This window comes from Convolutriloba macropyga, chromosome 12, assembly GCF_964194025.1.
Source record: "Convolutriloba macropyga chromosome 12, txConMacr16.3, whole genome shotgun sequence".
Taxonomy (NCBI): Eukaryota; Metazoa; Xenacoelomorpha; order Acoela; family Convolutidae; genus Convolutriloba; species Convolutriloba macropyga.
The window spans coordinates 50,468,063-50,604,642 of record NC_134479.1 but is presented as its reverse complement, the minus strand read 5'-3'; the positions used below and the strand labels follow the sequence as shown (position 1 = coordinate 50,604,642).

Genomic DNA, 136,580 nt, shown 5'->3' with positions numbered 1-136,580 from the left:
TAAACAACCTCAAATTTTGACAAAAAAACAAAAATAATTAAAAAAATGTTATATTAAAGTCTTCGAACTTATTTTTTTTTCATGTTGATTTTTTCATGTTGAAATCAAGCGTACTTAGAAAAAAAAATTGTTCAATAGTTTTGAAGTGTTTTATTGCATCAGGTGGTCATAAATTGAAATGGTGAGCGGTTTATGGGAACTTATCCTGCAACTTACTTTGCTGGATACATCATACTCTGGAAAGATTAGATCTTGTTTAGAAAAGCACATAGTGCATATTTCTAAACAGTTGTCTTGACTACTTCAGATCAACACTTCAGCATAAACGGTATCATAAACAACATAAGCAAACAACCTCAAATATACAGACGAAAAACAAGAAGAAAACAAATTGACGTCCTCGACAGAATTTCAATTTTCAAAAGAATTTCAATTTTCAAAGTTGAAAGAGCAGTTATATTAGTTGGCAAGATAGTGATTAACAAAAACAAAAAGGGTTTTCTTTTTTTCCAATCGAGAGATAGAGCAAAAGATTAGAATGCTGGTAATACTTACTATTCTTCAAAGTTATTAACAAAGTGGTCAACAAGTCAACTAAAATTTTAGCTCGAACCATTAACAAAAATTGAAATGCTAAGGCATAAGGAGACATCACGCATAACGGTACAGATTAAATCTGTATCGGTTGGACTAAAGGACAAAAAAGGTCAACAAACTAGGGCAAATCTCAAACAATTCATTAATTTTTTTAAAGAAATGGTTAATTCCAAATCAATTAAACAAACGATTTCGAATGGTCAGATAAAAAAGATTTGCTTGCTTTCCAATAAAATAAGCTCAAACCAAAAACCAGAAGACATCGTGAAACTCAGCCAAACAAGAAATTAAGGGTAAAGAAATGATTTTAAGAATTGTTAATATTAATCGAGTTAATTAGAATATTTTTAAAAGTCGGATTAATTAGATTCACGTTGCCATTAAAAAACAATTTCGAAATGGCATTAATGAGACGAAATGCCAAAGGAAAAAACACAAACTGCAGACTAAAAACCAAAATTTGCTCAGTTTTTGGAAATGTGTTGAGAATGCAAATTTATGAACCGATGAGACTTTTCACTAAAGATTCTGATTAGCTTTACAAAAATCATGCAGCAAATATGAACATCAGTGGAACTCAAAATTCAAGTTGTGATAATTCTTCGACTTTTGAGTTTTGTTTCAGCGTTTCATTTGTTGAATAGAACTTTAAGCATAAACCATCTTAAATAACGTATTAAAAAAGTGTTTTAAAAAGCTGCATCTGAGGTCCGAATATCAATCTAAGTTGCGGTTTAAGGTCAAAGATGAAATCAATTTGATCTGTGTCCGAGGCTCAAGATAAAAGATTTTTTTCCGAATGATCAAATTTCAAGTTTATATCTGCTGTGCTTTACGTAATCAAGGGGCAAGATTACGTCTGTGATGATCTCAAATACTATGCTTCAAGATGAAATCTGTATTTCTCTGAGTTCAGGGACAAGATTAAATCTGTTATGCTCTGAGCAACCTCTGATCCAGAAAAAGTTTGTTATGCTCTGATTGGTCAGGGTTCAAGATAAAATATCAAGGCTATGAGTTATCAAGGTTCAAGATTGATTCTTTTTTGCTCTGAGAGATCCTAACTATGCTTAGGTTTCATCTTTTTTTTCTGAGACAAACCATTCCTTTCTTTGGATATTTCGTTAAATTTTTTTATGTTGTTTCAATTCAACTCCAGTGGAAATTGAATTTTGATAGAATGAAACTGTCCAAAGCCAGAGCCTCGATTTTGATCACACTAGTTACACGCAGACCTCAGGGCTGCAATGAAGATCTTTGTCTCATTTGTGACACGATTATTAGCAACTTTCTTTCCAAAGTTAACTGTTGCTTCAACTACATTCTTAAAGCAGACCTTTCAATCCTTCTGCCTCTATTGTTGCATCAGATACTGTCATTGACTTATTCCATTTAGACTTAATACAATTACACTTTAAAATCTCAGTTCCCTTTGAAGTAATAACCCCTTGAATATTCCTAGTGCCAATATAATGCCTGCCACCAACACAATAAGAATTAGATTTTAAATTTTTAAAGCTACTCATATTTATATATGAAAAATAAGGGAAGTTAATCCCTTTTTTGTTAAGACTAAGACTAAGCCGAAGCCTAAGCCTAAGCCATTACCTAAGGCTAAGAATAAGCCAAAGCCCAAGACTTAACTTGAAGCTAGAGTTCTAACTCTAGAGAAAAAAATAAACTAGATACTATTTATGCTAAAGGTTTTGTTAAGTCTAGTAGGAAATGGTTTGAATAAGATAATGACTAAGATAATATCTAAGATATAATATCAAAAAACTTATTACCATCACTGTTAATACTAATAATTTTTCTAGTTTACACTAATGCATGACATATAACATCCGCAAGTGCAGCACTAAATTTACAATTAAGTTGTATTGGTTTTGGAACTATATGATCATTTTGATATCTAGTATCAAATACAGATATTCTATGACTACTTTTGAATGTTCTATGATTTATATATGGTTTGATTTTATGAGGCAATCCATTATAATAATTCCTAAGATTAAAAAACTCTTTAAAAGCCTCATTATAATTGTTAGTACCAAAAATAATATTCATTCTATCCTCGGGATAAAACACTATGCCAATCTTACAAAAACATTCAGTAACATTCATTATATCAAATGTACTTGCATCATCAGTTTGTTAATTAACATTTTTATTTTCAAAGAAAATCATTTTCCATACCAAGATCAAATAAGAAGTTAGTAGCATTGGGTACATACTTGTAAAATGCTTTCTTTTCATAATAACTGAAGTCAATATTATTCTTTTTTCCTTTCTTATATTTAATCCTTTCTGTACAATAATTCTATTATCATTACTAGGATCAAGACTTGGTACAAACCATGATATATCTCTAATTTTTCTATATCACCATCTTTAGACACCCGTCCAAGATCAGCATCAACTCTAAATAGAGCTCTATCATTATTATTTTTTTAGTATTAGTTTAAAACCTATTTCATATATAATAAAGTCATTCACAAATCAAAATAGATTACTCATTCCAACCATCATATATATATATGATCTCTTTCTGCAGCAGCATGATCACCTTTGAGTTGACTATCTCTATTGCCTTGATTTCTAACAAAACCACTCTCATATTCATCAACTGTACTTGTTAATAAACTATACATTAATAGATTGGGATAACAATGATCTACATAATCAATTGTTCTTCCACCACTAGTTTCAAGCTTAATTGAACTAAACAATGCCATCATACCATAATTAACTAATCTGATATTAGCATTATTAGCAAATACGCCACCAGCATTATCTGATACATTAAACTCTATCTCTAAATATGAATCGTGATGATTCTCTTCCCTATTGAGAATGATAGTGATGTTAGTTTTAACTGTATTCATTGTTGCTAAATTATTTGGTTTTTACTTTATAATCATACTTTTTTGTATATCATTATTAAATCCATAAGTTGTATCCAAATTAAAGTCCATTTTTAAGTCAAAAAATAACCGACAGTTTAATCATATGGGAAATACAAAAAATACATGAAGCTTTATATATAACTAAAGAAGAACATACACTTCACTTTAGAATGATAAACTCAAGAGAAAAGTTTAACTTCAGTGAACCCATACTTTACATATCAAAATTAGGTTTAGCTAGATTATCAGTTTATAACTCAGTTTTTATTGTGAATAGAGGGAATAATCCATTCTTATATGATACCCTGAGACATACTATATACTTTTACTCTAACATAACCACTAGGCTATCTAATAAATATAATACCGACTAACTTTTTATATCAAAAAGTAACAAAGGATAGAAGAGAATATATTGAATTTCATATTAAAGATGAGCATGGAAGACCTATAGACTGTAATGGGGATGTTTTGAGTTTTACTTTGCATATAGTGTAACTAGCTGATCGAAGACCCATCTGATTGAGACTTATATTCAGACATAGACTTAGACTTAGACTTAGAATTATGTTAATACTTAATTATAAAACTCTCCAATCCCAATTGATTCTTAGTTTACCACAATCATATCTATTCTTAGATTTATCAATGACAATTTAATTATAACGCTTGGACTATACCTTTTCGCATATATTACTAAAATCATTATAACTAGGTTGAGATCCAGTATGTGATCATAATATATAGCAGTGATGGCTTTGCCTGTTTGTTCAGAGAAAATAAATAAGTTACAGTTCTCTCTTACATTCTGTCTATCTGCTGAGAATATATTTTGTTTAAGATATATCATATCACAATTTTCCTGTCTAGCTCTACAAAAGTATTTATTAATAATTGATTCCTCAGCTATAAGATCATCAAATATCATGAGTTTCTTTATATCTTTTGGTAACTCATCAGGGCGAGGTAATTATTTTGTATCCTTAATAAACACGATATCGTTATACTCTAAATCATTATAATGATTACAAGTTGGACCAATGATATATAATCTATCAAATTGTATGCCGGGTGTAAATAGATTCTTTAATAAGACTGTCTTGCCACACTCACTAGGACCTGCTTTTATACATCTGAGGTTTTTCTGGGAAGGGTGCATAGACTGTTATATTACTCTTCCATTAATATCTATCAATAAATTAGGTCCACCCTTGATGGGTGAAAGCGAGTTCCCTCTTGGCCTTCCCCCAACACTGCTCACTCCTCCACATCCACGTAGTAAACATAGCTTATCTCTTCGTTTGGATGGGGAACCATGGACTTGGCTCCTACCACTACAAAATATACTATTATATTTGTCATCATCATCATTATCAACTGCGAAGAAGGTTCCCTGATTATCATTGTCATCTGCGAAGCAGGTTCCCTGATTAACATTATTATTACCATTATCATTTTTTCCGACTTTACCTTTAGTTTTACAAACCAAACATTGAAACTTTTTATATCCATCAGGACCTTTAACTTGATTAGCTAAAATATCTAAAGCACACTTTATTCTATAACCATTATGAATAAGATAGATCATGTATAAACAATAAGCCCCACAATAAAATTCATATTCTTATATTCCTTCATTAGAGCCTAGATCAACAATTTCTTCTGAGAATAATGGTGGAGTCTCAACACCAAAACTATCAAAGTAATAAATTTCACAACCTCTCCTTCTTATAACTAAAACCCAGTGAGTGCTATCGGTTGGATGTAAATTAACAATAACGTTGAAGTTGATTTCGTTGATCATTTCTGGTTTCTCATCTCTCGTTATTGTTTCTATTGGCGTTAAACTTAAATCTTTACCTATATCTTTTAATCTGATATTACTCATTGGTTCATTATCAATACCAAAATCATTTTGGAATTTTATAAATCTCAGAATAAGCATTTTTATAAAATAAATCACAATGTTTAATTATGGCGAAGTTTGGTCGAAGACCCATATGTCTTATTATAAATCTAAGTCTTAGTCTAAGTCTAATTACAAGTTTAATTATAAGTCTAACCACAATTCTAATTATAACTATAAGTCTTAATTTAAGTATAAGTCTAATTAAAGTCTAATTATAAGACTATATTCAACATTTGAAAATGGAGAACGGCCCTTTAGTTCTTATACTCCCGTTAGAAGCATTGTTATGCTTTTTTTATGTTATATGATTCAATACCTAGTAAATAAACAAAACCAGAAGAAAATTTTGGCGCGTTTATGAGTAAAAGATTAGTTAGATTTCAATTTGAAAAATCACCATTACATACTGTTGTTTATGGTGCTACTGGTACGGGTAGGACTTATTTTGTTAAACAATGTTTAAATTTATACTTAGATCACAATCAAAATTGAGAACATATGCAAAATCAACATCAGAATCAAACTCAGGATCAAAATCAAGATCAAGATCAAAAGTCTATGATGGGACAAGAGCAAGAGCAAAAGCAAATGATGGAGCGAAAGCAAAAGCAAACAATCATAGTATGTAAAGATGAAAAGAACTGGATTGATCCTGAGACTGACCAGCGCTGGATTTGATATGTGTGAAATACATACAATCACGATGAAGAATATACTCGAGTTCAAAAAAGTGTAATTGTTCTTGATGATGTGATGATAAGTTTAATAAGTATATAGTTTATTATTTTACAGAAGGAAGAAATAAAAATACTCAAATGATTGTATTGTGTCATAAACCAGCTCAGATAGAGATTATTGCTGGAATGAAATGTGATACTATTTATATAACAACTTATAATGGAGCTGATCTATTTGAGAATTTTAATATAACATATAAATGTTATCATAACTTCCATGGTTAATTCAAGAGTTTTCTAAAAGTTGTTATAAGTGTACAAATGGACCAGATGATGCACTTCGTTATGGTATGATTAAGTATATTAAGAAACAGGAAAACTTTTTTAATATTGATAGACGTAGAACTATGATATATGACTCGGGAGTTGGTTTCATGGACCTTAAAGCCCATAGTTTAAAGGGAGAATTAGAGAGTAAGGAGATAGATGAAATATAGATTATATTAGGCCACTAGTGAATAATGCTGCAGATAGAAATATTATTCATACAGATAACTATCAGTTCTGTTGCGATAAACTTCTTACTTCGAGAGGTATTGAAATTCAGAATGATGTTCTAACTAAAGAAACAGTTAAAGCTTATGGTATGACGACAATAGGTGGTATATCGAGGGATTGGGTGCCCTATTTCGAATGTATAATTCTATTATTCCCAATATGGCAGTAAGAACTGCAGCACAAGTGGCAACATATGCAAGTCATATGTTAAATAGAACAGGTTCATTATTTAACTATGCTTAGGGCGCGGACGAGCCACCACCTTCATATCAAGAGCACGAACAAGACCGGCCTTCTTCTTTGTACAGCATTACCCATCATGAAGAAGAGTATATTTATGAAGATACTGAAATTCTAAACAGAAAGGGCAGAGATAATTTAAATGATCTATATGAAATGATCAAAAATTTACAGATAAAATTATAATTTTTGTTGGACACGAAACTGAATTGGGTAAAGAAAAGCTTTTAGATAAAAGATATAAACGGAACACTCTTGATAACTTGGGCCTGTAAACTCTAGCTACGTTTGCTTTCCCTAAAAACCATGCTAGAAGTTTAATTGGAACTAAAGGTAGTTATAAATAATTATAACCATTAAAAAAATATAAGTCTAAATATAAATTTAAATATAAAGAAATAAATACATAAAAAAATAATAAATTTTGGATCCTCATAAATAATGCACATGAAATGTTTAGATTGTAAATAAAAATGTGGAACCCCACAAACTTTGCTTTTTAGTTATAAAAGAGAACATAACAATAAGTGGTAACTGTGTGGAAGAAATTTCTTCTAAAATAAGAGGTACAGCTTCAAAGTGTTCTAGCTCTAGCTCTAGATCTATCTTCTTCTTCTGACTCTAACTCTATCTTCTTATTCTAATTCTGACTCTAACTTTACTTCTAACTCTAAATTTTATTCTAACTCTAATCTTACTTCAAACTCTAACCTTACTTCTAACTCTAATCTTAATTCTAACTCTAATCTTACTTCTACTTCTAACTCTAATCTTACTTCTAGATTTATTAATACTAATATCGAATTTGAAATAAAAAATAAAGTTTGTAATAATTGTAAGGTTATAAAACAGATAACATGTTTTGATAATAAAAAGTCAATATGTAAAGAATGTAATTCAACTAAAGTTAAGTGTAAATATTGCACTTCTACTATCACCTTTAGTGGGTTAAGGAGCCATATAGCGTAGGTTATTATCATTATCTCTAGCCTTGTCTCAAGCCTTATCTCTGGCCGTACTTTTTTAAAAAAATTATCTGTGAAGCAGGTTCCCTGATAAGCCGGAAATATAATAATGATAAATTTTTGGAAAAAATTAAGATATGAGCGCATGCCCGCATACTTGCGCATTATTTTGGGTAGGACACTATGCGCAGCCGTGCGCTTGCGCGTGGTATGCGTAGGCATGGGCGTTAAAATTTATTTTTTGAATATATTTTTTATTGTGCTCATAGCTACAGATCCATTTAATGATAAAGGAATTAGAGATAGTTATGGTGAATTTGGGTTCTATGGGTCTTCGACCATGTTTCACCATGAATGAATTAGGCTTTTATAAAAATTGAGAGTAAAATGACAAGAAATATTAAGATAAAGAAAATATCATTAAATATAAGCTTAATTTAATAAATGTAAAAAAAGTGAACTTCAAGCATTATGACTCATTTTATTATTTCTGAGATGATTTAAATGATCTACATGAAAATGATCAAAAATTTAGAGATAAAATTATAATTTTTGTTGGACACGAAACTGAATTGGGTAAAGAAAAGCTTTTAGATAAAAAATATGAACGGAACACTCTTGATAAATTGGGCCTAGAAACTCTAGCTAAGTTTGCTTTCCCTAAAAATCATGCTAGAGGTTTAATTGGAACTATGGGTAGTTATAAATAATTATAACCATAAAAAAATATAAGTCTAAATATAAATTTAAATATAAAGAAATAAAAACATAAATAAATAATAATTTTCAGATCCTCATAAATAATGCACATGAAATGTTTAGATTGTAAATAAAAATGTGGAAACCCACAAACTTTGCTTCTTAGTTATGAAATAGAACATAAAGATAAAGTTAGTAAGTGTGCTTGTGAATATCACACAATAAGTGATAACTGTGTGGAAGAAATTTCTTCTAAGTTAAGAGGTACAGCTTCAATGTGTTCTAGCTCTAGCTCTAGATCTATCTTCTTCTTCTGACTCTAACTCTATCTTCTTATTCTAATTCTGACTCTAACTTTACTTCTAACTCTAAATTTAATTCTAACTCTAATCTTACTTCAAACTCTAACCTTACTTCTAACTCTAATCTTAATTCTAACTCTAATCCTACTTCTACTTCTAACTCTAATCTTACTTCTAGATTTACTAACACTAATATCGAATTCGATATAAAAAAAGGTTGTAATAATTGTAATGTTATAAAACAGATAACATGTTTTGATAATAAAAAGTCAATATGTAAAGAATGTAAATCAACTAAAGTTAAGTGTAAAAATTGCACTTCTACTATCACCTTTAGTGGGTTAAGGAGCCATATAGCGTAGGTTATTATCATTATCTCTAGCCTTGTCTCAAGCCTTATCTCTGGCCGTACTTTTTTAAAAAAATTATCTGTGAAGCAGGTTCCCTGATAAGCCGGAAATATAATAATGATAAATTTTTGGAAAAAATTAAGATATGAGCGCATGCCCGCATACTTGCGCATTTTTTTGGGTAGGACACTATGCGCAGCCGTGCGCGTGCGCATGGTATGCGTAGGCATGAGCGTTAAAAATTATTTTTTGAATATTTTTTTTATTGTGCTCATAGCTATAGATTCATTTAATGATAAAGGAATAAGAGATAGTTATGGTGAATTTGGGTTCTATGGGTCTTCGACCATGTTTCACCATGAATGAATTAGGCTTTTCATAAAAATTGAGAGTGAAATGACAAGAAATATTAAGATGAAGAAAATATTATTAAATATAAGCTTAATTTAATAAATGTAAAAAAAAAATGTTAACTTCAAGCATTATGACTCATTTTATTATTTCTGTTTTTAGAGTATAATAACAAGATATATTAAATTAAGAAAAATCTAGTAAAAATAAGCTAAATTTGATAAATTTAAAAATTGGTAAATTTAAGCATGGCTTGAGCCGGCTCCACTGTGCGGAAGCAACAATATACACATTACTCATGAAGTCATTAATTGTCACCACGCAAGACCGGTATCCCCGGTTTACTCTGAAGTTTCTTTGTCATGAGACGTTGTGTAAATCAAAATTTTTAAAGAAAAATATGATATTACCCAAATCTAAAATGAAAAAAAAGGATAAAAGATAAGAAAAGATTTTAAAAAATAATTAAGTTTGTCACCAAAAGCTTTAGTTTTTTTAAAAAAAAACAAAGTTTTATAAAATCTCTCCGAAACTGTAAGAGATTGATATTTACGGTTTTGACTTCGTTAGAAAATTTTGCAAATAAAGTATTGGTCAGAATTACAAAAAAAAAATCATTTTACAAAAAATTCAATAAATAGCGAAAGAAGTAATACTGAAAATTGAAAAAATTTCGCGTAAATGAGGTGTTTTAATGAAAAATCTCTGCAGATATATTTTATTTAGTAGATACGATAATCAGAAGTGCCAGTGCATTAAAGTAGAAAATCAATTATCTCAACTCGACGGATTTCAACTGCGTAATTAGGATAATTATCCCTGGGAAGATATGTTCAGAGCTCTTTTGTCCTCGCTCTTTTTTAGGTATATGTTTGGTTATCGTATGAAAAGCGGCTATAACCAATGTTAATACAACGGTACATCCTTCTAGCCACCTCCGCCTTTGCAACGCCTCGATAATTATGGGCTTGGTTAAAAACACTAGCATTTCGCTTTTTGAAAGATTAAAAGACCTTTTACTGAAAAAAGATAATGAAACAGAAAATTTGTAAAAAATTCGAAAACTGAGAAATATAAAATAAAAAAACATCATTTTTTGTAAAAATCCTTATGTAAGAAACGATGTTTTCGAAAAACAAAAATTTCGTAGTAAACCATTTTTTTTTCAAAAAAAAGTTCATCTGAAAAGCTTATATAAAATTTCAAAGTCTGACGAATGGAAAAAAATAATGAGCATCAAAATTTAAATTTGTTGTTATTACCTTATGTAAAATGGGACAAGTCTGAAAAAAATTATTTTGAACAATTTTTTTAAAAAATTAAAGAATCAAAGTTTTGCATAAAAGAATTACAAAAGGCGACAAAACAAAAGCACGAAAAAAACTTCAAGTTAGCTTTTTGCTTAAAACCCTATGTAAAAAGCGACGTTTTTGAAAGAAAAATCTTTGTAAAACAGCAGGTTTTTCAAAAATATAATTATTTTAAAAAAAATAAAAAAAAGTCAAAAACCGACAAATGGCAAAAAAGAAAAATATTAAAGATCAAAAGTTACTTTTTATTTCAAAACTTATGTAAAAAACAACATTTTAAAAAATATATTTCACTGAAACCGTTATTTTTCAAAAAAATAACTGAATAATGACTTTAAAAGAAATTCAAAGACTGACGAATGAAACATAGAAAAACGACGAACATCAAAATATACATATTATCCTTGCTCTATTTTTAGATACATCTGTGGAAATTGTATGACAAGAGGCCCTAACTAATGTTATTACATAGGTAAATGTCCTTTTAACTCCCCCACTTTCGCCTTTACCAAGCCTCTACTACTATAGGCTTGGTCAAAACAACTAATTTTTTGCTTGTTGAAATAGATAAAGAACTTTCTATCCAAAAAGTTTAATTAAACAAAAAATGTGCAAAAAAAATCGAAAACTGAGAAAAAGAAAAACAAAAAACATCGAAATCTACTTTTTCGTCAAAAACCTTATGTAAAAGACGACGTATTCGAAAACAAAATGTCAGTAAAAAATGTTTTTGTTCCATAAAATTTTCAATTGATAAGTTCAAATAAAACTGACAATTAGAATAATAAAAAACATTAAAAATCTACTTTTTTGTTAAAAACCTTATCTAAAAAAATGCACATTTGAAAAAAAATTGGTTGAACAACATTTTTTTTCAAAAAATTATTGACAATCAATGTTTTACATAAAAAAAAACTAAAAAACTTCAAAAACCGAAACAAACAGAAAAAAGAAGAAGAGTGAAACAAAACATCATTTTACAATTTTTCTTAAAAACCTTATGTAAAAGACAACAAAAGAACTTAGAAGAAATTGAAAAATTGACAAATGGGAAAATGCCAAAACAAACAAGAGCATCCAATTATACTTTTTTTCAAAAAAATCTTATTAGCGCATTAGCAGACTAACCCTGGAAGAAAAGTTGACAGCTCTATTGTCCTCGCTCTTTTCTATAGAAAAAACGACATTTTTGGAAAAAAAATTAATCTTAGTAAAAAGTCAACAATGTCAACTCGACGGATTTCACCTGGGTTATTTAAGATAATTCCCCTTGTGGTAAATATGAAAATTTGACAGATATATTGTTCTCCTTCTCTTTTTTAAGTACATCTTTTGAAATGGGATGAAAAGAGGCTAAACCTAAAGTTAATACAAACATACAACTTTTTACGCCCCCCCCTTCACTCTCATATAACTACATGTGAGAAGATTTTTGTAAAAATGCAGTTTTTAATTAAAATTACATAATGAAAACTTGCGTTTCGGAAAAATGGGCATTACTAAAACAAGCAACTTTTGACGTAAAGTAAAGTTCAAACTGACTTTTTACTTAAAAATGTTTTCAAAAATGCATTTTGAAAACTCAATTTTGCACCAAAAGCTTATTTAAGAGTTTTATGGTAAATATTACTATCAAAGTATCTATTCAAAAGCATACAAGGGGTTCAGTTTTTTTCTGAGTGTAAAAACAAAATGTTTGAAATTAAACGGTCATTCAGTTATCTCAGAACATGCCAGTTTTAGATCTGAAATTCTAAAGGAAATATAAACAAATAGTCAAAGGATTAACTTCTCAGCTTGCTAGTTTTAGTTACTATATAACTCAGCAGCTTGCACCTTTTTTGCACGATGGAGATATATTTGTGCGTCGCTTTTTTCACTTTCTGGCTCTTTAATTCCCACACTCTTAGGATAATTGCCAGCAGATGCTCTTATCTTGACCGTCTTTTGTGTACTGTAGGCCAGTGGCTCAGACTTGACGTAAATTTTTGCAGATATTGTTTCATTTGGATCATTAGAAACCATGCTGTGTTGGTAATCTTCGTCTCCAGTAACTACTGTACTAAGTTTGGAATGCATTAAAAAATTTTCAACAGCCGATGCTCCCTGTACCTATTTCATTGTATCTTGTCCAGTTTTAGCAGATAAAACACAAAAAGGGCACTGCCTCCTCAGTTTTTTGTAGCCAAAATTGGGGCCAAGCAGGTTCTCTTGTTATATACTTGGAAAATAACTCTCTGTCAGTTACCCATTTTCCCACTCGTCACAATCCCGATCAGAATTCTGCTTCTGCAATTTGTCATACTCCTCAGACACACACCAGAGGAATTTAGTTGCCTTTCCTCCTCAAAAAATCCCAGTTGATTTCTTACATTGGCCTATAGGACAACTGATAATCACAAGATTGCGCAAAGATCGATCTTCTAAAATCCAAGTTGTCTGACACTTGTAAAATTGTGTTTTTATTGTGGTTAATGTTGATGTCTACAGTTGTCTGTTTGTATGTTACAGAAACTTCAGGCAAATTCTTGATAGAAAAAAATACAACCAGAAGCTGCCTCGGAATTGCAAATGGAGGATCAGCTACCCAGCCGAAGCAAGGTTTCCTCTACTTTATATTTGCTACGTCATCATTAAAGTCGCGGAAGAAGAAGTGCGCTATTTGCGATCGAGTGCGATGATTCTAAAAGCCATTTATTCGTTTTTTTTCTGGTCTCTTTTCATATTTGTAGCAAAAAGAGATTGAAATTGCCAAGGAAAGATTAAGATATAGCTATATTTGATTTTTCGAGTAGAAGGAAAAGAACAATGGATTGGACTCTTAAGCACTATGATGAAAAGTGACATAATTCTGACGCAATTGTGACCTAATTATTACGATATTATGAATGAGGCTTCAATAAGGTGAGCTGTGAACGCCTTGACAAGTAAGAATAATCATATTGTAGGTAGTATGCTTTTTGCGTTGTTCACTTGAGTTAAATGATCCCATCAAATACCTAGGTATTTGTAATTGTTGCAATCATATGTCGTAGCAGGGCTAAACTTTGCTCCAAAGAGGTCAGTGACTCACCTACAAGGATGACATTACCTAACTGTTGGTAATTAAGAAAAGATTAGGAAGTAATTGTTAATGTACTAGGGTTTAACAGATACTTGACTAATTTCGGATGATTGTGAATAGTTCGTGACGAATTTGTGCTCATAAAACCTGTATCGATTTCCCGAGAAATTTTGTCTTCACAAAAGAAGATGACAAAAAATGATATTTGTAAGTTTGCTTAATAATTGGACTTTCAGCAAGAGATTAGTTAAACATTTATTGAAATTTTGTTATATTGCTTACAATTGAGATAGTTGTTGACAATCTTGAATAAATTGGGTAGGTTTTGGGTCTTTTTTGGCAAGATTAAAAAAGTGGTGTTTTTTGGAAAGAATTGGGTGTTTTCGGGCAGCAAAAATTGGACTGTTTTTGCCAGAATTGGGTCCCTTTTGGCAGAAATTAGGTATTTTTGGTGAAACTGTGGTGTTTTTTTTGGAAAAATTTGGGTATTTCATCTAAAATTATGTAATTTTTGGCAAGGTTTGGTTGAACTTTTGTCAGAATTGGATATTTTTTGCTATGAATTGCTTTTCTGGTCCGGAGTCGAATATTTGTGGGCAACAATTTGTTTTTTTGGCAAGTATCGGATGTTTTTTGGGCCAGAATTGTTAGTGTTTTTTTGTCAAGAATTGGCCAATTTTGGCTACATTTGGGTATTTTTGTTCAAAATTTGGTATTTTTTTTGTAAGAAGTGTGTATTTCTGGCTTATAATTGGGTATTTTTGAGTTATAATTGATCTGTTTTTTGTCGGAATTGCCTATTTTTGGTAACATTGTGTATTTCTGGGCTCGAATTGAATATTATTGAGTTGAAGTTGGGTACTTTTTAGCATGAATTGTTAATTTATGGGCTTGAATTGAGTTTTTTGGAATTTATTGGTATTTTTGAGCTGAAGTTGTGCTATTTCTGGTCAGAATTGGTTATTTCTGCTCTTGAATTGAGTAATTTTTGAGATTCAAGAGGTGTTTTTGGCAATAGTTGTATTTTTTTGGCAACAATTGGCCGTTTTTTTTAGTTTTTTTTGTATTTTTGGTAGTTTGGTAAGAGTTCTGTAAATTGGGCGTGAAAAACTGAAAAATTTTTTTTTGAAAAACTGAAAAAAAAATCTTGGCATTCTTCATCAACTTTAGTTGTGTCATTTTTGTATTTTACAATCAATTATGTGTTAATTATTTTCCAGTCAAGTATAAGTCAATGCTTGGTGCATTTTTCAAAATTTTTACAATGTATATTCAACGTGCTTTTGTCTGCTGCCTTACAGTTTTTTTATGACTTTAGGTGACGCCATCGTGTCATACCCAACAACTGAAATTGTTGTTGATAGAGCAACTACTTTTTTCGTTAAGTGAACGGAATTTTAATATTTTTTGAAAAAAATGCTTGTTTTATTTTTTGTTTGACTTCTCATGGCCAAGTTTTTTGATTAATCTTACGAAATAGTAGTTGTAACACTTTCCGTACATCTGGCTTTCATTTAGCTCTATGAAAATAAAACATAACCGTTCGTTTAGTTCTAATTTCTCTTTAAAAATTATCCAGGCAAGCCCTGTTTTGGGCTCATAGATTTCATAAGCACTTCATTTTCTGCTATACTGCCAGAAGCACCAATTGTTGAAGCTGTTCCACTCTACATCATCCAAATCATCCTAGTGTTCTGTTGAGTTGATTTTTGTTGGAATAGCCCAAAGTGAGACAGTGAACATTAATTTGAATTTTGAAAAATTTAAGACCAGTGCAAAAAATTTCTGACGAAGGTGTTTGCTGTCTATATTGTTTAAAATCTTATTATTTATAAATGCTATAACGGCGTAAAAAGGCAACAAAAACCAAAAGGTTTTGAGAATTCCTAACCACATCTAACCTTCCGCTAAACGAAGTAATGTAATAATTTTCAGGGATCAATCCATTTATACTAAAGAGCGTTTCATTAGTGTGTATGCAACCCCTTTTTTGTTTGTTCGGCAAAAGATCGGCTGAAATCGCTGTACCAAAAAATACTGGGTGGTAGAAAAGTCCTGAGCCAAAACAAATTCTAGAGTCTTGATAAAAATAAAATTTCCTTGCGTATTACGGAATCCGATGGTTTTTTTGCTAACAGAGGCATGGCAGTTCAACATTCAGTATTTTCACATCGGGCCAGTTGTCAGCCCACAATGATCTGCCCTTAAAGTGACAAAAACCGCAGATAGAGGCAAAAACACAGGGCATGAAACATTTTTGATAAAGTATTTTTGAAAAATCAGTAGCTGTGCATTTTTGAATCTAAGAATTGCAATTAAGCAACATTATAACAGGTTCTTTGAACTATTATAGCCATTATAAATCAAAGTATTTTTTAAAAACAACAGAAATTAAAATAGAAAATATGGAAAAAAATGTCGGTTGTGAAAACTTGTTCGAGCAGCAATTTGTCGCTATGCTTTCGCTTAAAGGTTCACACTCCCTAATATATTTTGTTTCTCGAGCAGTAATTCCAGTCGAATCAAACCTCTTCAAAATTTTTTAGCCCATTACTTTTCCTGCTTTGAATGTTGTGGTTCAAACTTTAAAGCAGTGTCAAATTCTTCACCATACTACACAAATACTTCACCATACTACGATACTACACAATTTATTGGTTTTTTCTACCCAGTACACCAATTTCAAATGTCCCTGACGCAATATAAATGAAAAAAAAACGTACTAGAAGAGAGATCTTTAAAACTAAACCAAAATATTCAGGCGGAAGTTTGACCAAGTTGAAGGCAAATTATTTTTCAATTAAAATACTGAATTCATTCATCTTATCTTTACAAAATAGAGGTATAAAATAAGATGACAGGTTTCTGAAACTCTCTGTTTGCTGTGAGACAATAGGTGAGCCAAAAAATTGCAAAAGTTTTCAAAATTTTTCAAAAGCAGAATTGTTGTTTGAAAAGTAAAAGAAAATAACCTCCACTGGCCAGCTTGAGACGTATCGAGATTAAAATAGAAAAGGAAAAAAGAAGAGTTAAAAAAAGCGAGAAAATTCAAAAACGATTCTGTAGTATCCAAACGATTCTGAAAAGGTACTTAAACCAACTTAAAAATGAAGGTTAACAGTTTTAACAGTATTGCCGGAGAGGAACTGATTCATTGAATGTTAGTCACCTGTCACACTATTTCCTAATGACATAGCTTTATCGGTTTCATCATTTGAAACATTGCGTAATTCAGTGAGTGGAAGAACTTAAACTCGATTTGATTGAAACAAAAGAGTAAGGTTATTCAGGAGTCAGACTTGAAAGTTGTGACATATGAAAAATGAAAAACGTGGTAATGCGAACTAAAAATACCTAGCAGGACAAGTGCTGAGGTATAAATCAAAGAATTCTTACCAGCTATACCATTAACAAGAGCTAGAACGAACCATGAGTAAATTGAGAAAAACGTTTCTAAAAAATCAGATACAAAACGTAAAAAAGAAAGCAGAAAATCAATGGCAAAATGCGGCATATGGACAAGAAACTGCTATCGAGAAAAGAAAAGTTAGTTTCAAACAAAAACTAGGCCTAGAATGGACTATGACTGGAATGGGAAAACCATTTATGAAAAAAAAAAACCGATCCTAAAAATCAAAAATAGTAAAAATCAACGTGAAATTGACGCATGTGAACAAAATACCACTTCCGAGGAAGCGAACTTTTGTACATACATCGTTTTCTCACACTACTTTAAATTAAGATCGAAAAAATTTAACGCTGCAAAACCACTCGTTTCTTGGTTCCGTTTCCTGTTTTGGCGTGACCCAAATCACAACTCCAATTTGACTTCCAGAATCATGAAAAAGTGTGATCAGATCTTTAAAAAAAACAGCGCTCCAATACATTTCAAATTTTTTGAATTGTAAATATAGGCGATAGAATACCTGACCCGAATCAAATAAGCTTCACCAATTTCAGAAGTATCAGATAAGAAAAACAAAGTATGACATAGTTAGAAACAATCGAATTCGGGTTATGATTAAGTTATGGGTAGTTGTGTGTGCGTGGGAGGGAGTTATGGGTGTCTATGGGTAATGGGGGAGAACCAGTGGGCAGATAGATCTCAAGTGGTGGTAGATATTTACGAGGTGTGTACGTCAAGGGCTACAGAGGTGTATGGAATTGTTAGGGGTTAGGTATTTGACAGTAGGAATGGTGGTTGGGGGTTGGGTTATGTGGGTTGATGTAGTGGGGTAGGTACGGGGTACCGGTACGATCAGGTTTCTTCAAAGTAGGGTTGATGAGGTGGGTGGGTAGGTAGTTAGTGGGGCAGGGTTAGTATGCAGGGTCGTCAGCGGGTTTGGAGTGTTAGGCAAGGGTGGATAGATCTATTAAGGGTGTGGTTAAGTTGTTTTTGGGATAGGTGTAGGCATGGGGGTTTGATTTGATAGATGGAATTTATATAACATCAAAAAATCTCAACTGAATTTTTCTCATTGAATATTACCAGCAGCTCCTAATTGTAAGCACCACCGTTACAATCTAGGCTACTGTTAAAGTCCAATGATGTTGTCGGGGAGAGGAGAAGGGGAATGGTATGTATAAAGGCAGGTTGAGGTGTCGAGTTTGGCAGAAGGAATTGATAGAAGTGGTTGATCCGCAGTCTGTTGTTTAAAAAGGTAGGAGATATTTATGCCCTTTAACTTTAATTATTAGAAGCCAATTCCTAATTGATGAAAAATAAAAATTTATACTACTGTTAAAGTTAAGGATTTGGAAAACAAAGTCAACTTCGAAAAACGGATGTAATATTTCAAAAAAGAAAAATCAAAAATCAAGCCATGAAAAAAACTGCATATAAAAAGCTAATACGCTAAAACCAACACTCCTCCGCAAGCAGTACAAACTCTTCGAGACACCATAGGTTTTCTTCGGGTCGTAATAAACCTTAGTAATACCAATGGTTCTCTTCGAGTCGAATTTAAGGGAGTGCCTAAATAGTAGCCGTCCAAAATGTTGCAAATGTGATATAATTATCAAAAATTTTAAAAAATTTTCAGATCATTAGGCCAATTGAAAACTTTGAAGCACAAAAAAACTTAAATGGATATAAAACTGTTACAGGTAGCTGCATATGAAAATTGAAGTCTGTTAACTATGATAAGTCTTTTCATAGTTTGGCAGAAGGAATTGATAGAAGTGGTTGATCCGCAGTCTGTTGTTTAAAAAGGTAGGAGATATTTATGCCCTTTGACTTTAATTATTGCAGCCAATTCCTAATTGATGAAAAATAAAAATTTATCCTACTGTTAAAGTTAAGGATTTGGAAAACAAAGTCAACTTCGAAAAACGGATGTAATGTTTCAAAAAAGAAAAATCAAAAATCAAGCCATGAAAAAAAGTGCATATAAAAAACTAATACGCTAATACCAACACTCCCCCGCAAGCAGTACAAACTCTTCGAGACACCATAGGTTTTCTTCGGGTCGTAATAAACCTTAGTAATACCAATGCTCCTCTTCGAGTCGAATTTAAGGGAGTGCCTAAATAGTAGCCGTCCAAAATGTTGAAAATGTGATATAATTATCAAAGAATTTAAAAAATTTTCAGATCATTAGGCCAATTGAAAACTTTGAAGCACAAAAAAACTTAAATGGATATAAAACTGTTACAGGTAGCTGCATATGAAAATTGAAGTCTGCTAACTATGATAAGTCTTTTTTGATTTTGTGTTTTCACAAAAAAATGTTATTAACTGTTTGTGCATCAATCTCCAAATTAATTCAAATTGTTTTCTGCGTTTCCTTTCTTGCTTCAAATTATCACGCGGCACTTCTAAAGAGGCCGCTCAAAAGGGCACTTCTAAAACGGCGCCATCAATTTAAAAGTTTTCTCGGAGTCGCATGCCTAGAGACTAGTGAGCTGTAGCTGGCTAGTTTTTAGTGAACATAATTACCTCCTCGTTTTAATTACAATCCTAACATAATTACAATCCTAAGAGAACATAATTACCTCCTCGTTTTGCCAATTTACCTTTTGAGGAAGAAAAGTCAAATTGCCACCCTATTTGAGAAATTTTTGTCGCTATCGTTGTTTTGTTCCAGCCGAAAAGGACAAATCTTCCTAAGATTTTTTGTCGGTATCTTTAATTTTGTTCGGTTTCTAATTTTTTAAACTCCGGGTCCGAAAAGCAGAACGAACACTAAAAACAATCCGAATTGGGAATTTTCAAACGCAACCAACCGTCAAAAACGTTGTATGCAAACGAAAGTGTGTCAAAACTCCTTGAAGGCAAATTAATCAACAGAAATCTCGTCAAAGAACAATAATTAGGATGAGGCCTGCAGGACTATATTAAGATGAGGACTATATCATAATTGGTAAAAATTTGTTTGAGAGCAATTGATTATAAAATTGATTCTTACGGCAGTTGACACATCATTGCTATAACCCATTGGTTGAAAATGATCAATCTATAATTTTACAAGATATCTAAATAGCCAAACTAAAACATAAACCGACAAATGTCGGAAGAATTGCTCTTGAACGCCAGGCGAGGCATTTTAACTCATCAGGGGCTGTAGCCTAGATCAATTTTTTTTCATGGATGCAAAAAACTTTGACCCCAACGGGATTCGAACCACCGACATCTCGATTAATGCCCACACGCACTAACAACTGCGCTACGCGTAAGTTACTATTGCAATGCTGCAACCGTTTTTATATTAGCAACTTCCGAGCACTAGCGCTCACTCAAAAATGATGAACGAAAGCGTGAAAAAGTCACTTGAGAAGTCAAAGAATGTTCTAGAAAAAAAGCGCAAAATTGTCAAGCGAAAGATTTGCATTAAAAAAAGACACACACGTTTACAATAATTGCTATGAACTGCGTTCAAGAGCAATTAATAAGCAAACTTAAAGACATTTAATTGAATAAGAGAACAAGTTTCACATGAATGCACTTTCATCAGTTTATAAATCGTCGACGGTTGTTTTGACTGAATAAAATGGTCCACATCTCCCGCACGCTCAGTGTCAATAGTAGGCGCATCTAAACAGAAGCGTTGACACATGTTATCCAGTATCAAGCTTATGAAAAGGAGAAGGCAAACGGTTACATGAGAACCTAAGCCGCCTTTTAGTGAACAGTTCAACAGTCTTTTTATTAGTGAGGATTTGACATTCCTGTGATAAAGTATTTCAATCGTCCTTAAAAACAAATAAATCGTTACTTTAAATCGTTACTTTAATCTGTAGTTTAATACTTACGCCTTGCCGCTATCAAGTGGAATTAACAATTTGAAAAACTATCAATTATGTTGTAAGTTTCCTTCTGTTTCCAGAATTGTTTTTGAAGGTATATTAAAACTCTGATTGGATTTAGAGGAGGGTTTAGGGCTTCCCTAAACCCTCCTCTAAACAAACAAAATCTAATTTATATCGTTACTTTAATCGTTATTTTGCTCTCTGTGTTTCACCGCTTTGAAGTTGAATTAACAATTTGCAAAAATCATCATTTATATTTTTGAAAACCAAATTGGCTTAAGGCATATAAATTCAACTGTTTTATATCAAACGTTGCGATCTATTGAATGCTCAGTATAGAAAAAAACTTTACGTTATTGAGCCTCTGGTGAAATATAAACCAAACATCATGCTTCAATCTGTTTTATTCTCTGTGGAAGACAACTGTTTTTGAAAATGTGCTTACTTTTGGTTATAAAATTTGCTACAAATCTTTGAATGGTCAATAAACACTGTGACAGGGTCAAGTGGAAAAGAATTCAATGCTAGTGGTTTAAATTTCGTTCGTTGACATATGTTGCTATTTCAGCCCTGTCAGGAATATAATTGTGTGCTCGGAATTTATGCAAGGAGAGAGGCTCTTCAAGTGTCTTGAGCAGAGGGGGTAGCAACTGTAAGAACGAGGTCAGCACCTCCAAGCGCGGCAGATGTTTGACCTTGGTACAAAACTAATCGCCTACTGCCAGGAGATTTTGGACCAGCTGAACTCCTGCGGAGTTTGTGTGCACACCCGGGAAGATACTGCTGCAAAATTTCATTATATTTGAGCTATCACACACTAGTAACCTAGTGAAATTGAGTTTTTAAAAAAATCTTGTTGGAGAACTTGAACACGGAAGTACTCATCTTCGACCTTTTTTGAAATGTTTTGCATCAATCAAAAGCAACAACTCATCCCAACTCCTTATATTAGTGTGTCATTATTCTGTAGAACATATAAAAAAAGTATTTGTCTTTCGCAGTGATTTGTGCTAGAAATACTTTGTTTGTATATTAACACTATGATTTGACATAGATGGAACGACTCAATGCTTCCTTAAAAACAAAAGAAATTATCCTTTATTTTTAGTTTGCTATTTACCGTTCACCGATTTCAAGTGTTGTTAACAATTAGCAAAACTACCGAGTGGTTTTTTTTTTTAAAAAAAAGGTGTGACACATACATTTTTAATTGTTTTATATTAAACGTTGGAATTGCGTGAACACCTAAAGGACTAAAGGAAGAAGGTGTTCTGCTTCCTTCTGTTAAGGACCTATTGAATGCTCAGTTCGGAAGAAAGTTTAAGTTACTGAATTTTTGGTGAAATATAGACCGAGCAACAAGCTTCGATCTGTTCTATACTTTAGAAGATGACCGTTTTTTTTTGAAATGTGCTTGCTTTTTGCTAGAAAATTTGCTTATAAGACTATAATTGGGTTTAGTGGAAAATGGTTAAATGCTATTGGTTTACATTTTCTTTCATTTACGTATGTAGTTATTTGAGCCCTGTCAGGAAGATAATCTTGTGCTCGGAATTGAAGCAAGGAGAGAGGCACTCAACTGTCTTGAGCAGAGGGGGTAGCAACTGTAAGTAGGAGGTCACCACATCCAGGTGCAGCAGATGGTTGACCTTGGTACAAAACTTACCGCCTTTTGCCAGGAGGTGTTGGACTAGCTGGACTCCTGGGGATTTTAGGAGCTTACCCGGGAAAAGGCTGCTGTAAAATTTCCTTACATTTGAATTATCGCACACTAGTACTTTAGAGAAAAAGAAACTTTCTGAAATCTTTTTGGCAGCAAATGAACACCACAGTGCTCAGTTTTGTGCTTTTTGGCATTTATTGCATCAATCAAAAGCATCGCCCAGACCCCCTTTCCACTTTAACTTGATGTTATTCTAGATATCCCTGTTATTAAATTTGCTATTATTTGCTTTCAGCTATGTGTTGTGCTAGAAAGTTTTTTGCAGGTGCATTAAAAATAAAGCAAAGGTATCAAGGCTAGAGGTCAATACGAAGAAAATTAACAAAACGCAAGGGAGAGACGAAATTGAGTGGCATGAGCAGAGGGCATGGCAGCTGTACGAAGGAGGACTTCAACTTCCAAGTGCAGCAAATGCTTAACCTTGGTAAAAATCTAATCGCCTGCTGCCAGGAGGTGTTGGATCAGCTGGACTCCTGCGGATTCTGGGTGCACACCCGGGAAGAGAAAGCTGTAAACATTTATCATAATCAAACTATCGCACAGTAGTACTCTAGGGAAAATGAGGTTTTGGGAGAACTTGATGGTAGAAATTGAACACCACAGTACACAGTTTTGTGCCTTTTTGACTCCTGTTGCATCAATCCAATGCACCAACCCGTCTCACATCCCAACCCTAGTGTGTTATTAACCTGCAGAACCTTGTATTTACAAAGTGTTTGCTTGACGCAATGATTTGTGCAAGATATTTATTTGTAGATGTATTAACACTATAATTGGAATTAGATCGGGGGATTCAAGGCCTCCTTAAAACAATTAATTCTTTAATTTATTTTTCAGTTTGCTTTTTACCGTTCAAAGGTATCAAGTGGTATTAAAAATCAGCGAAACCTAATAATTAGTTTTTCAGAAAAAGTGTATTACAAATAGTTTCAATTTTTTATATTAATTGTTGGAAGTGCGTGGACACCTAAGGAAAGAAGTTGCTGTAGGTTTTAGAATCTATTAAATACTCAGTTCAAGTGAAGCTTTACGTTCTTGAGAAACTGCTGAAATTTAAACCAATCAGCATGCTTCAATCTGTTCTATTCTGTGGAAGAAAGCTGTATTTTCGATGTGCTTGCTTCTCGCTATAAATTTTGCTACAAGGTTTTTATGTCAATGAAGACTGTGATTGCGTTTTGGAAAGGGAACCATTGTTAGTGGTTTAAACTTTATTTGCTTGCATTGCTTGTTGCTTCAGCTCTGTCAAGAAGATAATCTTGCGCTCGGAATTGAAGGAGAAGCGCACTTGAGTGTCTTAAGAAGAGGGGGTAGCAGCTGTAAGTAGGTGGTCAGCAACTCCAAGCGCAGCAAATGGCTGACCATGGTACAAAAATAAATGCCTGCTGCCGGGATGTGTTGGACCAGCTGAACTCCTGTGGAATTTGGGTTCTCAAACGGGAAGAGGCTGCTGTAAAACTTCTTTATTTGATTTATCGTACACTACTCTTTTAGGGAAATTGATGTTTTCGGAAGTATTATTATTAGAAAAAGATCTCCGCAGTACTCAGTCTCAAGACCTTTTGACATTTACTGCATCAATCAAAACCACCAACCCATCCCAACTCTTGACTTTAGTGTATTTCATTCGGTAAAATTAAACAGTGTTGGCTTTTCACCATTATTTTGGCTGGAAATTTATTTGTTGGTATATCAGCACTATGATTGGACTACATGGAGGATTTTAAAAGCTTCCTTTAATACAAATAAATTGTTACTTCAAATCGTTACTTTAATCTTTAGTTTGCAATTTACTGTTCAACGATATCAAATGTAATAACGGCTTGCAAAACCTTTCATTTATGCTTTTGAAAACAAAATTGGTGTAAGGCATACATTTTCGATTGTTTTACAAAAACCGTTGGAAGTGCGTCAAATCCTACGTGAAGAAGGCGTTGTAAGTTTCCGTCTGTTTTTGATCTAATAAAAGCACAGTTTAGAAAAGAATTTACGTTCTTAATAATCTGGTGAAAATTAAACCAATCAACTTTCTTCAATATGTTATATTCTGTGGAAGATAGCTGTGTTTTTGAATGTGCTTGCTTTTCGCTTTAACTGTTGCTACCAACTTTTTATATGTCAACTAAAACTGTGATTCCTTTTTTTCGAAGGGAGATCACTGCTAGTGTTTTAGACTTCCATTTGTGTGCTTGTGTTGTTGTTTAGCAGCTTTGTCAGGAAGAAAATCTCGTGCTCGGAATTGTAGGAATTAGAAAGGCACTTGAGTCTTTTGGGTAGAGTGGGTAGCAGCTGTATGTAGGAGGTCAGAAACTTCAAGTGCAGCAAATGGTTGACCTTGGTACAACACTAATCGCCTGCAGCTAGGTAGTGTCGGACCAGCTGGACTCCTGTGAAGTTTGCCACCTTACCCGGTAAGAGGCTGCTGCAAATTTTCCTTATAACTGAACTATGGCACACTGGTACTCTATTGAAAAAGAGACTTTCCGTAATCTTGGAGGTAGAAATTGAACAACACAGTACTCAGTGTCGTGCCTTTTTGACTTTTATTACATCAATCAAAAGCATCACCCCATTCCCACTCCCCACTTTAATGTGTTGTTTTTCTAGAGACCCTTAATATCGCTATGCTTTGTGCAAGAAAAATTTATTTGCATGTATATTAAAACTTTGATTGGACTTGGAGGGAGGGCTTCAAGGCTAAAGGTCAATACGGAGAAAAGAAGGAAAAGCAGGGGAGAAAAAGAAATGATTGTCTTGAGCAGAAGGCATGGCAGCTGTACGATAGAGGTCACCACCTCCGAATGCAGCAAATGTTTTACCTTGTTACAAAACTAATCGCCTATTGCCAGGAGATTTTGGACCAGCTGAACTCCTGCGGAATTTGTGTGCACACCCGGGAAGATACTGCTGCAAAATTTCATTATATTTGAACTATCACACACTAGTAACCTAGAGAAAATGAGTTTTTAGGAAATCTTGTTGGAGAACTTGAACACGGCAGTACTCATCTTTGACCTTTTTTGAAATGTTTTGCATCAATCAAAAGCAACAACTCATCCCAACTCCTTATATTAGTGTGTTATTATTCTGTAGAACATATAAAAAAAGTATTTGTCTTTCGCAGTGATTTGTGCTAGAAATACTTTGTTTGTATATTAACACTATGATATGACATAGATGGAACGACTCAATGCTTCCTTAAAAACAAAAGAAATTATCCTTTATTTTTAGTTTGCTATTTACCGTTCACCGATTTCAAGTGTTGTTAACAATTAGCAAAACTACCGAGTGGTTTTTTTTTAAAAAAAGGTGTGACACATACATTTTTAATTGTTTTATATTAAACGTTGGAATTGCGTGAACAACTAAAGGACTAAAGGAAGAAGGTGTTCTGTTTCCTTCTGTTAAGGATCTATTGAATGCTCAGTTCGGAAGAAACTTTAAGTTACTGAATTTTTGGTGAAATATAGACCGAGCAACAAGCTTCGATCTGTTCTATACTTTAGAAGATGACCGTTTTTTTTTGAAATGTGCTTGCTTTTTGCTAAAAAATTTGCTTATAAGACTATAATTGGGTTTAGTGGAAAATGGTTAAATGCTATTGGTTTACATTTTCTTTCATTTACGTATGTAGTTATTTGAGCCCTGCTGTTTGAGACCAGATGCTGTAAAACTTCCTTGTATTTGAACTACCGCACAATAGTGCTCTAGGGAAGGTGACGTTTTAGAAATTGAACACCACAGTACTCAGTTTCATGCCTTTTGACATTTATTGCATCAATTAAAAGCCCCATGCTTCCCAACTGCCCACTTTAATGTGTCAATATTCTTTAGGTAAATATAGCTAAAAAGTGTGTGCTTTTCGTTTCGCTATGTCTTCTGTTAGAAATTTAACTGTAGGCATATTAAAACTCAGAGGACATAGAGGGAGGGTTTGAAGGCTAGAGGTAAAAAACGGAGAAAATAAAAAAAACTCAAGGCAGAGAGGCAATTGAGTGTCTCGAGTGGAGAGATTTGCAGCTTTAGGAAGGAGGTCAGCATCTCCAAGTGCAGCACTTGATTGACATTGGAACAAGTTTAATCGCTTGCTGCCAGGAGGTGCTCGACCAGCTGGACTCCTGGGGAGTTTGGGAACTCCCCAGGGATGAGGCTATTGTAAGTTTCCTTTCTATGTCAGAACTATCGCACACTCAGTATTCTAGGAAAAGTTACGTTCTTGGAAATCTTGTAGAAGTTGAACACCACAGAACTCAGATTGTTGCCTTTTTTGGCAAATATTGCATCAATAAACAGCACCATCATCCCATAATGTGTTCTTATGCTGTAAAACATTACATTTGAAAGGTGGGATCTTTTTCTTTTGTGCCCCCCCCCCCCCCCATCCACCTCAGTACGTAAATCAACCCCCAGTGACAGAGGACCCGTCAAATAATAAAGTTTGTTTCAGGAAGGATTGGACAGGTGCTTGACCGCTCTGGAGGAGGGCACCTACGATACGCACGAGGGGGGTTGACCTTGGTACAAAACTTATCGCTAGCTGCCATGAGGTGTTAGACCAGCTGGACTCTTGGGGAGTTTGGGAGCTCCCCACGGAGGAAGCTGCTCTAAGTTTGTTTTTATATAGCCTGCAGATCCAAAAAATTGTTGACAAATATGTTTGAACTGTCTTGCTCATGTTGGATTTTTTGTTTTAACCATTGGGACGGCAATCGTATTTAAGGGGATTTGCTCAGAGCTACAGGCAGAGAAGAATCGTTCGACTTTCAGATTACTTTGATCTTCAACTTCAATGGCAATATCCGAAAATGTATTTAACTGATATCTTTTTGTTTAAGATGCCTCTCTGGTAATTTATATGACTGTGATTTAGCATTTTAACTGTATATTGTTTACTGCGTCTGATCACTTGTTCACAACTGCTCATAAGGTGAAAATTTGACAAATCTTGTTTCAGAATCCGCCTCAATCTCAACCTCCACGCCCACACCAGCAGCTTCAACGTTACCACCCCCATCATTTGTATGTATTATAAAGTTTGGTTGATTTCATTTTTGAAGCATCTCTTTTTGATTAAGTTTTTTGGCAAAGAGTTTTTTTTTTACAATTCAATTATTACTTTAGACGAAACAGGTGCCTTCTTAACCAACAAGACAACAAAATATAAGTGGGCGAGCAACCACCACCAACGATAAGATGACATAAAAATTTTATGCTTTCTCAGTCACTTAAATGTAATCAAAGCCAAAAGAAAAAAGTGTCATTTTTCTACAATTCATTGTTTGCTCATACATTTTAGGGGGTCTGTCCGAAACCTCCATTGACATACGGGCCGACAACACTCGGTGTCATCCCCGCATCAACACCTTCACCTGCTCCTACTGCTCCTACTCCTGATCCAGCCCCAGCCAAAGCGTTAGAGATTTTTGTTTTCTTTTTTGAATTAGCATTTTTTATTTACTGGTTTAGTAAATGAATGATATTTCGTTCAACTTTTAGATTAATTTGATTTTAAACTGTAATGGCAGCAACCGAAAAGGCACTTAACTGATATCTTTTCGGTTTAGATGCCTCTCTGGTTTTAATTATGACTGAAATAGAATTTTACTGTATATTGTTCACTGCGGTTGATCACGTGTTCACAACTGCTCATGAGGTGAAATTTTTGATAGTTCTTGTTTCAGAATCCACCTCAACTTCAACCTCCACGCCCACAACAGCAGCTCGAACATTACCACCTCCATCAAATGTATGTATTAAAAAATTTGGTTATTTTAATTCGGAGGCATCGCTTTTTGATTAAGTTTTTAGCAAATTTTTTTTGCACAATTCACTTATTACTTTAGACAAAGCATGTGCCTTCAAAACCAACAAGCCAACAAACAACAAGTGGACCAGCAACCACCAGCAACGGTAAGGTAACATCAGAAGTTTATGCTTTCTCGGTCACTTAAATGTAATCAAATCTAGAAGAAAAAAGTGTCAATTTTCAACAATTCATAGTTTGCTCAAACATATTAGAGGGTATGTCCGAAATCTCCGCTGGCATATGGACCGACAACACACGGTTTCATCACCGCATCAACAACTGCACATTCTCTTACTGCTCCTACTCCTGCTCCAGCTCCAGCCATTAGAGATTTTGGTTTTCTTTTTTGAATTATCATTTTTTATTTAATGATTTTTGAAATGAGCGATTCTTCGTTCGAGTTTTAGATTACTTTGGTTTTCAACTTGAATGGCTATGTCCAAAAATGAGCCTAACTGATGTCTTTTTGTTTAAGATGCCTCTATGGTTTTAAAAATGACTGTGATTTAGCATTTTAACTGTATAGTGTTGACTGCGTTTGATCACTTGATCACAACTGCTCACAAGGTGAAACTTTTGACAAATAATGTTTCAGAATCTGCCTAAACATCATTCTCCACGCCAACACCAGCAGCCCCAACGTTACCAACTCCAACATTTGTATATATTATAAAGTTTGGTTAATTTCATTTTGGACGCATCTTTTCGATTAAGTTTTTTGGCAAAGAGTTTTTTTTACAATTCAATTATTACTTTAGACGAAACAGGTGCCTTCTTAACCAACAAGACAACAAACAACAAGTGGGCCAGCAACCACCACCAACGGTAAGGTATCATCAAAAGTTTATGCTTTCTCGGTCTCTTAAAGGTAATCAAATCCAGAAGAAAAAAGTGTCAGTTTTCAACAATTCATAGTTTGCTCATACATTTTAGAGGTTATGTCCGAAACCTCCACTGGCATATGGACCGACAACACACGGTTTCATTTCCGCATCAACAACTTCACATTCTCCTACTGCTCCTACTCCTGCTCCAGCCAAAGCATTAGAAATTGATTTTCTTTTCTGAATTAGCATTTTTTATTTAGTGATTTATTATATGAATGATTCTTCGTTCGAGTTTTAGATTACTTTGATTTTCAACTTGTATGCCTACAACCAAAAATGAGCCTAACTGATATCATTTTGTTCAAGATGCCTCTCTGGTTTTAAATTTGACTGTGATAAAGCATTTTACTGTGTATTGTTTACTGCGGTTGATCACGTGTTCACAACTGCTCATGAGGTGAAATTTTTGATAGTTCTTGTTTCAGAATCCACCTCAACTTCAACCTCCACGCCCACAACAGCAGCTCGAACATTACCACCTCCATCAAATGTATGTATTAAAAAATTTGGTTATTTTAATTCGGAGGCATCGCTTTTTGATTAAGTTTTTAGCAAATTTTTTTTGCACAATTCACTTATTACTTTAGACAAAGCATGTGCCTTCAAAACCAACAAGCCAGAAAACAACAAGTGGACCAGCAACCACCAGCAACGGCAAGGTAACATCAGAAGTTTATGCTTTCTCGGTCACTTAAATGTAATCAAATCTAGAAGAAAAAAGTGTCAATTTTCAACAATTCATAGTTTGCTCAAACATATTAGAGGGTATGTCCAAAATCTCCGCTGGCATATGGACCGACAACACACGGTTTCATCACCGCATCAACAACTGCACATTCTCTTACTGCTCCTACTCCTGCTCCAGCTCCAGCCATTAGAGATTTTGGTTTTCTTTTTTGAATTATCATTTTTTATTTAATGATTTTTGAAATGAGCGATTCTTCGTTCGAGTTTTAGATTACTTTGGTTTTCAACTTGAATGGCTATGTCCAAAAATGAGCCTAACTGATGTCTTTTTGTTTAAGATGCCTCTATGGTTTTAAAAATGTCTGATTTAGCATTTTAACTGTATAGTGTTGACTGCGTTTGATCACTTGATCACAACTGCTCACAAGGTGGAACTTTTGACAAATATTGTTTCAGAATCTGCCTAAACATCATTCTCCACGCCAACACCAGCAGCCCCAACGTTACCAACTCCAACATTTGTATATATTATAAAGTTTGGTTAATTTCATTTTGGACGCATCTTTTCGATTAAGTTTTTTGGCAAAGAGTTTTTTTTACAATTCAATTATTACTTTAGACGAAACAGGTGCCTTCTTAACCAACAAGACAACAAAATATAAGTGGGCGAGCAACCACCACCAACGATAAGGTGACATAAAAATTTTATGCTTTCTCAGTCACTTAAATGTAATCAAAGCCAAAAGAAAAAAGTGTCATTTTTCTACAATTCATTGTTTGCTCATACATTTTAGGGGGTCTGTCCGAAACCTCCATTGACATACGGGCCGACAACACTCGGTGTCATCCCCGCATCAACACCTTTACCTGCTCCTACTGCTCCTACTCCTGCTCCAGCCCCAGCCAAAGCGTTAGAGATTTTTGTTTTCTCTTTTGAATTAGCATTTTTTATTTACTGGTTTAGTAAGTGAATGATATTTCGTTCAACTTTTAGATTAATTTGATTTTAAACTGTAATGGCAGCAACCGAAAAGGCACTTAACTGATATCTTTTCGGTTTAGATGCCTCTCTGGTTTTAATTATGACTGAAATAGAATTTTACTGTATATTGTTCACTGCGGTTGATCACGTGTTCACAACTGCTCAAAAGGTGAAATTTTTGACAGTTCTTGTTTCAGAATCCGCCTCAACCTCAACCTCCACGTCCAAACTAGCAGCACCAACATTACCGCCTCCATCAATTTTATGTTTTATAAAGTTTGGTTAATTTGATTTTGGAAGCATCTTTTTTTCATTAAGTTTTTAGCATTTTTTTTGCTCAATTCACTTATTACTTTAGACAAAACATGTGCCTTCTAAACTAACAAGCCAACAAACAACAAGTGGGTCAGCAACCACCATCAACGGTAAGCTGACATCAAAAGTTTATGCTTTCTCGGTCACCTAAATGTAATCAATTCCAAACGAAAGTGTCAATTTTCAAAAACTCATAGTTTGCTCATACATTTTAGAGGGTGTGTCCAAAACCTCCACTGGCATATGGACCAACAACACTCGGTTTCATCCCCGCATCAACAACTTCAAACTCGCCTACTCTGCTCCTACTCCTGCTCCAGCTCCAGCCAAAGCATCAGAGATTTTGGTTTTTTTTTAAATTAGCATTTTTTATTTAGTGGTTTAGTAAATGAATGATTTTTGCGTTCGACTTTTATATTAATTTTATTTTAAACTTTAATGGCAACAACCAAAATTGCACTTAACTGATATCTTTTTGTTTAAGATGCCTCTCTGGTTTTAAATATGACTGATTTAGCATTTTAACTGTATAGTGTTGACTGCGTTCGACCACTTGATCAAAACTGCTCATAAGGTGAATTTTTTGACAAATCTTGTTTCAGAATCTGCCTCAACCTCAACCTCCACGCCCACAACAGCAGCCCCCCATTACCACCTCCATCATTTGTATGTTTTATAAGGTTTGGTTAATTTCATCTTGGAAGCATCTCTTTTTCATTAAGTTTTTAGCAAAGAAATTTTTTTCACAATTCAATTACTTTAGAAACAGGTGCTTCTAAACCAACAAGGCAACAAACAACAAGTGGCCAGAAACCACCACCAACGGCATGGTAACATCAAAAGTTTATGTTTTCTCGGTCACTTAAATGTAATCAAATCCGAATGAGAAAGGTGTCAATTTTCAACAATTCATAGTTCGCTCATATATTTTAGAGGGTTTGTCCGAAACCTCCACTGGCAAATGGACCGACAACACATGGTTTCATCCCCGCATCAACAACTTCACATTCTCCCACTGCTCCTACTCCTGCTCCAGCTCCAGCCAAAGCATCAGAGATTTTGGTTTTTTTTTTTAAATTAGCATTTTTTATTTAGTGGTTTAGTAAATGAATGATTTTTGCGTTCGACTTTTATATTAATTTATTTTAAACTTTAATGGCAACAACCAAAATTGCACTTAACTGATATCTTTTCGTTTAAGATGCCTCTCTGGTTTTAAATATAACTGATTTAGCATTTTAACTGTATAGTGTTGACTGCGTTCGACCACTTGATCAAAACTGCTCATAAGGTGAATTTTTTGATAAATCTTGTTTCAGAATCTGCCTCAACCTCAACCTCCAAGCCCACAACAGCAGTCCCCCGTTACCACCTCCATCATTTGTATGTTTTATAAAGTTTGGTTAATTTCATCTTGGAAGCATCTCTTTTTCATTAAGTTTTTAGCAAAGAATTTTTTTTCACAATTCAATTATTACTTTAGACGAAACAGGTACCTTCTAAACCAACAAGCCAACAAACAACAAGTGGGCCAGCAACCACCACCAACGTTAAGGTAACATCAAAAGTTTATGCTTTCTCGGTCACTTAAATGTAATCAAATCCGAAAGAGAAAGGTGCAGTTTTCATTAATTCATAGTCTGCTCATACATTTTAGAGGGTTTGTCCGACACCTCCATTGGCATATGGACCGACAACACACCGTTTCATCCCCGCATCAACAATTTTACATTCTCCCACTGCTCTTACTCTTGCTCCAGCTCCAGCCAAAGCTTTAGAGATTTTGGTTTTCTTTTTTTAAAATAGCATTTTTTTTATTTAGTGATTTATTAAATGAATGATTCTTCGTTCGAACTTTAGATTACTTTGATTTTCAACTTTAATGGCAACATTCAAAAATGAGCCTAACTGATATCTTTTTGTTTAAGATGCCTCTCTGGTTTTAAATATGACTGTTATATAGCAACTTATTGTGTATTGCTCACTGCGGTTGATCACGTGTTCACAACTGCTCATGAGGTGAAATTGTTGACAGTTCTTGTTTCAAAGTCCGCCTCAACCTCAACCTTCATGCCCACACCAGCAGCCCCCACGTTACCACCTCCATTAAATGTATGTATTATAAGGTTTGGTTATTTTAATTGGGAAGCATCGCTTTTTGATTAAGATTTTAGCAAAATTTTTTTGCACAATTCACTTATTACTTTAGACAAAACATGTGCCTTCTAAACCAACAAGCCAACAAACAACAATTGGGCCAGCAGCAACCACCAACGGTAAGGTGACATCAAAAGTATATGCTTTCTCGGTCACTTAAATGTAATCAAAACCAAAAGGAAAAAGTGCCAATTTTCAACAATTCATAGTTTGCTCATACATTTTAGGTAGCATGTCCGAAACCTCCACTGGCATATGGACCAACATAACACGGTTTCATCCCCGCATAAACACCCTCACATGTTTCTACTGTTCCTACTCCTGCTCCAGCTCCAGCCAAAGCGTAAGAGATTTTCATTTTCTTTTTAGAAATTAGCAATTTTTATATAGTGATTTATTAAATGATTCTTCGTTCGACTTTTAGATTACTTTGATTTTCAACTTTAATGGCAACAGCCAAAAATGCACCTAACTGATATCTTTTTGTTTAAGATGCCTCTCTGGTTTTAAATATGACTCTGATATAGCATTTTATTGTATATTGTTTACTGCGCTTTATCACGTGTTCACAACAGCTCATAAGGTGAACTTTTTGACAGTTCTTGTTTGAGATTCCGCCTCAACCTCAACCTCCACGCCCACACCAGCGGCTCCAACTTTCCACCTCCATCAATTGTTTGTATTATAAAGTTTGTTTGATTTCATTTCAGAAGCAGCTCTTTTTGTTTAAGTTTTTAGCAAAGAATATTTTTTTCACAAATCAATTATTACTTTAGACAAAACAGGTGCCTTCTAAACCATCAATTCAACAAAATATAAGTGGGCCAGCAACCACCACCAACGATAAGGTGACATCAAAAATTTTATGCTTTCTCAGTCACTTAAATGTAATCAAAGCCAAAAGAAAAAAGTGTCATTTTTCTACAATTCATAGTTTGCTCATACATTTTAGGGGGCGTTCCGAAACCACCATTGACACACGGGCCGACAACCCCCGGTTTCAACCCCGCCTCAACACTTCTAGCTGCTCCTTCTGCTCCTACTCTTGCTCCAGCTCCAGCCATAGCGTTAGAGATTTTTTAATTTATTTTTTTGAATTAGCAATTCTTATTTAGTGGTTTAGTAAATAAATGATTTTTCGTTCGAATTTTAGATTAATTTGATTTTAAATTTAAATGGCAACAACCAAAATGCACTTAACTGATATCTTTTTGTTTAAGGTGCCTCTCTGGTTTTAAATATGAGTGTGATTGAGCATTTTAACTGTTTTGTGTTGACTGCGTTTGATCACTTTATCAAATGTAATCAAAAGCAAAAAATGCAATTTTCTACAATTCATAGTTTGCCCATACATTTTAGGGGGTCTGACCGAAACCCCCATTGATATACGGGCCGCCAACTTACGGTTTCAACCACGCCTCAACACTTTCACCTGCTCCTGCTGCTCCTACTCCTACTCCAGCTGCAGACAAAGCGTTAGATTTTTATTTTCTTTTTTGAATTAGCATTTCTTATTTAGTGATTTAGTAAATGAACGATTTTTCGTTCGACTTTTAGATTAAAATGAATTTAAACTTGAAGGGCAACAACCGAAAATGCACTTAACTGATATCTTTTGGTTTAAGATGCCTCTCTGGTTTTAAATATGACTGTGATTTAGCATTTTAACTGTATAGTGTTGACTGCGTTTGATCACTTGATCAAATGTAATCAAAACTAAAAGAAAAAAAAGTGTCAATTTTATACAATTCATAGTTTGCTCATACATTTAGGGGGTATGTCCGAAATCTCCACAGGCATATGGACCAACAACACACGGTTTTATCCCCGCATCAACACCTTCACATGCCCCTACTGCTCCTACTACTGCTCCAGCTCCATCCAAAGCGTAAGAGATTTTGCTTTTCTTTTTTGAAATAGCATTTTTTATTTATTGTTTTATTAAATGAATGATTCTTCGTTCGACTTTTAGATAACTTTGATTTTCAACTTTAATGGCAACATCCAAAATTGCGCCTAACTGATATCTTTTTGTTTAAGAAGCCGCTCTGGTTTTCAATATGACTGTGATATAGCATTTTACTGTATATTGTTTACTGCGGTTTATCACGCGTTCACAACTGCTCATAAGGTGATTTTTTTGACAGTTCTTGTTTCAGAATCCGCCTCCACCTCAACCTCCACGCCCACACCAACAGCTCCAAAATTACCATCTCCATCAATTGTATGTATTATAAAGTTTGGCTAATTTATTTCCAGGCAGCTCTTTTTGATTAATTTTTTAGCATTTTTTATTTGCACAATTCAATTATTACTTTAGAAGCAACAGGTGCCTTCTAAACCAACAAGCCAATAAAATATAAGTGAGCCAGCAACCGCCACCAACAATAAGGTGACATCAAATTTTTATGTTTTCTCAGTCACTTAAATGTAATCAAAGCCAAAAGAAAAAAGTGTCAGTTTTCTACAATTCATAGTTTGCTCATACATTTTAGGGGGTCTCTCCGAAACCGCCATTGACATACGGGACGACAACACCCCGATTCAGCCCCGCCTCAACACATTTCACCTGCTCCTGCTGCTCCTACCCCTGCTCCAGCTCCAGCCAAAGCGTTAGAGATTTTTTTTCTTTTTTGAATTAGCATTTTTTATTTAGTGCTCAGTAAATGAATGATTCTTCGTTCGACTTTTAGATTACTGTGATTTTCAACTTTAATGGCAACATCAAAAAATGCGCCTAACTGATATCTTTTTGTTTAAGATGCCGCTCTGGTTTTAAATATGACTGTGATATAGCATTTTACTGTATATTGTTTACTGCGGTTTATCACGTGTTCACAACTGCTCATAACGTGATTTTTTTGACAGTTCTTCTTTCAGAATCCGCCTCCACCTCAGCCTCAATGCCCACACCAACAGCTCCAAAATTACCATCTCCATCAATTGTATGTATTATAAAGTTTGGCTAATTTATTTCCAGGCAGCTCTTTTTGATTAATTTATTAGCAATTTTTTTGCACAAATCAATTATTACTTTAGACGCAACATGTGCCTTCTAAACCAACAAGCCAATAAAATATAAGTGAGCCAGCAACCCCCACCAACAATAAGGTGACATCAAAAGTTTATGCTTTCTCAGTCACTTAAATGTAATCAAAGCCAAAAGAAAAAAGTCAGTTTTCTACAATTCATAATTTGCTCATACATTTTAGGGGGTCTCTCCGAAATCGCCATTGACATACGGGCCGACAACACCTCGATTCAGCCCCGCCTCAACACTTCCACCTGCTCCTGCTGCTCCTACTCCTGCTCCAACTCCAGCCAAAGCGTTAGAGATTTTTATTTTCTTTTTTGAATTAGAATTTTTTATTTGGTGGTTCAGTAAATGAATGATTTTTCGTTCGAACTTTATGTTAATTTGATTTTAAACTTTAATGGCAACAACCGAAAATGCACTTGACTGATATCTTTTCCTTTTAGACGCCTCTCTGGTTTTAAAAATATGACTGATCTACTATTTTAACTGTATAGTGTTGACTGCGTTTGATCACTTGATCGAATGCAATCAAAACCAAAAGAAAAAAAGTGCCAATTTTCTACAATCCATAGTTTGCTCATACATTTTAGGGGGTCTGTCCGAAACCGCCATTGACATACGGGCCTACAACACCTGGTTTCAACCCCGCCTCAACACTTCCAACTGCTCCTGCTGCTCCTACTCCTGCTCCAGCTCCAGCCAAAGCGTTAGAGATTTTTTTTTCTTTTTTGAATTAGAATTTTTCATTTAGTGGTTCAGTAAATGAATGATTTTTCGTTCGACTTTTAGATTAATTTGATTTTAAACTTCAATGGCAACAACCGAAATTGCACTTGAATGATATCTTTGTTTGAGATGCCTCTCTGGTTTTAAAAATGACTGATATAACATTTCACTGTATATTGTTTACTGCGGTTTATCACGTGTTCACAACTGCTCATAAGGTGATTTTTTTGACAGTTCTTCTTTCAGAATCTTCCTCCACCTCAACCTCCACGCCCACACCAACAGCTCCAAAATTACCATCTCCATCAATCGTATGTTTTATAAACTTTGGCTAATTTAATTCCAGGCAGCTCTTTTTGATTAATTTTTTAGCAATATTTTTTTGCACAATTCAATTATTACTTTAGATGCAACAGGTGCCTTCTAAACCAACAGACCAATAAAATATAAGTGAGCCAGCAGCCCCCACCAACAATAGGGTGACATCAAACTTTTATGCTTTCTCACAATGCAATCAAAACAAAAAAGTGCCAATTTTCTACAATTCATAGTTTGCTCATACATTTTAGGGGGTCTGTCCGAAACCGCCATTGACATACGGGCGGACAACACCCGGTTTCAACCCCGCCTCAACACTTCCACCTGCTCCTGCTGCTACTGCTCCTGCTCCAGCTCCAGCCAAAGCGTTAGAGATTTTTATTTTCTTTTTTGAATTAGCATTTCTATTTAGTGGTTTACTAAATGAATGAGTTTTCGTTCGAACTTTATGTTAATTTGATTTTAAACTTCAATGGCAGCAACCGAAAATGCACTTAAGTGATATCTTTTTGTTTTAGATGCCTCTCTGGTTTTAAATATGACTGTGATTTAGCATTTTAACTGTATAGTTTTGACTGCGTTTGATCACTTGATCAAATGTAATCAAAACCAAAGGAAAAAAATGCCAATTTTCTACAATTCATAGTTTGCTCATACATTTTAGGGGTTATGTCTGAAACTTCCAGTTGCATATGGACCAACATCACACGGTTTTATCCAATTCAATTATTACTTTAGACGAAACAGGTGCCTTCTAAACCAACAAGCCAACAAAATATAAGTGAGCCAGCAACCACCACCAACGATAAGGTGACATCAAACATTTATGCTTTCTCAGTCACTTATATGTAATCAAAGCAAAAAGAAAAAATTGTCAGTTCTCTACAATTCATAGTTTGCTCATGCATTTTAGGGGGTCTCTCTCCGAAACCGCCATTGATATACGGGCCGACAACAACCCGATTCAGCCCCGCCTCAACACTTCCACCTGCTCCTGCTGCTCCTACTCCTGCTCCAGCTCCAGCCAAAGCGTTAGAAATTTTTATTTCTCTTTTTTGAATTAGCATTTTTATTTAGTGGTTCGGTAAATGAATGATTTTTCGTTCGACTTTTAGATTAATTTGATTTTAAAGTTTATTGCAAACAACCGAAAATGCACTTAACTGATATCTTTTCGTTTAAGATGCCTCACTGGTTTTAAATATGACTGTGATATAGCATTATACTGTATATTGTTTACTGCGGCTTATCACGTGTTCACAACTGCTCATAAGGTGAACTTTTTGACAGTTCTTGTTTCTGAATCCGCCTCAACTTCAACTTCCACGCCCACACCAGCAGCTCCAAAATTACCATCTCCATCAATTATATGTATTATAAAGTTTGGTTAATTTCATTTCAAAATCAGCTCTTTTTGATTAAGTTTTTAGCAATTTTTTTTGCAAAATTCAATTATTACTTTAGACGAAACAGGTGCCTTTCTAAACCAACAAGCCAACAAAATATAGGTGGCCAGCAATCACCACCAACGATACGGCGACATCAAAATTTTATGCTTTCTCAGTCACTTAATTGTAATCAAAGCCAAAAGAAAAAACAGTCAGTTTTCTACAACTCATTGCTTGCTCATACATTTTAGGGGTCTGTCCGAAACCGCCATAGACATACGGGCCGACAACACAGGGTTTCAACCCCGCCTCAACATTTCCACCTGCTCCTGCTGCTCCTACTGCTAATCCACGTCCAGCCAAAGCGTTAGAGATTTGTATTTTTTTTTTAAATTAGCATTTTTTATTTAGTGGTTTAGTAAATGAATGATTTTTCGTTCAACTTTTAGGTTAATTTGATTTTAAACTCCAATGACAACAACCGAAAATGCACTTAACTGATATCTTTTTGTTTAAGATGTCTCTCTTGTTTTAAATATGACTGTGACTTAGAATTTTAACTGTATAGTGTTGACTGCGTTTGATCATTTGATCAAATGTAATCAAAACCAAAAGAAAAAAAGGTCAATTTTCTACAATTCATAGTTTGCTCATACAATTTAGGGGGTATGTCCGAAACCTCCACTGTCATATGGACCAACAACACACGGTTTTATCCCAGCATCAACACCTTCACATGCCCTACTGCTCCTACTCCAGCTCCAGCTCCAGCCAAAGCGTTATAGATTTTTATTTCTTTTTGAATTAGCATATTTATTAAGTGATTTAATAATTGAATGATTCTTCGTTCGAATTTTAGATTAATTTGATTTTAAACTTTAATGGCAACAACCGAAAATGCACTTAACTGATATTTTTTTGTTTAAGATGCCTCTCTGGTTTTAAATAGGACTGTGATATAGCATTTTAGCTGTATAGTGTTGACTGCGTTTGATCACTTGATCAAATGTAATCGAAACCAAAAGAAAAAAGTGCCAATTTCCTACAGTTCATAGTTTGCTCATACAATTTAGGGGGTATGTCCGAAACCTCCACTGTCATATGGACCGACAACACACGGTTTCATCCCTGCATCAACACCTTCACATGCCCTACTGCTCCTACTCCTGCTCCAGCTCCAGCCAAAGCGTTAGAGATCTTGATTTTTTTTGAATTAGCGTTTTTTATTTAGTGATTTATCAAATGAATGATTCTTCGTTCGACTTTTAAATTACTTTGATTTTAAAGTTTAAAGGCAACATCCAAGAATGCGCCTAAATGATATCTTTTTGTTTAAGATGCCTCTCTGGTTTTAAAAATGACTGATGTAGCATTTTACTGTATATTGTTTACTGCGGTTCATCACGTGTTCACAACTGCTCATGAGGTAAACTTTTTCACAGCTCTTGTTTCAGAATCCGCCTCAACCTCAACCTCCACGCCCACAGCAGCAGCTCCAAAATTTCCACCTCCATCAATAAAGTTTGGTTAATTTCATTTCAGAAGCAGCTATTTTTGATTAAGTTTTCAGCAAAGCATTTTTTTTCACAACTCAATTATTACTTTAGACGAAACGGGTGCCTTCTAAACCAACAAGGCAAGAAAAATTTAAGAGGGCCAGCACCCACAAACAACGATAAAGTGACATCAAAATTTTATGCTTTCTCAGTCACTTAAATGTAATCAAAGCCAAAAGAAAAAAGTGTCATTTTTCTACAATTCACAGTTTGCTCACACATTTTAGGGGGTCTCTCCGAAACCGCCATTGACATACGGGCCGACAACAAACGGTTTCATCCCCGCCTCATTACTTGCACCTGATCCTGTTGCTCCTACTCCTGCTCCAGCTCCACTTTAAGCATTAGAGATTTTTATTTTCTTTTTTGAATAAGCATTTTTTATTTATTGGTTTAGTAAAGAAATGATTTTTCGTTCGACTTATAGATTAATTTGATTTTAAACTTTAATTGCTACAACCGAAAATGCACTTAACTGATATCTTTTTGTTTAAGATGCCTCTCTGGTTTTGAAATATGACTGTGATTTAGCATTTTAACTGTATATTGTCTACTGCGTTTGATCACTTGATCAAATGAAATCTAAACCAAAAGGAAAAAGTGCCAATTTTCTAAAATTCATAGTTTGCTTATACATTTTAGGGGTATGTCCGACACCTCCAGTGGCATATGGACCAACAAAACACGGTTTTGTCCCCGCATCAACACTTTCACATGCTCCTACTGCTCCTAATCCTGCTCCAGCTCCAGCCAAAGCGTTAAAGAATTCGATTTTTTTTTTGAATTAGCATTTTTTTATGTAGTGATTTATTAAATGATTCTTCGTTCGACTTTTAGATTACTTTGATTTTCAAGTTTAACGGCAACATCCAAAATTGAGCCTAACTGATATCTTTTTGTTTCAGATGCCTCTCTGGTTTCAAATAGGACTTTGATATAGCATTTTACTGTATATTGTTTACTGCAGTTGATCACGTGTTCACAAGTGCTCATGAGGTGAAATTTTGACAGCTCTTGTTTCAGAAAATGCCTTAACCTCAACCTTCACGCCCACACCAGCAGCTCCAACATTACCACCTCCATCACTTGTATGTATTTTAAAAGTTGGTTAATTTCATTTTGGAAGGATCTCTTTTTGATTAAATTTTTAGCAATTTTTTTTGCACAATTCAATTATCGCTTTAGACGAAACAGGTGCCTTCTGAACCAACAAGCCAACAAGAGATGAGTGGGCCAGCAACCACCACCAACGATAGGATGACATCAAGTTTTTATGTTTTTTCAGTCACTTAAATGTAATCAAAGCAAAAAAAAGTGTCAATTTTCTACAATTCATTGTTTGCTCATACATTTTAGGGAATCTGTACGAAATCGCCATTGAGATACGGGCCCATAACACCCGGTTTCAACCCCGCCTCAACACTTCCACCTGCTCCTGCTGCTCCTACTCCTGTTCCAGCTCCAGTCAAAGCGTTAGAGATTTTTATTTTCTTTTTTGAATTAACATTTATTATTTAGTGGTTTAGTAAATGAATGATTTTTCGTTCGACTTTTAGATTAATTTGATTTTAATCTTTAATGGCAATAACCGAAAATGGCCTTAACTGATATCTTTTCGTTTAAGATGCCTCTCTGGTTCTAAATATGACTTTGATTTAGCATTTTAACTGTATGGTGTTGACTGCGTTTGATCACTTGATCAAATGTAATAAAAACCAAACGAAAAAAGTGCCAATTTTCTACAATTCATAGTTTGCTCATACATTTTAGGGGGTATGTCCAAAACCTCCACTGGCATATGGAACAACAACAAACGGTTTCATCCCCGCATCAACTCCTTCACATGCTCCTACTGCTCCAACTCCTGCTCCAGCGTTAGAGATTTTGATTTTCTTTATTGAATTAGCATTTTTTATTTAGTGATTTATTAAATGAGTGTTTCTTCGTTCGACTTTTAGATTACTTTGATTTTCAACTTTAATGGCAACATCCAAAAATGCGCCTAACTGATATCTTTTTGTTTAAGATGCCTCTCTGTTTTTAAATATCACTGATATAGCATTTTACTGTATATCGTTTACTGCGGTTTATCACGTGATCACAACTGCTCATAAGGTGAAATTTTTGACAGTTCATGTTTCAGAATCCCGCTCAACCTGAACCTCCACGCCCACACAATTAGCTACAACATTACCACCTCCATCAATTGTATGTATTATAAAGTTTGGTTAATTTCATTTCAGAAGCAGCTCTTTTTGATTAAGTTTTTAGCAATTTTTTTTGCACAATTCAATTATTACTTTAGACGAAACAGGTGCCTTATAAACCAACAAGCCAACAAAATATAAGTGGGCCAGCAACCACCACCAACGATAAGGTGACATCAATTTTTTATGATTTCTCAGTCACTTAACTGTAATCAAAGCGAAAAGAAAAAAGTGTCATTTTTCTACAATTCCTTGTTTGCTCATACATTTTAGGAGATCTGTCCGAAACCGCCATTGAGATACGGGCCGACAACACCCGGTTTCAACCCCGCCTCAACACTTCCACCTGCTCCTGCTGCTCCTACTCCTGCTCCAGCTCCAGCCAAAGCGTTAGAGATTTTAATTTTCTTTTTTGAATTAGCATTTATTGTTTAGTGGTTTAGTAAATGAATGATTTTTCGTTCGACTTTTAGATTAGTTTGATTTTAAACTTTAATGGCAACAACCGAAAAAGCACTTAACTGATATCTCTTCGTTTAAGAAGCCTCTGGTTTTAAATTGAATGTGATTAAGGATTTTAACTGTATTTTGTTTACTGCGTTTGATCACTTGTTCATAACTGCTCATAAGGTGAAATTTTTGACAGTTCTTGTTTCAGAATCCGCCTCAACCTCAACCTCCACGCCCACACAAGCAGTTCCAACATTACCACCTCCGTCAATTGTATGTATTATAAAATTGGGTTAATTTCATTTCAGAAGCAGCTCTTTTTGATTAAGCTTTTAGCAAAGAATTTTTTCTCACAATTCAATTATTACTTTAGACGTAACAGGTGCCTTCTAAACCAACCATCCGACAAACAACAAGTGGGCCAGCAACCACCAGCAACGGTAAGGTGACATTGAATATTTTCAGCTTTTTCGGTCACTTAAATGTAATCAAAGCCATAAGAAAAAAGTGTAATTTTTCTACAATTCATTGTTTGCTCATACATTTTAGGGGGTCTGTCCGAAACCGCCACTGGCATACGGGCCGAAAAAACCCGTTTTACTCCCTCCTACACACCTCCAACTCCTCCTACGTTTCTTACTCCTGCTCCAGCTCCAGTCAAGCGTTAGCAATTTTATTTGTTTTTTGAATCAGCATTTTTTTTATTTAGTGATTTATTAAATGAATGATTTTTCGTTCAACTTTTAGGTTACTTTGATTTTAAACTTTAACGGCAACATCTGCAAATGCACTTAACTGATTTTTTTTGTTCAGGATGCCTCTCTGGTTTTTAACACTGTGATTAAGCATTTTAACTGTATTTTGTTTGCTGCGTTTGATCACTTGTTCACAACTGCTCATTAGGTGAATATTTTGACAGTTCTTGTTTCAGAATCCGCCTCAACCTCAACCTCCACGCCCACACAAGCAGTTCCAACATTACCACCTCCGTCAATTGTATGTATTATAAAATTGGGTTAATTTCATTTCAGAAGCAGCTCTTTTTGATTAAGCTTTTAGCAAAGAATTTTTTCTCACAATTCAATTATTACTTTAGACGTAACAGGTGCCTTCTAAACCAACCATCCGACAAACAACAAGTGGGCCAGCAACCACCAGCAACGGTAAGGTGACATTGAATATTTTCAGCTTTTTCGGTCACTTAAATGTAATCAAAGCCATAAGAAAAAAGTGTAATTTTTCTACAATTCATTGTTTGCTCATACATTTTAGGGGGTCTGTCCGAAACCGCCACTGGCATACGGGCCGAAAAAACCCGTTTTACTCCCTCCTACACACCTCCAACTCCTCCTACGTTTCTTACTCCTGCTCCAGCTCCAGTCAAGCGTTAGCAATTTTATTTGTTTTTTGAATCAGCATTTTTTTTATTTAGTGATTTATTAAATGAATGATTTTTCGTTCAACTTTTAGGTTACTTTGATTTTAAACTTTAACGGCAACATCTGCAAATGCACTTAACTGATTTTTTTTGTTCAGGGTGCCTCTCTGGTTTTTAACACTGTGATTAAGCATTTTAACTGTATTTTGTTTGCTGCGTTTGATCACTTGTTCACAACTGCTCATTAGGTGAATATTTTGACAGTTCTTGTTTCAGAATCGGCCTCAACCTCAACCCCAACGCCCCACCGGCAGCTCCAACATTACCACTTCCATCAATTGTATGTATTATAAAGTTTGGTTATTCAAATTTCAGACGCAGCTCTCTTTGATTAAGTTTTTAGTAAAGATTTTTTTTACATTTCAATTATTACTTTAGACGAAACAGGTGCCTTCTAAACCAACAAGCCAACAAACAACAAGTGGGCCAGCAACCACCACCAACGGTAACCAAAGGTAACATCAAAAGTTTATGCTTTCTCGGTCACTTAAGGTTAATCAAGTCCAGAAGAAAAAAGTGTCAATTTTCAACAATACATAGTTTGCTCATACATTTTAGGGGGTCTGTCTGAAACCGTCACTGGCATACGGGCCGACAACACCCGGTTCAACTCTGCCCATACAGCTCCAACTCCTCCTACTGCTCTTACTCCGGCTCCAGCTCCAGCCAAAGCGTTAGAGATTTTTTTTCGTTTTAAATTTTGTTTAGTGATTTAGTAAATGAATGATTTTTCGTTCAACATATAGGTTACTTTGATTTTAAAATTTAATGGCAGCATCCGAAAACGCATTGAACTGATATCTTTTTGTTTAGGATGCCTCTTTGGTTTAAAAAGTACTGATTAAGCATTTTAACTGTATTTTATTTACTGCGTTTGATCACTTGTTCACAACTGCTCATAAGGTGAAACTTTTGACAGTTTTGGTTGCAGAATCCCCTTCAACCTCATCCTCCACGCCCACACCAGCAGCTCCAACATTACCATCTTCATCAATTGTATTTATTATGAAGTCTGGTTAATTTCATTTCAGAAGCAGCTCTTTTTGATTAAGTTTTTAGCATAGAATTTTTTTTTCACAGTTCAATAACTACTTTGGAAGAAACAGGTGTCTCTAAACCAACAGGCCAACAAACTAGAAATGGGCCAGCAGCCACCACCAACGGTAAGGTGACATCAAAAATTTATGCTTTCTCAGTCTCTTGAATGTATTCAAAGCCATCAGAAAAGAAAAATATTTCTACAATTCATTGTTTGCTCCTACATTTTAGGGGGTCTATCCGAAACCGCCACTGGCATACGGGCCACCAACACCCAGTTTCATCCCCGCCTCAACACCTCCACCTGCTCCCACAGCTCTTACTCCTGCTAGAGCTCCAGCCAAAGCGTTAGATATCTTATTTTTTTAGAATTAGCATTTTTTTAGTGATTTAGTAAATGAACGATTTTTCGTTCGACTTTTCAGTTTTTTTTTGATTTCCAACTTTATTGGCAACATCCGAAAAAGTGCTTAACTGATGTCTAGTTGTTCAAGATGCCTCTCTGGTTTTAAATAGGACTGTGATTAAGCATTTTAACTGTATTTTGTTTACTGCGTTTGATCACTTGTTCACAACTGCTCATAAGGTGAAACTTTTGACAGTTCTGGTTTCAGAATCCGCCTCAACCTCAACCTCCACGCCCACATCGGCAGCTCCAACATTACCACCTTCATCAATCGTATGTATTACGAAGTTTGGTTAATTTCATTTCAGAAGCAGCTCTTCTTGATTAAGTTTTTAGCAAAGAATTTTTTTTTCAGAATACAATTTTTACTTTAGACGAAACAGGTGCCTCTAAACCAACAAACCAACTAAATAAAAGTGAGCCAGCAACCACCACCAACGATAGGTTTACATCTAAATTTTATGCTTTCTCAGTGTTTTGAATGTAATCAGATCCTCAAGAGAAAGTGTAAATTTTCAACAGTTCATTGTTTGCTCATACATTTTAGGGGGTCTGTCCGAAACCGCCACTTGCATACGGGCCGACAACACAAGGTTTTATCCCCGCATCAACACCTTCACTTGCTCTTAATGCTCCTACTCCTGCTCCAGCTCCAGCCAAAGCGTTATAGTTTTTTTTTTCTTTTTTGAATCACATTTTTTTTGGTGATTTAGTAAATGAATGATTTTTCGTTCTACTTTTAGATTACGTTCATTTTAAACTTTAATGGCAACATCCGAAATTTCACTTAACTGATATCTTCTGTTTAAGATGCCTCTATGGTTTTAAATATGACTGTGGCTCATAATATTAACTGAATATTGTTTACTGCGTTTGATCACTGGATCACAATTACTCATAAGGTGCAACTTTTGACAAAGCTTGTTTCAGAAACCGCCTCAACCTCAACTTCCAATTCCGCACCAGCCTCTTCAACGTTACCACCTCCATAATTTCTATGAATTATAAAGTTTGGTTAATTTCATTTCAGAAGCAGCTCTTTTATTTAAATTTTTAGCAAAAAACTTTTTTTTTCACAATTCAATTATTACTTTAGAAGAAACAGGTGCCTTCTAAACCAACTAGCCAACATCAACAGGTTGGCCAGCAATCACCACCAACAGTAAGGCGACATCAAATTTTTATGCTTTCTCGGTCACTTAAAGGTAGTCAAAGCCAAAAGAAAGAAGTCAATTTTCTACATTTCATTGTTTGCTCATACATTTTAGGGGGTATGTCCGAAAACTCCATTGGAATACGGGCCGACAACACAAGGTTTTATCCCCCCATCAACACCTTCACGTGCTCCTACTGCTCCTACTCCTGCTCCAGCTCCAACCAAAGCGTTAGAGACTTTTTTCATTTTTGAATTAGCGTTTTTTATTTAGTGATTTATTAATTGAATGATTCTTCGTTCGACTTTTAGATTACTTTGTTTTGAAACTTTGATGGCAGCATCCAAAAATGCACTCAACTGATATAATTTTCTTTGAGATGCCTCTCTGGTTTCAACGATGACTGTGATTTAGCAGTTTGTATTTTGTTTGCTGCGTTTGATCACTTGTTCACAACTGCTCATAAGGTTAAATTTTTGACAATTCTTGTTTCAGAATCCGCCTCAACCTCAACCTCCACGCCCGCACCAGCACGTCCAACGTTACCACCTCCATCATTTCTATGAATTATAAAGTTTGGTTAATTTCATTTCAGAAGCAGCTCTTTTTGTTTAAGTTTTCAGCAAAAATTTTTTTTTCACAATTCAATAATTACTTTAGACGAGACATGTGCCTTCTAAATCAACAAGCCAACATCAACAGGTGGGCCAGCAATCACCACCAACAGTAAGGCGACATCAAATTTTTATGCTTTCTCGGTCACTTAAAGGTAGTCAAAGCCAAAAGAAAGAAGTCAATTTTCTACATTTCATTGTTTGCTCATACATTTTAGGGGGTATGTCCGAAAACTCCACTGCAATACGGGCCGACAACACAAGGTTTTATCCCCCCATCAACACCTTCACGTGCTCCTACTGCTCCTACTCCTGCTCCAGCTCCAGCCAAAGCGTTATAGTTTTTATTTTCTTTTTTGAATCACATTTTTTTGGTGATTTAGTAAATGAATGATTTTTCGTTCTACTTTTAGATTACGTTCATTTTAAACTTTAATGGCAACATCCGAAATTTCACTTAACTGATATCTTCTGTTTAAGATGCCTCTATGGTTTTAAATATGAGTGTGATTGAGCATTTTAACTGTTTTGTGTTGACTGCGTTTGATCACTTGTTCACAACTGCTCATAAGATGAAACTTTTGACAGTTCTTGTTTCAGAATCTGCCTCAACCTCAACCTCTACGTCCACACCAGCAGCTCCAGCATTACCACCTCCATCAAATGTATGTTTTATAAAGTTTGGTTAATTTCATTTCAGAAGCAGCTCTTTTTAATTAAGTTTATAGGAAACAACTTTTGGTCCCAATTCAAATATTACTTTAGACGAAACAGGTGCCTTCTAAACCAACAAGCCAACATCAACAGGTGGGCCAGCAATCACCACCAACGGTCAAGTGACATCAAATTTTTATGCTTTCCTGGTCACTTAAATGTAGTCAAATCCAAAAGAAAAAAGTCAATTTTCTACAATTCAATGTTTGCTCATACGATTTAGGGGGTATGTCCGAAAACTCCACTGGAATACGGGCCGACAACACAAAGTTTTATCCCTCCATCAGCACCTTCACGTGCTCCTACTGCTCCTACTCCTGCTCCAGCTCCAGCCAAAGCGTTAGAGACTTTTTTCTTTTTTGAATTAGCGTTTTTTATTTAGTGATTTATTAATTGAATGATTCTTCGTTCGACTTTTAGATTACTTTGTTTTGAAACTTTGATGGCAGCATCCAAAAATGCACTCAACTGATATAATTTTCTTTGAGATGCCTCTCTGGTTTCAACGATGACTGTGATTTAGCAGTTTAATTGTATTTTGTTTGCTGCGTTTGATCACTTGTTCACAACTGCTCATAAGGTTAAATTTTTGACAATTCTTGTTTCAGAATCCGCCTCAACCTCAACCTCCACGCCCGCATCAGCACGTCCAACGTTACCACCTCCATCATTTCTATGAATTATAAAGTTTGGTTAATTTCATGTCAGAAGCAGCTCTTTTTGTTTTCAGCAAAATTTTTTTTTTCACAATTCAATAATTACTTTAGACGAAACATGTGCCTTCTAAATCAACAAGCCAACAAACAACAAGTGGGCCAGCAACTACCAACAACGGTGAGGTGACATCAAATTAATAAACTTTCTCGGTCACTTAAATGTAGTCAAAGCCAAAAGAAAGAAGTCAATTTTCTATATTTCATTGTTTGCTCATACATTTTAGGGGGTATGTCCGAAAACTCCTCTGGCATACGGGCCGACAACACAAGGTTTTATCCCCGCATCAACACGTTCACTTGCTCTTACTGCTCCTACACCTGCTCCAGCTCCAGCCAAAGCGTTATAGTTTTTATTTTCTTTTTTGAATCACATTTTTTTTGTTGATTTAGTAAATGAATGATTTTTCGTTCTACTTTTAGATTACGTTCATTTTAAACTTTAATGGCAACATCCGAAATTTCACTTAACTGATATCTTCTGTTTAAGATGCCTCTATGGTTTTAAATATGACTGTGGCTTAGAATATTAACTGAATATTGTTTACTGCGTTTGATCACTGGATCACAATTACTCATAAGGTGCAACTTTTGACAAAGCTTGTTTCAGAAACCGCCTCAACCTCAACTTCCAATTCCGCACCAGCCTCTTCAACGTTACCACCTCCATAATTTCTATGAATTATAAAGTTTGGTTAATTTCAATTCAGAAGCAGCTCTTTTATTTAAGTTTTTATCAAAAAAACATTTTTTTCACAATTCAATCATTACTATAGACGAAACAGGTGCCTTCTAAACCAACTAGCCAACATCAACAGGTGGGCCAGCAATCACCACCAACAGTAAGGCGACATCAAATTTTTATGCTTTCTCGGTCACTTAAAGGTAGTCAAAGCCAAAAGAAAGAAGTCAATTTTCTACATTTCATTGTTTGCTCATACATTTTAGGGGGTATGTCCGAAAACTCCACTGCAATACGGGCCGACAACACAAGGTTTTATCCCCCCATCAACACCTTCACGTGCTCCTACTGCTCCTACTCCTGCTCCAGCTCCAGCCAAAGCGTTAGAGAATTTTTTCTTTTTTGAATTAGCGTTTTTTAATTAGTGATTTATTAATTGAATGATTCTTCGTTCGACTTTTAGATTACTTTGTTTTGAAACTTTGATGGCAGCATCCAAAAATGCACTCAACTGATATAATTTTCTTTGAGATGCCTCTCTGGTTTCAACGATGACTGTGATTTAGCATTTTAATTGTATTTTGTTTGCTGCGTTTGATCACTTGTTCACAACTGCTCATAAGGTTAAATTTTTGACAATTCTTGTTTCAGAATCCGCCTCAACCTCAACCTCCACGCCCGCACCAGCACGTCCAACGTTACCACCTCCATCATTTCTATGAATTATAAAGTTTGGTTAATTTCATTTCAGAAGCAGCTCTTTTTGTTTAAGTTTTCAGCAAAAATTTTTTTTCACAATTCAATAATTACTTTAGACAAAACATGTGCCTTCTAAATCAACAAGCCAACAAACAACAAGTGGGCCAGCAGCTACCAACAACGGTGAGGTGACATCAAATTTATATACTTTCTCGGTCACTTAAATGTAGTCAAAGCCAAAAGAAAAAAGTCAATTTTCTATATTTCATTGTTTGCTCATACATTTTAGGGGGTATGTCCGAATACTCCACTGGCATACGGGCCGACAACACAATGGTTTTATCCCCGCATCAACAACTTTACGTGCTCCTACTGCTCCTACTCCTGCTCCAGCTCCAGCCAAAGCGTTAGAGACTTTTTTCTTTTTTTAATTAGCGTTTTTTAATTAGTGTTTTATTAATTGAATGATTCTTCGTTCGACTTTTAGGTTACTTTGTTTTTAAACTTTGATGGCAGCATCCAAAAATGCACTTAACTGATACAATTTTGTTTGAGATGCCTCTCTGGTTTCAACGATGACTGATTTAGCATTTTAACTGTTTTGTTTACTGCGTTTGATCACTTGTTCACAACTGCTCATAAGATGAAACTTTTGACAGTTCTTGTTTCAGAATCTGCCTCAACCTCAACCTCCACGTCCACACCAGCAGCTCCAGCATTACCACCTCCATCAAATGTATGTTTTATAAAGTTTGGTTAATTTCATTTCAGAAGCAGCTCTTTTTAATTAAGTTTATAGGAAACAACTTTTGGTCCCAATTCAAATATTACTTTAGACGAAACAGGTGCCTTCTAAACCAACAAGCCAACATCAACAGGTGGGCCAGCAATCACCACCAACGGTCAAGTGACATCAAATTTTTATGCTTTCCTGGTCACTTAAATGTAGTCAAATCCAAAAGAAAAAAGTCAATTTTCTACAATTCAATGTTTGCTCATACGATTTAGGGGATATGTCCGAAACCTCCACTGGCATATGGACCAACAACACACGGATTTATCCCAACTTCAACACTTTCACATGCCCTACTGCTCCTACTCCAGCTCCACCTCCAGCCAAAGCGCTATAGATTTTGATTTCTTTTTGAATTAGCCTTTTTTACTAAATGATTTAATAAATGAATGATTCTTCGTTCGAATTTTAGATTAATTTGATTTTAAACTTTAATGGCAACATCCCAAAATACATTTAACTGATATCTTTCTGTTTAAGATGCCTCTAAGGTTTTAAATATGACTGTGACTTAGAATTTTAATTGTATATTGTCTACTGCGTTTGATCACTGGATCACAACTGCTCATAATGTGCAACTTTTGACAAAGCTTGTTTCAGAAACCGCCTCAACCTCAATCTCCACGCCCGCACCAGCATCTCCAACGTTACCATCCCCATCATTTGTATGTATTATAAAGTTTGGTTAATTTCATTTCAGAAGCAGCTCTATTTGATTAACTTTTTAGCATATTTTTTTTGCACAAGTTAATTATTACTTTAGGCGAAACATCTGCCTTCTAACCAACAAGCCAACAAACAACAAATGGGCCAGCAACCACCAACAATGGTAAGGTGACATCAAATTTTTATGTTTTCTCGGTCACTTAAATGTAGTCAAAGCCAAAAAAAAGAAGTCAATTTTCTACAATTCATTGTTTGCTCATACATTTTAGGTGGTATGACCGAAACCTCCACTGGCATACGGGCCAACAACACAAGGCTTCATCACTGCATCAACACCTTCACGTGCTACTACTGCTTTTACTCCCGCTCAGGCTCCAGCCAAAGCGTTAGAGACTTTTTTCTTTTTTGAATTAGCATTTTTAGTTAGTGATTTATTAAGTGAATGATTCTTCGTTTGAGTTTTAGATTACTTTGATTTCAAACTTTAAGGGCAGAATCTTTAAATGACATTTTTTTGTTTGAGATGCCTCTGGTTTCAAAGATGACTGATATAGCACTTTAACTGTATTTTGTTTTCTGCGTTTGATCAATTGTTCACAACTGCTCATAAGGTAAAACTTTTGGCAGTTCTTGTTTCAGATTCCGCTTCAAACTCAACTTCAACGCCCACACCAGCAGCTCCAGCATTGCCATCTCCATCAATTGTATGTATTATAAAATTTGGTGGATTTCCTTTCAGAAGCAGCTCTTTTTGATTTACTTTTTAGCAAATAATTTTTTTCCACAAATCAATTTTTACTTTAGAAGAAACATGTGCCTTCTAAACCAACAAGCCAAAAAACAACAAGTGGGCCAGCAACAATCACCAACGGTAATATGACATCAAATTTTTATGTTTTCTAGGTCACTTAAATGTAGTCAAAGCCAAAAGAAAAAGTCAATGTTCTATAATTCATTGTTTGCCCATACATTTTAGGGGTATGTCCGAAACCTCCACTGGCATACGGGCCGAAAACACAAAGTCTTATCCCCGCATCAACAACTTCACGTGCTCCTACTGCTCCTACTCCTGCTCCAGCTCCAGCCAAAGCGTTAGAGACTTTTTTTTCTTTTTTGAATTAGCGTTTTTTAATTAGTGATTTATTAATTGAATGAATCTTCGTTCGACTTTTAGATTACTTTGTTTTTAAACTTTGATGGCAGCATCCAGAAATGCACTTAACTGATATCATTTTGTTTGAGATGCCTCTCTGGTTTCAACGATGACTGTGATTTAGCATTTTAATTGTATTTTGTTTGCTGCGTTTGATCACTTGTTCAGAACTGCTCATAAGATTAAACTTTTGACAATTCTTGTTTCAGAATCCGCCTCAACCTCAATCTCCACGCCCAAACTAGCAGCTCCAACGTTACCACCTCCACCAATTGTATGCATTATAAAGTTTGGATAATTTCCTTTCAGAAGCAGTTCTTTTTGATAATGTTTCTGGCAAAAATTTTTCTTTCACAATTCAATTATTACTTTAGACGAAACATGTGCCTTCTAAACCAACAAAACAACAAACAACAGGTGGGCCAGCAACCAACACCAACGGTAAGGTGACATCAAATTTTTAAGCTTTCTCGGTCACTTAAATGTAGTCAATGCCAAAAGAAAAAAAGTCAATTTCCTACAATTTATTGTTTGCTCATACATTTAAGGGGGTATGTCCGAAACTCCCAACGGCATACGGGCCGACAACACAAAGTTTCATCACCGCATCAACACCTTCACTTGCTCGTACTTCTCCTACTCCTGCTCCAGCTCCAGTCAAAGCGTTATAGTTTTTATTTTCTTTTTTGAATCACATTTTTTTTGGTGATTTAGTAAATGAATGATTTTTCGTTCTACTTTTAGATTACGTTCATTTTAAACTTTAATGGCAACATCCGAAACTTCACTTAACTGATATCTTCTGTTTAAGATGCCTCTATGGTTTTAAATATGACTGTGGCTTAGAATATTAACTGAATATTGTATACTGCGTTTGATCACTGGATCACAATTACTCATAAGGTGCAACTTTTGACAAAGCTTGTTTCAGAAACCGCCTCAACCTCAACTTCCAATTCAGCACCAGCCTCTTCAACGTTACCACCTCCATAATTTCTATGAATTATAAAGTTTGGTTAATTTCATTTCAGAAGCAGCTCTTTTATTTAAGTTTTTAGCAAAAAACATTTTTTTCACAATTCAATCATTACTTTAGACGAAACAGGTGCCTTCTAAACCAACTAGCCAACATCAACAGGTGGGCCAGCAACCACCACCAACAGTAAGGCGACATCAAATTTTTATGCTTTCTCGGTCACTTAAAGGTAGTCAAAGCCAAAAGAAAGAAGTCAATTTTCTACACTTCATTGTTTGCTCATACATTTTAGGGGATATGTCCGAAACCTCCACTGGAATACGGGCCGACAACACAAGGTTTTATCCCCCCATCAACACCTTCACGTGCTCCTACTGCTCCTACTCCTGCTCCAGCTCCAGCCAAAGCGTTAGAGACTTTTTTCTCTTTTGAATTAGCGTTTTTTATTTAGTGATTTATTAATTGAATGATTCTTCGTTCGACTTTTAGATTACTTTGTTTTGAAACTTTAATGGCAGCATCCAAAAATGCACTCAACTGATATAATTTTCTTTGAGATGCCTCTCTGGTTTCAACGATGACTGTGATTTAGCAGTTTAATTGTATTTTGTTTGCTGCGTTTGATCACTTGTTCACAACTGCTCATAAGGTTAAATTTTTGACAATTCTTGTTTCAGAATCCGCCTCAACCTCAACCTCCACGCCCGCACCAGCACGTCCAACGTTACCACCTCCATCATTTCTGTGAATTATAAAGTTTGGTTAATTTCATTTCAGAATCAGCTCTTTTTGTTTAAGTTTTCAGCAAATTTTTTTTTTTCACAATTCAATAATTACTTTAGACGAAACATGTGCCTTCTAAATCAACAAGCCAACAAACAACAAGTGGGCCAGCAACTACCAACAACGGTAAGTTGACATCAAACTTTAAAGCTTTCTCGTGACATAAATGTAATCAAAGCCACAAAAAATGTAATTTTTCCACAATTCATAGTTTGCTCATGCACTTTAGAGGGTCTGCCCGAAACTGCCACTGGCATACGGGCCGACAACACCGGATTTCACCACCGCCTCAACGCTTCCACCTGCACCTACTGCCCCTATTCCTGCTCCAGCTCCAGCCAAAGCGTTCGAGATTTTATTTTCTTTCTCTATTAGTATTTTTTTTTAGTGATTAAGTAAATGAGTGATTCTTCGTTCAATTTTTAGGTTACTTTGATTTTAAACTTAAATGGCAAAATCCAAAAATGCACTTAATTGTAATCTTTTTTGTGTAAGATGCGTCTCTGATTTTAAATATGACTGTGATTTAGCATTTTAACTGTATATTTTTTACTGCGTTTGAAAACTTGTTCACAACTGCTCATAAGGTTAAACTTTTGACAAATCTTGTTTCAGAATCCGTCTCAACCTCAACCTCCATGCCCACACCAGCAGCTCCAACGTTATCACTTTCATCAACTGTATGAACTATCAAGTTTGGTTAATTTCATTTCAGAATCAGCTCTTTTTGATTAAGTTTTTGAAAAAATAATTTTTTTTCACAGATCAATTATTACTTTAGACGAAACAGGTGCCTTCTAAACCCAGAAGCCAGCAAATAACAAGTGCGCCTGAAACACCTACCAACGGTAAGGCGACATCAAAATTTTAAGATTTCTCGGTCACTTAAATGTAAGCAGAGCCATAAGAAAAAAGTGTAAAAGTTCTACAATTCATTGTTTGCTCATACATTTTAGGGGGTCTGTTCTAAACCGCCACTGGCATACTGGCCGAAACCACCTGGTTTCAACCCCGCCCCAACACTTCCACTTGCTCCTGCTGCTCCTACTCCTGCTCCAGCTCCAGCCAAAGCATTAGAGATTTTTTTCCCTTTTTGAATTAGCAATTTTTTTATCTAGTGATTTAGTAAATGAATGATTTTTCGTTCGACTGTTATATTAATTTGATCTCAAATTTTAATTGCAATATCTGAAAAAACACTTCAGTGATAATTTCTTTTTGTTTAAGGCGGCTCTCTGCTTTTAAATATGACTGTGATTCAGCATTTTAACTTTATACTGTTTACTGCGTTTGATCACTTGTCCACAGCTGCTCATGAGGTGAAATTTTGACAAATCTTGTTTCAGAATCCGCCTCAAACTCAACCTGAACGCCCACACCATCAGCTCCAACGTTATCACTTCCATCAACTGTATTGATATTCAAGCTTGGTTAATTTCATTTCAGAAGCAGCTGTTTTTGAATATGTTTTTAGCAAATAATTTTTTTCACAATTCAATTATTACTTTAGACGAAACAGGTGCCTTCTAAACCAACAAGCAAGCAAACAACAAGTGCGCCAGCAACTTCCACCAACGGTAAGGTGACATCAAACTTTAAAGCTTTCTCGTGACATAAATGTAATCAAATCCACAAAAAATGTAATTTTTCCACAATTCATAGTTTGCTCATGCACTTTAGAGGGTCTGCCCGAAACTGCCACTGGCATACGGGCCGACAACACCGGATTTCACCACCGCCTCAACGCTTCCACCTGCACCTACTGCCCCTATTCCTGCTCCAGCTCCAGCCAAAGCGTTCGAGATTTTATTTTCTTTCTCTATTAGTATTTTTTTTAGTGATTAAGTAAATGAATGATTCTTCGTTCAATTTTTAGGTTACTTTGATTTTAAACTTAAATGGCAAAATCCAAAAATGCACTTAATTGTAATCTTTTTTGTGTAAGGTGCGTCTCTGATTTTAAATATGACTGTGATTTAGCATTTTAACTGTATATTTTTTACTGCGTTTGAAAACTTGTTCACAACTGCTCATAAGGTTAAACATTTGACAAATCTTGTTTCAGAATCAGCCTCAACCTCAACCTCCACGCCAACACAAGCTGCTCCACGTTGCTACCTCCATCAATTGTATGCATTATAAAACTTTGTCAATTTCGTTTCAGAAGCAGCTTTTTGATTAAGTTTTTAGCAATTTTTTTTGTACAATAAAATTTTTACTTTAGGCGAAACAGGTGTCTTCTAAACCAACAAGCCAACAACAACTGAGCCAGCAAAAACCAGCAGTGGTAAGGTGACATCAAAGTTTTTATGCTTTCTCGGTCACTTAAATGTAATCAAAGCCAAAAGAAAAAAGTCAGTTTTCTACGATTCCTTGTTGGCTCATACATTTCAGGGGTCTGTCCGAAAGCTCCCATGGCATACGGGCCGACAACTACCGGTTTCACCCCCGCCTCAACACCTCCATCTGCTCTTACTGCTCCTACTCCAGCTCCTGCTCCAGCCAAAGCGTTAGAGTTTTTTTTCTGTTTTGAATTAGCAATTTTTTTATCTAGTGATTTAGTAAATGAATGATTTATCGTTCGACTGTTATATTAATTTGATCTCAAATTTTAATTGCAATATCTGAAAAAACACTTCAGTGATAATTTCTTTTTGTTTAAGGCGGCTCTCTGCTTTTAAATATGACTGTGATTCAGCATTTTAACTTTATACTGTTTACTGCGTTTGATCACTTGTCCACAGCTGCTCATGAGGTGAAATTTTGACAAATCTTGTTTCAGAATCCGCCTCAAACTCAACCTGAACGCCCACACCATCAGCTCCAACGTTATCACTTCCATCAACTGTATTGATATTCAAGCTTGGTTAATTTCATTTCAGAAGCAGCTGTTTTTGAATATGTTTTTAGCAAATAATTTTTTTCACAATTCAATTATTACTTTAGACGAAACAGGTGCCTTCTAAACCAACAAGCAAGCAAACAACAAGTGCGCCAGCAACTTCCACCAACGGTAAGGTGACATCAAACTTTAAAGCTTTCTCGTGACATAAATGTAATCAAAGCCACAAAAAATGTAATTTTTCCACAATTCATAGTTTGCTCATGCACTTTAGAGGGTCTGCCCGAAACTGCCACTGGCATACGGGCCGACAACACCGGATTTCACCACCGCCTCAACGCTTCAACCTGCACCTACTGCCCCTATTCCTGCTCCAGCTCCAGCCAAAGCGTTCGAGATTTTATTTTCTTTCTCTATTAGTATTTTTTTTAGTGATTAAGTAAATGAGTGATTCTTCGTTCAATTTTTAGGTTACTTTGATTTTAAACTTAAATGGCAAAATCCAAAAATGCACTTAATTGTAATCTTTTTTGTGTAAGATGCGTCTCTGATTTTAAATATGACTGTGATTTAGCATTTTAACTGTATATTTTTTACTGCGTTTGAAAACTTGTTCACAACTGCTCATAAGGTTAAACTTTTGACAAATCTTGTTTCAGAATCCGTCTCAACCTCCACCTCCACGCCAACACAAGCTGCTCCACGTTGCTACCTCCATCAATTGTATGCATTATAAAACTTTGTCAATTTCGTTTCAGAAGCAGCTTTTTGATTAAGTTTTTAGCAATTTTTTTTGTACAATAAAATTTTTACTTTAGGCGAAACAGGTGTCTTCTAAACCAACAAGCCAACAACAACTGAGCCAGCAAAAACCAGCAGTGGTAAGGTGACATCAAAGTTTTTATGCTTTCTCGGTCACTTAAATGTAATCAAAGCCAAAAGAAAAAAGTCAGTTTTCTACGATTCCTTGTTGGCTCATACATTTCAGGGGTCTGTCCGAAAGCTCCCATGGCATACGGGCCGACAACTACCGGTTTCACCCCCGCCTCAACACCTCCATCTGCTCTTACTGCTCCTACTCCAGCTCCTGCTCCAGCCAAAGCGTTAGAGTTTTTTTTCTGTTTTGAATTAGCAATTTTTTTATCTAGTGATTTAGTAAATGAATGATTTATCGTTCGACTGTTATATTAATTTGATCTCAAATTTTAATTGCAATATCTGAAAAAACACTTCAGTGATAATTTCTTTTTGTTTAAGGCGGCTCTCTGCTTTTAAATATGACTGTGATTCAGCATTTTAACTTTATACTGTTTACTGCGTTTGATCACTTGTCCACAGCTGCTCATGAGGTGAAATTTTGACAAATCTTGTTTCAGAATCCGCCTCAAACTCAACCTGAACGCCCACACCATCAGCTCCAACGTTATCACTTCCATCAACTGTATTGATATTCAAGCTTGGTTAATTTCATTTCAGAAGCAGCTGTTTTTGAATATGTTTTTAGCAAATAATTTTTTTCACAATTCAATTATTACTTTAGACGAAACAGGTGCCTTCTAAACCAACAAGCAAGCAAACAACAAGTGCGCCAGCAACTTCCACCAACGGTAAGGTGACATCAAACTTTAAAGCTTTCTCGTGACATAAATGTAATCAAAGCCACAAAAAATGTAATTTTTCCACAATTCATAGTTTGCTCATGCACTTTAGAGGGTCTGCCCGAAACTGCCACTGGCATACGGGCCGACAACACCGGATTTCACCACCGCCTCAACGCTTCAACCTGCACCTACTGCCCCTATTCCTGCTCCAGCTCCAGCCAAAGCGTTCGAGATTTTATTTTCTTTCTCTATTAGTATTTTTTTTAGTGATTAAGTAAATGAGTGATTCTTCGTTCAATTTTTAGGTTACTTTGATTTTAAACTTAAATGGCAAAATCCAAAAATGCACTTAATTGTAATCTTTTTTGTGTAAGATGCGTCTCTGATTTTAAATATGACTGTGATTTAGCATTTTAACTGTATATTTTTTACTGCGTTTGAAAACTTGTTCACAACTGCTCATAAGGTTAAACTTTTGACAAATCTTGTTTCAGAATCCGTCTCAACCTCCACCTCCACGCCAACACAAGCTGCTCCACGTTGCTACCTCCATCAATTGTATGCATTATAAAACTTTGTCAATTTCGTTTCAGAAGCAGCTTTTTGATTAAGTTTTTAGCAATTTTTTTTGTACAATAAAATTTTTACTTTAGGCGAAACAGGTGTCTTCTAAACCAACAAGCCAACAACAACTGAGCCAGCAAAAACCAGCAGTGGTAAGGTGACATCAAAGTTTTTATGCTTTCTCGGTCACTTAAATGTAATCAAAGCCAAAAGAAAAAAGTCAGTTTTCTACGATTCCTTGTTGGCTCATACATTTCAGGGGTCTGTCCGAAAGCTCCCATGGCATCCGGGCCGACAACTACCGGTTTCACCCCCGCCTCAACACCTCCATCTGCTCTTACTGCTCCTACTCCAGCTCCTGCTCCAGCCAAAGCGTTAGAGTTTTTTTTCTGTTTTGAATTAGCATTTTTCATTAAGTTTTTCAGTAAATGAATATTTTTTCGTTCAACTTTCAGATTACTCTGATCTTAAACTTCAATGGCAACATCCGAAAATGCACTTAATTGTCATGATCTTTGTGAAAGATGCGTCTCTGATTTTAAATATGACTGTGATATAGCATTTTAACTGTATATTGTTTACTGCGTTTGAAAACTTGTTCAGAACTGCCAATAAGGTGAAAATTTGACAAATCTTGTTTCAGAATCCGCCTGAACCTCAACCTCCACGCCCAAACCAGCAGCTCCAACGTTACCATCTCCATCAACTGTAAGTATTATAAAGTTTGGGTAATTTTTTACAGAAGCAGCTCTTTTTGATTAAGTTTTTAGCAAAGATATTTTTTTCACAATTCAATTATTACTTCAGACGAAACAGTTGCCTTTTCAACCAACAAGCCAACAAACAACAAGTGGGCCAGCAACCACCACCAACGGTAAGGCGACATAAAATTTTTATGTTTTCTCGGTCACCTAAATGTAATCAAATCAAAAGAAAAAGTGTAAGTTTTCTACAATTCATTCTTTGCTCATACATTTTAGGGGGTCTGTCCAAAACCGCCACTGACATACGGGCCGACAACATCCGGTTTCAACCACGCCTACACACCTCCACTTCCTCCTACTGCTCCTACTCCTGCTCCAGCTCCAGCCAAAGCGTTAGTGTTTTTAATTTCTTTTTTGAATTAGCATTTTTAATTAGTGATTCAGTAAATGAATAATTTTTTGTTCGACTTTCAGATTATTTTGATTTTAATTTTCAATGGCAGCATCCGAAAATGCACTTAACTGATATCTTTTTGTTTATGTTGCCGCTCTGGTGTTAACTATGACTGATTTAGCATATTAACTGTATAATGTTTACAATGTTTGATTACTTGTCCACAACTGCTCATAAGGTGAAATTTGACAAATCTAGCCTAGGAATTCACCTCAACCTCAACATCCACGCCCACACCAGCAGCTCCAACATAACCACCTCCGTCAATTGTATGAATTATAAAGTTTGGTTAATTTCATTTCAGAAGCAGCTCTTTTTGATTAAGTTTTCAGCAAACTTTTTTTTACATTTCAATTATTAATTTAGACGAAACAGGTGCCTTCTAAACCAACAAGCCAACAGACAACCAGTGGGCCAGCAACCCCCACCAACGGAAAGGCGACATAAAATTTTTATGTTTTCTCGGTCACCTAAATGTAATCAAATCAAAAGAAAAAGTGTAAGTTTTCTTTAATTCATTGTTTACTCATAAATTTTAGGGGGTGTGTCCGAAACCGCCACTGGCATACGGGCCAACAACACCTGGTTTCAGCCCCGCCTCAACAACTCAGCCAACTCCTACTGTTCCTTTTCCTGATCCAGCTCAAGCCAAGGCGTAAGAGATTTTATTTTCTTTTTTGAAAGAGAATTATTTATTTAGTGATTTAGAAAATGAAGGAATTTTCGTTCGACTTTTAAATTACTTTGTTTTTAAAATTTAATGGTAACATCCGAAAAATCACTTAACTGATATGTTTTGTTTAAGATGCCTCTCTGGTTTTAAATATGAGCGATTTAGCATTTCAATTTTATATTATTTGCTGCGTTTGATCACTTGTTCACAACGGCTCATAATGTGAAACTTTTGACAAATCTTGTTCCAGACTTTTTTTTCAATTATTACTTTAGACGAACCAAGTGCCTTCTAAACCAACAAGCCAACAAATAACAAGTTGGCCAGCAGCCAACACCAACGGTAAGGTGACATCAAAATTTTAAGCTTTCGCGGTCACTTAAATGTAAGCAGAGCCATAAGCAAAAAGTGTAAATTCTCTACAATTCTTTGTTTGCGAGGGTCTGTCCGAAACTGCCACTGGGATACGGGCCGAAAACATTCGGTTTCAATCCGCCTCAACACTTCCACCTGCTCCTGCTGCTCCTACTCTTGCTCCAGCTCCAGCCAAAGCGTTAGAGATTTTTTTCCTTTTTTGAATTGGCATTTGTTTTATCTAGTTATTTAGTAAATGAATGAATTTTCGTTCGACTTTTGGACTACTTCGATCTCAAAATTTAATGGCAACAACCGAAAACGCACTTAACTGATAAATTTTTGTTCAAGATGCCTCTCTGGTTTAAAATATGACTGATTTAGCTTTTTAACTGTATATTGTTTACTGCATTCGATCACGTGTTCACAACTGCTCATAAAATGAAACTTTTGACTAATCTAGTTTCAGAATTCGCCTCAAACTCAACCTACTCGCGCACAACAGCAGCTCCAACATTGCCACCTCCATCAATTGTATGCATAATAAAGTTTGGTCAATTTCATTTCAAAAGCAGCTCTTTTTGATTAAATTTTTATCAATTTTTTTTGCACAATTCAATTATTACTCTTGACGAAACAGGTGCCTTCTAAAACAAAAATCCAACAAACAATAAGTGGGACAGCAACCAACACCAACGGTAAGATGACATCAAATTTTTAGGCTTTCACGGTCACTTAAATGTTATCAAAGCCAAAAAAAGTGTCAAATTTCTACAATTCGTTGTTTGCTCATACATTTTAGGGGTTCTGTCCGAAACTTCCATTGACACACGGGCCGACAAGACCCAGTTTCAACCCCGCCTCAACACTTTTAGCTGCTCCTGCTGCTCGTACTCCTAGTCCAGCTCCAGCCAAAGCGTTAGAGATTTTGTTTTTTTGTTTTGAATGGGCATTTTTTAGTGATTTATTAAATGAATGATTTTTCGTTTAATTTTTAGATTACTTTGATTCTCAACTTTAATGGCAACGTCAAAAAATGTACCTAACCGATATCTCCTTGTTTAAGATGCCTCTCTGGTTTTAAATAAGACTGTGATTAAGCATTTTACTGCGGTTGATCACGTGTTCACAACTGCCCATAAGGTGAAACTTTTTATAAATTTTGTCTCAGAATTCGCCTCAACCTCAACCTCCTGGCCCTCACCAGCAGCTCCAACTTTACCAACTTCATCAATTGTATATTTTATAAAGTTTGTTTAATTTCATTTCAGAAGCAGCTCTTCTTGATTAAGTTCTTAGCAAAAAAAATTTTTTTGCGCAATTCAATTATTACTTCAGACGAACCAGCTGCCTTCTAAGCCAACAAGCCAACAAACATCAAGTGGGCCAGCAACCACCACCAACGGTAAGGTGACATCAAATTTTTATGCTTTCTCATTCACTTAAATGTAATCAAAGCCAAAAGAAAAGTGTCATTTTTCTACAATTCATAGTTTGCCCATAAATTTTAGGGGGTCTGTCCGAAACCGCCATTGACACACGGGCCGACAACACCCGGTTTCAACCCCGCCTCAACACTTTTAGCTGCTCCTGCTGCTCCTACTCCTGCTCCAGTTCCAGCCAAAGCGTTAGAGATTGATTTTCTTTTTTGAAATAGCAAATTTTATTTAGTGATTTAGTAAAAGAATGATTTACCGTTTGAATTTTAGATTACTTTGTTTGTAGACTTTAATGGCAACATCCGAAAATTCACCTAACTGATATTTTTTTGTTTATGGTGCCCCTCTGGTGTTGAATATGACTGTGATTTAGCATTTAGACTGTGTATTGTTTACTGCGTTTGATCACTTGTTCACAACTGCTCATAAGGTGAAATTTTTGACAAATCTTTTTTCAGACTCCGCCCCAACATCCACCTCCACGCCCACACTTGCAGCTTCAACGTTGCCAAACCCATCAATTGTATGTAAATAATGTTTGGCTACTTTCATTTCAGAAGCAGCTCTTTTTGATTAAGTTTTTAACAAAAATAAATTTTTTTGCGCAATTCAATTATTACTTCAGACGAACCAGGTGCCTTCTAAGCCAAGAAGCCAACAAACAACAAGTTGGCCAGCAACCACCACCAACGGTGAGGTGACATCAAAGTTTTATGGTTTCTCAGTCACTTAGATGTAATCAAAGCCAAAAGAAAAGTGTCATTTTTCTAAAATTCATAGTTTGCTCATACATATTAGGGGGTCTGTCCGAAACCGCCATTGACACACGGGCCGACAAAACCCAGTTTCAACCCCGCCTCAACACTTTTAGCTGCTCCTGCTGCTCGTACTCCTAGTCCAGCTCCAGCCAAAGCGTTAGAGATTTTGTTTTTTTGTTTTGAATTGGTATTTTTGAGTGATTTATTAAATGAATGATTTTTCGTTTAAATTTTGGATTACTTCGATTCTCAACTTTAATGGCAACGTCAAAAATGCACCTAACTGATATCTCTTTGTTTAAGACGCCTCTCTGTTTTTAAATATGACTGTGATTAAGCATTTTAACTATATTGTTTACTGCGGTTGATCACGTGTTCACAACTGCCCATAAGGTGAAACTTTTTTATAAATTTTGTCTCAGAATTCGCCTCAACCTCAACCTCCTGGCCCTCACCAGCAGTTCCAACTTTACCACCTTCATCAATTGTATATTTTATAAAGTTTGTTTAATTTCATTTCAGAAGCAGCTCTTCTTGATTGAGTTCTTAGCAAAAAAAAAATTTTTTGCGCAATTCAATTATTACTTCAGACGAACCAGCTGCCTTCTAAGCCAACAAGCCAACAAACATCAAGTGGGCCAGCAACCACCACCAACGGTAAGGTGACATCAAATTTTTATGCTTTCTCAGTCACTTAAATGTAATCAAAGCCAAAAGAAAAGTGTCATTTTTCTACAATTCATAGTTTGCTCATACATTTTAGGGGGTCTGTCCGAAACCGCCATTGACACACGGGCCGACAAGACCCAGTTTCAACCCCGCCTCAACACTTTTAGCTGCTCCTGCTGCTCCTACTCCTGCTCCAGTTCCAGCCAAAGCGTTAGAGGTTTTGATTTTCTTTTTTGAAATAGCATATTTTGTTTAGTGATTTTGTAAATGAATGATTTACCGTTTGACTTTTATATTGCTTTGATTGTAGACTTTAGTGGCAACATCCGAAAATGCACCTAACTGATAGTTTTTTGTTTAAGGTGCCCCTCTGGTGTTGAATATGACTGATTTAGCATTTATACTGTGTATTGTTTACTGCGTTTGATCACTTGTTCACAACTGCTCATAAGGTGAAATTATTGACAAATCTTTCTTCAGACTCCGCCTCAACATCCACCTCCACGCCCACACTAGCAGCTTCAACGTTAACACATCCATCAATTGTTTGTATTATAATGTTTGTCTACTTTCATTTCAGAGGCAGCTCTTTTTGATTAAGTTTTTAGCAAAAATATACTTTTTTGCGCAATTCATTTATTACTTCAGACGAACCAGGTGCCAACAAGCCAACAAACAACAAAAGCCAATGAAAAAAATGTAAGTTTTCTGCAATTCATTGTTTGCTCGTACATTTTAGGGGCTTTGTCTGAAACCGCCGCTGGCACACGGGCTGACAAAAGCCGGTTTCACCCCAGTTTCAACACCACCTGCTCCCACTTCTGCTCCAGCTCTAGCCAAAGCGTTAGAAATTTTGATTTTTTTAAAAAAACATAAACCGACAAATGTCGTAAGATTTGGTCTTGAACGGCAGGCGAGGCAATTTAATTCATAGTCTTAGTCTAGACCATTTTTTTGTTTATGGGTGCAAAAAACTTTACCTCCACCGGGACTGCAACCACTGACCTCGCGATCCATGGCCAACCGCACTGAATTTTGCGCTACAAGTCAATTACTTTTCCTTTGCTGCACCCGATTTTATAATAGCAACTTCGGAGCACTAGATATAACTCAAAAATGATGAACAAAAGCGTGAAAAAGTCACCTGGGAAGCCGATGAATGCTCTAGAAGAAAAACGCAAAATCGTCCATCAAAAAATTTGCATAAAAAGGACACACACGTTTAAAATAATTTGTAAGAGCTGCGTTTTTTTATTTAGGGATTTAGTAAATGAATGATATATCGTCTGACGTTTAGATAACTTTGATTTTCAGCTTTAATGGCTACATCCGAAAATCCACTTAACTGATATCTTTCTGTTTAAAATGCCTCTCTGGTTTTAAATTTGACTGTGATTTAGCATTTTAACTGTATTTCGTTTACTGTGTTTTATCAATTGATCTCAACTGCTCATAAGGTGAACTTCTTGACAGTTTATCTTTCTTTCAGAATCCGCCTCAACCTCAACCTCCACGCCCATACCAGCAGCTCCAACATTACCACCTCCATCAATTGTATGTATTATAAAGTTTGGTTAATTTCATTTCAGAAGCAGCTCGTATTGATTAAGTGTTTTAGCAAAGAATTTTTTTCACAATTCAATTATTACTTTACACGAAACAAATGCCTTCTAAACCAACAAGCCAACAAACAACAAGTGGGCCAGCAACCACCACCAACGGTATGGTGACACCAAAAAATTATGCTTTCTCAGTCACTTAAAAGTTAATCAAAGCCATAAAGAAAAAAATGTAAGTTTTCTACAATTCATTGTTCGCTCATACATTATACGGGCTCTGTTCAAAACCGCCTCAGGCATACTGGCCGACAACAGCCGGTTTCAATCCAGCTTCATCATCTCCACCTGTTCCGACATCTACTCCAGCTCCAGCCAAAGCGTTAGAGATTTTGATTTTCTTTTTTAAAACATAAACCGACAAATGTCGCAAGAACTGCTCTTGAAGGACAGACGAGGCAATTTGATTCAAAGCCTTAGTCTAGACCATTTTTTCTCTTTATGGGTGCAAAAAACTTTACCTCCACCGGGATTTGAACCACTGACCTCCCGATTCATGGCCAACAGCACTAACCCCTGTGCTACAAGTCACTTCTTTTTCCTTTGCTGCAACCGATTTTCTTTTAGCATTTTCGGAGGGCTAGAGATCACTCAAAAATGATGAACGAAAACGTGATAAAGTCAAAGAATTTTTGAAAGAAAAATGCAAAATTGTTCATCAAAAACTTTGCATAAAAAAGACACACACGTTTAAAATAATTGCTATGAACTGTGATTAAATATTAAGTGATTTGGTAAATGAATGATTTAGCGTTTGACTTTCAGATTACTTTGATTTTAAACTTTAATGGCAACATCCGAAAAGAGCACTTTACTGATATCGTTTTGTTTAGGATGCCTCTCTGGTCTTAAAAATGACTGTGATTTAGCGTTTTACTGTATATTGTTTTCTGCGTTTGATCACTTGACCACAACTGCTCATAAGGTGAAACTTTTGACAAATCTTGTTTCAGAATCCACCTCAAGTTCAACCTCCAAGCTCACACCAGCAGCTCCAACGTTACCAGCTCCATCAATGGTATGTACTATAAAGTTCGGTTACTTTCAATTCAGAAGCAGCTCCTTTGATTAAGTTTTTAGCAAAGATTTTTTTTGACAATTCAATTTTCACTTTAGACGAAACAGGTGCCTTCTAAACCAACAAGCCAACAAAATAAAAAAGGCCAGTAACCACCACAAACGGTAAGGTGACATCAAAATTTTATGCTTTCTCAGTCACTTAAATGTAAACAAAGCCAAAAGAAAAAAGTGTAAATTTTTTACAATTCATTGTTTGCTCATACATTTTAGGAGGTCTTTCCGAAACCGCCACTGGCATACGGGCCGACAACAGCCGGTTTCACCCAGCCTTAACACCTCCACTTGCTCCTACTCCTACTCCAGCTCCATCCAATTTGTTAGAGATTTTGATGTTCTATTTTAAAACATTAACCGACAAATGTCGCAAGAATTGCTCTTGAACGACTGGCGAGGCAATTTATTTCATAGTCTTAGTCTAGACCATTTTTTTTGTTTATGGGTGCAAAAAACTTTACCTCCGCCGGGACTCGAACCACTGACCTTGCGATTCATGGCCAACAGCACTAACCCCTGTGCTACAAGTCACTTACATTTCCTTTGCTGCACCCGATATTATATTAGCAACTTCATAGCCTTAGTCTAGACATTTTTTTTCTTTTATGGATGCAAAAAACTTAATCCAGTCTTCAGTCGAATATGGCTCGCGGAGTGACTCAATGAAACTGACTGGTATTTCAATCAGTTGATAAATCTAATTTCTGTCTGTGCAGGCAAAGCAACTTAAATTCCTGAGTAGAGAGCCTAATTTTTTGCCATCGATTTTCCTACGCCTGCTCAATATCGAATCTCAAATGTGATTTTCTTTTTAACTATTCAATCCCTCAAGCAGCATCGCCGGGTAAACCTTAACGCAGTTCAAAAAGCGAGCTCATTTTTTTCGAAAGTAAAGACTCTTGAAACAAAAGCGATTTCTGATAAGCTGACAGTTTATTTATCAATTACAAGTGGACCATTATTCAGTTTTTGTTTCATATTTTCGCATAACTAAAAAAATATAGACTACTGACGAATCATCTGAGGTTGCTAATATATCTTGCAGGCTGTAACAATTCAGTGACCGGAAGTCAAGTTGAGGCAGGTACAAGTTCTGTAAAACACTACCATAAAGATTTTTCCCCTAAATCATCAATCTTAAACTAGTCTGCAGAAAATCGTTGTACTTGCCGATGCATCTATTGTTAGCAACAAAAGGCCACGATGAATGAACCGATGACATCCCGCCATCCATCAGGTTGTCAGCCATATCGAAATGCTCTCGTTCAGTCTGCAGGTCGAAACTCGTTCCACATACTTTCATGAAAGCATCACCTGCTAGATTGGCGGCTGAATAATATTGTACACAATCGAGACCGTAGTTACGGTAAAAAACTTTTAGGAACTGATCAAAATCTAGTGCTAGCAAGTGTGCGTCTGTTTTCAAATAGAGATTGTGGTAGTTGCCGATTGACTCAACCTTTTCAATACCTCATTTGCCTGGGAAATGTGTTTGTCAGTGATAGAGATTTTTCCACCGCAAAGAGTATCCACCCATTGATGAGGGGCATTTGGCTTCGTTGATTTTTTGAAAACTATCTGCATATGAAGAGCGGTAAAAACTTTCTCGATGAAGAAGCTTTATTTCTTCTGTAAGGTGGCTCGCTGAAAAAAGGTTGTCTAGAAAAGCGAGAGCCCTCACTTGTAGGAAGGACACCGGTTTATCTAGACTTATGCTCATGAACCAGTACGGATTGGTAATCCTCAATTCTTCGTAAATTGACACTTCTTTGACGTCTCCCCTCTTGTAGACTCCAACAAACACTAAGTGAATGCGATACGTATTCCTTGTCAGGGAATTATTTTAATCAAGCTGTTTTTGCTGCATGCACGTAATGTCGAACATATATGATGTTCAAAGTTACTTAGGTTTTGAGCTACAATTGGGTTGAATTTCACTAAACGCGTTGTATGTTGCAGTCACTATGTGCATATCCAATGAACCTACCGGAAGAGTGACAGTGTTCAATTACTTTCTCGTCCAATTCTTGAAGTATTCCTCGTATATCCAACATTTCTCTGCTTGTGCTTTGTCCTGTTTCCAAAACGCTGAAGTTAGATGTTGTTTCTGTTGTTACTTTTGTTTCTTTTTGATTATTTCGATTGTATTTACAAAATGAGAAATGCATTCTGGGGATCTGTCTAGCCTCATCATCAATTTTTTCTCTGTTTAGTGATCGAACGCTACTAAAAATTACCCGATCCTTTATGTTTTTCAATGTTTTCCATGCTACATTCATCGGGGTCATTCTGTGCAATGTCAATTGGCAAAAGCCAGGACTTTATGTCGAAAAATAAAAACACGTGCACAAATCCTGATCCTGAAATAAATACCACTACGCATGTTCATTCTAGCGGCATTATGTCCATAGCAGAGCTCATTTTTCCAAATATTGCTACAACCTCAGAATACTCTGAAACAAAATTGATTTCTTATAGCTGATTGTTTATTCATCAATTACGTGTGGACCGTTATTCAGTTTTTCTTTCATAAATTTGCATAACTAAAAAAGCATAGACTACTGACGAATCATCTGAGGTTGTTATTATATCTTGCAGGCTGTAACAATTCAGAGACTGGAGGTCACGTTAAGGCAGAGGGAGTTCTGCAAAACACCACCATAGAGAATATTCCCATCAATCACCAATCCAAAACCAGTCGGCAGACAATCGTTGTACTTGCCGACTTATCTTATGTTAGCAACCAAAAGCCGCGATGAATGAATCGATGGCATCCCGTCACACATCAGGTTTTCAGCCATATCTATAATCCCTCTTCTAGTCAGCAGGTCGAGACTCGTTCTATATAATTTAAACAAAACACCACCTGCTAGATTAGCGGCTGATTAAAATTGCACACAATTGAGACCGTATGTACGTTAATAAACTTTTCGGAACTGTTAAAAACTGCTTCTATCAAGTGTGTGTGTCTGTTTTCAAATTGAGATCATGGTAGTCGCCGAATGACTCACAGCTAAACCTTTTGAAAACCACATTTGCATTGGAAATGTCTGTCAGTGAGAGAGACTTTTCCACTGCGATGAGTATCCACCCATTGATCAAGGGCGGATAATTTGGTTTTGTTGATCTTTTCAAAACTATCAGCTTATGGATAGGGGTAAAAACATTTTCGATGAAGAAGCTTTAATTCTTCTGTAAGGTCGTTCGCTGAAAAATTAGTTGTCTAGAATAGTTGTCAATTCCATTGGTAGGAATGGAACCAGTTTATCTAGACTCGTGTTCATGATACAGTACGAATCGGTAATCCTCATTTCTTCGTAATTTGACAATTCCTTGCCATCTTCTCTCTTGTAGACTCCAACAAGCCTTTTAAGCGCTAGCGATACATATTTCTCGTCCGTCTGTGGAATTCCTTTGATCAAGTTGTTTTTGCTACATGCATGTAACGTCAAACATAAATGAGGTTCATAATTGCTTAAATTGTGAGGTACAATCGGGGTGAATTCAAACAATCGCGCTGAATGTTGCAGTCACTATGTGCATATCCAATAAACCTAGCGCAAGAGTGACAGTGGTCAACTGCTTTCTCGTCCAATTCATGAAAGTCTTCCTCGCATGTCCAACATTTCACTGCTTGTGTTTCTTCCTGTTTCCGAGCCGCTGAAGTTAGATGTTGGTTCTGCTGCTACTGTTGTTTCTTGTTATAATTGTCGTGCGCCATAAATTCGGTTGTTCTTAGAAAATCAGACATGCAGTCAGGGTACCTGTCTAGCCTCATCATCAATTCTTTCTCAGTACTAAACATTCACCGATCGTTCATGTTTTTCAATTGTGTCCAGGCTACATTCATCGGGGTCTTTCTGTGCACTGTTAATTGGCAAAAACAATGACTCTATGTCGAAATACAAGACCACGTGCACATATACTGATACTGAAACTCTTGAAACTCAAGAAAGCATTGTTACCAGTAGGCTTATTCATTCTAGCGGCATCATGTCCATATCAGAGCTCTCTGTTCCTTGCGAAAACTTCCTCGTCACTGTGAATTTACGGTTTTTCCTCTCATGTTCTGGACTAAGTTAACCAAATTCAAAATCAGCACGTAGTGGAATACATGTACGTCGCAGAGAAGAAGTAGGTCAACAATGAATGATTCATCGATTATTCGTGAAAGTTCGCAGGGCACGATTTCATCTTTGTTTGTCAACCTGATTTGTTATCATTTCACTTTTAAGAAACAACCGAAGGAGACTAAAACTTATTAAACGTTCGTTTTTGTTGCGTTTCTAAAGTTTTATTAGTACCATGTAATTTGTTTTTAGTAATTTGTTTTTAGATTGTTATTCATCGGAAAAAAATATTTTGGACATCATTCTCTTCCTTGAAAAAACTAATCTCGAAAATATATCGGCTTTTCGAAGTTCCCAGCAGGTTGACGAGCATTTCGGTTGTTTGCAACATACAAATCAGGACTCTATTTTACACGCCAAGGAGTTTCCGGGCCAGCTACTGGACTGCCACTGGATTTGAAGGTGTAAAAAAGTGCCGTGTAGCAAAATGTGAAACAATTAGCATCCTTGTAGTTCCAGATATTCTGCAACGATTGATCCGACTCATATTTCGGTGGTAGCGCAATTTATGATCCGGCTCTGAAGGATTCAAATGGAGTAATTTTTATCTCATTTTTTAGCTTTTTTTCAAGCCTTCATCCACTTATTCGGGAGGTGAATGTTGAAACGCTGTTCAAACTTTTTTCAACTGCCTTCCAAAACTGATAGGCCATCCCCCATACTATTCCGTTCAGGAGGTCAATTCCCAGGTTAGAGCAGTTTCAATTGGGAGTTTGCCCAAAATTTTTATCTTTTTCTCACCATCTCCAGCATCGTTACTACGAATATCCTTGATCATTTGAATGCCCGAACTTGGGCCTAGTTTCAGTGGGTTAGCTTTTGTTTGAACGTACGTCGACAAGTGATTGAATTTCTGCTTTCCTACTGTTTAGGTATTCCAACAAATCCATTTCATCTCCGTTAGCTAGTAGTTGAACATTTTTCAGGTTTCCAAGGATAGACAATTGAACTGGGTGGGCACATTGTGGCCCCTAGTTGTGAAATCAGGCATTCCATTTCGAACAATCATATGCTCACGAAATTTTTCTTTGCTAAAAAAAGTTCTGCGGCATTCTCTGAATATCACCTCATTCCGACCAACGATGGAGACTTTTATCCACATTCGTAGCATTTCAACGTAACGTTTTCCGATTTATTGTCGTGAATATCTTTTCGATGTCGTCTTAGACCTCGCTCACTGACAAAGTTTTTTCGACCAACAATGCGAAGAATAACCATTTTGTGAAATCAATTTGAAATCACCGTGCAATTCGATTTAAAGGTTTGCTAGTTGCATGAAAAGATAATAGTTGAACCAAAATTTGAAGACACTTATTTAGCAAAAAGGCAAACAAAATTGTTTTAGAACTATGTTGGTCTCAATTTTCTCTGAGTTGAAAGTGAAGGAGGTCCCAGTTGCTCTTTAGACGAGGTGTGTTGCACCTGTTTTTGTGGTCGTGATTGTTGTTACTCTATTAGCTTTTACTGTGAAGTTAATTAAACGGATTTCATAACAAATGTGAATACCAACTGGACAAACAAAAATTAATTCTCTCGTTTGTCAAAGTTTAAAGAAATGAGTGCCCTAAGTATGTTCAACTACGACCGGGTTACATTCAAGTGGTCTCGCTTGCGGATGTTGCAAATATTAACCCCAACGAAATTGATATAAAACTGATTTCATCAAGCGGGGCTATCCATTTCGTTGACAGAGGAGATCAAGAGTACTTTGATCTAATAGAGCTCTTAATTAGCACTCGAGCGGTGCTAGAAGAAAAAGATGAGGGAGACTTGACTGAGCTTGCTGTCTTGCCAGTTTACACCAAGTATTGGGAACAAGCCCTTAAACTTATTCAAAACATATTATTCAATTGCTTGACAGTTTTTCATTTGTTCATTTGTTTGAAACTTTTTTCTTTAGTTAATGTAGTCCTTTTGGATACCGCCTTGAACAACAAAGATACTCGATCAATTTAGCTGCCGGTAGAAATTTTCTTCAACTGAATTTTGAAAAGAATTCTAGTTTGTCATTAATAACTAGAAGATCAGTTTGAGTTCTTTTCAGCCTGAAGCTTTTTCAGGAAGTTTGTTTTTACTGGATACTTCTAGAAACTGAAATATACAAGTGGTCTAGATTTCGATTGCTCCTGAACTCTTCAAAAAGGGATGTAAGTTTCATTTTTAAGATAATAATGTCTTTTAAACAGCATTTTTCAGTAAAAGATTTTGATGGGTGGAAAAAATGTCAAAATCTTTTCAAACTATAATTATCAAGGGTCAGAAAAGTTAGCTACGCCTTTTTTTCGAGGTCGCTGGTTCCAAAAAATGGATTTTCAGCCTTCTAGGACGAAGTCTTCATCCAACTTTGATTTAAGCAGTTTCAAGTCCCAATTTTTATGAAAATGATTTTTTGTGAAATAAAGGTCGCAAGAGGTCGACTTTTTGGCTACATCACTGGAATCACAGCAAAAAGTGAACCACACAGTTTTGTTCAGGATTCAACGAATGTTTCTTTTGAATTTTTGGAAAAAAATGCTGTATGAAAGGTGAAAATATTTTTTTCAAAAATAGATTTTTTTTCAAAATTTCTTGAGAACTTAAGCGTTTTTAGAGCTGAGACCTAGAACTAACTGTAATTAAAAACACTGCTAGGTTCAATTAAAAAGAAATAGGCATAAGACATCTTTTTTTTTAAATGTCAGAAGTTTTTATCAAAAGTCATAATTTTTACTTTCAACTGTAAGCCGAATTTTTTTCGAAAATTTCGAATTTCTCATTCATTCTCATTGAAATTAAAGTGTTTACAGCAATTAATAAATGCAAAGTGAATTCTCAGGGAAAACATAATTGATCTTGCTTTAATTTGATTTTTTTTTTCATTTTGAATCAACCGATGTTTTCGGCAAAAAGTATTACGCATATTCGACTTCGTTTTCTTGGGCGTATAGCAAAAACTGACTAGAGGTGTTGCAATTGTTGAAGATTCTGGCTCAATTGCACAACTGCTTCTCATGGCTGGGTTGACGGTGTTGACAACTCGTTTTCAAACAAAGTAGATACAGTACTTTTTAGATTTCTGTAAACTTTCGGTCGCTTCCAGATCTCGCCAGTAGCCTTCTTGGTTCTCATACAAAGTTATTCCTTTCAGTCGTAATCATACCAAAATATTAACTAAATTTTCCTCAAGAATCACTGGGTCAAAAACAAACTCACGATTGTAATTTGTTACGATGTCAAGATTGTATTGAGATCCTTTCAAAACCACTTTTTCAAAGGAAAAAGATTGTAAGTAATCAAACGTGACTATCGTTATAGCCATATGATTTGTCGTTTGCCACTCGTTGTTGTCCACGAGACGTTGTTGTTTTATCACAACAGCTTTCTTTTGATAGGTTTCATCAAAAATTGTTTTGGAATCGGTGTTTTTCCCTTTTAGAATTCTAGCAATTGGAGACATTTTTTGAAATATTGAGTATAAAAGAAAGGTTTTCGATTGATACGCATGTTCAATTTGATTTTATGTCTTTCGAATGAAAAGCAGTTTTACCGTTTGGTTTGAAAATAGAAAACTGCTTTGATCAATATCGTAAGTGTTTTCATCTGTTTTGCTTTACGAGCATTTGGTACTAACTGAATTCAAATGTGACATATTTGATAACAGCGCGTAGATATAGCTCACCCTACAGTATTTCAAACATGCCCTTCGCCAATTTGAGTTGAACGTTGGTTATTAAAGCAGGGGTTGATCATCAGATAAGCAAATTTCAGGATACTGTACCTAACTGTTGTGAACATTTTGTGTGCCACTATCTATTAACTGTGAAAGGTCAGACACCGATAAAATATGTTTGGGTTTAGTTCTACATAATTGAAACTATGAAGTCTTGTACAACATGTTTGTACACAAGTTTAAACTTCCTTCAACTCCCTTTGTAATTTATTTTTCTTTTTTATTTAAATGACTACAAAGCAGTTGAAATTTCATTCGTAATATCATTGCTGCAAATTTTAACGGAGATTTGAAACGAAAAAGTGTTCTGTCGAAAGCAGACAGAACACTGTTCAAAAACAGACAAGTGAGTTATCACCGCAAACGTGAAAACATAAAAAATACGGGCTCCAATATAACAGTTAAACTCTTCAAGAGAGATAATGCGTGCCACGAACACCGTTTGAATCGAAGGCTAACTCTCACCTTGTTTTAGTTAGGATATCTTTTCTCATGCTGAAAAAAGTTACTAAAACTTTGCCTCTGAAAAAACCAGAACTGAATACTACAATACCAAGAACGATAGTAAAAACTCTGTTTCTAAAAAGGGTCGAAGCATGTATGAGATATCTCCGGAGCTTTTTCTCAAATATTTGAAGCTCTTTTGTTTTTACTTTAGGTACGGTGCCCCACTTCGAAGGAATTAATGTTGAAACATTTGCTTACTAACTCCATAACAAAAAACTGATTATTGAAAAACAGATTTTACCTCACTACCATGTTTTGCTGAAAAAGAGGTCATGAAGCAATTGACAAAGATTTCTCACCACTCTATGACATTCCTTGCTTCTTCACGTGCTTTGAAATTCTCCGGCATGATTTCTTGACCAATCTTATTTTCACTGGTTCAGCTTTTTGAAAAAATGAAGGAGGCTGTGGAATACAAAAAATTGGACGAGCAAACTCGACCAAGAAGACAAGATGGCAATGCAGGCTCACAAGCAGGGTAGACAGTCTTCTACAAGAACAATTCAGACTCAATACGAACTTTTACAAATATTTACAAATGTTCGTCAACTAATGTAGTCTCTAGTTTGTCATTAATATTTCCAAGATCAGTTTGAGTTCTTTTCAGCCAGATGTTTTTTAAGGAAGTTTGTTTTCAATAAATTTTTCTAAGAAATTGAAATATACAAGTGGTCTAGAGTTAGATTGCTCCTGAACTCTTCAAAAAGGGATGTAAGTTTTGTTTTTAAGAAGTTAATGTGTCTTTTAAACAGCATTTTTTACAAAAAGGTTTTTGATGGGTTGAAAAACTGTCAAAACCTTTTCAAACTATAATTATCAAGGGTCAGAAAGGTCAGCTACGCCTTTTTTCGAGGGCGCTGTTTCCAAAATGCGGATTTTTAGCCTCCTGTGACGAAGTCTTCATCCAACTTTGATTTAAGCAGTTTCAAGTCCCAATTTTGATGAAAATGATTTTTTGTGAAATAAAGTTCCCAAGAGGTCGACATTTTGGCTACATCACTGGAATTACAGCAAAAAGTGAACCACACAGTTTCGTTCAGAATTCAATGAACTTTTCTTTGAATTTTTGAAAAATAACATGCTCTATGAAAGGTAAAAATTTTTTTCAGAAAAAGGTTTTTTTCATTATTTCTTGAGAACTGAAGCGTTTTGGGAGCTGAGAATTAGAACTAACTGGAATTAAAAGCACTGCTAGGTTCAATTAAAAAAGAATAGGCGTAAGACATCTTTTTATTTTTAAATGTCAGAAGTTTTGTTCAAAAGTCATATTTTTACTTTCAGTGTAAACAGAAATTTTTTCCAAACTTTAAATTTCTCATTTATTCCCATTGAAATTAAAATATGTGTACAGCAATTAACAAATGCAAAAGTGAATTTTCAGGGAAAGCATGATTGATCTTGCTATAATTTGTTTTTTTTTCAGTTTGAATTAGTCGATGTTTTCATCAAAAAGGATTGCCCATATTCAACTTCCTTTTCTTGGGCGCATAGCAAAAGCAGACTAGAGGTGTTGCAATTGTTGAAGAATCTGGCACAATTGCACAACTGCTTTTCCTGGCTGTGTTTACGGTGTTAAAAACTTGTTTTCAAACCAAGTAGATACAGGGCTCTCAGACTTTTTTGATTACCGTAAACTTTCGGTCGCTTCCACATCTCGCCAGTAGCCTTCTTCATACAAATTATTGCTTTCAGGCGTAATCATACCAAAATTTTGAGTACATTTTCCTCAAGAATCATTGGGTCGAGATCAAACTTTGATAGGTTTCATCAGCAAATGTTTTGGAGTCGGTGTTTTTCGCCTCTTTTAGAATTCTAGCATTTTTTTAATTATTGAGAAAAAAAGAAAGGTTTTCAATTGAAATGCTTGTTCAATTTGAATTTTTGTCGTTCGAAAAAGCAGTTTTACCGTTTGTTTGAATATAGAAAATTGCTTTGATTAACAACTTAAGTGTTTTCATCTGTTTTCCTATACGAGCATTTGGTATAAATTGAAGTCAAATGTGATCTACTTGATAACAGCGCGTAGATAAAGCTCTCCCTACAGTATTTCAAACATGTCACTCGCCGATTTGTGTTAAACGTTGGTTATTAAAGCAGGGGTTGGTCAACAGTTAAGCAAAATTCAGGATATGGTACCCATTGTTGTGAACATTTTGTGTGCAACTATTAACTGTGAAAGTTCAGACACTGATGAAAGATGTTTGGGTTTGATTCAACATGACTGAATCTACGAAGTCATTTACAACATGTTTGTATACAAGTTTAAAACTCCTTCAACTCCCTTTGTAAGTTATTTTTCTTTTTTATTTAAATAACTACAAAGCAGTTGAATATTCATTCGTAATATCATTGCTGCAGATTTTAACGGAGATTTGAATTGAAAAGTGTTCTGTCTAAAGCAGACAGAACACTGTTCAAAAACAGACAAGTGAGTTATCACCGCAAACGTGAAAACATAAAATAAATACAAGCTCCATTATAACAGTTAAATTCTCCAAGAGAAATAATGCGTGCGACGAATATCGTTTGAATCAAAGGCTAACTCTCACCTTATTTTAGTTAGGATATCTTTTCTCAAGCTGAATAAAAAGTACGAAATCTTACTGTGAACGCGTTTTGAGACACAGAGAAAGAAAGAAAGAGACCATACAACGAGAAAAAGAACACCGAAAACGACACTTTTTTAAAACTTTCCCACTGAAAAAACCAGAACTGAATACTACAATACCGAGAACGATAGTAACAATGATTTCTTAAAACTCTGTTTCTAAAAAAGATCAAAGCATTTATGAGATATCTCCAGAGCTTTTTCTTAAATATCAGAAGCTCTTTTGTTTTTTCCTTCAGGTACGGTGCCTCACTTCGGAGGAATTATTGTTGAAACATTTGCTTACTAACTCCATAGCAAAAAATCAATTATTGAAAAATATATTTACTTCACTGCCATGTTTTGCTGAAAGAGAGGTCATGAAGAAACTTGACAAACATTTCTGGCCTTGTTATGAGATTCCTTGCTTTTTCACGTGCTTTGAACTTCTCCGGCATGATTTCTTGACCAATCTTATTTTTACTGGTTCAGCTTTTTGAAAAAATGAAGGAGGTTGTGGACTACAACAAAAAACTGGGCGAGCAAACACGAGCAAGAAGACAGGATAACAATGCAGGCTCCCAAACAGGGTAGACAGTTTTCTACAAGAACAATTCAGACTCAATACGAACTTTTACAAACATTTGCAAATGTTCGTCTACTGTAGCAGTGTTAAGTTTGTCATTAGTATTTCCACGATCAGTTTGAGTCCTTTTCAGCCTGAAGCTTTTTAAGGAAGTTTCTTTTCAATGGATTTTTCTAGAAATTGAAATATACAAGTGGTCTAGATTTAGATTGCTCCTGAACTCTTCAAAAAGGGATGTAAGTTTTATTTTTAAGAAAATAATGTCTTTTAAACAGCCTTTTTTAGAAAAAGATTTTGATGGGTTGAAAAAATGCCAAAATCTTTTCAAACTATATTTATCAAGGGTCAGAAAAGTTAGCTACGCCGTTTTTTCGAGGTCGCTGGTTCCAAAAAAGCGGATTTTCAGCCTCCTAGGACGAAGTCTTCATCCAACTTTGATTTGAGCAGTTTCAAGTCCCAATTTTGATAAAAATGATTTTTTGTGAAATAAAGATTGCAAGAGGTCGACTTTTTGGCTACATCACTGGAATCACAGCAAAAAGTGAACCACACAGTTTTGTTTAGAATTCAAAAAATTGTTTCTTTTGAATTTTTGAAAAAAACTGCAATATGAAAAGTGAAAATTTTTTTTCAAAAAAAGATTTTTTTTAATATTTCTTGAGAACTTAAGCGTTTTTAGAGCTGAGACCTAGAACTAACTGGAATTAACAGCACTGCTAGGCTCAATTAAAAAGAAATAGGCATAAGACATCTTTTCATTTTTAAATGTCAGAAGTTTTGTTCAAAAGTCATATTTTTACTTTCAAGTGGAAATTATAATATGTGCATAGCAATTAACAAATGCAAAGGTGAATTTTCAGGGAAAACATGATTGCTCTTGCTATAATTTGTTTTTTTTTCAGTTTGAATCAGTCGATGTTTTCATAAAAAAGGATTGCCCATATTCAACTTCCTTTTCTTGGGCGTATAGCAAAAACTGACTAGAGGTGTTGCAATTGTTGAAGAATCTGGCTCAATTGCACAACTGCTTCTCATGGCTGGGTTTACGGTGTTAAAAACTCGTTTTCAAACCAAGTAGATACAGGGCTCTCAGACTTTCTAGATTTCCGTAAACTTTCGGTCGCTTCCACCTCTCGCCAGTAGCCTTCTTCTTACATAGTTATTCATTTCAGTCGTAATTATACCAAATTTTTGAGCACACTTTCATCAAGAATCATTGGGTCGAAAATGAACTCAAGAATATATATTGTTACGATATCGAGATTATATTGAGATCCTTTCAAAACCACTTTTTCTAAGGAAAAAGATTGTAAATAATCAAACTTGACTATCGTTATAGCCATATGGTTTGTCGTTTGCCACTCGTTGTTGTCCACAAGAGGTTGTTGTTTTATGACAACAGTTTCCTTTTGATAGAATTCATCAGCAATTATTCTGGAATCGGTGTTTTTTCCCGCTTTTAGAATTCTAGCAATTGGAGACATTTTTTTGAAAAATTGAGATAAAAAGAAAGGTTTTCAATTGAAACGCATGTTCAATTTGATTTTTTGTCTTTCGAATGTAAAGCAGTTTTAACGTTTCATTTGAAAATAGAAAAGTGCTTTGATCAATATCTTAATAGTTTTCATTTGTTTTGCTTTACGAGCATTTGGTATTAATTGAAGTCAATTGTGACATACTCGATAACAGCGCGTAGATAAAGCTCAACATACAGTATTTCAAACATGCCCTTCGCCTATTTGTGTTAAACGTTGGTTATTAAAACAGGGGTTGGTCAACAGTTAAGCAAATTTCAGGATATGATACCCAACTGTTGTGAACATTTTGTGTGCAACTATTAACTTTGAAAGGTCAGACATTGATAAAAGATGTCTGGTTATAGTTCTACTCAAATTCAGAAGTCCTGTACAACCTGTTCGTACACAAGTTTAAATTTCCTTCAACCCCCTTTGTAATCTGTTTTTCATTTTATTTAAAAAACTACAAAGCAGTTGAAATTTCATTCCTGATATCATTGCGGCAGATTTTAACGGAGATTTGAAATGAAACGTGTTCTGTCTTAAGCAGACAGAACACTGCTCAAAAACAGACAAGTGAGTTATCACGCAAACGTGAAAACAAAAAAACACGGGCTCCAATATAACAGTTAAACTCTTCAAGAGAGATAATGCGTGCGACGAATATCGTTTGAAGCAAAAACTAACTCTCACCTTGTTTTAGTTAGGATATCTTTTCTCAAGTTGAAGAAAAATATAAAATCTTACTGTGAACGCGTTTTGAGACACAGACAAAGAAAGAAAGAGACAATACAACGAGAAAGAGAACACCGAAAATGACACTGAATTAAAACCTTGTCTCTGAAAAAACCAGAACTGAATGCTACAATACCGAGAACGATAATAAAAACTCTGTTTCTAAAAAGGGTCGAAGCATGTATGAGATATCTCCAGAGCTTTTTCTCAAATATCAGAAGCTCTTGTTTTTTTCTTCGGGTACGGTGGCTCACTTCGAAGGAATTAATGTTGAAACATTTGCTTACTAACTCCATAACAAAAAATCAATTATTGAACAATAGATTTACCTCACTACCATGTTTTGCTGAAAAAGAGGTCATGAAGAAACTTGAAAAAGGTTTCTCACCATTCTATGAGAATCCTTGCCTTTTAACATGCTTCGAAATTCTGCGGCATGGGTATTCAACCAATCTTGTTTTCACTGTTTCAGCTTTTTGAAAAATTGAAGGAGGTTGTGGGCTACAACAACAAACTGGGCGAGCAAACACGAACAAGACAAGATAACAATGCAGGCTCCCAAACACGGTAGACAGTCTTCTACAAGAACAACTAAGACTCAAAAGGAACTTTTACAAACATCTACTAATGTTCGCTTCCTGAATCTATACAAAAGTTAACGTTTTTCTGGGTTTTCAAATATTGTTGATATAATGAATAATGGATACGGAGCTTCTAATGTTGATAATGGCACTTTGTAAAATTTATTAAGAAATTTGGGATCTTTTCCGTTTGTGCACCCCCCACCCCCAGCTTAGTGGGCGCATAATACTTGCACCGCCCAGACGCACTTGCAATATTTTTTATATAATTATTTACTATGTAATGCCACGTGCTCTGTAACTGGGGGGCGCATAACGTAAAGGGGGGGCACAAACGGAAAAGATCCGAAGTTTATTTTCTAAAATTCTTAACATTGCTTTCGTGAGTTCAAATAAACAATTCAAATAAAAATTATTTCCCAGAGCATCTGTTTAGCAAACGTAGTAAATCATCATCATTCATATAAAAAATATATGGTTCGCACAACTCAATTATAACATGAGCAATATGAATGCAAAAAATTCACGCAATTTTGACGTTGAATTTTAATTGGCTTCAGTTTGAACAGTTGAATAATTTCATAATAGAAACTCGTAAGTCTTGTGTAAAAGACTACATATGACTGTAGCTCTAAGGCCAAGGGATCTGCAAAATAAATTTCTCGTTGTTTTTTGCACGATAGCAGCCAGTGACTTCCTACCATGAATGCCTCAGATGCATTCACAATTAGAGATGTTTCATCAACTAATTTTAGGAAGTTATCAGCGGCAAAAACGCTTAAAAAGTTATATTTCAGATAGTTGCATCTTCCAATTAACTCTTAGATTATCGTGTTATCCATTTTCTGGATATGTATTTATAGTATTTTGTCACTTTTCTATCAGAGGAGACAGAAAAAGTTGAACACATTTTCTCGCAGTAACAAAATCTCATTTTTTTCTGCAGAGCTCTTAAAAAAATTGAGATCCACTGATATTGAACAGTTAGTTAGCTCAGGGTAGATGAAATCATGAGAATCCTCTTGCGTTGAATTAAAGTCAAACGCCATGATAAAATTATTTGGATAAACTGTAAAAGTTATACCATGTCCTTCTTTGTCAAGGAAATCTAAGTCTTCTAAAGTTTTGAAATAAACTCGCTTCTCGTGCAGTTTGACGATTGGTTTACCGACAATTGGAATCCCATTTCTATAAAGGACTGTTTGACTAAGATCAATTTTCAGGCAATGAAAGACATTAGCTCTGTTGGTCCCAAAGTAGGCTTGGTTTGTAGTCAATGCAATTATCATCCTCCGAACTAGCTCATTTCAAAATCTCCCCGTATTCAGATTCTTATTCCTGCTGTTGCCAGAAAGGTTCGAGGAATAACCTCTGTATATCTATCAACCGCAGGAGTCTTAAGCAAAATTTTCTCAGCTTCCGACAAAACATGTCAAAAGTTCGTGAAAAACGCTCCGATGAGTTGATAATGCTTGTGTAGTATCGTTTGAATCAAAAGCTAACTCTCATTTTGTTTTACTTAGGATATCTTTTCTCAAGCTGTATAAAAATACAAAATCTTACTGTGAACGCGTTTTGAGACAAAGAAAGAAAGAGAAAATACAACGAGAGAGAGAACACCGAATAGGACACTAAACTAAAACTTTGTCTCAAAAGAAATCAGAACTAAATACGACAATACCGCGAGCGATAGAGACAACGATTTTTTTAAACTCTGTTTTTAAAAATGATCGAAGCAATGTATGAGACATCTCCAAAGAATTTCATCAAAATCAGAAGCTCTTTTTTTACTTCAGGTGCAGTGTCTCACTTCGAAGGAAATAATGTTGAAACATTTGCTTACTAACTCCATAACAAAAAATCAATTATTGAAAAATAGATTTACCTCACTACCATGTTTTGAAAAAGAGGAAATGAAGAAACTTGACAAAGATTTCCCGTCATTCTATGAGATTTCTTGCCTTTTCACGTTCTTTGAAATTCTCCGGCATGATTTCGCAACCAATCTTTTTTTATTGGTTCATTTTATTGAAAAAATGAAGGAGGCTGTGGACTACAACAAAAAACTGGGCAAGCAAACACGAGCAGGAAGACAGTATAACAACGCAAGCTCTCAAAATTTAGACAGTCTTCGACAAGAACAATTCAGACTCAATACGAACTTTTACAAACATCTACTAATGTTCGCGTCCTGAATCTATACAAGAGTAAAAATTATTCTGGGTTTTTAAATATTGTTGATGTAATGAATAGTGGATGCGGAGCTTCTAATGTTGATAAGGTCACCTTGTTTGTAAAATTTATTCTCAAGAAATTTGTTTTCCAAAATTTGTGACATTGCTTTTGTGAGTTCAAATAAACAATTCAAACAAAAATTATTTCCCAGAGCATTAGTTTAGCAAACCGTAGTAAATCATCATCATGCATATAACAAAAATATGGTTCGCACAACTCAATTATAACATCAGCAATATGAATGCAAAACAGTTCAAGCAATTTTGACGTTGAATTTTGAAATGGCTTTAGTTTGAACAGTTGAATGATTTCGTAATAGAAACTCGTAAGTCTTTTGTAGAAGACTACATATGACTGTATAAACCCAAGGGATCTGCAAAGTAAATTTCTTGCTGTTTTTTGCACGATAGCAGCCAGTGACTTCCTACCATGACTGCATCAGATGCGTTCAGAATCAGAGACGTTTATTCAACTAATTTTAGGAAGTTATCAGCAGTGAAAACGACTAAAATTGAAATTTCAGATGTTTGCATCTTTCAATTAAGAGCTCTTAAATTATTGAACACTTTTTCTCGCAGAAACAAATTCTCAATTTCGTTTGGCAGAGCTCTTGAAAAAATGAGATCCATTAAGATTGGATAATTAGTTAGCTCAGGGTGGATGAAATCATTAGAAGCTCATTGGATTTCAAGTCAAACGACATGATGAAATTATTTGGATAATCTGTAAGTGCTATACCATGTCCTCTTTTGTAAAGGAAATCTAAGGCTTCTAGAGTTTTGAAAAGATGCGTTTGTGCAGTTTTACAATTGGTGTACCAACAATTGGAATCTCATTCTTGTAAAAGAGTATTTGACAGTGAAAGGGAGTTGCTCTCTTAGTCCCAAAGTAGGCTTAGTTGGTAGTCATTGCAATTATCATCTTCCGAACTGGCGCCTTTCAAAATCTCCCCGTCTCCAGCTTCCTATTCTAGCTGTTGCCAGAAAAGTTCGCGGAATAACCTCTGTATATCTATCAACCGCAGGAGTCTTAAGCAAAAATTTCTCAACTGCTGACAAAACATGTCAATTTTTTTTATTTTAAGATTTGCTTCTACTAAGAGTTTGTAGTGCTTATTGGATGCAGAAAATATAGCAAAATCATTAGTTGACCTTCTAAAAAAGACTCTTGGGTTGACACCCTAGGGTAAATTTTTATCGAAAGTCAGTACGTCGATTGCTGGTTTCCCAATGAAAAGGTTTTCGAATGAGTCTTGCATCAAATTTTTTCTAGCAGCAACATCTACCCAGTTGTCTGCACCGTCAATTTTTGCAGGCTCTTCTTCGTAATAGAATTGCTCACAGATCAGCCAAGTAATTTCTAGCTGTTTTTCCTGATGAAAATTTATTTTCGAGAAATGCTTTGTGTTTATAATAACAATTTGTGTTGGAGAACTTCACTGTGTTTGAGGAAACCGTGCATTCGAAAAAAGTTAGTGTAGGGCGTTGTTACTGAAATATAGTGAGTCAGTTTATGTAGCGTCTGTCCCTGTTCTCAGATCAGCATCATTGCTCTGTGTGATTTTACATTTGACCTCGATTAATTTTTTTTGTAGAATGATCAATTTGTCTGTGTCACCAATGACTTCAAAATCTAGTATTGGTCCCTTCGATGAGTACGTGCGCCAATTTTGTTTTGAAGACATTGTCAAACGTAACCAAAACCGGTTGTTTTTCACAAAAAACAAGAGTAGTGTGAGCTGCTTCAGCTGGTATCAGATTACTTATCAATTCCCACTCCTGAAAAAAAATTGAACCGACTTTTTGTTGGGGGCTGTCTTTTTGGAATGGTTTGACTGTTAACTTTTCTGGATTTAAGTCTCTTTTATTGAACGGTAAGCAAAAAACCACCTACCTCTCTTCTCACGGTTTTTTAACAATAGATTTGAGTACCTGTTTAGGCGTTTTGTTTCTGTCACCACTTCAACTAGCTTGGGAGCTACCTGAAAAATTAGTTATCTACCCAGTTTTTTCGCAACTGGCCAAAGAAATTTTTCTGGCTGTGGGTAGAGCGCACGACCAATTCCACCAGCTAAAACTTCAAACCCGCTGCCTGCTGACAATAATGCCCCGAGAAATTGGTCGATACTGCTTGCTGCTGATAATATGCCATCATTTATGCAAATTTCTTAAAACTTAGTGTTACAATAATTTTTGCAGGCTCATCTTCGTAATAGTATTGCTGACAGATCAGCCAAGTATTTTAGCTGTTTTTCTTGATGAGAATTCAGTTTCGATAAATGCTTTGCGGTTATAATTACATTTGTGTTCGAGAACTTCACTCCGTCTGCCGAAACCGCCGTTTTCCGAAAAAAAGTTAGCGTAGATTGTTGTTACTAATTCATAGGGAGTCAGTTGTTGTAGCCTCCAACGCTGTTCTCAGATCGGCACCATTGCTTGGTGTGATTTTAGAAATAATTTTGAGTAAAATTTTTTTGAAATCGATGAAATTGGAAATTGTTTCTTTTACCAATGACTTCACCCTCTTGCATTGGTCCATCTGGTGAATGCGAGCGGGCAATTTTTTGAGTGAAGGCATTGCCAAACTTAACCAACACCGGTTGTTTTTCAAACAAATCAAGAATAGAGTGAGTCGCTTCAGCTGGTAACAGATTACTTATCATTTCCCTTTCTAGAGAACAATATGGACCGACTTTTTTGAGGAGTGTCTTTTTCGAATGGTCCCAAGGTTAACTTTTCAGGATTTAGGTCTCTTTTAATGAACTGAAAGCAATGAACCACTCATCTGTCTTTTCACGGTTTTTTAACAGTAGATTTGAGTTCTTTTTCTTTGTGACCACATCAAAGAGCTCGGGAGCTACCTGAACAACTAGTTCTCTATCCAGTTTCTTTGCAACCGGCCAAAAAAATTTTCTGTTTATGAATAGAATGCACGAACAATTCCAGCAGCTATTGCTCCAAAACCCCTTGCCTCTCTGACGATAATGCCCCGAGAGATAGCGCGATACTGCCTGCTGCTGATAATACGCCTTAATTTATTCAGAATTCTAAGAAACTTTTTGTTAGAACAATTTTCCGGCTCCCCGTGAAAGGAATTATTAACCCTGTCTCTTTTCTTATTTTAAAAGCTATAGACTGAAAGTTTTTCTGTATTAGTTTTTTGTATTCTAATTAAGTAGGAAACGATCCATTGAGTTGGTTCAATTGTGCACAAGCAACCGGTTTTCAAACGTTGCTTTGAGTAAACGACGCGTATTTGTGTCGCTTTTGTGTTGCCGACGAATTGATATTCAATGATATCTTTATACTCAGAAATTAATTGTTTTCCTGCCATCATGTCAAACGCAAAGTCCGCAATGTAGGCGTTTGTCTCATCATCGTCTTTCATGAGCAAGTATTTCGAGTAATCAAGCATTTTACAGGCAATATCTGTTCCGCTTCCATCCTGTATACCTTTAAAGCCTAGAGTATTTGTTATTTCTTTGTCTGGAAACGCGGTTCCTTCCAAAACAAGACCATTCATTCATTCCAAAAAACAAAACCAAAACACCCATAATTTTGTTGTATTGATTAGTGAAGCTGGGTAGTGCAGTTGCCGCTTCTAAGGACTTGTTTATATCTTCCAGATTTGCTTAAATCCCCCTATTTATAAGAGCTCTCTTCCCTTTACAAAGTTTGGAAACCGCTCCTCTAGTTTACTTCCTTGATAAATTTTGTAACCCTGCGCAGAATACTTGATAACCTGATTGGTGTTACTTTGTTTATTTGTTTATTTTCGAGGGAAAGATAATTTCACTCACAGCTACTCTCCAATCGCCTTCTAAAATAATTTCTTCTTTGATATAATTTCCAAAGTTTGCCAAACCGTTCTCGGGAAAAAGTTCATAGATGCAGATGAAATTACATGAACGGTAAGTAATCTTTGATTGACGTGTGAATAGATCTTAACTCCGAATGCCGGGCGTAATTTTCTATTTTCATCAACATTTAATTAACGAGAATCATTTATGGTCTAGGTGTAATCGAGTTCATCAGTTGGAGGTCAGGGGATGTTAGAATCAGGTTTCTATGGGTGGAAGAGATTACTTCTGACATCTGATTGATAATTCAATAAGATAATTTTAGCGCCAAAGCAAAAATAAAATTGAGTCTGCTTTTGGTGACCATTTTTATCGACTTGCCAGCAAAAATCGTTTTTTTTCGCTTTTTTACATTTAGTAAAGAAAACGTCTAAGTATCTTTATGTATCTTTGAAACCATCACAATAACATTGTGTCAAGAATTGATCTTTTATTCCAAAAACTAGAGCCAGTTAATGTAAACCAACATTTCACGTTCATTGCAGGGGTGTTCCAGCGTTAAAATATGATGTAGTCTTAATAAATTTAGGAGTTATTAACTTATTGTCAAACTTCAAAATTTGGTAGCCGACCTCTAGTTTTACTACGTAAATGCTCAATCAGTGATACATTATATTTCAAACAGGTTGAAATTGCTTTCCTGTGCTAGTGAATTTGCCCACTGAATCAGGCAATATGGTATTCAGATTACACGCAAAGATAACTTGCCGGAAATTCGAAAGTTAAATTGATGATTTCCCTCCAAGTGAATTTAGATGTATCAAAACAGCGATGTTTTTCATGTATTTATACCTTGCTTGAGTTTGCGCTTGTCTAGAGAGACAAAATATAAGAATCTGTAGGCAAGGCATTAGAGTATGAAAACCTTGATGTCAATTTGTTGCCGAAATGCTGTAGAAAGGGGTGAATATTCAGCAGCAATTGAACTTATCCGGGGTTCTCTACGTAACTATAGGAGTACAGTATAAAAGTTCGATGTTCAGCAAAGAAATTAAGAGATGGTGGAAATGGTACTAGCTAATTATTCAGCTTTTGAGTTGATTTGGTGCCAGCTTTCTCAACAAAATTGTCCATCAGCAATCGTGGCAGCAAATAATTCGTCCTGTCTAGTGTTTTGAAACCTGCTCTACCGCAGCAATATTCTATAACGATTCCTAAACACAAACAAAAGTCTCATTTTCAGTGCAGGCTTTCTCCATTTGCCAACTCAACGATATCATTCGCTTATTTTGCCCAACCCTTATTTTTCTTATGCCCAATCCCAACCCCAACCCCAACCCCAACCCCAACCCCAAGCCCAACCCCCTCCCCCCTCAGTAAGTTATTAACTATTGAGGCATAAATGTGTCACGCTAACAGAAGAAACTGTAAAAAAAATTAAATGAAATGTTATGACCCAGGTCTAGGCCTCGACTCATGAAAAGACAATGCTCGAGCAAAATGTGCTATGAAAGGACCATGCTGGACTCATTTGAGCTATTAAAAGACTTTAGCTGGATTTAAGACATTCTGTACTTAACCTCGACTCAGATTTTTTGCAAAAGATTTTAGCTGGACCCAAAATTTTACGAAAGACTTTGGCTCGACCCAAAATTTGTGCTGCACTTAAGCTCGACACAGTGTTTGCAAACGAGGTCGAGCTAAAGTCTTTTCATGGGTTCATAATTAGTCTATTCATAAGTCTGCTTTTCTGCCATTAACGTTTTACGTGCAATACTGCATATAAAATAGTCAGCATATATGATCCTGCACCTTTTACGATTCAAAAGAACCACAAATACCTCAAAAACCTGCATTATTATTATTTTAAAAGATAGCTCAATTTTGGGAAGGAAAACCAAATTAATAACGCCGAAATTTTTTCATGTCTAATGGGACCTGCACCAATACTCTTAAGCTAGCTGGTTTCATTGAATCAAGTAATGTGGCAATATACTCGATCTGCAATAAATCTTTATCTTAAGATTTGACAAAATTCTTAAGGCTTTTGGCAGATTTTCAACTGATTCTTAAGTTGGACTGCTCTGGTGCAAAACTAATTAGTCTTGCTGCGGTTCTGCTTCTGTATGTACAGAAGCAGAAAACACAACAAAAAAAATGAATTTAAAAAAAAAACTGGTGAAAAGACTTGGGATGGACCCATAAAAAGACCTTAACTCGACTTTGCTGGTTACTAAAAAATACTAATGGCGGACCCATGAAAAGACCTTAGCTGGACTTTCTTTATTATGAAAAGACTTTAGCTCGACCCATGAAAAGATATTAGCTCGACTTTAACTAGGAACCTTGACCGTGTAATTATAGTCAATATTTTCCCCCCTCCTAGTAGACTTTTAAAGTCTTTTCATAAGTCGAGGTCTAGGCCTGGGGAAGGAAAAACAATAAAAACAAATAGCGTTAAATGCTTTTACCATTGATTGTAATATGTCTGACAATGCTCAAATTTGACATATTCAATTCAACCATATCCCGTGTCAACCATAATCCTGCTAAAAATTGCTAACATTGAAAACTGTAAAAATGATATGAAAGCAAAGATATTATGTAAATAAGATTTCAAGCGTTGAATGCGGAAAAACTTCACCACTCAGAACTGCAAATCAAACTAATTTCACCGATAAAATTTACAAAAACTTCCAACGGAGAAAATATTGCACAAAAAATAGCGACGAATGTTAGACAGCGGCGGCAAAAAATTCAGTTCCAAGAATCGTAAAACTTACAAAAAAATATCCACTAAACCTCCATAATAGTTATTACCGCCCAAAACATTGCAAATAAAAGGAATAGAAATGGATGCGTGGGCAGCTGTGATAAATATTTCGTTAAGAATAGCAAATCTTACAAAATATCACCGTTAATTTTCCCAAAAATCTTCACCGCAGAAAGTATTGCAAAATAATGGGAAAAGGCACGAATGGTTGAGAGCGGTAAAAAAAAACTCAGTTCTATGAATCGCAATTCTTACATACAACTAACAGCTAAGCTTCCATGAAAGTTTTTTCCACAGAAAATATTTACAGCGAGGTAAAATTTCACGGCTAAAAATCGCGAACTTTCACGAATTCGCTGCTACACTTAACCGCATAAATCATTGTCGCAAAAAATTATTGCAAAAAATGTAATAACAGTGTGAACGAAAGCGGCGAAACGAAAGTTCATCGCAAATAACAGCAAACCGTACAAAGTTCTTCGCTAAGCTGAACACATTTTTTTCTATCACCTCAATTCAGCTCTCAAAAACAGTTTTTTATCAACACAAAATTTTCATGAATTTTGTTAAAGTGAATGTATTGAAACATTAAAAAAAATCCCCGCAAAAAAATTGCAGCCAAATTACTGAACAGCGCACACGGTTGCAGTATAATTCAAAAAATGTGGGATGCTTTCCTTTTATTGACCCCAAAGGTTATTCTCCCCCAGTTACAGATCACCTGTCTTACATAGTAAATCATTAGAAAAAAAAATATGTCAAATGTCTTAGGGTTGCAAATAATATACACCCACTAAGCTGGGGCAAAAATGGAAAAGATCCAAAAGATGATTTTCCATTAATGATTTCTGTTTACAACTCTTAACTTATCATTTTCTTTCCATTTTTGTAGCAAGCATCAAGAAGATTGGAGAAACTCGACGAATGTTTTAAATAACTTCGAAAAATAAACTCAAACTCAGTCAGAGATCCCATATGTTTGGGAAGTATAAAACAATAAAAATTTTGTGTAATTTCTCTGAAAAAGATTGTTTCATCGGTGAAAATGGTCAGAAAAAAATGCACACCTGAAAATTGTTCATAATACCTCGACTCACCGGTAAGAATCGCTAAATTTTGTTGCGATGAATTTTCGCAAGAATCGCAGTTTTCAGCAGTGATTCGTTTTTATTTTCATCGCTTACTGTTGGTAGCGGCGAATTTTTTTTTTGATATCTTAAATGGTCAGAACAAAAAAAGCAGCGCTAAACGGCGAATCTTACAAAACTTCACCGCAAAGAAATTTAGTAATTTTTCCCTGTGAGTTGAGGTTAAGAAATGCAGTTTTCGGGAGAGAAAATTTTTTCTAACCGTTTTCACCGATGAAAACATCAGTTTTTTCCCAGAGAAAGTACATCAAAAAGTTTTAATGTTTTAGACTGCCCATACATATGGGATCTCCGAATATGTGTTTGCATTTTTTTCGACGTTATAAATTTTGCTCAACACTTAAGTGTTTTTCCCGAACACGTTTACCATAAAACTGAAGATGAATTAAAATAAAAAAAAAATCATAGAAATAAGTGAGAGATGGGGATATTGGAGAAAAAAAGTTGTCGACAGGCAGGGTGTGAAAGGTTCAAACCCGTGCAAGGCAGTTCCTCTTTTGCGAGAATTCCGATTAATGCGGGGGAAAAACAGCATATCTTACAAAAATTTACCACTGCTGCTTAAAAATATTTATTTTGTCACCGCTATTCACCGCATCTCTACTTTATTTTCTCGACAATACCTCGACCCGGGCTTTCAACAGCCCAAGCAAACGCCAAATTTGTTGTAATCAATTGAACAGCAAGGACCAAGATATATTGCTTATTGACTGTTGAATTTAGCACTTAAACTTTTCCCATAAGTTCATGAATATACTGTATACATTCCCAAATTTTTCTGTCATGTTGTCGTGTAAAGCTCTAGAAAATGCTAAGATATTTTCAATCAATTCGTTCAAAAGTATTCAGCGCTTATCAGCGTCATGAGCTCTTCCCAATTAAAAAGCAAGTGCGTAATTCGGTTGATCAGAGCCGCCACTCCAATGATGGCACCTAAGCAAAACTTTGCAGCCGTTGAAGCTTAGTTTTATTGAGAAACACACTTTGAAATAAATTAATACCCCATAGTTTAACTAGGTAAAAAAATTTTGTGGAACAATTTTCATCTGGTTTTGTATCAGATTTCCAAAAAAATTGCAATACTGTGCGCCGACAAAACTCTTACCTGTCTAAGAAATTTAGAAAGACATAATAGTAACTTAACAGATGCCGGAATGAAAAAGGAAAAGTAGCTAAATCCCAGCCAAATTCAATAGTATTTACTCAATTTTTAAATTTGAGGGAAGTTTTTGACTACACAAAGAGTTTGTTAATCGCATACTTGGATACCAGTGAGCTGAAAGGCTCTAACAGAACCCAAAACCCGTTGGACCTGTTTATCCCGTTTTCGAACTTGAAACCAATTAAAAACATAGCCAGCAATTTGCCAGAAAAAGACCGTCGTTGAACCGCTTGACGCACATTGGGATTGAGACAGAAATTGAATTGACAATTTTTTCTGTGTCAGTTTCTGTGTGCAAAGTCTGCATATTTTGTTCATTCTAAAAATACACTTAATTTGGCATCTAAACTAACTAAACGCTATCCAGCCTAATGCTAATGCCAGCTAGCAATCGCTTAAACGAACTTTGATAACCTAATGAATTGACTAAATATCCGTCTTTATATGTTTATCGCGTTTTTTTTTATTTTGTTCTTTTGACTTTGACGGTGTTCACTATCTTACGTATATTGATACACGAAAGAAATTAAAAGCCATTCAGTTGAAACAGTGAGTGAAGCAAGTCAGAGGTCAAACGTGAAGATCGTGGCTGTTGTAAAATGAAAACTTGATCGAAAGTAAATTGAAAGAAAAATTTGAGTGCCTAAATGTTAGCCGCTGAGAGGCTGACGACGGATATTAGAAAAATTTTTATACCATGATTCCCCTAAAACTCTGATCCTGTTTTTATTTGAAATTCAGATATGGTGTTCAACCAGATACCGCAAAAGAGATTACGCAAAAGTTGTTGAATCCACGTTTCATAATAAAAATGAAAATTCTCACAGGGTACTTTACTCATACCTTTTTTTCTCTATTGCTTGTGATCACATATTGAAGCTTAGCCTGTTGAAAAAATCTGAATACATGTTATATCTTCAACTGCCATTTAATTATGAAAATGGATTTCGTCATTTTTTTGCAATTTCTGATTAGTGAACATTGTAAATTAATTGAATTTCTTAAGGAAGCAAGCAGAATAGTGTAGGGATTCAAATGTGCAAAGCATGCGAAGTTTTTATGCACCAGTTTGTAGACCAAGTGTAAAAAGTTAAATTAGTGATCCTAAAACATAGTAATGTTAACATTTTTCCTGTACGAAGGCCTCTCAAATTTTCTAAATTAATATTTTCTGTACTTCTGCAGAAAAACGCTCGATAAAGATAAAAATTAAAGGAATTCACCGCTTTTTTTGTTGACTCAAGTTGGCTTCCAAAACAGGCAATCTACTATCTAAATTTTCATTTTGTGTGTTCAGTTTTCTCGAAGATTACATTTTAAATCATTTACAAACGTGAACGCTCTGATAGAACTTTAATATGGTAGACAACAGATTATCTGACGGAAGACATCCAGATGAAAGTAAGAGGGAGTTATCCCTAAGCAGCTTTGAACAGATTTGAAATCTCTATATGTTGCTCACAACTTTTAGTAAACGCAAAATGGAAATTCTTTGCCTAATTTGAAGACATAGTAAGGTTGAGCAGATGAATCTCTTCAGCAATTGCCTTCGCCCCTCGGAATTAAGTGGAGAATCACTCACCCCATCTGTGCTATTCTTTAGCAAAATATCACTGGCCTAGAAATTAGATAGCTGAATATCAAATTAAGAGCAACCGGTTTTCACGCTTGTCTCTCATGTGCTGTGGCTTGTAATCCGGAAATCGCGAGTTGGTTATTGTGGCGAAGCTTCAAAGCGCGCTCACTGGCCCACCAGTTGAAAAACACTTATTCGCTTTTTATTCTTAACCGGCTATTTTTCATGGCATGGCAGATATTATTCTACTCAATTATACATAAAACGCGCATGCCTGGGAAGTTACCAGTCGTCTCTGATTGATTGAAAATTGGCTCGCTTAAAACATAATCAAGATTAGCCTGCTCCATTTTGCAAGGGGTCAAAAGATGAAAAGATCTAAACGGCTTTAAGGTATCATTTTATTAGACTTTAATTTCGGTGTGAAAAAAATCAACAATAAAGTTAGGCTCAATCAATTATTTTGAAAGTTGGTCAAGCAAGAAGTCATTATTTTATACTTTTTCAAGCTTCCCAATTTCTCAAGATTTCACGTTTCATATCACACTAGACTTTGAACTTTATCACTTTTTCGCTCACTTTTAACACTTGTCTCGACCTTACAATAAGGTATAAAATGAGCAATCAACTGAGCAAACTTCTTGGAAAAAATTCTTGAAGCCTTAAGGCATATTTCTTGGAAAGTTTTTATTTGGAAACCCAATTGTTTCTCGTGAGACAAAGCATACATTTTTCAATGACATTTAAAGGGGATACTTAAAGACAGGAAACAGTCACAAAATATTACAACTTCGGCAAAGAGGCCTTTTTGAAGGTCTATAATTGAGTCATTATAAAGAAAAAATTTATTATAAATTACTCATTTTTCTAAAAGCTATAAAGATTGGCAATGAGGGTGACACAACAGAGCCGACTGACGACTTCTGCAATCAGTTCGCTCCTACAATAATATCAAAGAGCTCAGAAAAAAAAATTTATTTGGGCTGAACGATTATTCAATTATTGGATTGATTCGCTGCACGAGTGCGAACCGCAACTTCTAAAGCGCGATTTGAAGGGCCTGCTAACAAATTTCAGGCCGCGAATAAAGAACTAGAAATAAAAGAAAAAACCATTGAAAATATCTCTATGAACAAACGACTGGTTGAAAAAGTGTTCTTAAGAAACATGCAGAATTGTTACTATAAATTTTAAATGAGTTCTCTCTTTGAGTTCAGTTCAATAAGTTAGAGTATAGTTCTGGGAAGCCTTCGGCAGCTTGAGCAAGCGATCTCTGCTCTGAACTCGAATTGCCTTAGGCTTCCCAGAACTATACTCGGCTGATGCATAAATTTGAAGATTTTCAATCTGGATGTTCTCAGTTATTCAGTCTGACTTTTTCTCGGAACTCTGATCTAAAAAACTTGATGCTATCCCATCCAATGATGAAACCTGCAGATTTGAACAAAAATTTGATAAGCGTTTACCCTAGTCAATAGGAGCTATTATACTGAACGTCATAAGTAAGTTAGCATCCCCATTACTAATTAGAATTTCAATTTTCGATGCTAAATTAATCCAACTTGTAATCAGACTATGGAAGTTTTTTACACCATTGATCTTTTAAGGCAGTGGTACTGCCTACCTGTGAAATGAAAATTGGATAATAAGTAACAGTAATTCACAATACAGTAGAGTGGGAGTAAAATTGATCAAACCAAGTCTCACAAGAAAAGTAAAGTTGTCACGAAAACCCCTTTTTAATCACATCTTTTCTCCTTCAATTACTTGACGCTTTTGCAAACTCAGTCTTGATTGAACCAACGTGAAAATTTAGCACGTGCTGAGGCAATTGCATTATTGTGAAATTTGGATGAAGCTTATTTACTTTACTTTGGAATTCTGGTAAGTGAACATTGTGTCTAATGTTTCATACGTAGGCGAGAGGACTAGTGTAGAGGATAAATTTTAGTCGAAAACATAGCCGACAGATTGCCGGAATAGCTGCGAAAGAAGAGACTTGCGTGCTATATAATAGAGATAGAAACAGATACAGATCTAAATAGAAAAAAAAACCGACGCCGCTCAAAAAACTATAAAACTTTCAGCGATAAATTAATAAAGCTTTCTAAAATTCATTCCGCAGAAGCCTCTTATTAAGGACCTTTACTGCACATATGAGTTCCTTTGACCTTAAACAAATTCAAATTAAACTTAAGTTTTAAAGTGCAAAAGTCATTTTATTGAGTGAGGTAAGTCACTTGTGATCAAAATCTAATCACGCAAAAAACTTTTGCTAAAGAGAGTGAGAAATGACGTCACGCGCGCAAACGCCGTTAGTGAGAGGAAGAAGTCATTCAGAAAATTTGACTTTTTCAGCTTTGCTGTGTGAACAAATGTAAAACGAAAAAAGAGCGTCAGACGACGAAACAAAAAAAACATAGCAGGACAAGTCCTGACGCACAATTCAAAGAATTTTCATTGACTTAACAAACAACTAGACCTAGAACGGACAATGAGTGAATTGGGAAAACCATTTCTAAAAAAATCAGACGAAAAAAACAAAAAAAAACAGATAATTAATGTCAAAATGCTGCTTGGGAGAACAAAAAACCACAAGTGACATATGTAATTTTGATTCTAACAAAAAACTAGGTTCAGAATGAGCTGTGAATGGATTGGAAAAAACATTTAGAAAAATATCCGATCCAAAAAATTGAAAAAACAGTAAAAATCAGAGTGAAATTGCCGCATGTGAACAAAAAACCACTACCGAGAAACCGAATTTTTGTTCAAACGCCATTTTCTCACTCTACTTTAAAATTAGAGCGAAAAAAATTCACGCAGCAAAACGACTCGCTTTTTCGCTCCATTTCCTGTTTCGGCGTGACCAAAATCACTACTCCAATTTGACTTCAAAAATCATGAAAATGTGTGAACAGATCTTAAAAAAAAATAGCAGGACAAGTCCTGACGTACAATTCAAAGAATTTTCATTGACTAAACAGAAAAACTAGACCTAAAATGGACTAAGAGTGAGTTGGAAAAACCATTTTTAAATAATTCTGATAAAAAAATAAGAAAAAAAAACAGAAAATCAATGTCAAAATGCCGCATGTGAACAAAAAAACCACTAGCGAGAAATGAAAATTTAATTCACACAAAAAACTAGGCATAGAATGAGCTGTGAATGGATTGGGAAAAACATTTAGAAAAAAATCCGATCCAAAAAAATTGAAAAAACAGTAAAAATCAGAGTGAAATTGCCGCATGTGAACAAAAAATCACTACCGAGAAACCGAATTTTTGGTTAAAACCGTTTTCTCACTCTACTTTAAAGTTAGAGCGAAAAAAATTCATGCCGCAAAACAACTTGCTTTTTCGCTCCCTTTCCTGTTTCGGCGTGACCAAAATCACTACTCCAATTTGACTTCCAAAATCATGAAAGTTTGATCATATCTTTAAAAAAAGACAGCGCTCCAAAACGTTTCAAATTCTTTGAATTGTAAATATAGCCGATAGAATTCCTGACCCGAATCAAAGAAGCTTCACCGATTTCAGAAGTAACAAATAAGAAAAACAAAGCATGACAGATAGATCTCAAGTGCTGGTAGATATTTACGAGGTGTGTACGTGAAGGACTAGAGAGGCGTATGGAATTGTTAGGGGTTAGGTATTTGACAGTAGGAATGGTGGTTGGGGGTTGGGTTATGTGGGATTGATGTAGTGGCGTTGGTACGGGGTACCGGTACGATCGGGTTAGTTCAAAGTAGGGGTGATGGGGTGGGTGGGTAGGTAGTTAGTGGGCAGGTTTAGTATGCAGGGTCGTCAGCGGGTTTGGAGGGTTAGGCAAGGGTGTATAGATCTAATAAGGGTGTGGGTAAGTTGTTTTTGGGATAGGTGTAGGCAGGGGGTTTGATTTGATAGGTGGAATTTATATAACATCAAAAAAATCTCAACTATTTTTTTCTCATTAAATATTACCAGCAGCTCCTAATTGTAAGCACCTCCATTACAATCTAGGCTACTGTTAAAGTCCAATGATGTTGTCGGGGAGAGGAGAGGGGGAATGGTATGTATATAGGCCGGATGAGGTATCGAGTTTAGCAGAAGGAATTGATAGAAGTGGTTGATCCGCAGTCTGTTGTTTAAAAAGGTAGGAGATATTTATGCCCTTTGACTTTAATTATTGCAGCCAATTCCTAATTGACGAAAACTAAAAACTATACTGCTGTTAAAGTTAAGAGTTTGGAAAACAAAGTCAACATCGGAAAACGGATGTAATATTTCAAAAAGAAAAATCAAATATCAAGCCATGAAAAAAACTGCATAAAAAAAAGAATACGCTAATACCAACACTCCTCCTGAAGCAGTGCAAACTCCTTTTTCGCTCCTTTTCCTGTTTCGGCATGACCAAAATCACTACTCCAATTGGACTTCAAAAATCATGAAAATGTGTGAACAGATCTTAAAAAAAAGACAGCGCCCCAATACAATTCAAATTCTTTGAATTGGAAAAAACCAAGAGCACCGCAATATGACTTCGCTCAGCTTACAGCTTCGCAGCTATATAAACGTTTTGAAAATGTGATTAAATTGGCGTAAAATTGCCTCAAATACTCAATTTTCAATTTGTATAAATGGGGAAAGTTAACCTACTTTTGTCTTTAAGCATGTCAAAGTGAAAACACAAAATGCAATTTTATATGGTAAAAGGCCCGTTTTTGGAACCATTTTTCATCAACTTAAAAATAGTTGTTCCTTTTGAGTTTCATATGAATCGACGCTTACTCATCACAGATTAAGTTGATCCTAATTCAGAATAATTGAATGACCTACCGCAAGGAAAATCCAGATTGAAGTTGACTAATTTTCTGCGGGTTGAATTCCACGTGAGTTGATTTCCACGTGATAGCTGTTGAATTCCACGTGATAGCCGTTCGACTTGATCATTCCTCCATCACTTCTAGCTAAAATTTGCATTGTGAAGTTAACAACTCAATGATCACGTTGAACAAACTTTACGAGGATCTCAAACTCACTGCTGCCTACAGAAATTTGGCCAATTTTTATCCCGATAGGCCTGCCAAATTTTCTTCTTAAGTTTTCCTATACCTCTGATGAATATGCGTCAATTGATAGAAAAATCAGAAGGAATGATCAACGTTATGTTGAATTAAAATGGCGTCAACAACAGACAGTTTACCAAGTACAATTGCGTTTTTTGCGTTAACGTTTTGTCACCCAATATACGATTTACAATGGGAGGATTAGAGTTTTTTACACTCAGTTACTAAACTTGACGCACCAAATACAATTGTACTTGGCAATCTGTTTTTGAAGCCAATTGTAGTAAACATAATACTGCTGGTTTTTTAAAAATATTTTTATATCAATCAACGCATAGTCATCAGAAGTTTGATATCACTTTGAATAAATCGATTGATAAAAAAGTTAATTGAAACGCGGCCAGAATTTTGTTGACTACTCATGGCTTTTAAAGCAGGCAGTTAGCATGTAAAATAGCATTTTGTGCGTTTAGTCAAGGAGTGTAGTGTTACCGTTTTGCAATTTAGCTAACTGGTTTTCTTAATCACGAAAGAACTCACCTAAAGAGCTGCTTTATCTCAGGCTTTCTGCGGGAGCAAATGAAGGAACGCAAGTCAAATTGTGAAATTATATTATCTTGAACTTAATTCTGTAGAAGTTATGACAACATTTTGCCCATTTCACGCTTTTGCTGTGAAAGAAACTTGAACAAAGTCAAAATCACAGACGGCGGGAAACAACTATGTTGCGAAAAAGAGCAAAGAGAAGTCAATCTGTGAACTAACCTCGGAGCTAGGAAAGTCACCCTATTTACTGTTAAATAGTTACTGAATATAAATGAAAATAATGACAGTTTCGGCGTTTAACGAGAACCGCGAAGAGGTTCCAGATGTCGAGTCCGAAATTCCAAGTGACTCCTGTTGAGTCACGTAACATTGCTTAGGATGCACATTTTGAACGTTTTAAATTAATAAAAGTGTATGACAGTCAACTTTTGACGATGTTTACATCAACCTTTGGCATTGCTGACTTTCGACATTTTAAAACCTACACGTGCGTGTTTCAGAAGACATATGATCTGAAACCCTTAAATATTGGTTGTGATTGCAATCTTAGCTAAAAGACTGACTCGCCGTAACGTCATTGTTTTTTAAAAAAGCAAAATTTGTTGCGTTTCAATAGCTACTAAAAAAAGAATGCTTTGCATTTAAAAAATAAAGGTTGAATCAAGTATTTTACAATTTAAGTAAATTCCTCCGAATGCTTTGTTTTCGGAAGTCAGCCCTGTTTTCAGGTGATAAGTAGGGTTTAGGATTAAAAATAAACAGTCCAGTTTACGTAGAGCACAAATAAGGCAACTCATCCTATGAACTGTAGATCCAAACTTTAGTGGCCAAAGACTATTGATAAAGATATCATACCCAGTGCAGTGGTGTACCAGTTTTTATTAAGTTTTCATCCGTTTGTCAGAAAAGAAACATTTCGCAGTATTATATCCGCCATGAGCGTTGAGATTGTATATATTTAAATTCATCTGATAAGTCCAACTTTGTTATTGTTTTACACTAAATAATTTACACACTAATTTAGATCATTGGCAGTCTGTTCTCTTTGTAGCTTCTTCCAAAATTTTTTACCAAACTCAGTTTTGTTTGTACAATTTTGGAACGAACAAATTTGCGATAACCATGAGAACATTTAACATAGCTTTTATAATACTTTGCAATTTCACAGTGACTTTTTAGCTAACAATTGCTCAGTTTTCAAACTATTGAGTCGAAGGTCTCAGATTTTGGTTATATTAGACAACTAATAATCAAAATATTTTGAATTTTGTTTAAAACGAGTGCAACAGGGCAGCGATTATAGCCCTTTTATAGAAAATTGGCAAGAGCAGAATAAGAAGCAAACGATCCAAGTTTATATACCAAACGGCAGAAGTAATTTTGGACTCCCCTATTTTGACGAAGCGAAAATTCAAAGTCTGGGGCAATCTTTTTGAAACTGAAAATCAAATTTCGAAGACAGTTTTTGCATTATTCAGTACCTAAACTCGCCCTCTCGTCTGCCTTCGAAATTCAGATAAAATGCAACATGTACTTACCAAAAATCTCAAAGAAAAGTTGATGAACTACTCTCGTTGACAAAAGTACACGCACTAAAAGTTATTATGCTTTGTAAAACTGCCTGCTTTTAAAGGAAATTGTTTTCAAGTTAAAATTGCATTTTGTGTGTTTTCTTTCTTCAACGATTGTTGATCCAAGTTTAAAATAAAAAAGAAATTTGTCGCAAGATCTGAGATGTCTACACTTTTGTTCAACCTTGGCTAAGTTTGCATTTGTAATAAACATTAGAGAGGATGAAAAGTTGTGACTAAATTGTGATCTTGTGACCATCTTCTTTTTACTCTGAAACTTGAATGGAGCTCAACAACCTTGAATTTTTTGGTGAGGAAACTTTGACTTTTATCAGAGTTTCATAGGTAGGCGAGAGGGCTAGTGTAGAAAATCAATGAAAAAAAATTGCTTTCGTAATTTGGTTTAAATTTGGAGCAATATTGCTTCATAGGCCAAAATTTTTACTTCAAAAAACTAAAGGGTGCTAACTTGCAATTTCAGTTCAGTAAAAATCTTCAAAACTAAAATTGCTTTTAAGCACTCTCTGGTGAGAACTAACAAAATGCTGACCTCGGAATCAGAATAAATCAAAATGTATGCTCGTGCACCTCTTTTCAAATCTAACTGATTGATAGATAACTAGATTTTATTTAGCAGTTCTCAGTATAAACCATAAATAAAATAAAGAACAGAGCATTGGAGGCTATTCGCCGACGTTTAGCTAGAATTGCCAAAGAATACACAGAACTTTATATTGTAACACGTTTAGACGAAAATTTGCACTATCATGGTCCGCAGGGAAGTTACTAAGGTATGTTTAACCCTAGAATTTAAATACGATAGATTGAAAACCACATCACAGTCAAATACTCTTCTGACCAACAATTGTTTTCAACTATTGAGGCAATCTAGTGTGCAAAAGAGTTTGCTTAAACTTCATAGAGCAATTTTATTGGAAACTTATACTGAGTCTCCCAAAGGAAAAATTCCCCAATAGCACAAAGCCTTTTGTACTTTTTGATTAACCATAAAAAGTTACACGTAATTTGACAACTTGACAATAAACATTTGCGATAAATAAATGTTCATCATAGAACTGTTGTTTTCAACAATTGGCCCCTAGTTTTCTCAAATTATCTCTTTAACTGAGAAGATCTAGTTTTTATCAGCTCTAAATATATACCTGGGTGGACAAAAATTTTGAGTATTTTAACTTTAATATTGTGAAACTTCGACTTCCTAAACCTAAGCAGCTTTGATATATTGATAAAACTACATTTCTGTCATCATGACTAAACGTTTCCTTGAATGAAATTTTCTATGAATATTTCTTATTGACCACAAATTTTCTGTAAAATTGGAACTTTATGTTTACTACTTCCCCCATATCAACAAACAGGAGATATTGAAAGGGTCTTGGTTATTTCGTGAGACATTGTGAGCTTCGCCAACTACAACGGAAAACAACTTGATTGTTTTTCTTGCAGAATAGGCCAAAAAATGGTAAAACTAAATTTTTGCCATCCCTCGTGAGCCCCGGATAGGCTATGAGTTAAAATACATCACAAAAGCAAGGAAACAAAGCACAACTAGAATACAGCACGTGGATGAAGGACACTATGGGAAAGGGATGGACATTTAACGAAACTTCGAACTGAAAAAAAGTTTTCCCAACATTATTTATCCATAGCGGTTAACAAAACCTTGGTTTTTTACAATCATTATCAATAGGTGATCCCATGAGAAGATTTTTGACATTTTTTTCAACCAGCTTTTAAATTTCAACTTGTTAAGGTGTCTCTAATTACAGTGAAGAGTTTTAAACGAATGCTCTGATTTATTTTTCTAGCCGTATGATGGGTTGCAATTCAAAAAATCTGAGGGTAAAGATCTTATTGATTGTTGACTTCCATTTCTACAACTTTCCCGTAAATACCCAATGCCTAAAAATAAATATTTGCGGTTTTTTCCGCCATTTTCAAATATTTTTGGTTTTATTTTGGCTTTTTGAGATTATGCTGTAAAATACATTTTCTAAGACGTTCATTCAAAGAAATATTGCAGAATACAACTTTTCGTAGAGAAAAAATTTGTTGTAATTATATTTTTTAAGTTATGGGATCGACCTGGGGTATGCTGTCATAATAAAGTCTTAAAAAGATGGAAATAGCCAAAACAAAGGTCAAAACAAAAGGTTCTTTTTGGTTCCTCCAACGATCAAGATAATGAGGCTTTGTACGCAGCTAAAACCCACATCTGAGGGCAATATATAACTCGGGTCGTCTAGGTTTAACAAATATCACAGAGTCCTGTTTAGATTTGTGCCAGACTTTAGTTTTCGCGTCAATTATAATTCAATTTATATTCATGCTACTAATTTGGATATACACGATCAGCTTTTGGCAAGCATCAATAGTTTTCTCGCCTCTCAATTAAAGGTTGCAACCATTTATTTGAATGTGTGAACTATTAGAACGCAAAGAATTTTGCTCCGCTGAATTCATTTTTTGATTAATTATAAAATTTGATGCCAGCAAAATGTTTATCAAAGAATAAGAGCTCTTTACTAGAAACCATTTTATTGAACCTAATTCTTTGAAAGCTAACAACTGGTATGTAGCGGGCAGCAAACGTTTTAATAGCTTTGATAATTTTCCAAAAAAAATGTTATAAAAAATTCACCGCTGAAAACCGCAACTCTTACAAACATTCAACGCATTTGTTTTCATATCGTTTATTGAATCTGATTTAAATTCACACGAAATATCATTTCAGTAAGTGGCAGATGGCGCTGCAGAGCATTTTTCAGCTCGAACATTTATGATTTCAATAACAAGTTTTCAATCTGTTTATTTCAGTTGAAATTTTCAGGTCATAAAGATCCGTTAATGTTGAACGTAGTATTACCCACTGTAATGTTACAACTCGGACCCTCTTCTCATAGAATGAAACGTCGTATTCCAATTGTATATATGAGGCCCAACTGTATCAGTGTTACCTAAGAGTAAATTGCTACCTCACTATGTGCAGTATAAGTCTCATTGATACTTTTTTTCTGAAAACAGTCTAAGCATTATTGATTCCCATGATGTGCATATAAAAACCATGATAAAAATTGAAAATTTGGAAATAAATTGAAATTTTGGGCGTTGCACTTTTTCAGCAGGACGATGACTCACAATCTTAAAAAGTTGCAGGAAACGTATTAAGATTAGCAAAAAACGCTCACACGAGTAAAAGCACGCCGAAACCAGGAAATACATCCCCGGAACATAGAAACTGACAATTTTGGACCTAAATTGAAGATTTTTTCGGTTGTTATTTCAGATTAAAATGGAATTTTGTATGAATGTCTTAGTTTTGGCTCCGAAAACAGATACAGTTCTGGGACGAGGATTTACAAATGTAATACAATGTTTCAAGACTGACATACTATGGGACGAGTGTCCGGGAAGGTAATTAGATCTGTTTGGAGGTTCATGTCAAAAATGAGAAAAAAAAATTGAACTGCCTCAAACCACAAAAGCTGCACCAGTTCTGATGCCAAAAAACCAAATAGACCTCCGACTATCTGTTCAAGCTTTTATCCATCAAACTGCAGTCCATTTGCAGGTCTGGTCCTCTAGACTACGCTTCAGCTGAAGATTTGGTCCCCTGGATCATGCTTCAGTCCAGTATCCAGTCGAGTGGACTGCACCTCAGCCTTAGGTATTGTTCCATGGACTGCTCTTTAGCCGTAAGTACTGGTTCATGGATTGCTCCTCAGCCGTAGGTAGGTAAAAACGGACTGCTCCTCAGCTGTAGGTCTTGAAAAAGGATCTGAAATTTTGATAGGCATTCTGTAAAGTTCGGCTGAGCTGTCTGTAGAGTTATGCTGAGCAGTTTGCAAAGTTCGATTAGGCAGACTTTGATCAGACTGTAAAAATGATCCAATGAGATTAAGTTCAGAGTAACATTTTTTTGTTCTGTGTTTTTACCATGATCAGCGTAAAAAGTGACATGAACATAGTACTGTGCAGGGTAAAATTTCAGAATTGAAATACAATTTTGCAGCGCTGAGTTACTATGTTACCATGATCCGGAAATGTGTTTGATTACAATCTTGCCTCGTGTAAGGATTTCAAATTCGTGAAATCGTTGACATGGCAATAAAAACTCTGCATTCATAAAAACTTAATCAAAATAAAATGTATTATGAGCAGCAAAAACTTATTAAATTATTCCATTATCACTGGTTTCGATTTCATTAGATGAAAAAAAACACGTTTATTTTGCTCAATGATTGCCAATTTGCTTAAATCTTGAGGCTTTGTAAACAAACATACATTTCGTGATTAAGAGCAACAAGGAAGATATAAATTTTTGTGCGAGCAAGAAGTAGAGACTAGTTTTTGTTTAGTTGAACTACAAACTATTATAACTTCTTCTAATTATTTCAATCGCGTTCAGGCCATTTTAATTTTTAAGTAGAAATTAAAAGTTTCTAAGCAATTTTTACTTACCTTAATTTTGAAATGGCTCTTTCCGAATCATATCGCTCGCAGTAAAAATATAAGAAAAAAAGATGAAGAGACTTTCTAGAGCTTATTACGAAGTTTTAGTCTTGTCAAAAAGCTTACAAGAGCAGTATCAGTATTTGGCAGTCATTTGGCCAGTCATTATCCATGCCGTAGGAATGATACAAATGATAAAGTATATCTTAGTACTATCTTAAAGAGATTTCCATTTTTTCACATATGACTTCGCATGATTTTTAAGAAATCATAAATGATCGCTGTTTTAAAACTAAAAAAAAACTATCAACAATGTCGTTCGGTTAAACTTCGAATAAGCACATATGATTTTTTTATGAGCACTATGAAAACATTGATGGTCTTAGTATGGAATCTGAGACATAATATATGATCTTAGTATGTTTGCTAAGAAATCGTTAATGATAGTAATATGATTTTTAAGATATACGATGAATGTGAGACATTTTTCGTAATAGCTCTTGCTATCTCGAACTGCAAGAAAAACTTCCCTCACTTTAGGCGAGTTTTTCTTTGCAACCCAAAACACAGAGGCTCTGATAGCTAAAAAGACACAAAAAATTTTCGGATTTTTCATTGATTTTAGTAAGATTGCCAATACTTCATACAAGTCATATATGACCCTGTATGGTCTCTAGGAATTATATATGACTTCGTTTGATTGCGAAACGATTATGGCGAGTAACACGGGTCTAGGGGGAGTTTAATAAATGACTGCTAGAGTTTGCATTGATTGATAATTGCTATTGAATGAGCGGAAAAATTGCAATTCTTGGTCGATCCGCTTCAGAAACCCATTCTTAGAATTAATAAACTGTTTTTGAGGGTTAAAATTATTATAGCTTTCATGCTTATTGGCCTCTTTATAAAATTTCTTTTGCTGGAACAGACGATTCATTTTCTTAAATTGCTTAGAATTGATGTCATGGTTAGGCTTGGCGCCGATTGCTATCTTAGAGGTATGTTTGCAATTCTTCAAATTTAATTTCACTTGTGGGGGAGGAACTATATTCTCAAACGAGTTTTTCTGTTCACTCAATTTTGGCCGATTGATATATTCATTGTCGAGTATTGAGACTGGTATCATTATACAGCCCGTCTGGAATGGAATGTGAAATTGAAAAGATTTTTTAATTTTCGTTTTCTAACAGGGAGTTATTGGGGTTTTGATCTTTTGTGAATAATAAACGTAGTTTGGTTGTTTTTCTTCACATTTTGTTATTTCCTGTGTGGTACTTACAACTGGCATCATACAGGAGCTCTTGAGGCGTAAGTATCATCGACAAATTTTTACATCTTTCAGGATTATTAAAGCTTTCAATCCGGCATTTTTACAAAAAAAAATTGCGCACGGACACTTATGCAGAAAACTCTATGAAAAATTTGATTTTTTTAAAAATTTTGCAGAGTTATCTATAATTCAAACCAGAGGTTTTACTTGCTTACGGTTGCCAAAAATTACAAAAAGATCGCAAGAAACTCTACGAAAATATTATAATTGCTTCAGAAGACAAAACCTGATAATTAAAGAAAAAAGACACCTGATTAAGACTGAGAGTTTATGAATAATTAGAGGAGTAGATCTCACTCTGACAGACCGGAAAAATGTTCAGTCGGGACAGGAGGAAAAACAGTAACATAACATAAAAGAAATTTGAGAAAAGGTTGCCTAGATTCTTTTACTTCAAATACCGGAGGGTAGTGAGAGAACAAACCAGCACCGAATCCGTCTTAAGATAATGTTTTTTCAAATTGACCAGTACTCAGATCATGTCTCAATTTACGCTGGCCAGTTTTGATTGTTGCGTAAAAGTTACTGCCTAAGAAAAATAATATGTTCAACCTAAACCCCGCCAACAAGGTTTGTTTTGCATGCGACTCAAAACCCGCGTTATTACGTGTAACATTTAAATTGCGTATAAAGACGTAACCACTAAATTAAAAGGGTTTTTACGGTAATTGTCTACACGCTAGCTTTTGTATAGATAGTATGCATACTTAGACAGTAATTACCAGTTTTAAGTTGTTATTGTTTGACATTACTCTACTCACACTTAATTTTGGGGTATAAATAGTTTTCAGACTATACAGGATAAGTTTAGCCTAGGCGAACTCTATGACCTCAATATAATCATGATGAAAAAATAATGCACATAAAGAGACTTAAAATTTTCTAAAGATACAATATTTCAGAAATGAATTAGATTTTGTTCTTGAAATGCGCTGGTTCAGCGCTGAAAAGCTCTGAGACTCATTCTCAAGCTTATGTGTTTTCTTTCGAAATACTGCTTTTAAGACTGAAAATTCTGTTAAGTAAAGTTCTGTTAGCATTGCTGATGAAATTAAAAAATTTTGCTGTTAAACTAAAATTTCTATTGTTATCAAGGAGTCAAAAACAAAGAATTTCAACAAAAATTTTGATTTGTTTTTAAATTATATTGCGCTTTGTTGAGCAAAATCGTAATTACAACAGGTATTATTCTCTCTCTTCTTTCAGCTCTGAACTTTCCGTATGTAATCAGAAAAAATTTGTTCAGTGAAAAAATTCAAAATGAAATACTGAATTTTTTTTTCACGAACAGTTTTTTGTCATATTTGCTGAGCCCGTCAATTACTACATAAATAAAGAATTCTTTCAACTGCAATAATTTTTTGAAATTCAAAGGAGCATAAGTTTTAAAAACAAGTTCAGGTTCACCATACCGATTTTTGTTTCGGTCACATTTCAAGTTAGACGCGCACGGTTTTCCTAAAATTTAAAGTCATTTTTCGATTCTTTCCATTTTGTAGACTTATCGTTGATTTTTATACCTAAAGAGTAATGTTCGAAATTCTTGTTCCATCCACACCCTGGTTGAGGTCCAGACCCAAATTGGTTGATCATCAGACCCAGTCGAGCGCACACCCGTGTGTTCCCAGACCGAAATTACAGAGTCTGAACGGAAGTTCGAGCGCACTACAGTCTGGACGATGGTCTTAGATGAATTAAATACGCAAACATCAGTTCTTATGAAATGAATATATTATAGCAAAATTACGAAATTTGTTCATAAGTATAATGTTTCTCTGATCAGACTCTTTTGAGCGCACTTGAATCTGATCAGAACCGGCTCCGAGCGCGCTTCAGTCTGATCATAAATGCGCAACGGGGTCTAACCGTAGATGCTTCGAGCGCACTTGAGTCTGATTATAGTCTGATTAGAGTCTGGGCAATGGTCTGAATTTGAGTATGGACCATGGTCTGAAGATGGTCTTATCAAAACGCCATCGGTCTGAAACGTCTGATCAGAGACCCTTTGTGTCTGGAAAATCTGATAAGAGGTAACTTGGATCTGGAAAGTCTGATCAGGGTTAATTTCCGTCTGGAAAGTCTGATCAGAGATAATTTTGGTCTGAAAATCTGATCAGACAAAATTTTGGGTCTGAACCTCAACCTGGGCAGTATTGGGAGAGGCTTCTGGTTCTCGTTTACTACGCACGTCATTTCTTTCTCTTATCTTTTTCTCTGATTTTGATTCAAAATATATTCTCTCTGATTCAAAATATATTCGAGAAAGACTCTATTCTATCGAACCGGAACAAAGAGATATATCAACGGTTTAGAAAATTAAACATAATCACCCTGAACTCATATATAAATGGCAACATTTTTATCAAATTTATTTTCCAGAGGTTGAGGGGGAAAAGTAACCCAGGAGGTCAGAAAATTGTTGCCGAGGAATGAAAACTTTACAGCCAGCTGAGAAACAATGCCCGTTCCTTCTCTCTTCGTTTTAAATCTATCTTTTCAGTTGATAAGATTCATATTGTTGCGTGATGCTGTTGTTCTGTTTGTCAATTTTACGAAATACCTGATAAATGTTCAGTTTCCTGATAGGTTGATATTTAGCATATTGTAGGTCCGAGTTGCTGCCTTTCATTTGGATCTCATTTCGTTTCATTTTGGCTGCCGTTGTGTCTCTATATGTCTAGTCTAACAGCTATTGTATTATAAAACGCTTTCTGTCGCAAAATTGAGCTGAAACCAAATTTTATATAGAAAAGTCAACATAGGAGCTGAGCGTATTTCATTGATTTAGGATAATTGGCTTTCTTCTAGAATATTCTGTTGGAAATAATGCTTTTGTACGAGGTCTGATTTGAAGTGTGTTGGGTTCACTGCCGACTTATACAGACTACCTTCTTCACGACTTCTATGCATTTTTTCGTCTCGTCAATTGGGTCCATACCGTCCTCGACTGCAGCCACGTACAATGCGCAAGTGCCGCAGCAGTAGGTCCACAGGCAGGCCATAATTTTGGTGCCAGTTGACTCTGGTATCTTTTCCAGAGCCTTCATGTACCACCAGGCAAACAGGCAAGGACAGCATCCGGCTACACACATTCGGTAGCTGTCTTCTTGCAGTTTCTAAAAGGTTAGAATAAATTCAATACCATTTTCCAACGAAACGGCTTATTTCTTCCCGGCAAAAAATTTCTAACTCACATGCATTGCTTCAACTTTTTTGCGAATTTAACATTCTAATTCTAACGTGTTCACTCTTTTCATAATTTTATTTCCGATAAACTTAAAGAAGATAGCTCAAGAAGTTAAGCTGAAGCCCAATTTCAAAGATTAGAAAATCCCTGCCTTCTTGGTGAATGAAAGTTTTCAGTTTCGCAAAAAACTTTAAAAGTTTTTAATATCAACTACATCAAAACTTCAGAAAAGATGATTCAGCAAAAACGAATCTGTCAGAGAAAAAGTTTTAAGACTTAAAAATATATATAAATATCAGCTAAATGAAACAAAGCTCATCAGGACTGAACTCTAACGTGTCCTTAGAAATTTTGCATTATGATGGTCATTCCCCGATAATAAGGTTTTCTGGGGAATTGGAAACTGCTTTGGGGTATTGAATCGTTCTGTTTGTGACCCCCTGTACGTTATGCTCCCCCAGTTACGGAGCACGTACCACTACATAGTAAACCATTATGTAAAAGTTTGGCACGTGAGTCGCGGGGAGCAAATAATGTGCACCCACTAAGTGCGGGGGGCACAAAAAAAGATTCATGAATTTTTTTTTTCAAAATCAATAAGTGACCATTACCGGATATATTGAGTATATACACTCGTTTGGCACTTAATTTATGGCCCAAGTTATAAGATAAGTCTTGTAGGCAAGTGCGAAAGTTAGGTGTACTGGGTAAAATTAGTTCAAACTTGCTTCATAATTGGATACATGAGCAATTGCTTTCGACGTTGCGTGTTTTTGTAGCTGATGCGAATTTTTCTGATAACAATTTGCAACTAAATTCCATGCTATTGGTCATTAGTTCAATGCTATAAACTGGGTAGTCCCATATAAACTCCATACACTAACTTGGAACACACCGAGTTGAAAAAAAGTCCAATTGAAGATTAATTTTAGAAATATGCCTCGCCAAACCATTGCTGATTAAGGAGACAAATTGCACTTTCGCAGCTAGACTACAATAACAATTAAATCAGAATGCTAGAAGTGAGTTTTTCATCCGTAAAAACTAGTTATAAAACGAAAGGCCGTTTATAGATCACAGATAAAATATATCCACGTTTTGTGTAGCTTTATTCCACTGTAGAAGATGGTTACTACAATTGAAAACTGTGACGATGTAGTTTAACTGGTTTCCATAAAATGCAAAATTTTGATGAAATTTGTCTTTTCGGAAATTGGTCACGTAACTATGGCATTTTTTTTTGCCTGGAGATTTTTTCCAGCTTTTCCTGCGAATCTGAAGCGGTTTCTTCCACTCGGAAAATCAAAAACTTAGAAGTTTTTAACTGAGATCAATTTCTAACTTGGTTAGTTTGAATAATTATAGGGTTTACAATTCATTAAAAGGCAACGAACGGTGTCAGAAGATCTCTAAATTTGTCACAGAATATAGTTTGCAGGTTTACAACTGGCTCCAAGTGCTTCTCGACTTTAGTTTTTTTACACCACACACGAGACGTGCTCATCTGTCTCATTGATCGTTGACGTTAAAACGCAGGAAAGGGGGAAAAAGATACAAATAGCTCTTTTGCTAAAAAATTTTTCTATATCAATTATATTAAACTTTGAGATTTTCAACATACTAATAGCTCTTGTGAGCGTTTTGTTATTATCACCTCTGCTAGAAATTTTTTTCAATAGTTGAGTTACAAATATGCATTCAAAATTTTCTCCCACCCAGTGAAAATTTCTGTTGCACTTTTTTGTTGCAGTAGAATCCCCTTTAAGTTTAAATAATGGATTTGTTTGAAAATTTATTTCAATTCTTAATATATAGTTCATTATTACACCCAACCCCCCTTTCTCCTCACAGTTCCTGGTTCGACTATGAAAATCATTAATAATGCGGAATACTAACTATGACGCTAAAAAAACTCACTGAAAACTAAAATTTTCTAATGGATGTGTTTCAGTTTCTTGATACAAGCCGTTTGAATTCTCGTTGTAATCATTAAGAACTAATTATATACCCATAGAGATAATGCCCCGCTCAATTGGAAAAAAATTCTAATTCCATGATTTACTTAAAAAATGAATTTATTTGTTTTGTTTACTCATTTTTGACAGGTGGAAGTGGGCAACTTACGTGGTATGATATTTTGGCGAATGCGTATGAGGGACAGCAACACGCACAGAACCATGCTTTCCAGTCTAGCCAAGCAGTGCTCTTCAAATGATCCAGGAATTCCATTTTTCAATTATCTTCTCTTTTTAAATTAACAACAAACAATTTTTAAGTAATTTGGATACTTTAATTGAAAGTTTAATGTCGTATTTATTTGCTTTGATGATTATTTTCGTTCGTAAACGTTTGTAAAGCTAATGGAAGTATGTTTCTTTTGTTTATTCTTGTTTGTTTAATGAGGAATCGATTTTTCCACAAGAAGCAATACTAAATTGCGAACTTAGCTAAGTTGATATTATAGCTATTCAGCTGAAACTTAAAGAGCTGATTTGAATTATGGCAACAGAACTAAAATTGATCAATAATTCATTTAAAAAATTCCTTTTAAGACGAAATTATTTTCTCCAATTCACTAGAATCTAGCTTTATAATGAAAAAACGCAGAGACTTATGTTTAGAGAAAACAATAAAATTATTTAGTTTTGGCTACGATGCAGCACTTTTTTTCCACAGTTTTTGTTTTAAGCAGGTGCTTCTATTAATTGTTGCCACAACATATATTATCAGATCTAATAGCACGCGTACACACCTGTATAAATTTGGACGTATATTTGTTGTATTTGTGTTTTGGACTTTGTTTTCCCAACACTGTTTACGTTTTGTTTTGGTAGCCGTACCGTTTTAAAAAGCAGAAAATTTATATCTATCACTGAATTTACGCTTGCCAAGCTAAGCTCAGCTCAGCCACTACTATGGAAAAATTGCCTGTTTTTTTCCTGATCGCTATTGAAAAAAACTGAGAGCTGTTCAGAAATTGTATTTGGAATACAGCTGCAAAAATCAAACCTGCTTAGAGCGCGCTCAAATAGCAAATTTTTCCCTGTGAATTTAATCTTTGTGTCTTTGGTCTCGATTAATGGAAGAACAATGGGCGTGTTACCAAAGCAAGTACCACAGCTTCATCATTTTGAAAACAAATTTTAAGTCGCTATCACAAAAAAATCACTGAAAGAGTAAACCGAGATCAAATTTATTTATTTTTCTTTCAAGAAAGAACTGAAAATTTTAGATATGACAATGGCAGGTAGTTATCTCACGAAAAGACAACTAGAATGCTAGAGTTTTCTTTGGGTTTTTTCAGTCTTAGCTAATCTGAGATTGTAAATCTTAATTAATTCCATGTTTCAAAACTTGTAAAGAGTGGCCTGTTATTTAACATTTTTTTTTGAAAAAAATTTTCTCTGAAATATTTTACTTTTTTGGGAAATAATAACTTGGCAAATTACTAGAGCTTTATTGTAGCGTCTTTAACGAGTGCAAATTGGTGTGAGTTTACTTCTTCAACAGATGTCTCACTAAAATAGCTGAGATATTTTACGACCTTGCTGGGGCAAATTCCTAATAACAAGGTAACCATCTTGCATCTGGATTAAGTATCAAAGTTCAAGATGCGTTGATCCATTGAGATCCTGAGATCTGAAATCTCTTCTGTAAAGTTTTAAACAGCCAAAAAAACTAATAAGACTTGGTTGTGTAAAAAGTTAGCAATCATAATGTTTGAGCCGAACTTAAGTCTCAGAGCATTTCAGCGCTGTACAAGCACAATTCTAGCGAAAAAACTTAATTCAGTTCTGAAACATTGCATCTCCAGAAAATTTTAAGTTTCTTTACGTGCAGTTTTTTGATCGTTATGATTATATTGAGGTCATAGAGTTCGCCCGGACTAAACCTATCCTGCATAGTACGAAAGTTACACACACCCCAAAGTTAGATCTGAACAAAATAATGTCATACAAATGCAGCTCGTGCCTGGTAAATACTATCTAAGTATACACACAATTAATAAATCGGACTATATATTTAACTTAAGGTATTATTTGTTCCTGATAACAATTTCTACAATATAAAACTTCCCAAGTCTTACAAAAAATCATTATCGGCAAAAAATTTTCAATTGCAATGTTTTTGTAGGCTGAGTTTGCCATTAATTGGTTAAAACTGAATAACGGTGGCTAAAATAGTTTTTTACAAAGTTTGCTATTAAAACTTTTACATACCTAAAAATTGATGCATTAAAACTTGTATATTAAAAAATTTATATATAAAATTGATATGAGAAAAATTGGCAAGTGCGAAATTTATTATGTAGTTTTTTGTATAATTATATAGTATCCCAATTGAGTTAAAGTATCCTAATTGAAAATCAGATTTTGAGGGTTCCACTATCCCAACTGAACCCAACTTCGTGGGTTTTTTATTCTACCTAATTTAATTATTATTGCAACCCAATTGAAAAATCGATTGTGTTGTTTTTATTAATCCACCTGAAAACCCGATTGTATCGGTTCTACTAATCCAATTAAAAAACACGATTACGTGGTTTTTGATTCACATTGACGAGGGATTTACGTGGTTTTTGATTCACATTGACGAGGGATGTTTATCCGAGTGTTGCTGTGATTCCAAACGTGGATTATGACTTTAAAATGATAACAAATGACATGTCAATGAGTTATTAAAGTCGAGTTAGATAATCTTACCAAGCCATATAATAATTAAATGTGATTGATGAAAAAAAGTTTCTTCATTAACTAAAAATAGAATTCTCAATTGTTTTTAAACAGATAAAAAACTGCAATTATTTGTAAAATGAAATTTTTCATTTATTGGCAATTTTTCAGTTATTGGCAAAAATTAATTCAGTTATTTTTTATTGGCAAAACTTAATTCAGTTGTTTTTTTATTGGCAAAACCTAATTCAGTTCTGAAACATTGCATCTCCAGAAAAATTCAAGTTTCTTTATATGCAGTTTTTTGATCGTAATGATTATATTGAGGTCATAGAAATCGCCCGGACTAAACCTAACCTAAATAGTGCAAAAATTACACACACCCAAAAGTTACGTCAGAGAGAATAATACGTCATATAAATGCAGCTTGTGACTGGTAATTACTATCTAAGTATACACACTTTTTATACAAAACCTAGTGTGGAGACAATTACCTTAAAAGTGGTTTAATTACCATATTGTTTAGTGGTTTAATTTTGATAAGTTTAATTTTAGTGCTTTAAGCTTGACGTATTATTTTTCATGCATTAGATTCCATACAGATACCATGACCGGCCAGTGTAAAATTTTACATTATCGTGTATAAAAATATATCAGTGTATCAAAAAAGTACTTATCGTTCTACAATTTTGAAAAAAAAGGACAGAATAACTTTAGGCATTTGTTTTCTGAGTATATACTATAGATAGTAAATTTTTTAACATATACGGACTCATAAACGTTTTGTGGACATAGAGTATAAAGCAAAGACTGAAGAGGTCCATTGCATTCAAAGTGTTTGCGCAAAAAATAATTTTTTGAAAAGCAGAAAGAAACTCCTCTAATATGTCGCATAAAAATTCAATAGATTTTGAACCATGCTTGCGAAACTTACATACATAACAAATACATAACAAATTATAACGTTCGATGAATGTCCACAGAAAAAGTGCGTTGCACTTTTTATCTTGTTTTGGTTTGTGGGTTGTCACGTGTGCCTGTTATTTAGTAAGTAAGATTCCTTCAAAGCCTTTGTGCACAACGAAACAGCCAGCAAAAAAAATTCTCTTTTTTTGTTTATTTTTTAATGCATGGTGAACAAAATTACAGAACGGTCCATTTTATAGCTAATAAGTTTCTATTATAGTAAGTTTTATGGTTAGTAAGGTTCATTAAGGATAAATCGATCTTTAGTAAAATTCCAATTCATCACTGTCCTTTCTATATTTATTAACTTCCTATGTGGTCTGTTTTTGGTATTTTTATGGAACTCCGTGGTTGATTGCATTCATTATGGTCAGCTTAATCGTTATTAAGTTCCCATTATCGTGTTTCCATTATCTATATTTCTTCTGATTAAGTAGTGTTTCTCTATGAACGTTCGGAACGGACAGAGGATTAATTGTGCTTATTTGCACAGTGGGAGTTAGAGTCTTTTTTCCGTTCAAGATAACAAACAGGAAATTTTTTTTGATAGGAAATTGAATTTCTTTACATTGGAGACGTAGACGATCAGTTATTGAACATTTAGCGAATTTCAATTATAAAGAATTCGGGCACCAGTATAAAACTGCCCAATCATCATTGAGTTTTTGCGACAAAAATTGCATTAAAATGAAAAATTACAATCTAGAAAATGCTCAAACTTCTGCTAGTTTAATTATTATATTAATGTGCAAAATGACCTGGTTTGACAGATGCATCTGATTAGTTAGTTAATTTCAAAGAGAATCAAATTCCGAAATATATTAGGGTTTTCGTGGTAACTTATGAAAAAGTATAGAGTAAATGAAGAGAAATTTTTGAAGCAAGGCACCCTTAGGAGATTTATTGTTGTTAGAAAATTTTTAAAAAAATCATTTCAATAATTGCCTAACTGGCCATAGTTTCTTCGACAAAATAGTCACTATCGGCTAGCTTGATTTTTAACAGCTTGATTTTCTTTGCAATTAAAAAAAGGATAAGTAGATTGCTAGAGTTTTTCGTTTTCTTTGGTTTTATTCAATCTGAGCTAATCTCAGAACAAGGTTTGGAACAATATCAGATTGAATATCTCAAAATAATTTTCAGTTTTCAAATCTTGTAAAGAATAAGAATAACCTGTTATATAACATTTTTTGAGAAAATGTTTTTTTTTTCTGAAATATTTTTCATTTTTGCATTTAATAACTTGGCAAATGACTATAACTTTATAGTAGGGTCTTTAAAGAGCACAAATTGTTGTGATTTTGCTCCTCCAACAGATATCTCGCTAAAATAGATGAGATTTTTAACAACCTTAGTGTGGGAAAAATCCAAATAACAGAGTGCTTTCCTTGCAAAATTAAATGTTTACATTTTTGAATATCTGTTGCACCAATTGGTATTGAAAATATAAGACTTAAAGCCAAGCAAGGTTCAGCAAACAATTATTCATCTGGCATCCGGATTAAGTATCAAAGTTCAAATTGCGTTGACCAATTGAGCTGAGATCTCTTTTGTTAAGTTTTAAACAGCCAAAAACTAATAAGACTTGGTTGTGTAAAAAATTACCAATCATAATTTTTGAGCCGGACTTGAGTCTCAGATCATATAAGCGCTCAACCAGCACAATTCAAGCGTAAAAACCTAATTTAGTTCCGAAACGTAGTAGCTCCAGAATTTTTTTAAATTTTTCTGTATGTGCAGTTTTTTTTCGCTATGATTAATTTGAGGTCATAGAGTTCGCCCAGACTATATAGTCTGAAATTTGCTTATAGCCCGAAGTTAAGTCTCAACAGAATAATGCCATACAATTTCAGCTTATAACTGGTAATTACTATCTAATATACACAATATTTAAACAAAAGCTAGTGTATAGTTATTTATCGTGAAAGCCCATATATGGACATACAATGACAATTATGGTTTGTGTTAAGGTTGGTTTAATTTGCAAGCATAGTCCACTATCTTTTGAAATTTAACACGACATATTAGAGAAGTTTCTTTCCGCATTGGACAAAATTTATTTTTCCGCCATCAATTTTAAGGCAATGGACTTCTGCAGTCTTTGCTTCATGCTGTGTGTCCACAAAAATTTAGGAACACTAAATCAAACAAATTTTACTATCTATGACAGAAGACTTCAAAATTGTATATACTCAGAAAACAATTGCTTAATTATTTCTTTTTTTTATTCAAAAATATAGAATGATAACTACCTTTTTCATATCGACAAAAGCATCAGCGCTTTGTTTCCCCCCGAGTTTGACGGCAGAGCAAGTCAGCGCTGAATCAGTCTAAAGACATTCTGTTTTTTAGGATTGCCACTACTCCGATCATGTCAAAGTTGACACTGACCAATCTTGTTTTTGCGTAGAACTTTTTGAGTGAAAAATAATATATTCAGCTGAAATATCGCTAAAAATGTTTGATTTATATTCGAATCAAACTCCCGAGTTAGTACTAGTAGTAAGAAATGTATACACCTGAGGCCACGTTTTGGCTCTTTTTCCACAAACATGTTCGATCATGCGCGCGGATGAAAAGTTCTTGGCAATTATTCCCTGTATGTTAGAATTGTTGCCTGAAATTGTAAAAGACTTACCTTAAATCGATTTTGAAAGTGGCAGGTTTATAAGTTTAAAAGGGATATTTACTCAAACTCCGCGGCTTGACGGTTATCATGTCTCTTGACGGTTATTTTAAGAATCAGAGGATATGAAACTAACATATTTTTTTGAAGGACGGATTAGAACTTTTGAATTTCTTATCACTTGTAAGAGAGGAGTACAAAAAGATATTGAATTAATGAAACAAGGTTAAGAACAAACAAAAAATTATTATAAACAAACACCTAATAAAAAATATAAGACACAACATTCTGTTTTAAGTCATTTTTTAAAGTTTTATATATGTACCCGTTTAAAACTGCTTCTCCGTCAGCACCTTCTTCAGCATCTACTTGTGTTGTCTGGACATCTGGATATTAAAAATTGAAATGCACGATTAGAAAAAAAGTCATTGTAATCCCCTGTTAGAGCTGTTATTGTCACAAGAAGCTCCTAAGCGGAGCATTCGCAGGTTTTTGTAGCTTCTCGTCAATACTTCTTGAGCCTCCCAACTGGGTTGGAGTTGGGCAGCTATACCCCATAAAATCTGTTATCGTCACAAGAAGCTCCTGCTCGGAACAGTCGCAGATTTTTGAATCTCCTCGTCGATACTTCTTGAGACCCCAACCGGGACGGAGTTGGGCAGCTATCCCCTATAAAAGCTGTCATTGTCACAAGAAGCTACTGCGCGGAGCAGTCGCAGGTTTTTGTATCTCCTCGTCAATACTTCTTCAGACTCCCAACCGGGGTGGAGTTGGGCAGCTATCCCCTATAAAAGCTGTTATTGTCACAAGAAGCACCTGCGCGGAGCAGTCGCAGGTTTTTGTGTCTCCTCGTCAATACTTCTTGATACCCCAACCGTGGTGGAATTGGGCAGCTATCCCCTATAAAAGCTGTTATTGTCACAAGAAGCACCTTCGCCGAGTAGTCGCAGGTTTTTTTGTCTCCTCGTCTATACTTCTTGATACCCCAACCGCGGTGGAGTTGGGCAGCTATTCCCTATAATAGCTGTTATTGTCACAAGAAGCTACTGCGCGGAGCAGTCGCAGGTTTTTGTATCTCCTCGTCAATACTTCTTGAGACTCCCAACCGGGGTGGAGTTGGGCAGCTATCCCCTATAAAAGCTGTTATTGTCACAAGAAGCACCTGTGCGGAGCAGTTGCAGGTTTTTGTGTCTCCTCGTCAATACTTCTTGATACCCCAACCGTGGTGGAATTGGGCAGCTATCCCCTATAAAAGCTGTTATTGTCACAAGAAGCACCTGCGCCGAGTAGTCGCAGGTTGTTGTATCTCCTCGTCAATACTTCTTGAGACTCCCAACCGGGATGGAGTTGGGCAGCTTCATCAATATTTAATGCTTGCTGGACAAGCGTTGCTTCTTTGCAGGCGGCTCTTCCTCTGCTTCGAAATCAATACATGGACATCTTGAGAACAGTTTTTCTTTTGGAGCTGCATCAAAATCAAATATTTCTTCCGCATCGGACTCAATTTGAGAAGTGTTCCAGAACCCAGGATCAGTTGGTGAAAAGGTTTCTTCAATCTCAGTATCAAGTTGTTCAGATAAATATCTGTTGGTTTCACATTCACTGATCTCAGTATAGGACTTTAGAGGTTTTTCCAAGGTCTGTTTCCGCTTGTGACCAATTTTGTAGTGTTCATACGCGTATGAGTTTATACCGTCACTCAGATAGTAACGCTTATCATCAAATGCACTCAAAGCAATTTTGTTAGACTCTGTTATAGATGTTACTAGTTTTCTCAATGGTGATTTTGATTTGAGCACATCTTTGAACTTATCATGATGAAGTGTCTTTTTCACATGTTTGCTCACACCCTTGGCACCTTGTTTGACTTTCTGCAAAGTTTTTAACAGAGTAAGCTTTTGGTTTCAGAAAAACTGCTTCTATCACAATGTCACCATTCAGCTCATCTGATAATTTAGGTGGCACTTTTTTGTTCAGTTCACTATATAAGTGATGATCCTTGGGGTAATCACTCAAATGAAGTACGTGTTTTAGCTGTTTAAGATCTTCGTAAATGTCATCCGTCGCAATTTCATAAAAGAGAGAATCAGTGTCACGATACATCACTCGAGCTTTTTTATCAAACAAAGGCCCAATTTTTTCATAATGAAACCTGTACAGGTGTAGTTTTAAAAGATCCAATATAGCAGCACCCAGATAAGTTGGTTTATTCCACATGATCTTTTTCTGGCTAAGAGTGATCCCAACAAGTTTCTCTCGAAATATAGTGAACTTCTCAAACTTGTACTTGTTGCAATAAATTTTTGCTTTCTCCTCATTTTCAACAAATACCATCTTGTAACGACATCTCAAATTTTCCATCGTTTTTCCGAAGCATGAATTGTTCAACAGTTTTGAAAAAGTTCTTTTCAAAGGTGCTGATACCGGGTTGTTGTCGCAACTTTGTATTCTGCTCAATATAGCACTTCATAAAATCACTCTGGTTGAACTTCAGAGTCTTATGTAGTCTGGTTACTTGGAGCCCCTGTTGACAATAAAATTTCAGAACTGAATAATGACATACATAATTCTGCGTTGACTGAAGTGGTTCCAGAAGCTTTGGAATATGACTGGTCTTGTTTCCCAATTCTACTTGATACTGAGAAAGCATCTCAGCATCGACTTTTAACTTCTCAGCAGCCAGAGGGAAATCATTGTGACAGTCATGTAAGTTGCTAGGATAATTCAGATCAACCATTAAAAAGTACCCAACATCACTTTCGTCAGATGTTTGCATGATCTTGTCCAAACTGATGTCTCACCATTCAAATCCTCCGGTTGGCTGTTTTTTCATCATTGTTCCACCGTATAAGTTAACGACATCCAGATAAAGTCCATACGTACTCGGTTTTTCTTCATCAAAGTCATGCAAGTATTTGTTGTTAGCTTTCATATATCGTTTTACACCAATTCCATTCAATCCTCCACGGATGGCTCTCTCACAAAACAACAGCATCTCTATATCGGAGAGCAAGTCCAGTTTAACTTTAGTTGTCTTCAGCATTGCATCCCATGAAATTTTAGGTGCACTATAGTAATGACAGGGGTCTAATCCGTATACCTGACCAAAGAGTCAAAATTCAAACACGTCAGTCAGAAGATTGACATCAGTTTTAGATACAACATGAGATAGTCACCAAAGTTTTTGCAGCCAAACATATTTCAAACTTTGTTAGCATGCTCAACATCCTCCTCAGAAACATCAATTTGACCAGACAATGAATTTATCCACTGATCACCTTATTGAGGCAACGATTTTTTAGAGAGTTTCTCAAAGCTATCGAAAAACGAATATGGAAAAACTCCTTTCTTCTGCAAAATGTCGCAATTTTTTTGGAAATGTTTGGATAATTGACAATAGTCCTTTGTTTCTAATGTTGTAACCAGAGTGTCAAGACTCCCGGATAAAAAACGATAGCTGTCAAGGAAACGAAACTCTTCATATAGTAGCTTGTCATCTTTGCTTTTACCAACGGGAACAAAAAACGAGAATGAGATGTATGTCTCACTGTTGCAAGGATTGACTCTCAATTTTTCTTCCGATTGGATTTCAATGTATTTCAATAGATGATGTGCGTCATATTTACTAAGGTTGTGGGAAAAAATAGGCGTAAAAGTCTGCGTACGAAGCTTAAGATCGCAGCTGTTATGTGCAACTCCGTAGATTTCACCAGTAAAGTGATCATAATGGATTACATTTTCGTCGTTCAAATACATCTAACAAATAACACATCTTTTACCCTGATCAATCATTCTCATTTTTTCTTCATCAGATATTATGAGGCGTCTATGCTTCTTTTGTTTCTCAGAAATAGATTTGGCGTTCTCTCTGAGCCACTGAAAAAACTCTTCGCTGCATTTCTCACCTTCAAAACTGTAATAATCACTTCCACCAGCCTTATCAACAGCACAAAAACCTATTGCGCAAGGATTCTGAATTTCTTTGTTCAATATGAAGCTATTCTCAAAATTCTGATGGCAGGTGTCATGCATAAGGCTGACAGCCTCTGTGTCGGCATAAATCACTAAGGGAACTGAAAACGTTTTATGCCAGTTTGTAAATTCAATTGTTGAATCTTCCGTTGGCATAGTATTATGAACAGCTTTATGCTCCCACATAAATCCAAGTGTTTTTCCAGTGATATGTTGTCTCGGAATCCCTGAAGGCAACATTCGCAGTACTTATACCGGTTATGATTCCTATTTCCAAACTGCCGAGCCATGAAAGCATGAAAAATCGTTATCAAGCAGTAATGACTAATAAATTTTTTGGTCAGCAGCAACAAAGGAATAATTTTTTCCGTTTTTATTTTGGTCAACTAAAGCGGCAAAATTTTGTTTTTCTCGAAACCAAAAACATTAATTCCAATATTGTTTTGCTTGTCAAATTTTGTAACATCCGTTAAGGACATCGGAAACTCGATATTATCAAAATTCAGTTTGTGCAAATTTGGCTTGTATTTGTTTTGCCGTTGTTTATGTTCCTTCTCTGGAAACATTGCTGCAAGCACTGAGTATGCAAAATAATTTTTGTCATTGTTTCGAATATTTAGGAGAAAATGATTTCCAAATAAAGCGGATGGTGTAGCAATGTAACTGCTTCCTCTGATAGGTTTAAATTTGTTAATTTTAATATCCAAGTGATCAATTTTCTGAACAACAAATCCACTTCCACCGGCTGAAAAAATTTGGATTGAGTTGTTCATTTGATCAACCATTTCAAAAATTTCATCATCTGATATTTCTGTTGTTAGAACTTTCAACTTTGTGTTTGCATGACAGCCGACTTTGGTATCATCCGTTGGTTTCAACATCTGTACAAAAACAGAGAGTTGAATCTTCAAATGTCCAAGTTCTGCTGTTTTGTTTCTCACAAATAATTTAAGGTCTTCGTGATGCTCCGTAACAAAGGTGAACACATCAATTTGGTTGTCCGCTTGTATCCCGAACGACTGAAAAAACTTTCCAATAGCTTGTTTCTCTTGTAGCTCCAAACTGCATTCCGTCCTCTCGGAATCCTCTGTGTTAGTACCATGAGCGTATTCCTCATGTCTGGCACACGATGAAGTGTCGCCATAAATTTGTGTACAATGCTTGCACTTTGTTTACGTCTGACATCCATGAACTGTTGTTAAATGGCGAATTACATTTCTGCTCTCTGTGAATTTGTTGCTACAAATTCCACATTCATAGCTTGCTGTTTTTTCCAATTTGTTATGCTCCTTCTCCATTTGCTGCAATCACTTCTCTTTCCTGCTGTACTTCTTCGAGCACTCTTCACAGTAGAAAGACTTCATCTAAAACAAAACTGCTGTTCTTTAAACTGCTGTTAAAAAATTTGGTTTTATTGAGAAAAATAGAAACTTACATTTCTATTTTGTTTGAAATATTTTGCCTACCTGAAATATTTTGCCAAAAATTATTTTGGAACACATTTTGCTTGACTCCGATCAAAGCGGCTGGTTTGCAGTTGTTGAATGCTTTAAAACGATTTATCTAAAAAAATAACTTGCTTTTAAAGTTTTCGTTTGTTTTCTAATTTTTTTCCATCAAATATTTACAAGTATCAGATTTTTTTCTGTTTGGTTACGCGTAAACCTCTTCAATGAAGGAAAAACTTTACCGTTTGAAAACTTTTTTACTTTAGTTTTTTACAGGTGATCCCAAATTCTGGCAAACATTAGTTGGGAATGCAGTTTTATATGGCAAAAAAAATTACTTTCAAAATACTGGGCTTATACTGATTAGATAATCGGAGATTGAAAAACAAAAACTTGGTAGTCCTCCGTTTTGTTTTCCAAAAGTTGGTGGTTTGTTTTAGTTTAGGATTTAAAAAATTTCGGAAACTCATTATAGTGCAACCACTTGCAACAACTAGATTGTATATTATAAGATTAAGCTTACTTCCATAAAATTTTTGTTGTTAAGTTTTTACAAGTCAATACTATTTCATTGAGAAAGAAAAAAGAACGACTGATATGTAGTTGTTGAAAGCTTCGAAATGAATATTTTTAAAGCAAGGATTGTTTTTATTGTACTCTTGTCTCTATAAAATCTGTTTGAATTTTTGTGTGTTGAAGTGATTTTTCTATTTGTGTGGTTCCAGTGGACCTAGGCTAAAAATAAGATGCTGAACTAATGTTTTTTATGACAGTTTTGACAATTTGTTATAATATACTTGAATTTTATATTTGAATAGAAACTCGCTGCATAGTTGCTTAAAGTTTTCAACTGATTTTTTCTCCTTGATTTTTTTGGGTTGCTTTAAAAACTGTCAGACAAATCTCTTACTTACAGACAGATATGTTATCAATAAAGTGTAACAGAATCAAATCGTTGGTAATTTGGGTTGCATCAAAGATATTAATGCTTTTGAAGTTCAATAAAAAATTTGATAAAAGCAATTTCTAGATGCAATATGACAAATTGACTGAATTTTCAAAATTCATGATTGTGACCTCGGTGTTCAAAACGAAGTTTCACACAAGTCAACTACGAAAATTTTTGTGGTTAATGAACACAATTATTTCAACAGTCAACCAAAAGTTGACACTGAAGAGCAAATCAAATTTTACATATCAAATTTCATAGCGCACTAATTTATTATCGTACTTTGCAAAAAACAGGATCACGAACTTTAGCTAAAGTCGACGAAAACCGAACACATTAAGAAAGCGTCGAAATTCACATAGTTGTCTTAATTTCTTTTCCACGAAAACAAATGTTTTTCAGTTTTGCTTCATCTGGTAAAGTTATAATAATTTTCGAGTAGATTGTAAAAAGAGCTGTATGGTTTCCTGAAGCAGAAATAAGCTAAATTATTGGATTCTAGTTTTGTAATTTTTAATCGCCGCTTTTTATAGCATCGGAAAAAACTGGCTTTTTGGGTAACGCGTAGCATATTTTACCTTGCTGATCTTTGTCTTACCAATCAACATTCTGTTTCTGTTCAGTTTATTTTGTCAGCTTAACAACAATTTGACCTTGCAGATCCCCGCACTCAGAAAGATATAATGTAAAACAGATGCTGAAATTTGCCGTTGATTACGAAATATGCAACTATTATCTAACTAATTTTTTTTCGGTTCTATAAATTGGTTGAAAATTAATGTTACTACAGATACATATATAGTACAAAACGATCATAGTTCATACTGTAATTTTGACAAAATTCTTGTTGTTGAATTTTTTTTTGGTGCTGCCAAACGAATCAGCACTCTAAAATAAGTGCTTCTTCAACAAAAGGGTCTGAACGTTTTTAGTTTAGTTTTTCATTTAGAACATTTTGGAACAAAGTTAGAGAAACTATGTATTAGTTTATGACATCTAATAAAAACTAGTTTGCATCTACTGACTGCTGGAAACGTTTATTAACTGTTTAAGGATGGTTTTCGAAAACAACCTCAAAAAATTTCATGAGCAGTTAATTATTGATAAGAAACTTTTGCTAATGTTCACAAATTTTTATCTCAAATTTTCTTTGATTTTAAGTTTTTAAATAGATGATCTCTTTGATACGTTTTTATTTTCATATAAATTTCACAAATGTAGAGCCTCTAGGAAGAAATTTAATTTGTTTAAATATAAGTGAAAGTCTCTAGAAATGCGCATAGCGGTTTTACAGACCTTTGAAAACTTTCTGTTAAAAACTTTATAAAAAACTTTATCTTCCAGAAATGTCCTTGAATTTTAAATCTTTGATGACTCATTGACACGTTTTGAAATATTTCTTGACAATTTTAGTTATGTTTTAGAGTACTAACAGAATTCAGTCGGAAATTTTGGTTGCAATTAATGTTTGTAAACGGCCAACGATAAATAGATAAGACTATTAAGGAGTTTTTTGTGCTTTTTGGGACCGTTATTTTTATCAATTTGAATGACATTTAGCCTGCAGAAAAAGTTTAAGCAAGCAATCTTTGCTATGGTTGAGAAACTTTGATTGAATGAAAGGTTTATTTCGATATTTGCATTATATGTCTCAAGTAAGAAAGTTTTGGTGTCAATCCATTTTTATTCACAGATGTGAAGTGAGAGAAAATTAAACAAAAGAGCTTTTGGAGAATTTTTTGGCGACTTAATCTTTAAACCTAATTTTCAAAACTGCATAACTTTTTACCTAAGGAAATTTCCATTAATTAAACTGTTTTGTATTTCTCGTACAAGCAATAAAAATGTTCAGTTGACTTTTGATTACTCATATACAATTTGTAAGGGCAAAACTCATATCTTTCAAAGTAATTTTGCTTCCCTATTGTGATAACTTTTAATTTGGAAATTTTTCTTTAGGAAGTGTACTTAAAGAGGGAAAAAACGATGTACAATTGACCATTGATGACTCATATATATGTTATGTGATCAAAAATGATGTTTTTTAAAGTAGTTTTGTGTTAGTTTTCACTAATGGAACAACTTTTCCTTAAGAAACTTTTCTCTAGGACTTGTACATTAAGAGGAAAAGAATGATGTACAATTTACCTTTGATGACTCATATATATGTTATGTGAGCAAAAATGATGTTTTTTAAATAATTTTGTGTTAGTTTTTACTATTGGAACAACTTTTCCTTAAGAAACTTTTCTCTAGGACTTGTACATTAAAAGGAAAAAAATGATGTACAATTGACCTTTGATGACTCATATTTATGTTATGTGAGCAAAAATGATGCTTTTTTAAGTAGTTTTGTGTTAGTTTTTACTATTGGAACAACTTTTCTTTAAGAAAATTTTCTCTAGAACTTGTACAATAGGAGGAAAAAAATGATGTACAATTGACCTTTGATGACTCATATATATGTTATTTGAGCAAAATTGATGTTTTTTGAAGTAGTTTTGTGTTAGTTTTCACTAATGGAACAACTTTTCCTTAAGAAACTTTTCTCTAGGACTTGTACATTAAGAGGAAAAGAATGATGTACATTTGACCTTTGATGACTCATATATATGTTATGTGAGCAAAAATGATGTTTTTTAAATAGTTTTGTGTTAGTTTTTACTATTGGAACAACTTTTACTTAAGAAACTTTTCTCTAGGACTTGTACATTAAGAGGAAAAAAATGATGTACAATTGACCTTTGATGACTCATATATATGTTATGTGAGCAAAAATGATGCTTTTTTAAGTAGTTTTGTGTTTTTTTTACTATTGGAACAACTTTTCTTTAAGAAACTTTTCTCTAGAACTTGTACAATAGCAGGAAAATAATGATGTACAATTGACCTTTGATGACTCATATATATGTTATTTGAGCAAAATTGATGTTTTTTAAAGTAGTTTTGTGTTAGTTTTCACTAATGGAACAACTTTTCCTTAAGAAACTTTTCTCTAGGACTTGTACATTAAGAGGGAAGAAATGATGTACAATTGACCTTTGATGACTCATATATATGTTATGTGAGCAAAAATGATGTTTTTCAAAGAAGTTTTGTGTTAGTTTTTACTATTGGAACAATTTTTCCTTAAGAAACTTTTCTCTAGGACTTGTACATTAAGAGGAAAAAAATGATGTACAATTGACCTTTGATGACTCATATATCTGTTATGTGAGCAAAATTAATGTTTTTTAAAGTAGTTTTGTGTTAGTTTTCACAAATGGAACAACTTTTCCTTAAGAAACTTTTCTCTAGCACTTGTACTTTAGGAGGAAAAAAATGATGTACAATTGACCTTTGATGACTCATATATCTATGTTATGTGAGCAAAAATGATGTTTTTTAAAGCAGTTTTGTGTTAGTTTTTACTATTGGAACAACTTTTCCTTAAGAAGTTTTTCTCTGGGACTTGTACAATATAAGGAAAAAAATGATGTGCAACTGAACTTTGATGACTCATATAAATGTTATGTGAGCAAAATTAATGTTTTTTAAATTAGTTTTATGTTAGTTTTCACTAATGGAACGACTTTTCCCTAAGAAACTTTTCTCTAGAACTTGTATTTTAAGAGGAAAAATAAGATGTACAATTGACCTTTGATGACTCATATAAATGTTATGTGAGCAAAATTGATGTTTTTTAAAGTAGTTTTTTGTTAGTTTTCACTCATGGAACAACTTTTCCTTAAGAAACTTTTCTCTGGGACTTGTACATTAAGAGGGAAAAAATGATGTACAATTGACCTTTGGTGACTCATATATATGTTATGTGAGAAAAAAAGATGTTTTCTAAAATAGTTTTGTGTTAGTTTTCACTAATGGAACAATTTTTCCCTAAGAAACTTTTCTCTAGAACTTGTATTTTAAGAGGAAAAATATGATGTACAATTGACCTTTGATGACTCATATATATGTTATGTGAACAAAACTGATGTTTTTTAAAGTAGTTTTGTGTTAGTTTTCACTCATGGAACAACTTTTCCTCAAGAAGTTTTTCTCTGGGACTTGTACAATAAGAGGAAAAAAATGATGTACAATTGACCTTTGATGACTCATATATATGTTATGTGAGCAAAATTAATGTTTTTTAAATTAGTTTTGTGTTAGTATTCACTAATGGAACAACTTTTCCCTGAGAAACTATTCTCTGGAACTTTTTTTAAGAGGAAAAATATGATGTACAATTGACCTTTGATGACTCATATATATGTTATGTGAACAAAAATTGATGTTTTTTAAAGTAGTTTTGTGTTAGTTTTCACTAATGGAACAACTTTTCCTTAAATAATTTTTCTCTAGAACTTGTATATTAAGAGGAAAAAATATGATGTACAATTGACGTTTGATGACTCATATATATGTTATGTGAGCAAAACTGATGTTTTTCAAAGTAATTTTGTGTTAGTTTTCACTCATGGAACAACTTTTCCTCAAGAAGTTTTTCTCTGGGAATTGTACAATAAGAGGTAAAAAATGATGTACAATTGACCTTTGATGACTCATATATATGTTATGTGAGCAAAATTAATGTTTTTTAAAGTAGTTTTGTGTTAGTTTTCACTAATGGAACAATTTTTTCAAATGAAACTTTTCTCTAGGACTTGTACATTAAGAGGGAAAAATGATGTACAATTGACCTTTGATGACTCATATATATATATATATATATATATATATATGTTATGAGAGCAAAATTGATGTTTTTTAAAGTAGTTTTGTGTTAGTTTTTACTATTGGAACAACTTTTTAAAGAAACTTTTCTCTAGAACTTGTACATTAAGAGGGAAAAAATGATGTACAATTGACCTTTGATGACTCATATATATGTTATTTGAGCAAAATTGATGTTTTTAAAGAAGTTTTGTGTTAGTTTTTACTAATGGAACAACTTTTCCTTAAGAAACTTTTCTCTAGGACTTGTACATTAAGAGGAAAAAAAATGATGTACAATTGACCTTTGATGACTCATATATATGTTATGTGAGCAAAATTGATGTTTTTTAAAGTAGTTTTGTGTTAGTTTTCACTAATGGAACAATTTTTTCTTAAGAAACTTTTCTCTAGGACTTGTACATTAAGAGGAAAAAAATGATGTACAATTGAACTTTGATGACTCATTTATATGTTATGTCAGCAAAAGTGATGTTTTTTAAATTAGTTTTGTTTTAGTTTTTACTATTGGAACAACTTTTCCTTATATAACTTTTCTCTAGAACTTGTATATTCAGGGGAAAAAATGATGTACAAATGACCTTTGATGACTCGTCGATATGTGATGTGAGCAAAATTGATGTTTTTTAAAGTAGTTTTGTGTTATTTTTCACTCATGGAACAACTTTTCCTTAAGAGACTTTTCTCTCGGACTTGTACATTAAGAGGAAAAAAATGATGTACAATTGACCTTTGATGACTCATATATATGTTATGTGAGCAAAAATGATGTTTTTTAAAGTAGTTTTTTGTTAGTTTTCACTAATGGAACAACTTTTCCTTAAGAAACTTTTCTCTAGAACTTGTAGATTAAGAGGGAAAAAATGATGTACAATTGACCTTTGATGACTCATATATATGTTATGTGAGCAAAATTGATGTTTTTAAAGTAGTTTTTATGTTATTTTTCACTCATGGAACAACTTTTCTTTAAGAAACTTTTCTCTCGGACTTGTACATTAAGAGGAAAAAACTGATGTACAATTGACCTTTGTTGACTCATATATATCTTACGTGAGCAAAATTAATTATTTTTAAAGTAGTTTTGTGTTAATTTTTACTTTTGGAACAACTTTTCCTTATATAACTTTTCTCTAGAACTTGTATATTAAAAGGAAAAAAATGATGTACAATTGACCTTTGATGACTCATATATATGTTATGTGAGCAAAAATGATGTTTTTTAAAGTAGTTTTTGTGTTAGTTTTCACTAATGGAACAATTTTTCCTTTAGAAACTTTTCTCTAGGACTTGTACATTAAGAGGAAAAAAATGATGTACAATTGACCTTTGAAGACTCATATATATGTTATGTGAGCAAAAATGATGTTTTTTAAAGTAGTTTTGTGTTAGTTTTCACTAATGGAACAACTTTTCGTTAAGAAACTTTTCTCTAGAACTTGTATATTAAAAAAAATGATGTACAATTGACCTTTGATGACTCATACATATGTTATGTGAGCAAAAATGATGTTTTTAAAGTAGTTTTGTGTTAGTTTTCACTAATGGAACAAGTTTTCCTTAAGAAACTTTTCTCTCGGACTTGTACATTAAGATGAAAAAAAAATGATGTACAATTGACCTTTGATGACTCATATATATGTTATGTGAGCAAAAATGATGTTTTTTAAAGTAGTTTTGTGTTAGTTTTTACTAATGGAACAACTTTTCGTTAAGAAACTTTTCTCTAGAACTTGTATATTAAAAGGAAAAAAATGATGCTCAATTGACCTTTGATGACTCATATATATGTTATGTGAGCAAAAATGATGTTTTTTAAAGTAGTTTTGTGTTAGTTTTTCACTAATGGAACAACTTTTCCTTAAGAAACTTTTCTCTAGGACTTGTACATTAAGAGGAAAAAAAATGATGTACAATTTGACATTTGATGACTCATATATATGTTATGTGAGCAAAATTGATGTTTTTTAAAGTAGTTTTGTTTCAGTTTTTACTATTGGAACAACTTTTCCTTATATTACTTTTCTCTAGAACTTGTATATTAAAAGGAAAAAAATGATATACAATTGACCTTTGATGACTCATATATATGTTATGTGAGCGAAATTGATGTTTTTTAAAGTAGTTTTGTGTTAGTTTTTACTATTGGAACAACTTTTCCTTATATAACTTTTCTCTAGAACTTGTATATTAAAAGGAAAAAAATGATGTACAATTGACCTTTGATGACTCATATATATGTTATGTGAGCAAAATTGATGTGTTTTTAAAGTAGTTTTGTGTTATTTTTCACTCATGGAATAACTTTTCCTTAAGAAAACTTTTCTCTCGGACTTGTACATTAAGAGGAAAAAAATGATGTACAATTGACCTTTGATGACTCATATATATGTTATGTGAGCAAAAATGATGTTTTTTAAAGTAGTTTTGTGTTAGTTTTCACTAATGGAACAACTTTTCGTTAAGAAACTTTTCTCTAGAACTTGTATATTAAAAAAATGATGTACAATTGACCTTTGATGACTCATACATATGTTATGTGAGCAAAAATGATGTTTTTTAAAAGTAGTTTTGTGTTAGTTTTCACTAATGGAACAAGTTTTCCTTAAGAAACTTTTCTCTAGGAATTGTACATTAAGAGGAAAAAAATGATGTACAATTGACCTTTGATGACTCATATATATGTTATGTGAGCGAAATTGATGTTTTTTAAAGTAGTTTTGTGTTAGTTATTACTATTGGAACAACTTTTCCTAAGAAACTTTCTCTCGGACTTGTACATTAAGAGGAAAAAAATGATGTACAATTGACCTTTGATGACTCATATATATGTTATGTGAGCGAAATTGATGTTTTTTAAAGTAGTTTTGTGTTAGTTTTTACTATTGGAACAACTTTTCCTTATATAACTTTTCTCTAGAACTTGTATATTAAAAGGAAAAAAATGATGTACAATTGACCTTTGATGACTCATATATATGTTATATGAGCAAAATTGATGTGTTTTAAAGTAGTTTTGTGTTATTTTTCACTCATGGAACAACTTTTCCTGAAGAAACTTTTCTCTCGGACTTGTACATTAAGAGGAAAAAATGATGTACAATTGACCTTTGATGACTCATATATATGTTATGTGAGCAAAAATGATGTTTTTTAAAGTATTTTTGTGTTAGTTTTCACTAATGGAACAACTTTTCGTTAAGAAACTTTTCTCTAGAAACTTGTATATTAAAAGGAAAAAAATGATATACAATTGACCTTTGATGACTCATATATATGTTATGTGAGCAAAAATGATGTTTTTTAAGTAGTTTGTGTTATTTTCACTCATGGAACAACTTTTCCTTAAGAAACTTTTCTCTCGGACTTGTACATTAAGATGAAAAAAATGATGTACAATTGACCTTTGATGACTCATATATATGTTATGTGAGCAAAAATGATGTTTTTAAAGTAGTTTTGTGTTAGTTTTCACTAATGGAACAACTTTTCGTTAAGAAACTTTTCTCTAGAACTTGTATATTAAAAGGAAAAAATGATGCTCAATTGACCTTTGATGACTCATATATATGTTATGTGAGCAAAAATGATGTTTTTTAAAGTAGTTTTGTGTTAGTTTTCACTAATGGAACAACTTTTCCTTAAGAAACTTTTCTCTAGGTCTTGTACATTAAGAGGAAAAAAAATGATGTACAATTGACATTTGATGACTCATATATATGTTATGTGAGCAAAATTGATGTTTTTTAAAGTAGTTTTGTTTCAGTTTTTACTATTGGAACAACTTTTCCTTATATTACTTTTCTCTAGAACTTGTATATTAAAAGGAAAAAAATGATATACAATTGACCTTTGATGACTCATATATATGTTATGTGAGCAAAAATGATGTTTTTTAAAGTAGTTTTGCGTTAGTTTCACTAATGGAACAATTTTTCCTTAAGAAACTTTTCTCTAGGACTTGTACATTAAGAGGAAAAAAATGATGTACAATTGACCTTTGATGACTCATATATATGTTATGTGAGCAAAATTGATGTTTTTAAAGTAGTTTTGTGTTAGTTTTTACTTTTGGAACAAATTTTCCTTATATAACTTTTCTCTAGAACTTGTATATTAAAAGGAAAAAAAATGATGTACATTTGACCTTTGATGACTCCTCTATATATTATGTGAGCAAAATTGATGTTTTTTAAAGTAGTTTTGTGTTAGTTTTCACTAATGGAACAATTTTTTCTAAAAACCTTTTCTCTAGGACTTGTACATTAAGAGGAAAAAAATGATGTACAATTGACCTTTGATGACTCATATATATGTTATGTGAGCAAAATTGATGTTTTTAAAGTAGTTTTGTGTTATTTTTCACTCATGGAACAACTTTTTCCTTAAGAAACTTTTCTCTCGGACTTGTACATTAAGAGGAAAAAAATGATGTACAATTTACTTTTGATGACTCATATATATGTAATATGAGCAAAAATGATGTTTTTTAAAGTAGTTTGTGTTAGTTTTCACTAATGGAACAACTTTTCCTTAAGAAACTTTTCTCTAGAACTTGTAGATTAAGAGGAAAAAAATGATGTACAATTGACCTTTGATGACTCATATATATGTTATGTGAGGCAAAATTTATGTTTTTTAAAGTAGTTTTTATGTTATTTTTCACTCATGGAACAACTTTTCCTTAAGAAATTTTTCTCTCGTACTTCTACATTAAGAGGAAAAAATGATGTACAATTGACATTTGATGACTCATATATATGTTATGTGAGCAAAAATGATGTTTTTTGAAGTAGTTTTGTGTTAGTTTTCACTAATGGAACAACTTTTCCTTAAGAAACTTTTCTCTAGAACTTGTATATTAAGAGGAAAAAAATGATGTACAATTGACCTTTGATGACTCATATATATATATATATATATATATATATATATATATAATATATATATATATATATATATATATATATATATATGTTATGTGAGCAAAATTGATGTTTTTTAAAGTAGTTTTGTGTTAGTTTTCACTAATGGAACAACTCTTCCTTAAGAAACTTTTCTCTAGAACTTGTACATTAAGAGGAAAAAATGATGTACAATTGACCTTTGATGACTCATATATATCTTACGTGAGCAAAATTAATGTTTTTTAAAGTAGTTTTGTGTTAGTTTTCACTAATGGAACAACTTTTCCTTAAGAAACTTTTCTCTAGAACTTGTAGATTAAGAGGAAAAAAATGATGTACAATTGACCTTTGATGACTCATATATATGATATGTGAGCAAAATTTATGTTTTTTAAAGTAGTTTTTATGTTATTTTTCACTCATGGAACAACTTTTCCTTAAGAAAACTTTTCTCTCGTACTTCTACATTAAGAGGAAAAAAAATGATGTACAATTGACCTTTGATGACTCATATATATGTTATGTGAGCAAAATGATGTTTTTTTAAAGTATTTTTGTGTTAGTTTTCACTAATGGAACAACTTTTCCTTAAAAAAACTTTTCTCTAGAACTTGTATATTAAGAGGAAAAAATGATGTACAATTGATCTTTGATGACTCATATATATTATATATATATATATATATATATATATATATATGTTATGTGAGCAAAATTGATGTTTTTTAAAGTAGTTTTGTGTTAGTTTTCACTAATGGAAACAACTCTTCCTTAAGAAAACTTTTCTCTAGAACTTGTACAATAAGAGGAAAAAATGATGTACAATTGACCTTTGATGACTCATATATATGTTATGTGAGCAACATTGTTGTTTTTTTAAAGTAGTTTTGTGTTAGTTTTCAATAATGGAACAATTTTTCCTTAAGAAACTTTTCTCTCTGACTTGTACATTATGAGGAAAAAATGATGTACAATTGACCTTTGATGACTCATATATCTATGTTATGTGAGCAAAAAAGATGTTTTTTAAAGTAGTTTTGAGTTATTTTTCACTAATGGAACAACTTTTCCTTAAGAAACTTTTCTCTAGAACTTGTATATTAAGAGGAAAAAAATGATGTACAAATGACCTTT

The 136,580-nt window shown here is 34.6% G+C and overlaps 1 protein-coding gene and 1 long non-coding RNA gene across 2 annotated transcripts; both read right to left on the bottom strand.

Annotated features, from left to right (window-relative positions):
• Positions 1-20,312: 20,312 nt before the first annotated feature.
• LOC142350789 (uncharacterized) lies at positions 20,313-100,766 on the bottom strand. Its single transcript, XR_012760911.1, has 4 exons — positions 100,626-100,766; positions 99,856-99,986; positions 89,457-89,592; positions 20,313-20,961 (listed from the first exon to the last, which is right to left on the bottom strand). It is a non-coding gene; the product is annotated as an uncharacterized LOC142350789 (long non-coding RNA).
• A 9,493-nt stretch (positions 100,767-110,259) lies between these two features.
• Positions 110,260-113,868, bottom strand: LOC142351209 (uncharacterized). The gene is made up of 2 exons (XM_075403338.1): positions 113,317-113,868; positions 110,260-111,121 (listed from the first exon to the last, which is right to left on the bottom strand). The coding sequence occupies exons 1-2, from the start codon at positions 113,419-113,421 to the stop codon at positions 110,870-110,872; spliced, it is 357 nt and encodes a 118-aa protein (XP_075259453.1). The 5' UTR covers positions 113,422-113,868; the 3' UTR covers positions 110,260-110,869.
• Positions 113,869-136,580: the final 22,712 nt, after the last annotated feature.

Coding starts and splice junctions, on each gene's coding strand:
- LOC142351209 (XM_075403338.1), bottom strand. CDS start 113,421: ATGGAATTCCTGGATCATTTGAAGAGCACTGCTTGGCTAGACTGGAAA. Junction 111,122..113,316: donor TCGCCAAAATATCATACCAC/GTAAGTTGCCCA, acceptor CTAACCTTTTAG/AAACTGCAAGAAGACAGCTA.